Raw genomic sequence first — 112,425 nt, forward strand, 5'->3', positions numbered from 1 at the left:
TGATGAAGAACTCAGTTAGTAATGACAATCATTGCTCCTGCAAAGCTTTCAATCCCTCAAAGTTTGGAGAGGGGATTGAGAACAGCCCTAAGTATTCCTGCAGGATCCCACACATGCTGAATAGAACTGAGGTTAGCAGAATTAGCTGGCCAGTCAATACGTATGATAGTCTCTTCTTAAAGATATTTGTAGTCGAGCAGCGCTTGAAGACGCTGACTATTATTATTTTGTAGGATAAATTTCTTCCTTATTTCACCCGCATACGGAGTAACATAGGGGTATAGGACCTCTCTATAAATTGCAGCATTTATGATGATGCTAGGAAGCACACAGGTTGGTACGTCCAGCCAACCATATGTTGTCCCTAACCATCAGACTACCTCCACCATACGTGTTCCTTTCACAGATATTACAGGAATGATATCGCGTTCCTCGTTTACTCTTCAAAGTGATACTAGGAGTGCTGTGATCCAAAGAGAGAGAGAGAGAGAGAATCAGAGATACGTTATGATCCGTCTAATCTCCGTGAAATAGACTCTTTTATGGTAGATTTTCTTGAGTTTATGGGACGAAAGAACACCGATTGCCGGTGCCAGATATTAACTTACTCAAGAACTGATAGGGGAATGGCTTAGAAAATGTTCCACTACTCGGCGAGAATTGTACTTAAGTCTTTTTACAGACAGCCTAACGATATCGATTCACACGCCACTTCCACTAAGCTCCGTACTTGTTTTTATTATTGTTGTTGTTGTATAGGCACTTCCATGGGATCCAAAGACTCATAGTGGGAGTTCCAAACTCTCTACACAGTATCTCTCGTTCCTTTCCTTGAACTTATTGACACACCAATCATTCACAGCATCCTCTGGAAATCCATTCTATTGCAATCTAAAACCCATAATGGATGAAGATTTGTAGGTTGCAAAAGTTGGGAGCATTCCACAGGGTGCTCAGCATCCCCAAGAAACCCAGGTAATCAGACCTGAGCACAGTAATCCCGATGTGAACATCCTTATATAGAGGAATGATAACTTCTTGTTGGAATGATAACTCCCACTTGTTATTGTGTTCTTCAATAACCAATCAATCCTGTGAGCTGCATTGGCAACCTTAGAAATATGCCCTCTATGCTTCAACTCTCTATCTACTGCCACTCCTTAATTCTCAGCTTCATCACTTTTCTGGAGGATAGTTCATAATTGTGGTACACTGCTTGTAATCTTTCTTCTCAAAATGCATAACTTGACCCTTTTCCACATTAAACCGCCACTCGTTATCTCTTTGGCCCACCGTCACAGCCTATTTAAATAATCCTGCAAGCTCTCCACATCGCCTTAACTGTTACCCTACCCAATTTTGCATCATCAGCAAACACCCGAATGTGTCCTATATAATTTTTGTAAAAATTTAACAGTAGTGGTCCAAGCACATAGTGGTCCAAACACCACTATTACCGACTTTCTCCTGGATTCTACTCCTCCATTTTTTAAAAATGCTTTTAAATATTTAAAAAAATTAAAATTTTTAAAATCCATTAATAGGAGACGAAAATTTCAATTTAAAATAAAATTATGATGAATGTACTTATCGATTTTTTTTTTTTTTTTTTTTTTCCCTAAATTGCTGGCTGGACTACAATATTTGCACGCCAGGTTGCCTACTTGAAACATTTAATTTCGTGTTAGAGAGGATCTGAAGATTCAATTTCCTCGATATGGTGGAGATATCATCTTTGGAAAACGTCGTCAAAGGTTAATGATTTATCCCTATGTTGTGTATGAAAAGCGGTGTAATAAAAGCTAGCATAAAATAAAAGGCTTTTGTAATATTTTGTTTAGAGGGAATCTTTTGAATTACTTCCAAATATTTGATTTGGTGTTCAACTCTTGGAAAATTTTTTCCCGCTTGGTTTCTATGAATGTTATACTTGACAAGTATGCCCATGCAATTTGCATATAGTTCTGATGGGTAATATGTTTTGCTGGGGGTGAAGGTTCATATTTGAGGCTTCACTTTGCGTTTAGTTATGGGTGTGTGGAGGGGATTGAGATCCTACCATTCTTATTTATGAATTATATGCCTTTAAATGGACTATAATCACTTAAATGTTAATTCTGGCATAGGATTAATAAAAAAAAAAATGCATTATTGTGTATAATAATGATTAGAAAGAATACCTTAAATTGTGTAGTTTAATATTTAAAAAATTTATAAATAAGATTTACTTCAAGAGAAAGCTAGGGGACTCGAAGTTTTCAGGTAAAGAGGAAATCGTATCCTTAGGACATACGTCAGTATGCTGTATGGAAAGAATATTTGGTCAAAGTGAGACAAAGTGAGATATGTGAATGGCTCAGCACTGGCAGGGTTCCAAGGAAGTGGAAAAGAGGGGTAAGATAGTACCATTTCATAAAGGTAGCTCCAAGACAAAGAACTACAGACCAATTAATATATCAGGAGTAGTTGTTAAAGTATTGGAAAAGTTGGCGAAAGGTAAAATGCAACAGTGGGTGATAGGGATGTGATACTCTATAGTGGGCAGCATGGTTTTGTAAAGGGTAGGTCTTATCTTAGTAATACACATTTTGTAATAAAGTGACAGCAGAATTTGATACAGGTAATGGCTACACCATGGCAACTTTGCCAATGCATTTGATAAAATACCACATGGAAAACTATTACAAAAACAGAAGAGGATGGGAATGGATATGAGGCTAGTAGCATGAATGGGGAGTGGAGTCTAGGAAAATAATGGTCACTAGTGGAGTACCTCAGGGTTTGGTCCTAGGGCCAGTACTATTTAATTTATCAGTGACATAGGGAAAGATTTAAGAGGGGATATTCAGTTGCTTACTGATGATGCAAAACTGGGAAGAGCAATAGTTGATAAAGGTGATGTGGATAACCTGCAGGATGATTTAAATAAATTGGCACTGTGGACAAAGGATAATGATTGTCAATTTAATGTTGCAAAATGTAAGGTTGAAAAGATTGCATATGGTGTATTGTATTGATGGCATTGGTTTGCAGGAAGTTGATGAGGCTAGGGACTTAGATAATGGTGGACAAAGAGTTAAAGTTCAGAGGGCATGTTGTAAAAGTTGGTAGAATAGTTCAAGGATTACTTAGATGCTGAAAAACACGCTAACATGTAAAGGTGGGGAAGTTATTATCCCTCTTTATAATGCTATGATTTTGCCATATCTTGACTACTGTGCACAGATTTGGTCAGCTGGATTTCTTGGGGACTAGGAGGTGGACGAAAGAATTCAAGTGACCAAGATGGTGACAGGTTCTGTGGAATACTCCCTACGAGGATAGGCTGAAGGTTTGTGGGTTACAAAGTTTAGTTGATAGGTGGAAAAGAGGGGGCATGATAGAAACTTAACATATTAAAGGGGTTTTATAAAATTGATGCAAGGGAAATTTTTCAATATAAATAAAGAACTAGGAGCCATCCGAGGATGTTGTGTAAGAGTATGGTTAGTAGGAGTGTGCAGACCAAATTTTTTGCGTGGAGACTGGTGAGTGGAAATGGATTGCCAGAACTGGTTGTGAGTTCCCTAACAGTGAATGGATTCAAAGAGAGGTATAATAGGATTTGTGTGTGTGTGATGGTTGATTTAGGTCTCCCATGATGAGTTACCGGACTCCATGGAGATGCCGTAAAATAATAATTTATTCTTGTATTTGACATCTGTATTGTTTTAAGGATTAATGTGTTTTGGCATAATTACTAGTTTAAAGGACAATTACTATTATGAATAAAAACGTAATATGAATGAACAGCAATAATCTGTTATTTGTAAACCACATTGTAATAAATTGCATGAGAGTATAGACCTCTTGTGACATGTCCTTTGAGCCCATGGAGGTCAGATGTTAATAAGTATACAGTATAATAAAGTATATAGAATTAAAATATCAACACCTAGAGCCTTACCTAGTGTACATGTATACCAAAGCAATAAACAGAATCTTTGGTATGGTCACCTTTTTTGCTCTTAATTTAATGTACTAAGGCTTTTATACTCGGTAACTAAGCTTTTCAAATATGGGACAACTACGTATCCTAATGAAGCTTATGTGACACCTACAGGGAGTCCAAAGACTCATCGAGGGAGGGCACCCACTCTACAACTCTGTATCCACCACTCAATCCACCAACTGCAACACTATCTTCTGCCCATCATCACCACTAATATTTTCACAGACAATCGCAAACATTCATGCCCATGCAGGCTTCGAACTTGCAGCCTTTTGGCTGGAAAGCAGATATGCTAACCACTTGACTAACCAAGGCGGCTTTTAAAAGACAAACACAAACCTCTATATACAGGATGTGTGGCAATCCTGAGTATGGATAAAACTGAACTGGATTAAAAAAATGTGACATGATTGGAAAGGATGCTGGAGAGTATTATGAGGATGGCAAAATATTCTATGGATTACTGATAAAACTTAGAAATGAAATACTACCCTATATCTGACTTAATCATTTTGCTGTGAGGCAAGTAAAGAGACTAACAGTATCTCTCTCATTGCAAAGATTTCATCGTTCATCTCTTTACTAGGCAACACATTGTAGACAGATTTCAACCAGGGTCTCTACTTCACTCGTTTTTGTTTTGGCAGCTGTGATTCTTTACACACCTTAAAAGGCTGTGGAGATGAGATTTTTTCCCCCGGTTATCTAGCTTTAATCTTTAAGCAACCGTTAGATCAAGTATCATCAATATATATCCATTATCAAATATTTTAATATATATATATATATATATATATATATATATCAAATATTTATATCAATTAGATCAAGTATCATCAATATATATCCATTATCAAATATTTTAATATATATATATATATATATCAAATATTACATTTAAAAATTCTATCTATAATATATAAATGGAAACTGCATACAGATTGATGTGTAACTTAATGTAGAAGTCAACAGTTAGTCCTAAAAGATGCCCCTTAGCAGGTTAAATTGGGTTGTCTTGGCTATTGGTCTGATCTTTGAATGTAAGCTTCCCAAATTGGTAGTCTCATGCACCCAAATTTGTTGAGGTTTGGGAAGTTTTTCAGTGCTGAGGCTGATTCAAGGAATAATCTTTGGTACTTGGTGCGGTGTAATAACGTGGCCTTCTCCCAGTGTATTCTGCGTTGAGTATCTAATGCATGGTCAACAAATCCTGAGTGGCAGTATTGTGGAACTGGATGTAGTCCTTGAGCTTGGATAACCTGATATTGGCTCTCCTGCCTGTTTGGCCATAGTAGGACAGGTTGCAACTGCAAGGCACCTGGTATACTCCAGGTAGGTCTAGGGGAAGCAGCTGGTCTTTCATGAAGCAGATAAGAGATGCCAATTTCTTCGGCGGTTTGTAACTAGTGAGGCCAATTTTCTTAGGATTTTTGTTAGTTTTTCAGATGTACCCCAGATATATGGAATGGGGATAGATTTAGAGTAATCTCTGTTATGAAGGGAAGAGGGTGGTTGTGGTTAATTGATTTTAATATTTTTTGTATTTTGGGGGGGTTGTAGCCATTGGCTAAGAATGTGTTAAGGATATGGTCATGTTCAATAATTAGGGCATTGTTATCTGAACTGATTAATTTTGCCCTGTTATATAGAGTTTTTATATAATCCCATATTGTTGGGAGGGGAGTGGCATGACTGCTGGAGAATGTATCTACCTGTATGTGTAGGTTTTCTGTAAACAGAAATCCATCAGGCCGGCTTGTAATCCGAGTGTCTAAGAAAGAGAGACTGTTTTCCTTTTCCAAGGTAAACTGGATCCTGGGGTGTTTAAGTATGTTGAGACGTGGAATGTATCCAGGCCATGCAGCCAAATGGCAAACACATCATCCACATAGCGTAGCAAATTGGTGGGTTTATATGGGGAAGAGTTTAAGGCTTTTTTTTTTTTTTTTCAAAGGTCTCCATAAAGAAGTTGGCCAGAGGAGAGATTGGAAACTCATTTCTGTCCCCTCTATCTGTTTGTAGAATTTTCATTGCCACACAAAATAGCCTTAGTTCATGGTGAACTGAAATAAAGCTGAGATATCGGGAGGAAATTTGCTTTGGATGAGGTCTAAGGTATCTTTAATATCTTAGACCTCATGTGATCCCTGAAGATGGCAGTGCAACATTGCTGAAATATATAGTTATTAAAGTTTTTATAATTAATAATTTTATCATTTCCTAAAAAAAAATTAGAAGTATGTCTAACCAACATATAAGCATACCTATTAGACAGAACTACATATTCAACTACATATTGCCTGGTTAAATAAGGCTCCCTTGTTTTCTTTGGGAAAATAGGGTGGACAATGAAAAGTTAACTACTGGAACAAATCCAACTCAATATCAACAGAACTCAAGATTGGCATCATACACTAAAGAAGCATCAATGGAATAACTGAAGAATTGGATAAATACTAAATTGACATAACAGGTCTTAACAAAAGAAAAATGGGAGATTTGTCTGAGAAACAAATACAAAATTTTATATTCAGGCAATAGAGAACAGGGAAAAGGAATACCTATAACATGGTGTTCAACCTTTTTTCACTACACGAGTTGCTTTTCTATAAAAAGTTATTCGGAAATCTATTCTCTTATATAGATCACGTTTCCCCAACCTGATATCTGATTACGCACAAATAAACAACTAAAAAAAAAATACAGAACTAAAAACTTTATTTGTGTATTTAAAAATTTATTTATCACTTTTAATTATTTTAATACAACAAAATATATATATATATTGGAATAAAATATTTATTCCTCTGTTATGGGAAACCAAAGTTAGAAAAAACAACAAATTGATTACAAACTCACAAGTTACAGGAAATGCTGGTTGATTTAAAAAAAAAAAAAAAAAAAAATTAATGTGAAATTTGGCATTGTTTGGACCTCGCAATATTTTCATAGTCAAGTTGATATGAAGAAGTGGCCAATCGCAGACAATCATCCAAATGATCATTTGTAATTTGGTTTCTTAACTGATTTTTGATGACTGTCATATTTGAAAAAGCGGATTCTGACAAATATGTCGATCCAAAACACGACAGAATTTTTCATGCAATATCAGTTAATATTGGGAATTTTTCATGTGCATACTTCCAAATGACTTCATTGTTTATTGATTTTAAATGTAAACTATTCTGAATGTTTATCTCAAGTTCTACTTCAGCTTGATTTATATCAAACATCCCACTAATTTTATTTGAAATTTCTGTGATGTTAAAGTTTTCTTGAAATGGATTATTGATAAAAGATACAATCATTTCAGTTTTATTAAAATCTTTAAATCTTGAATTTATTTCTTCCCTTACTAATTCTATTTTATGAATCAATTCTTTTAAATCATAGCGAAGCATTTCTTGATTTTGTTCAGAAAATTTTAATAAATATGGATGTTGTCTAAATTCATGGTCATTTATATTTTTCTTTAATAAAAATAAGTATTGTTGGAAAGTTTTTATTGAACTTAACATGTCAATTAAATTTTTATCTCTACCTTTTAAATTTAAATTGCTTAATTTCGTACAGAATCTACTAAAAATGATAAGTGTAACAACCATCTTTTATCACTCAATTGTGGATAAATACTCCTTTTTTATCAAGAAAATTTTTTATGTCATTAATTAATACAAGAAATCTTTCTAAAAATTGACTTCTGCTGAGCCAGCGAACATTATTGTACAACAGAAGTTCCCTATCATCATCTGCCTGTAATTTAAATAACCACTGTTGCAGGGTTTTTCCTCGAACAAAATTTACAATTTTAAATGTAATATCCAAAACATCCTTTGTGTTTTTTTACTACACAGTACTTGTTGGTGAATAGTACAGTGGTACGTTAAAAAATCTGGATATTTGTCATCGTTTTTACATAATGAAATGAAGCCTGATTTATTACCTATCATTGCAGGAGCACCATCAGTAGTATTAGACACAAGTTTAAAAAGCAGAAGTTTGTGTTGTTTCACAAATTCATCAAATGCCAAAAAAATGTCTTCTCCCCTAGTCCTAACCAATAATGGTATAATTTTCAAAAGTTCTTCTTTACTTGAATAATCTCGAAATACCATGTGAATAAATACCATTAACTGAGCAGTATCAGTGAAGTGAAGTCGTTTGATTCATCAAATTGTAATGAAAATGCAACACACTAGTGAATGTCTGACATTAACCTGGCCTGGAAACTTTTCTCTGGCAATTGGAACTCTTCCTTTCGGCAATTTGAAACCTTGTCTGCAGCCTAGAAGTAGTCTCTCTCTCTCTCTCTAGCAACATCTCAGAGAAGCTCCTTTCTGGAAGTGGGAAACTCCTCTCTTAAACAATGTGGATTGGGGCAGTCTCTCTGACAGCAATTCTGGAACCGGGATCCCTTCTGCTTGCTTCAGTCCCCTTTTTATTAGGCCTCCTCTGAGACCTCGCATGAAGTTTGGCAACCACCAAAGAATCGGTTTGAGTCTTTCAGCTTAAGTTTCAAGTTCGGCATGCCTTTTGTTCTTCTCCACTTTCTTTTGATTGTAAGTTGCTGGCCATCAGAAAGTTTAGAACTCTTTCTTGACTGACTTTGGAGATTGTTATTGAAACTTGTATGTATGAGAACCTGCAAGCCTTTTTCATACATACAAGTTTCAATAACAATCTCTCTAATGCTGCCATGTACAATCAATGTAATGTGCTTTGGAATATTTAAGCTACAATCGAGTTTTTACATTTTGCTTATAATCGTATTCACTCGGCTCGCTGTTCGACTTCCACTGATCCAAATTAATTCATTTACCCGGACTTATAAAAAAATTACTGATTTGACAATTTTAACGAAAAATAAATAAACAATAGCAATACACTTAAAGCGAATTAAAAACAATACAAAATAATGATAAATAAAATATTTTGTTTTCAGTTTTAATTAAATTTGTAAGGAGGAATACACAAGAGATCGACCAAAAATTCCAGTCCCATCTGATTCACTAAACTGAATCAGATGAGACTGGATGATAGACTAGTAAGTTAGATAGGTGTAAAGCACTGTTTGATGGGCTTAGCGTAACAGCGTTTGCTCCTGTGATCTTTTGGCTCCATGGAGGTCTGGTGTTAATGATAATTAGAGAAAACATTTGACACAAAGAAGAATGAAAAGTTGGTCTTTGTTGGATATCTGAACAGCTGAGAGTAGGAAATAATTACCAGACTTTGAAATGTTTTAGGAAAATTTGGTGAAAGGAGCAAAGCTAATAATGGTAAGCATCTAATGAATTTATGTTCAGGATGTGTACTAGTTATTGTTAACATAAAGATGTGTACAAAATCATGTGGAGAGAACGTGCAAGAAATAAGTCTCGTTGACTGTGTTATTGTTGATATTGATATTTTCATGTTACTTCAGGACACGATCGTGTAGACAATTTGAAATCCGGAAATGGAAGGGATCACCATTTAGTTTTACGCAGCATAAAATTGAATATTGTATTGAAAAGAAAGAAAAGATTGTAAGAAAGTTTTAAAATGTAAAAGTTCAGCAGCTTTCAGAGGTGAACTGTAGACTCAAAATACACAAATATTATTCAAAGAAAAAAAAAAAGTATATGAAAACAACCAAACCTTGGAGATTAAGTGACAGATTGTGAAGAAAATGTTGATTCAGCCAGAATCAACATTTGTTTGCATGGATAGAAAAATCAGAACTCTGTGGCGTACTTGGTGAAGCCAATGTGAATCAAGGAGAAGGAGAAAGTATATTGAAAGTTCCTGGAAAGTAAATCAGCATGTGAACTGAGAGAATACAGAGAAGAATGTAAGAAAGCAAGCAATGTGTGGAACTGGCTAAACAAGTCATGAGCAGACTTTGCATAGAACATAGAAAATAAATGACGAAAGTGGCATTCTGGTGGCTATTGCAAAACCTTAGAAATCAAGGAAAGTATTCAAAAAGGAATCGGATGATAAAGGTGACGTGAAAACTGAAAATGAATATATTCTAGATGTCTGCAATAATTACTTTGAAAGACTGCTAAATGAAACAAACAGTGACAGTGCAGTGGAAGAAAATATTCAAGAGCAATGCAGTTAGGAATACATATCAGTTTTTGAGGTAGAAAAACAATTAAAACTTAAACCTGAAATGTGGAAAGGCAACTGAAGTAGGTGATTTCTTATTATGACATCTCTGAGGACTCATTGCAGGAGGGCCCTCTGCTCTTTTTCTCTAGTCTGCAGCATCCATCTTCCCTACTACTTAATTCTCCAATTACAACAGTGTTCAATCAAAAATGCTCAGATACTGTCCAACCACAGATCCGAGACTCTAGTTTGGCATCTTGCCAAGAAGAGTCAATTTATGCTGAAGGGGAGAAAGAAAGAAAGGATGTACGATTTGGTCACAACACACACACAATCATGTGCTTTATACGTAAAATTTTCCAACTGTTGTACAAGCAAAATAGTTACTACTTTAAGACTAGTTTCATAAAAGAAAAGCTAATTTTCTGATGTACAATAATAAACACGTTGATTACCCTAATATCGGAATGGATTCTCCTTCTTTTGACATGCACAGAAATGTCGAAGGATATCGCAACTGTGGGCATACAGTATGGTAAGTGAAGCTTGGAGAACAAGTTGGGTTCAGGCCAAATAGAGGTGGTTGTGATCAGATTTTTACTTTTTAGTTTTCCAAATAATTGAGAAATCATGGGAATATAACTATATTTAAGTTTTGTAGTTGCTGAAAAATTATATATGACAGGGTTCCAAAAGAATAGCTGTTAAAAATGCTGCATTTATATTATATGATGTAAATAGGACATTGTGTCAAGCAATAGTCATTATTTGAGTAGTAAGTCAGCAGTTAGAATTGAAGGAGACACAGGAAGATGGTTTGATGTTAAATCATTTGTGAGATGAGTGAACATAATCTTCACTGTTTTTCATCTATATGGACCACATTATGAACATAAGTGGTATTAATTCTGCTATCAAAATTGGAGATGATAATTTCAGCTATTTATGCAGATAATAGTTATACTTATAAATAAATCTAGTAGAGGTCATCAGGATTTCCTGACTAAATTGAATAACTGCTGTAATAAATTTTGTATGAAAATCCAATAACAAGACAATGAAAACAGTGTAGAAACATTGAAAACATTAACTGCATATTGAACAGAGAATCTATAGAATGAGTAAAACATTTCAAATTAAGCACAATTTTTAGTAAAAGAAGCCCATCAGTTTGGAAAAGAATAACAGAATGAGCAAAGGTGGTTGTGTGTGGTAGGAAGTCAACTGATTAAGTTTATGTGGAATAAGAAAGAAAATAATCAAAACACCAAGTTAGCTATATACAAGATAATATTCAAACCAGTTTTAACATATGGAATATGTTAGAAATAAACTACTTGACCAAAGACTGCAGACCTAAGATATGAGAATTCTGAGAAAGATTAGAGAGTGAGTAGATGGGCAAAGATAGTAGCATCATATTATAAACGAGGCTATTCAACGAGGCAGAAGGTTACAAGTAGGGTTCCACAGGGCTCAGTACTGGGACCTATATTGTTTAACCTTTATATCAATGACATTGTCCGTGGATTGCAAGGGGATGTTCGGTTGTTTGCAGATGATGCGAAGCTGGGAAGGGTTATTAGTAATAGTGCAGATGTGGTAGCCCTGTAAGAGGATTTGAATAAGCTAGATGATGGGCAAATGAATGGAGGTGTAGTTTAATGCAGCAAAATGTAAGGTCTTGAGGTTTGGGACACATCGATGGGATGCTGCCTACTCTATTGGAGGAGTTAAACTGGAGGAAGTAAGAGAGAGAAGAGATCTGGGTTTGATGATTGATAGAAACCTGAAATTTAGGGGACATGTTGCAAAGGTAATGAAGGTAACACAGAGGATTGCTGCAATAATGAGAAGGACACTGACCTGCAGAGATAAAAGGGTTATCATTCCGTTGTATACGACTCTGATCAGACCACACTTAGACTATTGTTCTCAGATCTTGTCCCCAGGATTTGAAGAGGATAAATTAACTGGAAAGGGTGCAAAGGCGGATAACAAAGATGGTGTTGAGACTGTACAATGTTAGTTATGAGGATCGGCTGAGGGAGTGTGGACTGCAGAGTTTGGTGGATAGAAGAAGGAGAGGTGATATGATTGAGACTTTTAAACTGTTCAGAGGTGGTTATAGGGTTGACACTGGGGAGTTCTTTTGCTTGGTTGAACAACGGGAAGGAGTCATGACAAGGGGCCATCCCTGTAAGTTACGAAAGGAAACTGTGAGAAAGAGGGTGAGGAGTGGTTTCTTTGCATGGAGGGTGGTTGAGCCATGGAATGCATTGCCTGATGGAGTGGTGAGAGTGAGAACGGTCACTGCATTTAAGGAGTGGTATGATAGACTTTGTGTTTCCTAGGAGGGACCTCCCTCGATGAGCTTGATAGACTTGTGTTTCTTAGAAAGGACCTCCCACAATGAGTCTTTTGACTCCATGGAGGCCTGAATAATAATAATAATTAGGAATAACTTGCCATCATTAGCAATCAGAAATGTGTAGCAGATCTAATCTCAGATATTATAGTTGCTTAAACTGAATGTGAGAAGAAGAGATAATAAACCAATTTTTTTTTTTTTTATTATTATTTTATTTTTTTCAGGATGGATGAAAAAATCCCAGAGGAAGCTGAGGGATGGGGTGGGGTTGTAATTGTACAAAGAATAAACTGCAACATTTTATTATTATTATTGACCCTGTGTTTAAAAATTAATTGGAATTTATTACCACCAGATCTCCATGGAGTTAAAACTCATCATGGAAAGTGCAGACTATTACACACAAAGCCTATCAAACTGTGCTTTAAACTTATTCAGTGTATTTGCATTCATCACATTACAAGGCAATACATTCCACTCGCAATCCACTCCATGCACAGAACCTGCTCCTTATGCCTCAGCTCACAAATCCCATATACAGCATCCAGGAATGTCCCCTTGTTCTACCCTGTTCTCCATTCTATTAGAAATTTCTTCCATTTTAACCCAAAGCAAACCTTTACCAATTTAAATGTTTGGTACAATGGTATCAAAATGGGTCCCTGTGGCACACCACTAGTAAATTTCCTCTTCCAGGTTACTGTATCCCCCCATACACAACTTGCTGATACCGATCTGAGAGAGCTAGTTCCTCATCCAAATCTCTAATCTATTATCCAATCCCATTTGCTCCAGTTCGTCTACCAACTTGCAGGGTGGTAGTTATCATAAGCCTTTGCAAAATCTGAGTACACCACTATATGCATCTCCCTTGTCCAATATATTGATCATCTTGTTATAGTATACGTAAGCAAGTTGGTAAAACATGACTTCCCTTTAACACACTCATGCTGACAAGCACAGAAAGTATTGTTGTTATCAACCCACTTTTGTATCCTAGCTTTCACTATCCTCTTCAATACAACTCCAGATACACAGATCTGGCCTATAATTTGTAGCCTTAGCCATATCACCATGTTTGTGAAGTGGAACAATTTTACCTTCCTTCCACAACTTTATATAAGGCAATAGGATTTCATGAGATATCACCATGTGTAAGGGAATGGTCCAGGGAGTTAGCATCAGCTTGGGTTTATGTGTTTAATAAATGTCTTGCAGTAGCACAAGGATGATAGTAATTCCGTGGAACATTTCCTTAAGTCACACGGTGATGTCATAAAGTACTATTGCCTCATTGACATCTATAGTCCCACCACAGAAGCGAGAGTTATCGTTGGCAGACTGCAAGAAGAGTCGATTCATGTTGAAAGGGAGAAAGAAATAAGGCAATGTACGAATTGGTCACCAACACGTGAAATCACATACTTTATACATAAAATTTTCCAACTGTTATACAAGCAAAATAGTTACCACTTTAAGAACTACAATGATAATTTTCTGATGTGTAATAATAAACACTCATCCCACAATACAGATCGATTACCCTATCATCGGAATGGATTCTCCTTCTTTTGACATGTGCAGAAGTGTCGAAGGATCTTGTATCTGTGGGCATACTATTTACTTAACTCCTCATATACCGCTTGCTCATTCACCAGAAAGTCTTCTCTCATTTCATTCTTTGCACTTGAGCTTCTGATTTCACACTGTTCACAATTGTTCACTGAATACTCAACTGTCCTCTGCAAAAGTTACCAATCTACCACTTTCATCCATTAACATTATCTTGCCATAATCAACATTCTGCTTGCTGCATATCAAGAAAACTCCCTAGGGTTTTCCTTTGCCTGATTTGATAATTTCTTTTTGTATCACCATTTTGTATTCTTATCAGCAGAGTCACTCTCCTGGCCTACTTTCTTCCTGCAACTGATTATTACCATTATTCATCTCATGCTGCCTCCAAAGTTCCTTCTCCTTTCATGCTTAATTTCCTCATTCATCAATTTAACACCTACCTTATTCAGCCTTTTGACCTTCAGAATACATTCACACATTGCTGTTAAATTTCTCTTTGTCATTTCCCAAGCAGCATTTATTTCTTTTCTACTTGACTTTTCATTCCATGCCATAGCTCCAAGATATCTCTCAAGCTTCTCATAATCACCAGCCTTGTAATTTGAAAATATATCCTTTCTTCACAGAAGTCTTCATATGGCTAGCCACAGCCCATGTGATCACTTCATGCTCACTCTCATCAACTGGAGAGAAGTACAAAACCCTACTCACAGTCACAACCTCTGAAACGATCGGATCCCAACCTCTCAGTCCTCGTGCTTTCCTTTACATAACTGCCTAAGATGTCTGCGTGGTTAGCCTAGTGGCTGTGCGCTTCGCAATCATATGACTGGGAAAGGAGTGTCCCAGGTTCGATTCCCGTCGAAGACGTGAAGAATTTGAGGATCTTACTCAGCCATAGCCAAGTTAGCCGGTCTTGGGCGCAGCAGTAGGGTTTTTTCCACCAGTTTATTTGGCGTTTTTCATCCTGCAAGCAGGCAAACCGGTCCCGTGAACACACACACACACACGGATCTACAGCCATAAATACTTAACCCCCATGAGGGGGCTCGACTCACCCCAATAGGGATGGGGAAGAAAAAGGGAGTAAAACTCCATACGAATAAATAAAACTGCGTAAGATAGTTGTCTCTCAAGAACTCAAGAAATTTTTTGAACTTATTCCTAAATGCTATCTGTTCTTTTCATTCCAATCTATACTGCCATAATTAAAATCATCCTTCTCTTGTACTAACCCAAGTTGTTTAGACGTTTCTTCACCACCTTCCAGATTCTTTGGCTTTTTTTTTTTTTTTTTTTAATAATATATATTGATCCCATACACAAGGTCAAGGGACCTAGGCACATCAGTGCCATGTGCGGGATGCAGATGAGGACTGAGAAGTTTGATGAGTTACAGATTGTAGTTGTTTGGGAAAACTTCTTGAGAAGATCCTCGAACTTCTGGAACAGCAAGGAGTATTCTTGGGAATACTCCTTGCTGTTCCAGAGGACAGAGATGGAATAAAAGAGGATTAATAGAAGCAGGTTTGGTGTATTTTCAGTTTCACAGTAATGGAGTGCTGTGGCTCTTCTGTTAACAGGTGCAACAGAAAGTGGAGGAATGATGGTTTCCAATTCACTGGAGTTTGAACAGTGACCATGAATGTACCTGTACAACAGACACACACAGCTTAAACACTGCACATGTGAGATAGAGATTGAGGCAAGTCTGTAAGAGAGGGATCATCTATGAGCCTAATTGCACATCTCTGCATGATGTCAAGGATTTTAAGGGAAGTTTTAGGTGCACCAACCCAAACCATTTGGTTGCATGCTAGCAGTATTCTAAACATGGACAGATTTGAGATTTGTATATAGTGAAGAGTTGGTTGGGTGTAAAATAGGCTCCTGAACAAAAGTGAATGCCAAGTTTCTTGGATGGTAAGGAGGCTATTGATATGATGTGTTTATGCAAGGAAAGACTGGAGGTAAAATTTAATCCAAGCAAAGAAAACTGATCTTTTCTGATGATTTGTATGTTACTGAGGATAAGGGTAGGCAAGCTGGGATGTTTTTTGTGCAAGAAAAGCAAGACTGTTTTAAACACTACAACTAGTGCCTTAAACACTAGTTGTAGTGTTTAAGGCACTAGTTGTAGATGATCTTGTAGCCTGGGATGTCAGAATACTGCATGATTTGTCAAATGAGTGGGATGAATGGAGAGTACTATCATCTGCAAAACTTTAGATGGGATTAGTGGTTTTGTGAGTAGGTCCTGTACTGGACCTACTCACAAGAGAAAGAGAGTAGGCGATAGGACAGAGCCTTCATGCACTCCAACATTGAAGCTCAGAGAGAGAGCAATCTACCATGACTCGCCTGAGAATGACCAGTGGGGAAGCTCGCTATCCAATTACAGAGGGTGGCAGGGGGACCAACTGATGGCAATTTATTTAGTAGTCCTTGATGTCACACATGGTTCAAAGCTTTGGAAATGTCAAGGGTGAGAGCTCAAGTTTCTCCTAACTTTTCCATGGTATGTGTCCAGTGGTGGGTAATTTAAGCTATAAAGTCAGCTGTGAATCGTGAATGGTGGTTGCTGATTAATTCGTAGGCCTCTAAGTAGTGAAATTGGCTATTGATGACTTTGTCCATTTTTTAAATACACGAGAGGTTGGTTGATCAACCTATAGTACATTAGTACTGTATATGGGTAATGGGTTGGAAAGGAGAAACGTGTTTACATTTGATTTAAAAGCCTGTATATTGTATTCCTTGGGAAATACATCAGGTGGAAGACTGTTCCACAGTACAGCAGTAGCAGAGATGGAAGAGGAGGAAAAGAAACTTGTTCTATGGGTTTTGAGGTGCACTATGAAAGGATGTTGGACAGCATTTGTATGTGTTCCAATGGGCCTAGTACTGAGGTGAGGGGGAATTATTGATGCTATTTCAGATGAACATTTGCCATGGCAATATTTATAGAATGAACAAATTGCAAAAATCAAACGTCTGTATGAAAGTGGGAGGAGTGAGTTGGTAAGAGATGGGTCATTTATTAGTCTAATTGAGGGAGCTTTTAGGAGCCCCACTCCAAATGTGAGAACAATAACTGGGAAGATTTATGATTTATATAAGCTTAATAGCTGTTCAGAGGTGAAATATCACCTTGAGTGAAAGAAATCCTAGTTTTTTGGAAGCTGAGGAGGCAATGCTTGCGATGTGTTTATGTCAGGAGAGGATTGATGTTGGGGTAATTCCAAGAAGAGAAATCTCATCTTATGTGGAAATTTGATTGTTGTCAAAAATAATACTGGGGAAAAATGATTCTTTTTTTTTGTGAGAAATAAGACAGAACTGGGTTTTACTAACATTGAAATTGATGTTAGTAAAACCATGAACACAAGCAGCTACAGACATAGGACACACCAAAAGGTATAGGGCTAGCCTCCTCATCCTTGGGATGGGTACGGCTTAGAAGGGCTAAAGATAGTTCCGTAACAGGCCACTAGGCCTAATACCTGAAGGGAAGAAGAAGAAATAATAATAAAATGGAATAAAAATTTCCATCAAGGTATTAAACTTTCTTTTACTGTGAACTTAAACACACTCCTTTTTGCCGATGACCAAATAACTATTACAAATATTGAAGATAACTTACAGAAAGCTATTTTAAATCTAAATGAGATAACTAAAGATTATGAAATGATAATATCAACAGAAAAATCAAAAACTATAGCCTTTAAAGGACAAGATCCAGTAAGAACTAAAATAGTAATCCTATGTTATCCTATCCTTCTCATCTGTCTAGGATGGGTTGAGTCTCCTCCCAATGAGGAGTTACTGGCATATTAATGCAGCCGGTTCGCCACTCCTCTCTGTACCCCTAAGGGCTATATTCATGACTGTGTCTGTGTGTGTTCACTGGGCCGGTTTTCCTGCTTGTGGGATGAAAAACCCCAGATGAACTGGGGAGCAAAACCCTGCTGTCCACGCCCAAGACCGGCTAACTTGGCTGTGTTTGAGAAAGATCCTTAAGCTCCTCATGCTGACGACGGGAATCGAACCTAGGACACTCCTTCCCCAGGCATTGGTTGCGAAATGCATAGCCACTAGGCTAACCACACGGACTAAAATAGTAATAGATAACAAGATTTTAGAACAGGTGAATTCATTTAACTATAGTTCGCCCACTGATTTGAGGTCCCTCGACACTTCTGCGCATCTCAGAAAAAGAAGAATCCATTCCGATAATAGGGTAATCAGTCCGTATAGTGGGATGAGTTGCTTATTATTACCGGTCGGAAAATTAACTTCTCTTTTATGATTGTTGTAGTTAACTATGTTGCTTGTATAACGGTTGGAAAATTTTACCTATAAAGCACGTGATTTCTCATGTTGGCGACCAATTCGGACGTCCTTCATTTTTTTCTCCCCTTCAGCATGAATCGACTATTCTTGGAAAGACGCGAAGCAGGGACCTGGAAACAGTGGGCGAACTATACCTACGTTGTATGATTACATATGAAAATGAAGAAGATATAATAAACCTAAAAATTACAAAATATTTAAAAATAATGTGTAATTAATTCTATATTTAAACCAAACCTAGTTCAAAAACACACCAGACTAAAAGTATACAATACATTTGCCCTACCAGTCCTATTGTATGGAAGTGAAATCTGGACAATAAAACAAAAAGAGAAACAAAGATTAATAACAGCTGAAATGAAGTTTATTAAAAAAAAAAAAAAACTGCAAACTATACTCTATTTGATTACAAAATAAACAAAGAATGAAAATAGAAAGGTTACCAAACAAGCCATTAGGAAAAAGAAAACCAGGACGTCCTCTTTAAAGATTCAATGATGACTTCTAAGGCAGGAACAGGCCACTCTAGGCCTAAATCCTTGATAGGCATGATGATGATGATCTGAGTCCTATTGGAGGATGGCTTGGTGATCAGAATTGAGGGCAGTGGTGGGCGATGTTCTGTAGGTTGAGGTGAGTTGTGTAGAGTAAGGGTTTATAAAATGAAAGGGAGGAGTGCAATGTCATCTGCAAAATTGTATTGGGTTGCAGGTCAACTGAGGTAGGTCTGTTAATATATAGATGGAAAAAGGTTGGTGAGAGAACAGAACCTTGTGGAACTCTGGCATTAGTTGGATGGTGAGAGGATAAGGAACTGTCTACCATCACACAGTGTGCATCCAGACAGAAAGCTGGCAATCCAACTGCAGAAGTCCTGAGACAGTCTAAATGATGGGAGTTTGCTTAGCAAGGCTTTGCTACATACCTGGTCAAAAGCTTTGGAGATATCAAGTGCAATCACTTGAGATTCACCAAATTCCTCAATGGTATTTGTCCAGAGATGGGTGAAATGAGAGTAGATCTTTTGATAAGCAGTGACAGAATCCATACTGGTGGATTCTGTCGTTTAATAGCTGGGTGCCTTCAAGGTGATGTTAGAGTTGGGAATTGGTTTTCTCCATCACTTTAGATAGAACTGAGGTGAGTAAGATAGGACAATAGTTAGATGGCAGTGATTTGTTGCCCTTCTTGGAAATGGGTTGAATATACTGGTATCTATCCCACAGTTTCCAGGCTGTGGGATAGATACCGTTGGAATAAGAGAGAGTATATACAGGTGGCATAGAATAGGAGTCATTTTTGGTGCACAAACCTTTAGGACAATTGGAGGAATGCCATTGGGGTAAGGAGACTTTTTTGTGTCTAATTTAGACAACAGGTTTCTGATCTCTTTCTGGCAAAAGAGATCAGAAACCTACTTCTGGATTTTGCTAAGGCTTTTGACAGGATACCCCATAGAACACTGTTATGCAAATTGGAGCTGATGGGAATGGATATTAAATTGGTGATATGGATAGGAGAATGGCTCAGGGAGAGATACCACAAGGTGGTGTATGGAGGAGCCGAGTCCAGAATGAGGCAGGTGACCAGTGGTGTGCCTCAGGGCTCTGTGCTTGGGCCAATGTTGTTTAATTTGTATATAAATGATATAGGAAACGGCTTAAAGGGAGATATTCAGTTGTTTGCTGATGATGCAAAGTTGTGTAGTGCAATAAAAAATCAAGCTGATGTTGAAAGTTTGCAGGAGGATTTAAACAAGCTGGTAAAATGGGCAAAAGAAAATGGATGTCAGTTCAATGTGGAAAAGTGTAAAGTCATGCATTTTGGGATTAAAAGATTACCAGCTGTGTACTACATCGATGGAAAGGTACTCCAAGAGATTGATGAGGCTAGGGACTTAGGGGTATTGGTAGATAGGGAGATGAAGTTCAGAGGACACATTGCTAAGGTGTCCAAGATTGCACATAGGATTACTTGGTTGTTGAGGAACACATTGACATCCAGAGATAAAGAGGTTATTATTCCCCTTTATAAAGCATTGATACTTCCACATTTGGATTACTGTGCTCAGGTCTGGTCACCTGGATTCCTTGGAGATGAGGAGGCAGTGGAGAGGGTTCAGAGAAGAGTGACCAAGTTGGTGAGTGATATAAAAAATGCTCCCTACATTGATAGATTGAGAGCTTGTGGATTGCAGAGATTGGTTGATAGGTGAAGAAGAGGGGATATGATAGAAACATTCAAATTACTAAAAGGTTTTTATAGGATTGATGCAGGGGAAATGTTCCAGCTGTGTGATAGTGATGGAAGAACAAGAGGTCATCTCTGGAAATTAAAGAAGAGTGTGGTTAACAAAGGTGTCAGAACAAGGTTTTTTGCCTGGAGGGTGGTGAATGAGTGGAATTCATTGCCTGACTTAGTTGTGAGCTCTTTGTCTGTAAATGAATTCAAGAAGAGATATGACAGATATTGTTTTGCTAGTTTGGGTCTCCCGCGATGAGTCTACTGACTCCATGGAGATACCCGTAATAATAATAATAATAATAAAGGATATAGGGGGCATTGTATGTTGGGCAACTGAAATGGTTGGGGGGGGGGTATTTACCATTGTCAGTTATGCATGCATTGGAGGCAAAATCTGAAGGAGATTGGCTTTTTCTGTGGGTGATGATGCAATAGAGCCATCTGGGAATGAAAGTGATTGGAAATAGTGTTTGGCAAAAGGTACGACTAATTGCTTTGACAAGAGACCAAAAGGCATGGCTGCCATTTGGGCAGGCTGCAAGTTTTCTGCTTTTTGCCAGTTCAGATTCTGTTTTGGAAGTACTGATAGTTCTTTTGCATCTACTTTGGGCTTGGGTATAGGCATTGAAGGAGGATGGAGTTCTTGATGTAAGCCAGTTGTGGTATGCTTGAGTTTTAATTTGTACAACCTTTTCACATTTTTAGAGAACTAGGGTTTAGGGGATGCCAGTTCCACGAAGTGTAGTAGGGAATGTGTGTCCATGCCAGTGAGCATTACTTTGGTGATACATTTGGTGTATATGTTTGGATTGGAAGACCAGAAAAAATAGTTTAACCATGGAAGGAGGAATAAAGTCACAGAGGCTGTCCCACTTGGTACTGTTTTAATGCCAAACTACTGTATGGGAGTGGCTGTGTAAGCATTTGGTCAGCAGTTTTGTCTATGGACTTGCACAAGGTGGGACAATCTTTGTTTAGATGAGCACTAGATTGTGGTCAGAATTACCCAGGGGGCTCACTACATTCACTGTGTACTTGGGTCATTGATGAGGAAGAGATCTAGGGTGACTGGGGGAGTGGTTCATGTATTCTGGTTGGCATGTGAGTGTAAGGTCGTTAGTGATGGCAAATGTTTCAGCTTCTCTGCCAGTAAGATCTGTATAACTGAAGGAAGAAAGCCCGTCGTTGTGGACATTAAAATCTTCTAGGAGGATGATTTCACTGTTAGGAGAGCAGGACTGGAGAAAATCAATTTTTAAGGAGAGGAAATTAAAGAGCTCAGTGGGGTTGGTGGCATTAGGAGAGCAATAGACAGCAAATGAATTTGACTGAGTGGGGAAGGGATATTTTCAACCAAAGAAGGTCAAAGTTGGGAGTTTCTCGGTTGGTGCTCTCTTGCAAGGTATGTCATAGTGGATTCGCTACTACTTCCAATATGCACTCCTCTCCCTATGCTGTATCTCTCTCTGTCCACTTGATGATACTATACATATGTTTGTGTCATTTCTATATGCGGACTTAGTTTTAAAAAAAAATTATTAAACCTAATATTCAGAATTAAGCATATTAAATATGCAGCATATATCTTTATGCACAGTACAGTCAAAATATGGCTGCCATCCTAATAGCACAAAGACTTGCCTCTCTTGCTGCCAGAACTGCCACTACATGGTATGTCAGACTCTTTAGTGTGAACTTTGCAAGAGGATTACTTTTTATAGATCTTCATATGTTTGGGGTGGAGGATACAAACACCTGATCTCTTGATCCACATAATCTTAGATGTTAATATTTCATAAGATTCAAATCTGGCAAATTTTGCCATTTATCTTCTAGTTGAAATTCTGTAGTCCACAGTTTTGTCTATAGACTTGCACAAGGTGGGACAATCTTCTTTACCATGATCATCAGTGAAGCATGAATGCCTGCCATTAGCCCTTGGCTGCTGTTCTTCCAGTATCCTTCTACTCTTGGAACCACAGAGGAAGGATACTGAGCAGAACTGCAGCTGCTAGGTTATGTTAACTACAGAACTCTGTGAACAATGTATTGAAAGTACTGTTTCTTCTATTCTGCCACCTTGCAACCACTACCCTATAATTATGCCACTTATGACATACCCCTTTAATCAGCAACTTTAAACGAACAGTGTTGCACACCTCCACAATCATGTAGGCTGGTTTTCATCACGGTATGAGTGCCTTCTGGCAGAGTACAATGGCTGATTATAAATTAATTGTCGTCATAACATTTTGAATGGATTGTGTATAGCTTATATCCTCTGGTTTAATGTATGTTATAAGTTATACCCAGTGATTAAATATGAAAGCAAGTGTATGATAGGGTTATTATTTGTAATCTTTATACATCTGTTGTACATGTGATATCCATGTGGACTGCATTATTAAGGAAAGTGCTATTAAGTTTAATGTCTAATATAGGGAATTTTAAATACTGTATATGTCGGCATATAGGAAGACCGGTGTATAAGACGAGGCCTAAATTTTGGGCTATTTTTAGATTTTAAATTTATGTCAGTCGTATAAGATGACCCCCCCTCCCCCAAATTTCTTCTTTCTTATATTAATGCAATGTTAGATATTGTTGTTTTATCCATTATTTTTATATCTATGTATCTAGCTGTAGATCCAGGAATGAGCTGTTGTGTTTATATACAAGTGTAAGAAACAAGGCAGATGAAATGGTTGCATTAATTGCGTCTGTTCACCCAAAAATTGTTGGAATGAGTGAGACATGGTTAGATGAGGATGACATCCTGACAGGAATAGTGATGGAAGGATATGATGTGTTTCGTGAGGATAGAAGGGTAAAAAAAGGGGGGGGGGGAGTGCTATTGATGATGGAGAAAGAGTTATGTCCATACAAAGTAGAGATGCAAGAGGAAAATAGTGCCAGTGGTTTTGAGGCAGTATGGTGTGAGATAGAGGTGAATGGAATCAAATACTTGGTTGGATGTTGTTATAGACCAGGTAATGTGGATGGTGGTGATAATGAAATGTATAATCAAATTAGTCAAGCAAATAAGAAAAGGGTGATCATTATGGGCGATTTTAATTATGGCAATATAGACTGGAATGATGAGATAGCAACTGGAAGTAAAGAAAATGAGTTTCTTGAGTTTTTGAGGAATAACTACCTCAGACAGTATGTAACAGAGGGCACGCGAGGATTGAGGGTCTTGGATTTGGTCATCTCATCAGAGAATGTAATTATAAATGAAGTGTCAAATCACCCACCAATTGGTGAGAGTGACAATGAGGCGATTACCTTTGTGGTTGCCAGCAGTGTGAGGAACTCTGTAAGAAAAGGGTATATGTTGAACTACAAGGGGGGGGGGGTGATTATGAAGAGCTCAGGAGACAGCTTGCAGGTGTAGCATGGAATGAGGAGTTAGCTGGAAAATAGATCAATGCAGCTTGGATTTTCAAAAACTATCTAGTAGATCCAGTGTCTAAATGTATTCCAAGGGTGAGAAGGTTAAATAAGTTAGGTGTGAAATGGATGAACAAAGAGATTAAGCATGTGATACAGAGAAAAAGGGCATTGTGGAGGCAGCATAAGAGAAGTGGAAATAACCAATTCCATGAAGACTACAAAGACCAGGCAAGATAGGTGACTTGGTTAGTGAGGGTAGCTAAAGAGAGGTATGAACAGTAGTTAGCTAATGAAGCCAAAAAGAATCTTAAGGAGTTCTTTCGATATGTAGCCAGCAAAAGAAAGAATGATTATGGAAGGATGATATTGATTGGAGAAAATGGTATAAAGACAGCTGGTGGAGATACTTAATGAGCAGTTCATAAAGAGCTTTCAATCTTGTGAATGTGACTTCATGGGAAGATTGAGAGCAGTTGATGATGGAGAAGAGAGACTGACTGTAAGGAGCAAGAGGTGTATGTGGAGTTCAGCAAACTAGATGTAAATAAGGCTGTGGGACTTGATAATATATCACCACATATTCTGTAGGAATGTGCCAGGGAGTTGATGCCGGCCTTGACATATTTTTTTTAATATGAGTCTTGCACTCGATCAAGTTCCTAAGGAGTGGGAGGAGGGCAAGATTCTGCCACTTCATAAAGGAGGTGATAGAACTCAAGCATCAAACTATAGGCCTGTATGTGTGTCAGATTGTAGTTAAGTTGTTAGAGAAGCTTATGAGAACTAGGATTCAGAATTGGGTTGACAACAATGGTATTATCTTTGATGGACAGCATGGATTTGCTAAAGGGAGGTCATGTTTTAATGATTGACTTACTTATTACAATAAGGTGACTGCTTCCATGGACAGAGGAGAAGGATACACAGTAATATAGTTAGATTTTGCAAAGGCTTTTGATAGATTACTGCATGATAAGTTGATAGTCAAACTGGAGTGGATGGGGGTTGAATATTAGATTGCTGCATTGGATTCGAGACTGGCTATCTAATAGGTATCAACAAGTTGTGTATGGGGGAGCGATATCCAGGAAAAGGAAAGTTACTAGTGGTGTGCCTCAAGGTTTGTTTTAGGGCCATTGCTGTTTAACTTGTATATTAATGATATTGGTGAAGATTTAGTTGGAAATATTCAGTTGTTTGTAGATGATGCAAAGTTCGGACAAACCATGAAGAGTAGAGAAGATGTTGTGGCCTTACAAGAAGACTTGAATAAATCGAGTGATTAGGCACGGGAATTGGGATGTGAGTTCACTGTTGCAAAATGTAAGGTTTTAAAATTTTGAAAACAAAAATGGGATGCAGAATTTATGCTTGGTGATATAAATTTGGAGGTAGAGGAAATAAGAGATCTGGCGGTGATAGTGGATAAGGATCTGCAATTTAGGGGACACATAGCCAAAATTGTGAAGACAACACAAAGGCTTCTGGGAATGATACGGAGGACATTGACGTGTAGAAGTAGGGAGATTCTTGTCCCGTTGTATAAGGCTTTGATTAGGCCACACATGGACTATTGTGCCCAAATTTGGTCACCTAGTTTTGGAAGGATGATGAGATGTTTTAGAGAGTCCAGAGGCGACTGACTAAGGTAGTTTCTGAGCTCTGGAATGTAGAGTATAAGAAAAGATTGAGAAGATGTAATTTGCAGTCTGGTGGACAGGAGGAGGAGGGGAGATATGATAGAGACTTACAAGTTATTAAGGGATTGTAATAGGATCAATGCTGGAGAGGTTCTACAGAAAATAGTGGGAGAACCAGAGGTCATTCCTGGAAGCTGTATATGGAGGGTGTGAGTAGGGGAGTGAGAAGCAGGTTTTTTTCATGCAGAGTTGTGAATGATTGGATTGCCTTGCCTGAGAGTGTGATGTTTGCAGAGAATTTGAGTGTGTTTAAAGCGCAGTAAGATGAGCTGTGTGTTTGATAAAAGGACCTACTAGTTGAGTCTTTGACTCCATGGGGTCTTGGGTAATAATAATAATAGTATCTGGTTTTTTTTTTTTTGCAAGCATAGATTTGGTATTTACGCGAATTACCCTTATTAAAAGTGATTAGCCAAATTTTAATTATTAATTTTGCATTTTTTTTAAATTTTAGATTATTAAAATTGTTATCATTTAAAACCATGGAACCAGCAACAAAACACAGGAAGTGTGAAGCTTGATTTAAAAAAAAAAAATTTTTTTTTTTTTTGTACATTTTCACGAAAAAGGATGGATGGACGAAAATGGTGTGAAATTATGGATAAATAATGTGTGGAACATGCGACCAGCTGGTATAATGAAGAAATACAGTTTATTAGTACGGGATATGTTGTGGGACACTGATGACGATGAAAACGAAATCAATTCATCGGATTTGAACTGGGATGCATATGACGATCATTTAAACAATGAATCTGAATAACTATTTTCAAGAGATGAAGAAAATTCACATGAAAATTGTGGTTAATAATTATTATTTGTTTTTTAAGAATTACATCTATTGTAATATTTTCAATAAATTTATGTACCAAAAATTAATCTGATTTGTTTAAAAACACTGCCTATTTTCTTATATAACGATGTATTGTAACTACCTAAATGTTCATCCAAGAAATTAAGCTTTCCTTTTTATACTCACCATATAAGACTACTCATGACTTTGAGGGGTTTTCAGTAGTATTTGAGAGTCATCTTATATGCTGACATGTACGGTAGTTCTTTATTATATGCTATACTTTCACATATGCAGCTTATATATGAATTCACATTCATATAGCATTTAAGTTTTTTAGGGGAGGCACATTAAAAAAGAATCGTAATCAATATAGACCTTGCGCACGCTTAACTGTATAAAGTTTCTAGTAAATGTTCCCTATATCTCACCAACTTATTTAATGGAAGAAGGCTAGTGTACAAAATAATTTCATCATTTCTTATAAAGTTAAAATGTTGACGTATTCTTTAGTGTTATTGAACCTTGTTATTTTCAAGAAGCAAGAATATTAATACTTATATCTGGCCTGATGTTCCAGTAATCAATCTAGTTCAGTAATTAGTTACAAATAATGACAATTGTAATTATAATTACTGTATGTCTGTATTTCTCTCTAGATATAGGAGAAATTCAAGGTCGTCTGCTAGAGCATCGTCCTTTTATACAAGGAGAAATAAAATATTTCCTAAAAGAATTTGAAGTAAGTTCATTTTTTTCTTCTTGAAACTTAATTCTCTTTCAGAAGAATTCTATTCTAAGGATGATATATCAACTAAGAAGAGATTTATCTTACCATCTTCACTGAAGCATTTGTTGAATGTACACCCTCTGTCTGAAAAGAAACTGAACTTTTTGAAAATAGAAGAAACAAGTGGCCACTTGTTGTATCTTCTTGTTGTCGAAATGGCAACCTTCATTAATGTTGTGTCAACATTAATGAAGGCTGTTTATGACATTTGTTTCATTACAAGCCGAGTTATAGTACCAGTAGTGACAGTTTGTTTTGATGAATGGTCGGAAAATGAGTTTCAAACAGAGAGCTGCAATTGACTTTTGTGTTAAACTTGGTAAAAGTTTAAATTATTATTGTTATTGTTTCGGGCAATTCCAAGGAGTCGACAGACTCATCGAGGGAGGCCCTAACATCGTGTCAAGAACAACTATTCGACATTGACACAGTATCTATCATACCTCGCCTTGAACTCGTTCATGGTCGTAGCACCCACAACAGACTCTGGAAGCTTATTCCACTCATTCACCACTCTCCAAGTAAAAAACCTAGCTGTTACACCCTTGTCAACCAAGCTCTTGCCCAGCTTCCATGCATGGCCCTTAGTCCTCCCACCACCAGTCATATTTTCAAAAATATCTTCTGGATCAATCTTATAGAAACGCTTCAGTAATTTGAATGTCTCAATCATATCACCCCTCCTTTGCCTATCGTCCAATCTCTGCAACCCACAAATCTTCAACCTATTCTCATAAGGTTCATTCCACAGACCTGATATCATCTTGGTCACTCGTCTCTGGATCCTCTCCACTTCCTCCTCATCACGAAGAAACCTGGTGCCCATAACTGGGCACAGTAGTCCAGATGGGGTCTTATCAGGGCTTGATACAGAGGAACAACTTGTTTGTCTCTGCATGTTAAAGTATTTTTCAGAAGCCAAGTGATTTGGTGAGCTGTTTTAGTCACTTTTGCAATGTGCCCCCTAAACTTCAACTCCCTATCCACCAACACTCCCAAATCCCTGGCCTCATGAATCTCCTGGATTATGGTTCCACCAATGCGATATACTGCTGCTATTCTTTTCACCCCAAAGTGCATAACCTTACACTTTGCCACATTAAATTGACATCCATTTTTCCTAGCTCAGTCCTCCAAACTATTCAAATCATCCTGTAGAATTTTGACATCCTGTGCACTCACAATTGCTCTAACCAACTTTGCATCATCAGCAAACAAGTGAACACTTCCTCTCAAATCCTTTCCTATATCATTGATGAACAAATTGAAAAGCAGTGGTCCAAGAACAGAGCCCTGCAGCACACCACTAGTCACAAGCCGTCTTTTAGACTCCACTCCTGAATAAACCACTCTCTGGTATATCTCTCCTTCAACCACCCTCCTATCCATCTCACCAACCCTATATCTATCCCCATCTGCTCCAGTTTACTGATTACGGTTCCATGTGGTATCCTGTCAAAGGCCTTGGCAAGGTCCAGTAGCATCACTGTAAACCCATTAACCTTATCCAGTTCAGCCATCACCGTGTTATAAAACGTGAGCAAGTTACTGAGGCATGATCTATCCTTCACAAAACCATGTTGTCCCCCATATAATATCCCATTTTCATCTATCCAATCCTGTATTCTTTTCTTGACTAATTTCTCTAAGACCTTGACAATGATTCCTGATATGCTAATCGGTCAGTAATTTACAACAGCAGTCTTGGAACCACCTTTATGCAGTGGAACTATTTTCCCCTCTTTCCACCCCCTCGGGACTAACCCAGACCCGAGACTCAAATTAAACAAAATGGTCAAGGGTACTGACAATTCTTTAGCTGCTTCTCGTACGACATGAGCTGGTATACCATCCAATCCCACGGATGTATTGACATTGAGGTTATGCAAGAGACTACTCACCTCCACTTCATTCACCACAATTCCCTTATAATCTACTGGTTTATTCGTTTCTGCACTGTCACCACCTGGATGATATATTCTTGCAAAGTGCTCTCTCAGTAACTCAACTATATCAACTGATTCAGTTACCTCCCTACTATCGGCATTCTTTAAAATCATTCTGCCATGTACATTTTTCCTTTTACTTGCTACATATCTAAAAAACTGTTTAGGATTCTCTTTAGCCTGCATGGCCAATGTTCTTTCGTAATCCTTTTTGCTTTTCTTACCACACTCGTTACCCTTCTGGCCTGCACTTTATACCATTCATGTGCCTGCCAGTCACCTTTCTCCTTAAATTCCCTCCATAGTTGTTTCTTTTTTTGCAGCTGAAGCTTAATGGTGTTATTCATCCATTTAACCCCTACTTGATTTATTATTCAGACTCTAGGTATACAGTCAGCCATTGCTTCATGCAAACACTTCTTAACTGCCTCCCATGCACTATCAACTTCTAGTCCTTGCAGTTGTACATGCCATGGCACTGAACCAATCAAACTCCTAAGCTTGTCATACTTTCCAGCCCAATAATTCCACATGTACCCTGTCTTAATTGAAAATTCCACACCTTTAGCCACCTCCCAAGTCAAGCCCCTATGATCACTCTCACCAATTAGTGGCAATGTGGTCATATTTGTTACAGCAAATCCTCAGATGTAATTACTAGGTCAAGCACTCTCTGACCCCTAGTATTTTCCATTACATGCTGTCCCCGATAGTTATCCCTTAATTACCGCATAAAATCCAATTACTTCCTCCTGTGTGTATTCTCCTCACTCCAATCAATGCGACAATAGTTGAAATCTCCCATAATAATTACCCTCCTTCCACTCATTTCTTCGATTTGCTTGTGCCTACTGTCACCACCATCTTTTCCATCACCTGGTCTATAGCAGCACCCAATTGTATATTTAGTTCTGCTAGCCACAATCTCACACCAAATGGCCTCAAATGTGCTCTTTTCTCTATCCTGCAATTCAACTTCTATTCTCCTTGGCTGTAGCTCATCAGCTATCATCAACAATACTCCTCCCCCCATTTTATTCTCACCGTCATTCCTGAACACACTATACCCATCACATTCAATCCCACTAGCTATGTCATCTACAGAAAGCCATGATTCACTAATACCAATAACCTGTGGTCTGGAAGTGCCAACCATGGCCTCCTAGTATTAGTGTACATGAATTTAAGACCCCCATTAGCCCCAACCCTACCTTGATGCCTCATATTAACTATCGCACTCTGATTTGTTGTCCTTATTCGCTCGGGCATATTATATTCATTCATACATTCAACTGCCTCCCTAAGGACTGTATATCTACCCCCCCCTCCCCTTAATAAATCTAGTTTCCCTGAATTTGCACATCCACTACATTCAGCAACACTTTCTCAAGTTTTCTTACACCGTAACCATTCAAATGCAAGCCATCCATCTTATATAGATCCTTTTGCCCATCGAACTCACTCCACACATCCACAAATTCCACACCACTCGTCACGCATAAAGTCATTCGCAATTATGGCCCTCCTTTTAAACATTTCACTGTCATACTGTGGCAAAAGACTAATCATTCTAACTCACTCGTTTCTTTTGCTACCTCAAACAATTCATTCAGGTCTTCTATCATTTCCATTTTATCTCCTTTCAAATCATTCGTACCTGCCACAACAATCATTTCTTTCACCCTTTCCTTTTGCTCTCTAATAGACTCAGTTACATCCTTTATGGTCACACCAGGTTGGTACGATTTTTTCAAATCCTCTATTAACACACCTCGTACTAACGAGTCTCCATACAGCACTCTATACTTCATTTTGTTCATGTTCACACTCATACACCTATTTTTCCTGTCATACTTTTTATTATTGGCTGGTTCATTCAGTTGACTTTTGCTCATACGCTCTAGCTGCTGTTTTGCCCTTTCTATCGCACCATTCAACAACGCAATCTCACTCATTGCATCTATCTCATCTCTTTTATTCTCTGTGAAACCATTAATACTATCATTCACACTCCCACAATTCTCTGGTACAACCTCGCCGTTTCTTGTCATATCCCTATTTTCTTCATTCTTAAGTTTGACAAAAAATATCACACTCACGATCCGAAATACACTTCAATTCCTCATTCTCCCTACATTTTCTACACACATTCACTCCTTTATTATCATCTAACCACACTCTGACCGCACTCTGCAAAACTTACAATCCACAGATAGTACATTGAATCATCTCCTTTACATTACCGTTCTTGAAAGAAGATGGCGAACCATCATTACTGGCCGCCATTTTCCTTCATACTGGAGCCATACTTGCTAGTAATGTATTTTATCAAATTATAAACACCAAAAACACACAAACAGATACACTAAGATATGCAAGGCAAACAAAACTACGCAATATTAAAGTAAATTTATCAATGATAACTGAAAATAACGCTTATCTTATCAGGAGCTTTCACAAACACTACGAATCCCTCTAGCGGCGACTTCCCGACATAGATTATGTTATAAAACACTTTAGTACACTAACTACACTAATAAAACTATAATAATATACTAAAATTACACAATTAAATCTAACAAAATATTTAATAAATCAACAAAAATCGCAAATCTTTCAGTAGCTCTCTGACAGTATGTCTTTTCATTTTAAATGAAACACATCAAATGATTGAAAAGCATACGGTGATGAATGCTTGTCCCATACTCAAGTTTACGAGTGGTTTAAGCGATTTCAAAGTGGTCGTGAGATGCTTGAGGACAACGAAAAGCCGGGCCGTCCAAAAACTGGACTGAGCAAAGTCGTCATCATCAAATTCCTACCATGTACCCTCAAGTAGTGTACAGGATATGATAGTACTACATGAAAAAAATTACATCATTACAAACTTCCTATCTACAATTTTCCTCCAAATCAGTCTGTTACTTGTCAAGACTCCAACATTATCAGATCTTATATTTCTGTCGTCTAAGGCACTTTTTACCGTATCAATCCACCTATATCTTGGTCTTCCTCTGGGTCGTTTTGCTGCCAACCTGGCAGAGAACACTTGTTTTGCTAATCTTTCCTCTCCCATTCTATTTAAGTGACCATACCACCTGAGATTAGCTCTGCTAACGCATTCCTGGATGCTGACAATGTCAAGTTCTTTCCTAATATCCTCATTTTTAATATGATATTGCCATTGATGCCATCTGTTCATGCCTCTAATCTTTCTCAGGACTCTCATATCTGTGGTCTCTAGTCTTTGGTCAAGTGTTTTACTTCTGACTCAGCTCTCACATCCATAAGTTAAAACTGGTTTGAACACTGTCTTGTATACAGCTAATTTAGTGTTTCAACTAATTTCTCTCTTATTCCATATGAATTTATTCAATTCCCACCATACCAGCTTTGCTGGTATGGTGGGAATTGAATAAATGAAGTTAATGAATAAATTGAATAAATGAAGTTAATGAAGATGGTAAATTCATTTCTATAATGAATTTACCATCTTCACTAAAAATCGTGCCTAAGTAGCTGAAATGTTTTACTTGTTCCACAGGTTCTCTTCACAACACAGTTGACATTTTCAATGATTCTGTCTATTTTCATTGTCTTTGTCTTTTTATTGCTGCCCTTCATACCATATCTATTACAACAGTTATTCAATTTAGTCAGCAAATCTTGCAGACTTGTAGTGGATTTATTTAGAGGTATAACATCATCAGCATAAAGCAAAGAGCTGACATTAACATCTCCAATTTTGATATCATGTTTAATACCACTTTCCTACATAATATGATCCATATAGATAATGAATAACAGTGGGGATAATGTACATCCTTGTCTCACACCAGATTTCACATTAAACCATCTTCCTGTACTTCCTTCAATTCTAACTGCTGATTTACAACTCAAATAAAGACTAAGTATTGCTTGATATAATGTCTCATTGACACCATGTAACTGTAGTGTATTGAATAGCTTCTCTCTTGGCACCTTGTCATATGCCTTTTCCAAATCGACAAAACTTAAATACGGATCGTTGTTATATTCCCATGCTTTCTCGACTATTTGTCGTAAAGTGAAGATCTGATCCTGACAGCCTCTATTTGACCTGAATCCAGCTTGTTCTTCACCCAGCTTTTCTTCCACAAGTCTTCTCAATCATTTCTCAAGTATACTTGCATAGATCTTGCCAGGAACACTCAGAAGGGAAATACCTCTGTAATCCTTACATTCAGTTTTATTTCCCTTTTTATATATGGGTACTATGAGAGCTCTACTCCAATCATCGGGAATTCGTCACTCTGTCCAGCCTTTCTGAACTATGCAGTGCAGCAACTGTAAGACTTTTATACCACCATACTTCAGCATTTCTGGTCAAATATCATCTACTCCTGCTGCCTTTCCACATTTTAAGCCTTTGATGGCTTTTTCTACTTCAAGTACGGATATGTATTCCTGACCGCATGCCTGGTCAGTGTTTTTTACCACTGTGCTATCATCATTGCTTGTTTCATTTAGCAGTTTTTCAAAGTAATTACTCCATACTTCAAGGATATCTTTTTCTTCCGTTTTCATGTCACCTTTATCGTGTCTAACTCCTTTTACAGCACTCTTTCCTCCATTCCTAAGCTTCTTCAACAACCTCCAGTATATATTGTCATCTTCTTGATATTTACTTTCTATATTCTTACCAAAATCCTCCCATGACTTTTGTTTAGCTAGTTTTACACAGTGTTTAGCATTCTTGCATATGTCTCTGTATTCTCTAAGAGCACAAACTGACTTATTTGCCAGGAACTTTTGATATGCTTTCTTCTTTTCCTTCACTGCCTCTTTATCTTTCTGTGTCCATCATAGAGTTCTAATTTTTCTATCCTTGCAGAGAACTTCACCACATGTCTCTCTCTAGCTGAGTCAATCAGGGCTTTCTTCAAGGCCTGCCACTGAATCTCCAAGGTTTGATTCCTGTTCTCAAACTCTTTCATTTTTTCTTCAATAATCTTTGTGTATTTTAGTCTACAGTTCACATCTGAGAGCTGCTCAACTTTTATTCGCTTTAAAACTTTCTTACATGTTATTCTTTTCAAAATAGAAATTCAATTTTTTCCTGCTCAAGACTAAATAGTGATCACTTCGAATTTCAAATCCTCTGTACACTCTGGTGTCCTGCACCAGGGAGAAAACATCACTATCAACAATAACATAGTCAATGAGACTTTTCTTATTCCTTGCCTCTTCTCTCCATGTGAATTTGTGCACATTGTTATGTTGGAACATGGTGTTAGTAATAACCAGTTCATGTCCTGAGAAGAAATTCAACAGTTATTTACCATTATTATTAGCTTTGCTCTTTTCTCCAAATTTTCCCAAAATATTTTTATATGTCTGACAATCATTTCCTACTCTGCTATTTAGATCCCCAACAAGGACCAACTTTTCCTTTTTCATTGGTGTCAGTTGCTTTTTCTAAAGCATCAAAAAATTCCTCCACGTCTACCTTAGTAGAACCTTCTATGGGACCATAGGCACAAATAAGTCTCATTGTCCAGTTCCTCATTTTCATAGTTGTCCACATTACTCTACTTGAGACTGACTGCCATTCAAGAAGATTAGCCTCATATTTTGTGTTGAATACTATGGCTACTCCTTTTCCATTATTGTCATTGCTTGAATATAATATTTTGTATTTATTGCTCAGAAAGATCTTGCCGGTTTTTGTGTTTTTTGTTTCAGTCACCCCTATTATGTCGATCTGGTACTTATCTAATTCCTCAGCTAGCTCCATTTCTTTGCCATTCAGGCTTCTTATGTTGATAGTACCGATCTTTAACTCTGGTGATGTTGAGTTGGGGTGTGTTTTAAGATTTGGTCCAGTAGCTGACTTTTCGCTGTTCGCCCTGGTTCCCTGGCGAAAACAACAGGGGCCTTGTTTAACCGGGCGACGCCCCAGCCGGCATGAAATTTTGCAATGTTGTACCATCGTTTTTTATTTTGGTTTAACCAATAAGAATACGATTTGGTAGGCTAAATCCAAAATTGCCTACCCAACCGGGTGCACCACGAGAAGGTGAGGATTGGACATTAGGTTAGAAGCCCTGGTTGGTTCTCCACATTCCTTTAAAGGCTATGTGGAAGTCTCCTCTCAATTATACAGCTTTGACCCTTAAGCACCTCACTGAGCAAAAGTTAACATCCAAAAAGTGTGTGATTTCATCAAAGAAAACCCGAAATTGTCTGTGAGATTGAAGATGAATTGGGGATTCCAGAATCAACTGTGCACTACATTTTGACCGAGAATTTGGGCCTTCGTAAATTTAATTTGCGATTTTTGCAATGGGATTACTATGCATTCTTTTCACTCCTGTGGAATCTTCCCTGTTCTGATACTCAAATTATATAGCCTGGTCAAGGGGATAACCTTGACCAGGTTATCCCTTGAAAACACTGAATGGTGTTTTAGCATCTGTGCTGATTTCCCATAATTTCGTATATCAGAATTCATATTCAGTTTGTTCAACAGCTTTAGAACTTTCTCCTCATCCACATGAGTTTCCTTGTACGGTGAAGAGGTAGTGGTGAGTTCACTGTTGCATATACCAGGTTGATAACTTTTAGCTGCTTCATTAGTTGAATAATCACTTCTGCATCAGTCAGCTGCATACCATCTGTATTGAGTAAAGTTATTCTTTTACTTGCAGCATAATGATAGAATTCTTTTGGGTTGTCTTTTAACTTGCAGAGCCAGTTTCTTTTCATACTTGGTCTTAGCTTTCTGCACAGCACTTGTGACTCTTCTGGTCTGCTGCTTATAATTATCATAACTGACATCATTCTTATGCACACAGTATTCCTTCCACATCATCTTTTTCTTGCGAATCTCTTACTTAATTAGATTTTGCGTCCATTTTACTCCTACTCTATTTTTCCAACTCTGTATTTTGTTAAACCCCATCTCACACCAGATAGCTTCAAACTCACCGCTACATGAAAAATTGTTACTACGTACCGCAGTCATAGATCTCAACTCTAACTGGATTCAAGACATTCGATATCATGAGCAGCATGCCCCCTCCTCTAATGTCATGTCTATCCTTCCTAAAAATGCTGTACTCTTTGCATTCAATACCAGTTGGTGCATCTGCTTCTGATAGTCAAGTCTCACTAATGCCTGCAACATGAGGTCCCAGTATATTAACCAAGGCAACAAACTCTATTCCTTTGTTTATAGAGGAATTTCCATATAGAGTATTTCAAGTAAGATTTATGCAAGCCCAAGAATAAAAAGAAAAATTGATGAAGAGAAACTTTTGGGAAGAATAAGCTGGGTTTAAACTAGGGATGCACAGACCGCTGCCCTCCGTTGATTTGCTGGCGGCCCACCTCGTCAAGTATTATTTTAACTTTAACAAGTTATACAATAGGTAATTTTTAAAAATAGTACATGCGCAAAGCAAAGTAGCTGTGACATCACGATTGCCTGTCTACTTACGATAATCGGTTAGTAATAATGTTAACAAATTTTATAATTCATCTATTTGTCATATGAGTATTTTGTTTTCGTAGGTGCAGTTGCTAAAATTAATTATCACCCCTAGGAAATGGTAAAAAATAAATTCTACAATGGATAAAGCAGGGCCAAGTAGGAAATGCAAACTACAGGATGAAAAACGGCAGTTTCAGGATAGCTGGACCAAAAAATATGGTATTGTGCAGTTGTTTAATAATATCGTGTGTTTGATTTGCAAAAGTGCTGTAGCCATACCAAAAGAATACAATATAAGGAGACACTATGAAAGCCTGCATTCTACATTTTCAAATCTACCCGAAGAACTACGTAAACAAAAGATTTCATTTTTGAAATGAGAATTGACAGGTCAGCAAGTGATGTTTACAAAACCTATTCAAGATTCGGAAATTGCAACAGAAATAAGTCTTGAAATATCTTGCCTTAGAGCAAAAAGGTGCCGACCATTTACGGACGGAAATTTCGTTAAAGATTGCCTTCAGATAGCTGCTGAAAAAATTTGTCCTGAATCAGCCAAAAATGTTGAGAAAATTCAGTTAAATGGGATGACTGTGCAAAGAAGAATTACTGCAATGTCGGAAAATGTAAAGGACCAGTTAACATCTTATTCAAAGAAATTTGCCTATTTTTCATTAGCTATTGATGAATCAGCTGACGTTACTTCCACAGCCCAGTTGTTAATATTTGCACGTGGAATAATGCAAGAGTTTGAGGTAAGTGAGGAGCTGATTAGATTGAGTTCATTGTCAGATCAAACGAATGGTAATGACATGTTCACTGGGCTTTTGGAACAGTGTTCCAAAATTGATTTAGATCTGACAAAATTATCAGGTATCACGACTGACGGAGCTCCTTCCATGATAGGAGCTAATTCTGGATTGGTAACATTATTGGGAAAGTGAATATGATGACTTAATTTTTTACACAGAAGTGAGGTGGCTAAGTCATGGACAAACATTGGAGTGGTTCCTAAATTTAATTGATGAAATTGAAATCTTCATGACTGAAAAAAACAAAATCATCCCTGACATAAAAAATCCGGATTGGTTATGTGACTTAGCCTTTCTGGTTGACATTACTAATCATTTAAATACGTTAACTACGCGACTTCAGGGCAAAGATCAATTGGTTACTCAACTTTATGGCCACATTTTGTCTTTTAAGTGCAAGTTAAGTCTGTTTCAAATCCAGCTGAAGTCAGGGAATTAAATCCATTTTCCTAATTATAAGAAAGTTTCTGAAAAGTTCAATGTCAACTTCAAAACTGTGTACGTTGAAAAGATTGATAACTTGATATCAGCTTTCAAGGATCGGTTTTCTGATTTTAAAAAAAGTGAAACCGTTGCTAGATTTATTTAGCAATCCTTTTGCCATTTTGCCTGAAAATGCACCTGAATCAGCACAGCTTGAACTCATCGACATTCAAAATGATGAGAACCTTCGAAATAAATTTAATGAAGGCAGTTTTATTAAACTTCTATCGTTGTGTCGATAAAAACAATTATAAATGGTTGCTAGACAATGCATTAAAATGTGCAAGCCTCTTTGGCTCAATATATATTTGTGAACAAACTTTTTCAATCATGAATATTAACAAATCGACAAATAGAAACCGCTTGACTGATGAAAATTTAGAATCAATTTTGCCATTGGCTACTACAAAACTCGAACCAAATATCAAAACAATTGTCAAATCAATGCAATGTCACACATCAAATTAAATTCACTTTTTATTACCATTTTTGTAACAATTATGATAGGTATAAATAAAATAAACAATATATGGTAGATAACTTTCAAGTTTTTTTTTTGGCGGCCCTCCCATTAGTAACAGTGGAATTATGCGGCCCTCGGCCTTAACAAGTTTGTGCATCTCTTGTTTAGACAAATAGGAGTTGTCAGGATCAAATTTTTACTTTAAGATTAGTTGAGAAATCATGGAAATATAACGGATCTATTTTAGGTTTTGTAGATCTGCAAAAGTCATACAAAAGAGGTGAATGCAAGAGAAAAGTTGTTTGAAACAATACAATTACTTTATATATATGTTTAATAATTTTAATGACTGAAAACACCAAGATAATTAAGAATAAAAGTTTAATAAGGACACAACTAGTTTCGTTGGTAAGCCAAACTTCATCAGGTGTCCAAGCACAACAGAAACATTACACACAACAGAGCTTTCAAAAACTGTAATTAAGTTTGAATTCAGTTCTAGCCCCATGATCTTGTGAGAATGGCAATATTGAATAGCACAGCTATGAGAGTCTGACAAATTGTAACTAAGGTTGCTCTTCATGTGGGTAGAATCAAAGGCGATTTCTTTTGATGGTTTGAGGGCAGATGGTCCAAGATTTTTTGTCCTTTTATAAGTTTGTCCAAGGGAACACTCGTCCGGTCGGACATTTTGTCCAATCTCAATTTGTCCCATCGGACATTTCATCCAAGAAGGCGTGTTATATCTTGTTCCTCCTTCAGGAAATCGACGAACCTCCAAAGTGATGGATGGTTTGGTCATTTTGTCCAACCTCAATTTGTCACAATATATATCACACCTATATATCACTATGCCCAACCTAGATTTTTCCACTCAGCAGTGAAAATGCAAGAGTGATTCTGAGCCACTTGTTTTAATTTGTACAAATTTCTACAAGAGATGTATGTGAGCATTTAATTATAACAAATCAAATAAGGAAACAACAGAATTAATTCGGAAATTGATGTGAAACGGTATGTGAAAACGAGCTAATGGATTTTGAAATCTGCTGAGTTTGGAGAATTTAGTCTTCCTCATTGACTTCGTCGGCTGGGTTCACCTTCAAACGATAAGTGATTGACTGCAGGTATGTGTTGAGTCTGTTTTCAGCCTTGTACTGAGGATATTGCTGAACTAGGGAAAAAATGTGTTCTTGGTTATGTAGGTACCGGCTATTCATAGGATCCCTGATATTTCTTTGACCTCCAAGGTGTGTTATATCTTGTTCGTTCTGCCTCTATTCTTCCTTCAGGGAATCTATGAACCTCCAAAGTGATGGATGATACACCACCATCAACTTTTAGAATTTGCTATGCCAACCTTCTACAGAATTGTTGGTTCTCTTTGTCCCATTGATGACCAAGTCATGGACATTCCATACCTTGGGTGGAAAGTGAGGGGTTTTCTTCCCCCCCATGCCCTCAAGCTCGACCCCCCCTCTGATATAAACACGTTCAACATACTCTATCATTCCTTCCAGGTCTTCCGAAACACTCTGCAATGTAGTCAAATACCTCGAGTACGTCGGCAATCCGCACGAATGGCAAGCCAAACAGCATTAATGCTTCACGTATAGGGCTTCCTTTATAATGCAACTTTATACTGCTGCGACAGACCCTGCCATATGTCACCAAAGGGCCTGAGAAAAGTAAAATAGACAACACTTTATATTTGCATTAGGAAATATCCTGTACAGCATTCATATTCACCAGCTCGAAATCCATCATAACAGTGTGTGGATTCATAATGATTCCTGCTTGTTTTTTGATGTTGACAACATGCTGGTATATTGTCTGATATGTAATCTCAGTTTTTGCTGGAGTTAGAGCGTACACCAGAGGCATGACATGCTCTCGAAATATTCCATGCATAGTAAACAACTGAGCAAATTGTGAGGGTGCAGTTTTGAATGTGCCATCGGAGAAGATAATGGAACTCACTCCAACTAATCTTAGATTCTCCGTTGTGGCAAAAACAAGAAGATGATCCTGGTCCTGTACACCAGAATCATAAAAAAGAAATCTGTTATGATTTAACATTACTTGGTATTCTTCCGGTATCTCAACAGCAACCAAACTTGCTAGAGTACGAGGCCTCGCAGTGTTTTGCCATCTATTGACTTGCCTCCATAAATATTCCTCTCTGACAACATAAGTAATACTTCATCTTGCTGAACTTGTCCTATAACCATATGCATAGCATGTGAGGGTGGACCATGCATATTGTCTTGCGCCCTTCTCTTTAGATTATTTTTAACTTTCCTAACCTCTCCGTCCACACTTGATTCATGTTGGTGTTCATCCTTGCCATCTTTGTACACTACGATGTTGTCTAAACTGGCAGTTGTGATGCACCTAGAATTGCAACTGTCACGAACCTCGCATCGCCAATACCATCTAGTCTTATTCTTGTTATAAGAGTGAAAATGATAACAATAATTTTGTAGATAAAGCATTAGTTTACCCCGTCACTCATCACAATTTCTGCCATATTCAGCCCTGCCAAATTTTAAGGATAAATTACAAAAAAATTTTAACGTCAACTGACTATTATTAATGATCACAAGTTACTTATAACTCCTTGTACTAATATGAAGAATTGGACAAATAAGATTGGGCGAAATGTCCTACTGGACGAGAAAGGTAATGGACGAGATTTTGATTGGACGAACTGCCCTGAAACCCTTTTGACTCTAGGATACGTCTTTCAAGTTCATCATAACATTTGTGAATATCATAAATTAGATTCCAGTCTATTTGGTGTCGGCAGCTTTTATCAGAGTTTACAGAGAACAAGACGTGGCTGGCGAGGATGCTGGCTCGGGTTCTATTATATGAGATGTCTCTTTTGTGCTCTTCAAGACAGAGAAAAATTGATTTATCAGTTTGACTGTACAAATAATTCTGTGTACTCCTGGAAACTGAAGATGGTGATATTTTTCTTTCGGCTGACTAAGGATACATTGGAGTTTTTTGGTAAAATAGAGAAGCACGTTTTGATGTTGAACTTTTTCAATATTCTTGCTAGTTTGGGGGAGAGGGAACTGATGTAAGGTAAGGAGATGTAAGCTCTGGGGGTAGTAGAATCTTCATTGGTTTGTTGACGATGGTGAAATAGAAGTTTCTGAATACTTTTTGGACCATTATTGATAAAGGTCCCTTTGAGGAAATTAAGTTCATTTTGAAGCTCTATGTCCACTGATAATAACGATATGGCCCAATGCACAAGAGTAGATATAATGCCATATTTCTGTGGTGGGTAGTGGTGAGAGGACGCGTTGTGTTGGTTTCCTGACAATTGAAATTTTAATATTATTAGTACTCCTGGTTATCTTTATGTCTAAAAAAGAAAGACAATTGTTAACTTCTAGCTCAGAGGTGAATTTGATGTTGTGATGAAAGTTATTTAAATGATCCAAGAAAACTGAGATTATCTGGGCTGTGTTCCCCTATAAGAAAAACATCGTCAATATAACAGAGCCAGATTTTAGATTTCATTGTGGCCTAAAAAATTGCTTTTTCTTCAAAGTCTTTGAGAAATATGTTTGCTAGCACCAGGGAAAGCGGGCTACCCATGGTTAGTCCGGTGTTTTGTTTGTAGATCTTGTCTTTGAATCTGAAGCAGCCTGAGTTGACACAATGAGTAAGTAAAGCAAAGAGCTTCTTTGATAATATATATATACACTCATGAGCAGTTGAATTAGAGATACCTGCCTAGTAGCGGGTAGCACCCCCTTTCGCCTTGATGACGGCGGCGATGTGGCGTAGCATGGACTCCACAAGATACCGGAAGCATTGGGGAGCCAAACTGATCCATGACTGCTGCACAGCCTCCCACAATGTACATAGATTGGTCGGAGCAGGGTCCAGAGTGTGTATATCTCTCTCGACAGCATCCCATATGTGTTCAATAGGATTGAGGTCGGGACCTCGGGGACCAGCCAAGCATCCTCATGTCTGTGGAGTTGGAGTGTTCATCCACCCACTCGGCCACAATTCGGGAGCGGTGGGCCAGTGCATTGTCTTGCTGTAGGTACAGGTCTCCTGCAGGGTGCTGTAGGTGTAGAAATGGGTGCACATGATCTGACAGCAGGACCCTGTATCGTTCGCTGGTGAGGGACGATGGTAGATGTACCAGGGGACCCATTTCATCCCACGTAAACAGTCCCCATACGAGGATACCACCACCACCAGCCTGAACTGTACCCTGCTGGCATGAGGGATCCATTGCTTTATGTGCTTGGTGACGCACTCGTACCCTGCCATCGTCATGTACCAACGTGTACCTCGACTCATCAGTCCACGCGACATTTTTCCATGTGTCCAAGGTCCAATGGCAGTGTTCTTGCGCCCATGCTAATCATTGTGCCGTGTGATGTACCCTAGTCGGGTGGTGGCTTCTATACCCCATAATGAGGAGATGGTTCTGGATGGTGTGGCTGCTTACACTGTTACCTGATGTCGTCCCCCTTCTCCCATGTACCCATTCCCACAAGAGGCCACTCCTGCTGCTATCCACCCTGGGTATTCTAGTTTCCCTGCATTGACACGCCGACTCGTTCAGAACAGCAATCTCTCCAGATGCGTACGTCTTTCCACATTCAAATGCAAGTGGTCTCTCGCATACAATTCTTTTCTCTCCTCAAACACTCTCCAAGCATCCACATATTCCAATCCTTTCTTTTGACACATTCTAGCTATTATGTTATTCCATATTACTGCTCTTCTGCTCAGCTCATCACTATCATACCTAGGCAAGACGCACACTGTATTTCCTCTCTTTGTTTTCTTTTGTAGCACCTCAAGCAAGAATCTCATATCTCTCGCTTCCGAATTTACATTGCCTCTCAAGTCATTCGTTCCTACCATCACAATCATGTCATCCACCATATTTCACCCCTCTTAATTGCATAAAGGTTCGTCGAGGAACCATAGAACACTTTCTATGGTTCCTCCAGGCAAACACTCCTCGTGCATCTTATGTTGCAAACCACGGATCATTGAGTACCCATACATGACACCTCTTACCACCCTGTGCCTTGATCACCTGCATCCCTCACTCTCTCTCTCTCCTCTGACACTTTCTCTCTGTGTTCCCCTACTTACCTGCCTTCCTGACATCACTCTATCCTGGTTCCAATGCTTCCTCACATTCTTCTCATTCCCTCTCTCCTACCATTTCCATTCTCTCCTCTTCTATCATTCCCATAATGCTCTCATTCCTCTCTTCCACTGATCCTATTTTCTCCCCTTCTATCATTTACATAATTCTTTCTCATTCCCTCTCTTCTACTGTTCCTATTCTCTCCTCTTCTATCATTCCCTCTCCTACTGTTCCTATTCTCTCCTCTTCTACCATTCTCATTCCCTCTCTTCTACTGTTTCTATTTTCTCCTCTTCTGTTATTCCCATAACTCTCTCTCATTCTCTCTCCTACTGTTCCTATTCTCTCCTCTTCTACCATTCTCATTACTCTCTCTCACTCCTACTCTGATTCTCCTTGCATTCATCCCTTCCACTCATCTAATCTCATCTTCCACACTTCTCATGTCATTCCCTAGACATTCCACCTGCTCTTTGATCTCATCTATCTCTCTCTCTCTCTCTCTCTCTCTCTCTCTCTCTGCAAGTCAGCCACTCTTGTTTGCCATTCATCCTCCCAATTGAGACCATCTCCAAAAACTTTACAATTTCAACCTTTCCACACTCCCCACTCTCATGTTTTCATTCATATTTCTCTCGCTATTTTCACCCTCTATCATACCAATCATCTCTCTGTATGGAGAATCTCCCGGTCTCTAACTCAATGATGTCCATTATAGTCTCAACGAGGTCAGTTATAGTCATCTCTAACTCCCCAAGTTCCTTCCATTGCTTGCATTTTGCTCATATACATATTTCTCCTTCTCTCATCTGCCAAATATACAACTGCCAGGATGCATACATTCTACAAATCCCACATGCTACAAAATCCCTTATTATATCATTCAAAATGGAGTCCTTAAATGGGGAAGGACTTGGTGATATGCCATTTGCAATTTTAGCTGCCGCTGCCTCCATTATTCAAAAGAGTGTTGAGGAACTATTACAACTAAACACTAAACAAGTATAAGTGAGTATAACTATATAAGTATAAGTTAACTATAAGTATAAAACATATTTAAGTATACTAAATATCTAAATAATGAAAACTTATGTTATCTTCTTTTGCTATGCTTCCACCATTATGCATCCGATTCTGACCCAGTCTTCTTGGTAACCAAAAATATACAATATAGAGACAACAATTAACTCCAAAAACAACAACCACTGAAGGACACTTGTACAGAAAAACAACGTAGCACAAATCTCAACAGAAGTCGCACTATTCACCAATTAAAAAAAGCACTTTTTTCAGCACAGCTCAAAATCCCCTGCCACTTCTTCGGCGACTCTAGTGCCCTCCCATCATGTACTGAAAAGTTTTTTATGCATCTCATTCCTATAAAACTTTAGTTATCTGAATATATCTATTTCTTTCTCCCATTATTAACCAATTTTTGTAACTCACAAATCTTCAATCCCTAAAAGGATGCATTCACTGGTGTTTGTCAGGTCTGGAAATTATGTAATATTGTGGTTCTCAAAGATGTTAGGACTAGATTTTATTTTTTCCTGAAGAGTGGTGAATGAGCAAGTGAAAGGATTGCCAGAGGATGATGAGTTGTTGGTATCATGTGAATAATGGTTATGATCCCATCATGATGTTTGCGGAATCCATGTTGATGCCATATAATATTCTTCCCAAAATATTGTTATAACTTATCTGTGTTTTATTATTATTACATGACACCTCCAGGGAGTCCAAAGACTCATTGATGGAGGGCACCAACTCCACAACTGTCTGTCTCCACCACTCAATCCACCAACTACAATGAACCACTACTACTTTCATCAACTACAAGACACCATCTACCACCGACCACCACTAATATTTTCACAAACATCCATGCCCAAGCCTGGATTCGAACCTGCAGCCTTATGGCTGGAGAGCGGATACGCTAACCACTCGGCCAACCTGGCTGGCCAAATGTACCATTGCCATGAGAAGTATCACTGGAAAAAGAGTGGAATTCACAGAAGAATTACATATATATCCTGTCTGGTACCAAAACAGATCTCTAAAACTGCAATACTGTTAAATAATAACTATAGGATGTTAGATGTTACATTTGAGGTTGCTTAATCTGGATAACTGGGAGGGGACCTTCATAGCCTTTTAAGGAATGCAAAGAAGCATATAACTTCTTACCTAATATTAAGCATCACTTTCTTGTGATAGGTGTCAGCTGGATACTGAATGAATGAGGATGAGCTGCAATTTGGGATTTAGCCAACTAAATTGTTTTCTTATTGGCTTAAACCAAAAAATATAAAATGATAGCACGACGTGATATAATTTCATACCAGCTGGGGCATCTCCTGGTTAAACAACCTCTCTCACTACTGTTTTTGTCAGAGAAAAACAAAGTTGGCTACTGGAACAAGTCTAACTCAAAGTCAACAGAATGGGACTTGCACAAGAATTGGATAAGTACCAGATTGACAGAACTTTAACAATAAAAATCAGAAAGGTGGCAAAATATTCTGAAGGCTATTGAAAAATAGAAATGAAATCAAGTACCATAAAAGGAATCATTGATGATAAAGATGACATGAAAACTGAAGGTAAAGATATTCTAGATGTCTTAAGTAATTACTTTGGAAGATTGCTAATGAAACAAGAAGTGACAGTGCAGTGGTGGAAAATCCTGAAGAAGAATGTAATCAGAAGTATATATCAGTACTTGTACTCCTGTTTTAAAAAATAACAATAACAACAAAAAAAAGCCATCAAAAACATGAAATATGGAAAAGCAACTAGAGAGAGATTGGACCAGAAATGCTCAAATGTAGTATATTCTTGTGACTAGGCCTTCTGCATAATTCAGAAAGCCTGGTCTGTGTCCAATTCCAGATGATTAGAATAGAGAACTCATAATATCTATTTCTAAAAAGAAGAAATAAAAAGTGAGAATTAGAGGAATTACCTCTTATTGGAGAAGAACAAGCTAGGAATAAATAACAGTTGTCAGAACGTCTTTTCACTTTAAAACAAATTGTTGAGGAAACTCTGAGAATATACCAAGGATATAAAGAACAAATTACACGATAACATAATAATTAACTTTAAGGAAATGAAAGTACAGATATTTTGTACTGAAAATAACAGTACATCATCAGCGCATAGAAACAAGCAAATCAAAGTAACAGGAATACAAGGTACATACACAGTCTGTGATTTACTGATTAAAAACTGTTGCCACATGCTAGAAATTAACATTAATAAATATTATTAAAAACTATTTTTGATGGCCCGTCAAAAATAATTAAAAACTGTTGCCATGTGCTAGAAATTAATATTAATAAAAAATATATTAAAAACTATTTTTGATGGCCCATTCAAAATAATTAAAAACTGTTGCCACGTGCTAGAAATTAAAAATAAATATTGTTAAAATCTATTTTTGATAGCCCATCAAAAATAGTTTTTAACAATATTATTTGTTAACATTAGTTTCTGGTGGCAACAGTTTTTAATTTATGTACCTTGTATTCCCGTTTCTTTGATTTGCTTTTTCTATGCACTGATGTACTGTTATTTTCAGTAAGAAATATCCATACTTTCATTTTTTTTTATTATTATGCGACACCTCCAGGGAGTCCAAAGACTCATTGAAGGAGGGTACCTACTCTACAACTCTCTGTCTCCATGAACTACACCAATGCCATCTACCTCCTACCATCACCACTAGTATTTCCACACACAACCACAAACATCCATGCCCACGGCAGGATTCGAACCCGCAGCCTTTTGGCTGGAGCGGATATGCTAACCACTCGGTCAACCAGGCGTTGTTATCGTGTAATTTATAAGTTGTTTATAATCATGCCACACTGAAATACAGATCTACAAGGATCTGTATTTAAGTTTTGTAGATCTGGTCAAGGAATGTGCCAAGACAAAAATGTTCAAAACACATTTTTATGGTATAAACAGGATCTTATATCAAGCTATACATAGTCTGTATTTGAGTTTTAAGTCTGTAGTTAGAATTAAAAGAAGTACTGGAAGATGGTTTGATTTTTAAATCAGATGTGAGACAGACTGAACATTATCTTCACTGTTAATCATCATCTATATGGATTACATTATGAAGGAAAGTGACATTAAACTTGATATGAAACTTGAAGATGTTAATCTTTACTTTAAGCAGATGTTATTCTCCTAAAGTTAGGATTCCCAACTAAAACAGTTAACTGCTGTAATAAATTTGATATGAAAATCAGCAATAAAAAGATGGACTATTTAATAAAACCTACCAGTTTTGCCATTGAAGCTAGTGGTTTCATCTGGGTTAGAATCTTCTTCTTCTGCAGCTTCTCCCACTTAAGTGGGGTCACTGTTTGTAATGAGTCTCTTCCACACCTTCCTGTCTTGGGCTGTCACCACATCCAAGTTCTTCATCTTCAAGTCCTCTTCTACCAGCTCCCTCCATCTCTTCTTTGGCCACCCACGCTTCCGCCTTCCTTGCACATCCATCTGCATGACCCTTCTTCCCACATATTCGTCCTCCCTCCTCATCACATGACCAAACCATCTCAACCTTGCCTCCCGTATTTTCGCTCCTAAGTTCATAACTTTCACTGTTCCCCTGACATAGTCATTTCTCAGATGATCCTTTCTGGTCACACCGACATCCACCTAAGCATTCTCATCTCTGCTACTTCCATCCTGCTGATATTATTTTTCCTCAGGGCCACAGTTTCTATAGCATATGTCATAGCTGGCCTCACTACTGTCCTATAAATTTTGCCTTTCAGATTGATCGGCACCCTCTTATCTCATAACACTCCAGCCATCTCCCTCCAGTTCCTCCAACCCGCTTGTATCCTGCATCCCACTTCCTTCTCAGCTCCTCCATCTTCTTCCACTGTTGAACCTAAGTATCTAAAGTCTCTCACCTTCCTGATGACATTTCCTTCCAGCTCCAGATCTGTCTCCTGGCCACCACCCACTGCGCAACACATATACTCTGTCTTACTTCTGCTCAGTCTCATACCTCTCTCTTCCAGTACTTTTCTCCATCTTTCCAGTTTAGTTCCCGCTTCTTCTCTTGAATCTACACACAACAAGATGTCATCTGCATACAACATTGTCCAAGGCGCATCTTCTCTCACCTCCTCTGTTACCACCTCCATCACAATATTAAACAGAAACGGACACAAATATACAAGCATTAAACATGAATCATTACATAACTAAAAACACCAAATGTGTAGGAACCGTTACACAAAAATACAAGTAAAACAGAAACTTGGAAGCTGGCACATAGTCAGTCATTGTTTAGCAGGTGTGCCTGATAGGTTACAGAAAAATTATAGTCCAAAGTGTTTAAAGATCTGATAAGTGACTTCCAAATGTCAAACAAAATCATTCCTCGGTTTCTGTTGAGAGTGCCTTGTGAGCCTCTTTGATTTGGTGGGCGTGAAGTTGTCTTCTGTGTATGGCATAGAGCTCTTGTCCCATTCAGTGTTGTGGTGAGTGTGGGAGAAATGGAATGCCAGACCTGAGCTGGCTTTTCTGTTGTTATTGACACAGTGTGGCTGAGTTACACAATTTTCTGTCATCTATTAACTCCTTCCGCTATAAAATCAAATTCACTTTAGAACTTGAAAATGAAGGAAAATGACCTTTTCTAGATGTTCTAATTACAAAAAAAGCAGACAGCGGCATTTCTCTTGGTGTATGCAGTAAGCCAATTCATACAGGTTATCTATATTTCTCCTCATTGCACCATATTTTACAAAAATTAGGTATTGCACATATGCTAAAAAAGAGGGTGATCTCTATTATAAGAGATGAAGGAATGCTAACAGAAGAATTGCATTCTATTCTCTAACTATTGATCAGCAATGGATATACTAAAAAAAAAAAAAATGGCACAGAGAATACTATTCTCTGATCCCTCTCCACAACAGATCCCTGACATTCATTACATAGCCTCGGTTTCCATCCCGTTTATTGGCAAACTTTTGCTAAAAATTGCAAATCTGAAATCTTATGACATTAGAGTGGCCTTCAAACCCATTTTGATGGTACAAAATCTGTTACGCTAGCCCAAGAACCACAACCCTTTCAACAAATATCCTAGAGTTTACAATATCCCACGTTCATAGAAGTTTAGAAACAAGACAAAAGGAGCATATTGGAGACATCAGTAACAACAGAGAAGACAGCTCAGGTCTGGCATTCCATTTCTCCCACACTCACCACAACATTGAATAGGACAAGAGCTCCATGCCATACATGGAAGATGACTTCAACACCTGCAACATCAAAGAAGCTATGATGGTAATCCACTCACAAGGCACTCTCAAAAAAAAAAAAAAGTGAAGAATGATTTTATGCAACATTTGGAAGTCACTTATCAGATCTTTAAACACATTGGACTTTAATTTTTCTGCAAATTATTGGGCACAATAATTTGCTTGTAATATAACGCTTGTATATGTGTGTGTTCATCCTAAACCAGATGAAGCCATTAGCTGAAGTGGCAAAACTATCATCATCATCATCATCATCAAATTCCTGCCATGTACCCTCAAGGGGTGTACAGGATATGACAGTACTACATGGAAAAATTACATCATTACTAACTTCCTATCTACAATTTTCCTCCAAATCAGTCTGTTACTTGTCAAGACTCCAACATTATCAGATCTTATATTTCTATCGTCTAAGGCACTTTGTACCGTATCAATCCACCTATGTCTTGGTCTTCCTCTGGGTCGTTTTCCTGCCAACCTGGCAGAGAACACTTGTTTTGCTAATCTTTCCTCTCCCATTCTATTTAAGTGACCATACCATCTGAGATTAGCTCTCCTAATGCATTCCTGGATGCTGACAATGCCTAGTTCTTTCCTAATATCCTCATTTTTAATATGATACTGCCATTGATGCCATCTGTTCACGCCTCTAATCTTTCTCAGGACTCTCATATCTGCGGTCTCTAGTCTTTGGTCAAGTGTTTTACTTCTGACCCAGCTCTCAGATCCATAAGTTAAAATTGGTTTGAACACAGTCTTGTATACAGCTAATTTAGTGTTCCGACTAATTTCTTTCTTATTCCATATGAATTTATTCAATTGACTTCCCACGATACCAGCTTTGCTGATTCTGTTGTCTATTTCTATATTTAATTTACCATCTTCAGTAAAAATTGTGCCTAAGTAGCTGAAATGTTTTACTTGTTCCACAGGTTCTCCATTCACAACACAGTTGACATTTTCAATGATTCTGCCTATTTTCATTGTCTTTGTCTTTTTATTGCTGACCTTCATACCATATCTATTACAACAGCTATTCAATTTAGTCAGAGAATCTTGCAGACTTGTAGCGGATTTATTTAGAAGTATAACATCATCCGCATAAAGCAAAGAGCTGACATTAACATCTCCAATTTTGATATCAGGTTTAATACCACATTCCTTCATAATGTGATCCATATAGATAATGAATAACAGAGGGGATAATGTACATCCTTGTCTCACACCAGATTTAACATTAAACCATCTTCCTGTACTTCCTTCAATTCTAACTGCTGACTCACAACTCAAATAAAGACTAAGTATTGCTTGATATAATGCCCCATTGACACCATATAACTGCAGCGTATTGAATAGCTTCTCTCTTGGCACCTTGTCATATGCCTTTTCCAAATCGACAAAAGTTAAATACAGATCTTTGTTATATTCCCATGCTTTCTCGACTATTTGTCGTAAAGTGAAGATCTGATCCTGATAGCCTCTATTTGGCCTGAATCCAGCTTGTTCTTCACCAAGCTTTTCTTCCACAATTCTTCTCAACCGTTTCTCAAGTATACTTGCATAGATCTTGCCAGGAACACTCAGTAGGGAAATACCTCTGTAATTCTCACATTCAGTTTTATTTCCCTTTTTATATATGGGTACTATGAGAGCTCTACTCCAATCATCGGGAATTTGTCCCTCTGTCCAGGCTTTCTGAACTATGCAGTGCAGCCACTGTAAGACTCTTATACCACCATACTTCAGCATTTCTGGTCGAATATCATCTACTCCTGCTGCCTTTCCACATTTCACGCCTTTGATGGCTTTTTCTACTTCAAGTATGGATATGTATTCCAGACTGCATGCCTGGTCAGTGTTTTTTATCACTGTGCTGTCATCACTGCTTGTTTCATTTAGCAGTTTTTCAAAGTAATTACTCCATACTTCAAGGATATCTTTTTCTCCTGTTTTCATTTCACCTTTATCATCTCTAATTCCTTTTACAGCACTCTTTCCTCCATTCCTAAGCTTCTTCAACAACCTCCAGAATATTTTGCCACCTTCTTGATATTTATTTTCTATATTCTTGCCAAAGTCCTCCCATGACTTTTGTTTAGCTAGTTTTACACACTGTTTAGCTTTCTTACATTTGTCTCTGTATTCTGTAAGAGTAAAAGCTGACTTATTTGCCAGGAACTTTTGATATGCTTTCTTCTTTTCCTTCACTGCCTCTTTAACTTCCTGTGTCCACCAGGGAGTTCTGATTTTTTTATCTTTGCACACAACCTCACCACATGCCTCTCTGGCAGAATCAATCAATGTTTCCTTCAGAGTTTGCCACTGCATCTCCAAGGTTTGATTCCTGTTCTCAAACTCTTTCATTTTCTTTTCAATAATATTTCTGTATTTTAGTCTACAGGTTACATCTGAGAGCTGCTCAACTTTTATTCGCTTTAAAACTTTCTTACATGTTATTCTTTTCAATATGAAATTCAATTTTATCCTGCTCAAGACTAAATAGTGATCACTTCCAATTTCAAATCCTCTGTACACTCTGGTGTCCTGCACCAGGGAGAAAACATCACTATCAACAATAACATAGTCAATGAGACTTTTCTTATTCCTAGCCTCTTCTCTCCATGTGAATTTGTGCACATTTTTATGTTGGAACATGGTGTTAGTAATAACCAGTCCATGTCCTGAGCAGAAATCCAACAGATATTTGCCATTATTATTAGCTTTGCTCTTTTCTCCAAATTTTCCCAAAATATTTTTGTATGTCTCAGAATCATTTCCTACTCTACTATTTAGATCCCCAACAACTAATAGGTTTTAAATAATTATGACCTATAAACCGATTGTTTAGTTGTTTTTTATTACATTAATTTTGATTGAAAAAAAATCAACATACTCATCATGGACTATGAAAATAAGCAGCAATATTGAAAACATTGTCTGCATTCTGAATTTTCTGTGTACTACTCTCCCACTCAGCACATCCTCACAGACATAGGATTGCAATATGAGTCAGCTGGTTTACCAGTAAATGGTGTATGGAACCTTTGAAAATTTATAGCTAAATTCAGTATTTTCTATTGGTATTTCAGTAAATTTTGTAAACTATAGTTCCTCGTTTGAATTAACCACTCGGACATTAATAAGTCATGGCCATGTAGCCACATTCCTTTGTTAGCAGTGGACTGATTGCAGTATTATCTCAAATTTAATGGTAAATTTAACTTTGTTGTACTAGTTACTCAAAGTTAACATATTCACATCCAATCAGGGCTTTGCATGAGCAGTGTCAGGTGGGAACTGTCTTGACCAAACATGTCTCTTCAACATCTGGCAGGCACATTTTTACATGTTATTAAACACATATGGCATTCCAGTTTCAGTACAGTAGACTTATTTCTAAAAATAGTATTTGTGAATCATCTTAATGGTATAGAAAATCCCAAGTATGTTATTTCAAGTCATAAACAAGAAGAAAACAAAATTTGCATTATCCTGTTGTTTCTACACTTAGTGTAGTACAAGGTATTTTAGATTAAAGTGTCATTATTCAGAGTAATCTGTAGAGAGAACCAGAGGAATAAATACCCTCAAACTTGGTAGGTACCCTAGCCAGATCATGGGAAGGAGATTTTGACAATTAAAAAAAAAAGTTCAAAAAATGACCAATAAGCAAAATGCAGTGCTATGGATAGGAAAAGATAGTGAATTTTGCATACTACAAGCTGTAAGGCAGTATAAGTGAAGGAGTTGAGACTTACACTACAATCATTCAACTTGTGCAATGAGTCCCACTTTGCCTATGAAAGTGCTGCAGCAACACTTCTTGAGCACAGGTTCTTAAAGACTGCAAAAATGCAGTACTAAGTGATACCAAATGCAGTAAGATACATGGTTCATCAGTTTGAAGAGACAGGCAGTTTGACAGTCCAGCCAGAAAGATGGTGTAAATCTGAAATTCTGTAAATGACTGAAAATGTTGCATCTACAGTTGTTAGTAGTCAAATGAGAATGCTGTAGGTTCATGCATTGCACGTGCTGTAGCAAGATAATTAGATTTGCCATACACAATGATATGAAGAACTTTGTGTAAAGCATTGCAGTACTATCCATTTAAACTCCCCACAGCTAAGAGTTGTTGTGTGTGTGTGTGTGTGTGTGTGTGTGTGTGTGTGTGTGTGTGTGTGGTGGGGGGGTATAATGAGAGCTATCATAAGGGCTATGATGCAACAATAGCATGGCAGATGGAATGGACTGCCAAAGCCCCGGTAATCTGGCAGACTGTCTTTAACGCAAACAGCCCTCCATCAGGGTTTGACCTACCTCGAAAAATATGGACCTCCCTAAATAGGGTTCGCATCAACCATGGTAGGTGCGGAGCTTCCTTATTTACTTGGGAAATAAGACCAAACTCATCTTGTGACTGTGGTGAGGATAACCAAACTATACAGCATATCACATTTGACTGTCCTCACAGAGCCTTCATGGGACCAGTAGCTGACTTTTTAACAGTTTCTACTGATGCTGTTGATTGGCTGTCGAACTTAGACATTCAATTTTAATTTTATGCTTATTTGTATGTTTTTATGTGTATATATGACTACAGTGACACTTCACACTATTGTATTTTTTTATGCATTTTGTTGTCTTGTACATGGTTTTTTTGTGTGTGGTGGCATATGCATGTATTCTTTCTTAGCCAAATGATAAATAAATAAAATAAATAAATGGGAGCGTCTGAGAAATGCTTGCATTGACATTTCTGGCACTCGTTGAAGTGGATGAGGATTGGCTTTGGAGCATCCATTTGGAATGGAAGCGCATTTCTAAGTTTTTGGAACAGTAAAAACTCAGACCTGCTACATCTGGGCTACAGAGAATCCCATTCATTTCAACAAGTTCCCTTACATCTACTAAAGGTCACAACGTGGATGGAATTTGTGGCAAACTTTGTTATTGAGCCTTTTTCTTCGAAGCAATCCATCAAACACTGGACTTGTGATCTGCATTGTCATGGCTGCACATCATTGGGACATCTTGAGCAGTTTTGTCATCCCTCAACTGTAGCAAAGAGGGTGCCTGAACACAACAGAGTTCAATGATGCAAGATTTTTTTTTATGTTGAGCCCTTACATGAGAGGTTGGTTGATCAACCTATAGTACATTAGTACTATGTATGGGTGATACAGCTCCTCCCCACATAGGAGGTTAAGTTCAACAATTACTGTGTCAATATTTCAGAGGATAGACTAATCGGTTGCTCATTTTCTATGAAACAGCCACCATGTTCACCAGACCTTAATCACTGTGAATTTTGGCTTTGGGGTTACCTCTTAAAGCATGGTTTGTTGGGACAGAATTCTTCACCTGGCAGATTTGAAAGACATTCGCACATTACGTGTGAAATCTTTCAACAGATCATTTGCTTCCACTGTGTAACAATACTATATGCCAGTAACAGCTATTGGTCTCCTGCACAAAGGCCAACACATTGAACATCACCTTCATTGATCATCCAGATCTCCTTGCAGTATGTCAGTTCTGTGTTATCATGTTATGAAATTAGTGAAATAAACATCATCAAATAACTTTGCTTGTCATTGACTCTGAATCGTTTCACAATCATATACCATCTGGGTCACATTAATGTAATTTTCTCCCACTTGCAGTACCATATTTGTCATAATTGTCAATAATGCATGGTAATCTTTGAAAAAGTGCTTAAATGAGGCGATATCTGAATGAACCCCTCGGTGTTCGAAGAATAAATAGGTTGGGAGTGAAATAGATGTCCAACCTTATTAAGCAAGAAATCCACAAGAAGATGTGGAAAGAATATCGTGAGAATAAGAGTGAGAGGAGTTATGAAATATATATAAAACTTAGGCCAGAAATGTAACTAGTATCGTAAGGAAAGCTAAATCAGAGTATGAAAAGGAATTGGCCATGCTAGCTAAAGGGAATCCAAAAGAATTTTATCATTATGCCACAAGTAAAAGAAAGAATAAATGTGGAAGAATAACTTTATTGAATCCAGATGGTACTCTAGTGTCAGAAGCTAACGAGATTGTCCAGTTAATGAGTGCTCACTTTGCGAAGATATGTCAACCCAGTATATGTAACATGGTGCAAAGTGCTACTGTTACATTGGATGATGATTAGAGGTTCATGAAAATGAGTTTGAAGAGTTGTAGCATCACCTGGATAAGAATTTGCCTATAGGGACAGATGGAATGTCGGCCTGTTTGCCAAAGGAATATTCAGCTGAATTGGCTACGCCTTTCATGTATGATAGTTCATTGTAAGGGTGGTGCAATAACTGATGTCTAACTACTGACCTAGTAGTATCTCTAGTGTGGTAGTGAAGATTTTAGAGAAGTTGGTAAGAACTCACATGCAGAAATGGGTAGACAAACATGCTATACTCTGCAAGGACCAGCATAGTTTATTAAAGGAAGGTCATGTTTTAGCAATTTGCTCATATTTTATAACAATGTTACGACAGAGTTGAATAAAGGAAATGGATACGCTATGATAATGTTGGATTTTGTTAAGACATTTGATAGGATACCATACAAAAGGCTGTTCCATAAACTGGAGAATATGGAATTGGAATATAAACTTTTGACTTCGATCAGGGGATGGTTGACAGACAGATATCAGAAAGTAGTATGCAGTGGGTGTGAATCTGCCAGATTTAAGGTGATAAGTGGTGCACCTCAGGGTTCAGTCCTTAGGCCATTATTGTTTAATCTATACATTAATGACATCAGGAAGGATCTAACATCACATGTGCAATTGTGATGTTATCCATTCCATTGGAAAATGATTTGAATAGACTGGAAATTTGGGCAAATGGAAATGCATGTCATTTTAATATAAGGATCAAAGCTGTATAACTGCGAGCAGACCTCCACATGGCCTTTAAAGGAATGCAGAGAACCGATCAGGGCTTCTGACCTAATGTCCAATCCTCACCTTCTCGTGGTGCACCGTGTTAGGTATCTACCCGGATACTGAACCGAGGATGGCTCGCAATTTGAGATTTAGCCGACTAAATTGTATTCTTATTGGCTTAAACCAAAATACAAAATCATGGTGCAACATGACAAAATTTCATTCCGTCTGGGGCGTCGCCCGGTTAAACAAGACCCCAATTGTTTTTGCCAGGTAATCAGGGCGAACAGCGAAAAGTCAGCTACTGGAACAAATCTGAAAACACACCCCAACTCAACATCGCCAGAGTTAAAGATCAGTACTGTCAACATATGAAGTCTCTATGGCAAAGAAATAGGAGCTAGCTGAGGAACTAGATAAGGACCAGATCGACATAATAGGGGGTGACTGAAACAAAAAAGACAAAAACTGGTGAGATCTTTTTGAGCAATAAATACAAAATGTTATATTCAGGCAACTACAATCAAGGAAAAGAAGAAATAGCCATAGTATTCAACACAAAATACGAGGCTAATGTTCTTGAATGGCAGGCAGTCTCAAGTAGAGTGATATGAACAAATATGAGAATGGGGAACTGGACAATGAGACTTATTTGTGCCTATGGTCCCACAGAAGGTTCTACTAAGGTAGAAGTGGAGGAATTTTTTAATGCTTTAGAAAAAGCCACTGACACAATGAAAAAGGAAAAGTTGGCCCTTTGGGGATCTGTATAGTAGAGTAGAAAATGATTGTCAGACATACAAAAATATTTTAGCAAAATTTGGAGAAAAGAGCAAAGCTAATAATAATGGTAAATAACTGTTGGATTTCTGCTCAGGACATGTACTGGTTATTACTAACACTGTGTTCCAACATAAAAATGTGCACAAATTCACATGCAGAGAAGAGGCAAGGAATAAAAAAAAGCTCATTGGCTATGTTATTGTTGATAGTGATGTTTCTCCCTAGTGCAGGACATCAGAGTGTACAGAGGATTTGAAATTGGAAGTGATCACTATTTAGTCTTGAGCAGGATAAAATTGAATTTCATATTGAAAAGAAAGATATGTAAGAAAGTTTTAAAGCGAATAAAAGTTGAGCAGCTCTTAGATGTGAACTGTAGACTAACATACACAAAGATTATTGAAGAAAAAATGAAAGAGTTTGAGAACAGGAACCAAACCTTGGTGATTCAGTGGGAAGCCTTGAATAAAACCCTGATTGATTCAGCTAGAGAGGCATGTGGTGAGGTTGTCTGCAAGGATAGAAAAATCACCACGCCATGGTGGACACAGGAAGTTAAAGAGGCAGTGAAGGAAAAGAAGAAATCATATCAAAGGTTCCTGGCAAATAAGTCAGCTTTTGCTCTTAGAGAATACAGAGACAAATGTAAGAAAGCTAAACACTGTGTACAACTAGCTAAACAAAAGTCATGGGAGGACTTTGGCAAGAATATAGAAAATAAATATCAAGAAGGTGGTAAGATATTCTGGAGGTTGTTGAAGAAGCTTAGAAATGGAGGAAAGAGTGCTGTAAAAGGAGTTAGAGGTGATAAAGGTGACATGAAAAGTGGAAGAAAGATATCTTTGATGTATGGAGAAAGGTGACATGAAAAGTGGAGAAAAAGATATCCTTGATGTATGGAGTAATTACTTCAAAAAAATGCTAAATGAAACAAGCAGTGATAGCACAGTGGCAAAAAACACTCAACAGGCATACAGTCAGGAATACATATCGATACTTGAAGTAGAAAAAGCCATCAAAGGCTTGAAATGTGGAAAGTTAGCAGGAGTAGATGATATTCGACCAGAAATGCTGAAGTATAAAAGTCTTACAGTGGCTGCACTGCATAGTTCAGAAAGCCTGGAAAGAGGGGCGAATTCCTGATGATTGGAGCAAAGCTCTAACAGTACCCATATATAAAAAGGGAAACAAACCTGAATGTGAGAATTACAGAGGTATTTCCCTACTGAGTGTTCCTGGCAAGATCTATGCACGTATACTTGAGAAACGGTTGAGAAGAATTGTGGAAAAAAAGCTTGGTGAAGAACAAGCTGGATTCAGGTCAAATAGAGGCTGTCAGGATCAGATCTTCACTTTATGACAAATAGTCGAGAAAGCATCGGAATACAACAAGGATCTGTATTTAAGTTTTGTCGATCTGGAAAAGGCATATGACAAGGTGCCAAGAGAGAAGCTGTTCAATACTCTACAGTTATATGGTGTCAGTGGGGCATTATATCAAGCAATACTTCGTTTTGAGTTTTATTTGAGTTTTAAGTCGTCAGTTAGAATTGAAGGATGTACAGGAAGATGATTTAATGTTAAATCTGGTGTGAGACAAGAATGTACATTATCCCCTCTGTCATTCATTATCTATATGGATCACATTATGAAGGAAAGTGGTATTGAAGATGTTAATGTCAGCTCTTTGTTTTATGCGGACGATGTTATACTTCTGAATAAATCCACTACAAGTTTGCAAGATACGCTGACTAAATTGAATAACTGCTGTAGTAGATATGGTATGAAGGCCAGCATTAAAAAGACAAATACAATGAAAATAGGTAGAATTGTTGAAAATGTCAACTGTGTTGTGAAAACAGAGAACCTGTGGAACAAGTAAAACATTTCAGCTACTTAGGCACGATTTTTAGTGAAGATGTAAATTAAATATGGAAATAGACAACAGATTCAACAAAGCTGGTATGGTAGGCAGTCAATTGAATAAATTCTTATGGAATAAGAGAGAAATTAGTCGGAACACTAAATTAGCAGTATACAAAATTGTGTTCAAACCAGTTTTAACTTATGGATCTGAGATCTGGGTCAGAAGTAAAACACTTGACCAAAGACTAGAGACCGCAGATATGAGAGTCCTGAGAAAGATTAGAGGTATATAATCAGATGGCATCAGTGGCAATATCATATTAAAAACGAGGATATTAGGAAAGAACTAGGCATTGTCAGCATCCAGGAATGCATTAGGAGAGCTAATCTCATGTGGTATGGTCACTTAAACAGAATGGGTGAGGAAAGATTAGCAAAATAAATGTTCTCTGCCAAGTTGGCAGGAAAACGACCCAAAGATAGACCAAGATATAGGTGGATTGATATGGTACAAAGTGCCTTAGATGACAGAAATATAAGATCTGATAATGTTGGAGTCTTGACAAGTAACAGACTGATTTGGTGGAAAATTGTAGATAGGAAGTTAGTAATGATGTAAATTTTTCATGTAGTACTATCATATCCTGTACACCCCTTGAGGGTACATATCAGGAATTTGATGGTGATGATGAAAAGATTTATTAGAAAGAAAAAAACTGATACTTGCAACTGAAATTTACATTAAGATAATAATAAATTATGTATGTTTGGGTTTTCCTTATCTTTAAACTTTCTGTGTTTTGAAATAAGTTTTGTTTATAATTAATATCAATTTTTTATGTTTATTATTATTATTATTATTTGCCACCTCCAGGGAGTCTAAGACTCAGAAGGAGGGCACCTACTCTACAACTCTCTGTTTCCACCACTCAACCTCTTCCATCAATGCCATCTGCTGTCCACCATCACCACTAGTATTTTCACAGACGATTACAAACATCCATCCCATGCAGGATTCAATCCCGCAGCCTTTTGGCTGGAGAGCAGATACACTAGCCACTTGGCCAACCTAGCCTATTTATCGATTTTCTTTCAATATAACATTTTTTGAAAATGTGAGGAATTACCAATAAATTACTGGTAAACTGGTATTTCTGAAAATTTTTACTGAATTGCCAGTAATTGAAAAAGTCAGTAAATTTGCAATCTCTACACATGAGGTTCTACTCCAGAGGAAGTTGAGGAATATTTAGCCATTGGAAAGAGAGCAACTTAAATAATGGGAAAGCTGGTTCTTGTTTGGAGATCTAAACAGTAGAATGTTGAGTACATGCTAGATTCTTTTCAAGATGTTACTAGTCATTACTAGCACCATATTCCAGTATAAAGATATTCAAATACAGAGGTCAGTGGTGCAATGGATAACACATTTGACTATGGATCAGAAGATTCCAGATTTGAATCATGGACCTTGACTCTAGGAGGCATTTTTAATAATTGTGCACCTCTGTATAGCGCAGTTGGAAAAATGATGGTATGTCGTGCCCTTTGATCAGCAAAGGCCTAAGTTTGATTCTCGTTGTGGTGAGAGGAATCTTTATATGGGAATTTTTCATTTGAAGGAGAGTTAGCCGATCTCATATAGAAGTAGCGGGATTTTTTCATCCCGGAAACTCTGGTTTTTCATCTCGCATACAAATCACCTTTCAGAACATAGGCAATTTACAGACAGAAAATACCAATGGTGGTGGTGGGCAGTAGATTGCATTGGTGTAGATGGTGATGGCAGTGATGGTTTGGTGTAGTTGGTGGATTAAGTGGTGGAGATGGAGAGTTGTAGAGTAGTTGCCCTCTTTTGATGAGTCCTTGGACTTCTTGGAGGTGTCACAAAATAATAATAATTTACATTGAGAAAACACACACAAAAAAGTCTTACTTGTTATGTTACTGATTATCTTACTTGTTATGCTGATGTTAACTAGTATGATACAAGACTATACAGGGAAAGATTTGAAATAGGAAGTAATCATCTTTTAGTTTTAAGGAGGATAAAAATGAATATCATATCAAAAAGAAAAGTATTTATGAAAGTTTTAAAAGTTCAACAGCTTTCAGGGGTGAACTGCAGTGGGACTGGATAAGATTTTGCCATGTTTTAAATGCATGTGCTCTGGAACTATTATTATTATTTCTCTGGCCTCCATGGAGTCAATTGTGGGAGGTCATCACTAGAAAACATGGGATCTACCATATCACTCCTTAAATAAGGTGAAAGCACCATTTGTGCTTTCACCTTACTCACTACTTCCTTTTGTAGCTTCCCAGATGGCCCTTTGTCTTTGTTCTTTTTTTCCCACATTCTCCCCAGTATCACTGCAATAATAACCTTTCAACAGGTTAAATGTCTCAATCATACCTCCCTCCCCATTGTTATATTTTTTATCATCTTTCTTTTTTTCTACTGAGCCTTTTCTATTTTATTCTATTCTTTTCTTATCAGATTTCTACCGACCGTGTGTGAGCCATTGTTATAACTGCCGCCACGTGGTGTGTGGCTCACCTCCATCTTTCTTTATCTACCCTTTTATATTATTTCCATTATTCTTATAAACCTCCTTACTCTAGTATCTATATCTCTTCTTACAAACTCATTCCATAAGGAAAACAAATCCTATATCTCTGGCCAATTCCTAAATTTACTCACGTGCATACCCTGACTGTTAAAGGTTATTCCTTACTATAAGAAACGAATCCTCTAATTTCTGTCTGGGGCCATCTCCTCTTCAGATATTGACAAATTTATTTTTTAACGCTGCGCCAGCCAATATCTTAGAATCTTAGAATAGAGGGGACTCTTATTCAGGAAGACGTTTCCAGACCTTTGGTGCACATAGGAGAATAAATTTATTGCTTATACTCATAAATCAAATGCTCCACAATGGCTAAGTAAATTCAGGTTTGCATTGCAGTCGTGACCTCTATAACAACATGTTATACCTTTCTTTCAATCCCCCCCCCCCCCGCTATGATTCGAATTTAATGAGTGGTAGTTTTGGTTCATATCACAGGCAAAACTCAGGTTTAAAAGAAAAAACATATTTATTGGAATCTAAAGACATAATATACACTTTCAATTAGTTCAATGACATACTAAATTAAACCCTTTCAAACTAATAAATACTCTAATACATGAACAATGAATCCTTCTTTTGTGTTAGAGACTTAACATACATAATACCCACTTCTACTAAACACTACTAAATAATCACCTAAAGTCCTTAAATACTGTCCATACTCGATTATTACATTACAAGCACACATATTATACACAATGCACTCTTCTAATCAATATTCTACTTATTGTGTTAATCTTGCATATTAAACTAGTCACAATCATCTATAATCATTCCTAACAATTTTTTTTTATGGACATTGACACTGCTAAATAATCCCTACTCGATTAATACACTGCAAGTACACATAATATACTCATTATACTCTTCTAATCAACGTCTGAGAAATGACTATGTCAGGGGAACAGTGAAAGTTACGAACTTAGGAGCGAAAATACAGGACCCAAGGTTGAGATGGTTTGGTCATGTGATGAGGAGGGAGGACGAATATGATTATTATTCAGGCCTCCATGGAGTCAAAAGCCTCACCGTGGGAGGTCCTTCCTAAGAACATAAAGTCTGTCAAGACTCATCGAGGGGAGGTTCCCCCTAAGAAACAGTGTCTATCTTACCACTCCTTAAACTCATTGACCGTTCTCACCCTCACCACTCTATCAGGCAATGCATTCCATGGCTCAACCACCCTCCATGTAAAGAAACCACTCCTCACCCTCTTGCTCACAGTTTCCTTTCGTAACTTCCAGGAATGGCCTCTTGTCATCACTCCTTCCCGCTGTTCAACCAAGTGAAAGAACTCCCCAATGTCAACCCTGTAACCAACTCTCAACAGTTTAAAAGTCTCAATCATATCACCTCTCCTTCTATCCACCAAACTCTGCAGTCCACATTCCCTCAGCCATTTCTCATAACTATCCTTGTACAGTCCTGAGACCATCTTTGTCATCCGTCTTTGTATCTTTTCCACAGTTAATTTATCCCCTTCAAATCCTGGGGAACCAAATCTGAGAACAATAATCCAAGTGTGGTCTGATCAGAGACTTATACAATGGAATGATAACCCTCTTATTTCTGCAGGTCAGTGTCCTTCTCATAATTGCAGCAATCCTCTGTGTTACCTTCACCACCTTTGCAATATGTCCCCTAAACTTCAGGTTTCTATCAATCATCAATCCCAGATCTCTTATCTCCCCAACTTCCTCCAGTATAACTCCTCCCATAGAGTATGCAGCATCCCATTGATGTTTCCCAAACCTCAAGACCTTACATTTTGCTGCATTAAACTGACACCCCCATTCATTTGCCCATCTATCTAGCTTATTCAAATCCTCTTGCAGGGCTACCACATCTGCACTATTACTAATAATCCTTCCCAGCTTCGCATCATCTGCAAACAACTGAATATGCCATTGCAATCCACTCATATGTCATTGATATAAAGGTTAAACAATATAGGTCCTAGTACTGAGCCTTGTGGGACCCCACTTGTAACCTTCTGTCCCCTTGAAACTTCTCCACCATACACAACTCTCTGATACCTATCAGACAGCCAATCCTGAATCCAGTTGACCAATCTGACATCCAGACCCATGTGCTGCAACTTAAATATCAGCTTATCATGTGGCACCCTGTCAAATGCCTTCGCCAAGTCTAAGAAAATTGCAGTATATGCCTTTCCCTCATCTAATGTTCTTGAAACTTTATTATAAAAGGCTAGCATATTGCTAAAACAAGAGCGTCCTTTCACAAATCCATGTTGATTCTCACAGATAACATTACCCTCATCTGCCCAATGCTGTATACGGTCCCTCACTACTTTCTCCAAGATTTTAACAACTACTGATGACACACATACTGGCCTATAATTAGACACTTCCAGTCTGTTACCAGCCTTATGCAATGGCACTATCTTACCTTCCTTCCATTCCCTGGGCACCTTTGCCAAAGCCAGACTTTCCTTGAAAAGCCACGTTAAAGGTACTGTCAATTCCCTAGCACATTCTCTCAAACCTCATGGTGAAATACCATCCAGTCCCACAGCTTTACTGACATCCAGAGTACTCAGTATCTGAAACACACTCTCCTCCTGTACCTCCAGACCTCGAACCAGTCCTATCACTCTAGCATTAAAACTGACTCCTCTAGGATGAAATACTCCAATAAAGTGTTCATTGAACAATTCCACTATGTCCTCTTCATCAGTCACTCTATTCCCATTTTTATCCCACAATTCTTCCACAGTCATTTCTCCTCCTACTGGCCACATAGCTAAAAAATTCCCTAGGATTTTCTTTGGATCTTATGGCCAATCTCCTCTCATATTCCAGTTTCGCTTTCCTTACCACACTAGTCACTCTTCTGGCCTGTGTCTTATATTCCTCATGCATCTTCTCTTCACCTGTCTCCTTATATCTCTTCCATAGCCTCTTTTTCACATGCAATTCCTGTTTAATATTGTTTGTCATCCACTATACTCCAAATTGCGTCCTCTTCTTCACTCGTGGTATACAACTTACCATTGCTGATAACAAATATTCTTTCACAATTTCCCACGCACTAGTGATATCCCGGCCTTCCAATTCCTGCCTCCATGAAACTTCATAAGTTCCCGTCTCTTTGATACTCACTCCTGCATGTCTATTCATTTTCCAAGTCAACACCATATGGTCACTATCTCCAACTGGTGGGAGAGACATCAACTCAGTTATTATCAACTCTTCTGATGCTATAACCAAATCCAAAACTTTTGAACCTCTTGTTCCCTCTGTTACATGTTGCCTAAGACATTTGTCCCTCAAGAATTCTAGAAATTCCATTCCCCTATTGCTACATGCATCTTCCTCTCTCCAATTTATACTACTGAAGTTAAAATCTCCCATAACAATCATTCTTCTTGCACTTGCCAAACTTAGCTGTCTAAACATCTCCTAGTCCCCATCCTCTGTGCTCCTGGGTCTCTAGCAACACCCCACTAAATATCCTGTCTTGCCTATCTCTACCTCACACCATATGCTCTCAAAATCATTTGTCTCACTTCCTTCCAAATTCTCCACTCTTAGAGGACATAGGTCATCACTTATCATAAGCAGTACCCCACCACCACGCTTTCCCCTCCTATCCTGACGAAAAATGCTATACCCAGCGACTTCTATTCCTGTTATTATATCCTCTTCTGTCAACCACGTCTCAGTGATCCCAATCATTTTTGGCTAGGCTGATGCTATCTGCGCCACCAATTCCTCTCCCTTATTCCGGATGCTCCTGGCATTAGTATAAAGCATATAAATGCCATTGTTTCTATACCCAGCATTATCCCTTCTAGACTCCACTGGGCTCAGTGTTACCTGACATTGTCTCCCTTCTCCCAAGTATCCATTCCCACAAGAGGCTACCCCTGCTATCATCCTCCCTGGGACACACTGACTCGTTCAGAACAGCAATCTCTCCAGATGCCTATGACCTTCCTCATTCAAATGTAAGCAGTCTTCTCTCCTCTCTTTCCTCAAACGCACTCCAAGCATCCACATATACCAGTCCTCTCTTGTCACACATTCTAGCTATTATGCCATTCAATATCACCGCTCTTCTGCTCAGCTCATCATTATCATACCTAGGCAACACACACTATTTTTCCTCTCTCTGTCTTCTTCCGTACAGTCTCAAGCAAAAATCTCATATCTCTCGCTGCCCGACTTACATTACCACTCAAGTCATTCGTTCCTACCATCACAATCATCTCATCCACCCTTTCACCTCTCTTAATTGCCATAGCCACCCTTTCTATTGTTCCTCCTGGCAAATACTCCTCACGCATCCTATCTTGAACACCACGGATCATTGAGTCGCCATACATTATACCTCTTACCATTCCCTCGCTCCTATTGTTTCCATTCTCTCCTTTTCTTTCATTCCCATACATCTCTCTCCTACTGTTTCCATTTTCTCCACTTCTAGCACTTCCACACCCCTCTCTCATTCTGTCTCTCCTACTACTGTTTCCATCCTCTCATCTGCTAGCATTCCCATACCTCTCTCTCATTCCATCTCTCCTACCGTTTCCATTCTCTCCTCTTCTAGCACTTCCATATCTCTCTCTCTCTCATTCCGTCTCTCCTACTGTTTCCATCCTCTCGTCTGCTAGCATTCCCATACCTCTCTCTCATTCCCTCTCTTCTACTGTTTCCATTCTCTCCTCTTCTAGCATCCCCATACCTCTCACTCATACTCCCAAAATTCTCTCTCTCTCCTACTCTGATTCGCCTTGCATTTATCTCTTCCATTCTCCTAATCTTATCTTTCATACTTCTGCTCTCATTCACAAGACATTCCACCTCCTCTTTCAACTCATCTATCTCCCTCTGCAGGTCAGTCACTCTTAATCTAAATTCACTCTCCCAAACAAAACCATCTCCTAAACTTTCACAGTCACTCACACCTTCCACACTATCAACTATTATTTTCTCATTCTCTCCTATCACACTACTTGTCTTCCAACATTCATTCCCCGTTCCTGGAGCAACAAAGTCGGATATCGATATATCTAATGTACTTATTTCCTCCAACTGCCTGCATTTTGCGCACATACGCTCTCCACTCTCTTTAACAAGCCACATATGTAATTCCCGAGACGCATACATGCCGCAAGTACTGCATGCCACAAAGTCCCTTATGATATTGCTAATAATTGAGTTCTTAAATGGCGGAGGACTTGGCGTTACGCCACTTGCGACTGCTGCTGAATCCACCATCATTCCTTACTGCCGAGTAGCATAATCTTTAATAATTATTCAATTAATAAACTAGAGGGAAAAAAAGTACAAACATCAGAACATTTAAGTACTAAATATAATTAAATAAAATGAAATATAACTAAATACAGTAACTTAGCTTCGTTTTGTCTTCCACCATTACGCGTTCGATTCCGACGGTACCAAAATATATTATATCGCGACAGCAACTAACTTCCAAAAAACAACCACTGAAGTACACTCGTATTCAGAGAAACAATTTAGCACTCAGAAACGTAGAAAAACGGGGAAAAAAGCGGACTATTCACCGATTAAAAATCACTTTCTTCTCAAAAAGTTGGATTGAATGAATCAATCCCCACATCTCACAGCCGATTGATTCCATCTTCGTCAACCCTACAATAAATCTACTACAATAAAGTAATTCTATTTCCATTCACAGTTAGTACATAAATTTTTCTGCTTGAGTACAAGTTTTTTCTCTCAGCTGACTTTTCTGACTTGTAAAATCCTGAATGAATTGTTTCTTTAATAAAGTGCTTCATTCAGGATGTAACACCATCTACTATCCACCAAACTCTGTAGTTTGCATGCCTTCAGTCTGTCTTCATAACCAACACTGTATAGTCCTAATATCAGTCTTTGCATCTCCCCAAGGTTATTCATTCCTTTCCATTCATAATGTCAGGACTTTAGAATATTGATTTTAAGAATGGATTGAGGAAATGCAAATCTACATTTGGGGAGATATAAAACAAAGGTTAATTCCTGTGTGCAGACAGTGAATGATTTCAAGGTGTGATATGATTAATTACTTGAATTCCCTGTTTGCCCATTTTAATGCATTAGAAAATTGTTCCACTTTTTCAGTGCTTGAATATTTGATGGAGCTTAGAGAAGTGAGAGTAGAGTAGAGAGAGAGAGAGAGAGAGAGAGAGAGAAAATGAATCAGATCAAGCAGGAAGTGATGTGGAAGAGCAGGAGAGTAAGACAAGATAGATTGAAGAGGTGGTTATGAATGAGGAAGTGAGTGGTATGAGTATAGAAAATGAGAGAATGGGTGTGCAAGAGGAGCAGGGAAACGGGGAGGCTCAGGGTGGACAGGGGTACACAGAGTGAAAAAGGTGGATGCTCCGAGAGGAGGTGAGAGCATGTGTAGACAGGAAAGAAATGGGATGACCTGAGACCAAGAGGAAACAGTTGGAATTGAAAAGGGTTTTAAAATGAATAAGCAGAAAGGGAAATGTCCCCAGACGAACATGGAAAGATCACATTGAGTGAGTGGTATCAGTGGAACTAGATCCAGAAATAAGCTGTTGTCTGTGTTTGTATACAAATGCTAGAAGTATAAGAAACAAGGCAGATGAAATGGTTGCATTAATTACGTCTGTTCACCCAAAGATTGTCGGAATAAGTGAGACATGGTTGGAAGAGGACGACATCCTGAGAGGAATAGAGATGGAAGTGTGTGATGTGTTTCCTGAGGATAGAAATGGTAAAAAGGGAGGGGAAGTGCTATTGATCATAGAGAAAGAGTTATGTCCATACAAAGTAGAGATCAAGAGGGAAATAGTGCCAGTGGTTTTGAGGGTATGGTGTGAGATAGAGGTAAATGGAATCAAATACTTGGTTGGATGTTGTTATAGACCAGGTAATGTGGATGGTGGCAATAATGAAATGTATAATCAAATTAGTCAAGCAAATAAGAAAAGGGTGATCATTATGGGCGATTTTAATTATGTTAATATAGACTGGAATGATGAGATAGCAACTGGAAGTAAAGAAAATGAGTTTCTTAAGTTTTTTGAGGGATAACTACCTCAGACAGTATGTAACAGAGGGCACGCGAGGATTGAGGGTCTTGGATTAGGTCATCTCATCAGAGGATGTAATTATAAATGAGGTGTCGAATCATCCACCAATTGGTGAGAGTGACCATGAGGTGATTACCTGGGTGGTTGCCAGCAGTATGAGGACCTCTGTGAGAAAAGGATATATGTCGAACTACAAGGGGGGGGGGGGATTATGAAGAGCTCGGGAGACAGCTTGTGGGTGTAGCATGGAATGAGGAGTTAGCTTAGGAAAAGAGATCAATGCAGCTTGGGGGATTTTCAAAAACTATCTAGTAGATGCAATGTCTAAGTGTTTTCCAAGGGTGAGAAGGTTAAATATGGTAGGTGTGAGATGGATGAATAAAGAGATTAAGCATGTGATACAGAGAAAGAGGGCATTGTGGAGGCAGCATAAGAGAAGTGGAAATAACCAATTCCATGAGGTCTACAAAGACCAGGCAAGGAGGGTGATTTGGTTGGTGAGGGTAGCTAAACAGAGGTATGAACAGCAGTTAGCTAATGAAGCCAAAAAGAATCCTAAGGAGTTCTTTCGATATGTAGCCAGCAAAAGGAAGAATGATTATGGAAGGATGAAATTGATAGGAGAAAATGGTATAAAGACAGCTGTTGCAGAGTGTGTGGTGGAGATACTTAATGAGCAATTCATAAAGGTCTTTCAATCTAGTGAATGTGACTTCATGGAGAGATTGAGAGCAGCAGATGATGGGGAGGATAGACTGACTGTAAGTGAGCAAGAAGTTTATGGTGAGTTGAGTAAACTAAATGTTATTAAGGCTGTGGGACTTGATAATATATCGCCATGTAATTTGAAGGAATGTGCCCGGGAGTTGACACCTGTAATGATATATTTTTTTAATAGGAGTCTTGCACTCGGTTAAGTCCCTGAGGAGTGGAAGGAGGGCAAGATTGTGCCACTTCATAAAGGAGGTGATCGAACTCGAGCATCAAACTATAGGCCTATATGTGTGTCAGGTGTTGTGATTAAGTTGTTGGAGAAGCTTGTGAGAACTAGGATCCATAGTTGGGTTGACAACAATGGTATTATCTTTGATGGACAGCATGGATTTGCTAAAGGGAGGTCAAGTTTTAGTAATCTATTTACTTATTACAATAAAGTGTCTGCTTCCTTGGACAGAGGAGAAGGATACACAGTAATATACTTAGATTTCGCAAAGGCTTTTGATAACATACCTCATGATAAATTGATAGTGCATTGGATTGGAGACTGGCTATCAGATAGGTATCGACAAGTTGTGTATGGGGGAGCGATATCCAGGAAAAGGAAAGTCACTAGTGGAGTGCCTCAGGGGTCTGTTTTGGGGCCATTACTGTTTAACTTGTACATTAATGATATAGGTGAAGATTTGGATGGAGATATTCAGTTGTTGGCAGATGATGCAAAGTTGGGACGAACTATGAAGAGTAGTGAAGATATTGTGCCCTTACAAGAAGACTTGAATAAATTGAGTGATTGGACACGGAAATGGAGATGAGTTCAATGTTGCAAAATGTAAGGTTTTAAAATTTTGAAAACAAAGATAGGATGCATAATTTATGCTTGGTGAGGATATATGGTTGGAGGTGGGAGAAATAAGAGATCTGGGGGTGATAGTATATAAGGATCTGAAATTTAGGGGACACATAGCCAAAATTGTGAGGACAACACAAAAGCTTCTGGGAATGATGCGGAGGACAGTGACTTGTAGAAGTAGGGAGATTCTTATTCTGTTGTATAAGGCTTTCATTAGGCCACACATGGATTGTTGTTCCCAGATTTGGTTACCTGGTTTTCAGAAGGATGAAGAGATGTTGTAAAGGGTCCAAAGGCATAAGACTAAGGTAGTTTCTGATAGTTTCTGACCTCTGGAATGTAGAGTATGAGGAAAGATTGAGAAGATGTAATTTGTAGAGTCTGGTGGACAGGAGGAAGAGAGGAAGATATGATAGAGAACTTTAAGTTGGTACGGGGTTGTTATAGGATCAATGCTGGAGAAGTTCTACAGAAAATAGTGGGAGATCGGGGGAAAACCAGAGGTCATCCCTGGAAACTGTATAAAGAGGGTGTGAGTAGGGAAGTGAGAGGCAGGTTTTTTTCGTGTAGAGTTGTGAATGATTGGAATGCCTCGCCTGAGAGTGTGGTGTCTCCAAGGAGTTTGAATATGTTCAAGGCATGATGAGCTGTGTGTGATAAAAGGACCTCCCAAATGAGTCTTTGACTCCATGAGGTCTTGGGGTAATAATAATAATAATTAACCACCAGTGAGTTCTTTGTCCGGCATCATATTTTTGAAATTTGCCCACATCAGCCCTCTTGAGAATGCTTCCTACTCAAGAACTTTGCATTCATGTTTGTTGTTAATGTATAGTTCATCATGTTTCGTGAATGTCAGTCATGTAGTTCTTTTATTATTTAAAAGGATATTGCATTTTTGGTCACTTGTAATCCCAATTATATCAACATGGTATTTCTGAAATTCCTGTTTTAGTTTATTGATTTTTCAATTGTCTCTGTTTTCTTTTCTTTACTTGTTCCATTGATCTCACATTAAATGATGAAATTCAATATGCCCACAGCAGAATTTGAACCCACAGCTTTGATGTAGTGTCGAAATAGTATTTACCTAGCATTTAAGATCACAGTTCATATTTTTGCCGATACAGAATATAGTTTGGATGACTAATTCTCAAACTGCCATTCCATTTTTTATGAATCAGCACCCAAGTGGATATCTACTAGCAGATGAATCTAGAGATTATTATTATTCAGGCCTCCATGGAGTCAAAAGACTCATCGAGGGGAGGCCCACCCCTGAGAAACAAAAAAGTCTATCATACCACTCCTTAAACTCATTGACTGTTCTCACTCTCACCACTACATCAGGCAATGCATTCCATGGTTCAACCACCCTCCATGCAAAAAAACCACTCCTCACCCTCTTGCAAACAGTTTCATTTTGTAACTTCCAGAGATAGCCTCTTGTCATCAGTCCTTTCCGCTGTTCAATCAAGTGAAAGAGCTCCCGAGTGTCAACCACATAACCACCTCTCAACAGTTTAACAGTCTCAATCATATCACCTCTCCTTCTTCTATCCACCAACCTCTGCAGTCCACATTCCCTCAGCCGATCCTCATAACTAACATGGTACAGTCCTGAAACCATCTTTGTTATTTGCCTTTGTACCCTTTCCAAATTTAATTTATCCCCTTCAAATCCTGGGGACCATATCTGAGAACAATAGTCTAAGTGTGGTCTGATCAGAGACTTATACAACGGAATGATAACCCTTTTATCTCTGCAGGTCAGTATCTTTCTCATTATTGCAGCAATCCTCTGTGTTACTTTCACCACCTTCTCAATTTGTCCCCGGAATTTCAGGTTTCTATCAATTATCAATCCCAGATCTCTTGTCTTCCCTATTTCCTCCAGTATAACTCCTCCCATAGAGTATGCAGCATCCCATCGATGTTTCCCAAACCCCAACACCCTGCATTTTGATGCATTAAACTGACACCCCCATTCATTTGCCCATCTATCTAGCTTATTCAAATCCTCTTGCAAGGCTACCACATCTGCACTATTACTAATAATCTTTCCCAGCTTCGCATCATCCGCATACAACCGAATATCCCCTTGCAATCCACTGACAATGTCATTGATATAAAGGTTAAAAAATATAGGTCCTAGTACTGAGCCCTGTGGGACCCCATTTGTAACCCTCTGCATCCTTGAAACTGTCCCACCATACACTACTCTCTGATACCTATCAGACAGCCAATCCTGAATCCAGTGTACCAATCTGACATCCACCTAACAACTACTGATGACATGCATACTGGCCTATAATTAGACACTTCCAGTCTGCTACCACCCTTATTCAATGGTTCCTTATTCAGTCAGTTCCCTAGCATATTCTCTCAAAACTCATGGTGAAATACCATCCAGTCCCACAGCTTTACTGACATCCAGAGTACTCAGTATTTGAAACACACTCTCCTCCTGTACCTCTAAACCTCGAACCTGCCCTATCCATCTAGTATTAAAACTGACTCTTCCAGGATGTAATACTCCAATAAAGTGTTCATTGAACAATTCCACTATGTCCTCTGCATCAGTCACTCTATTCCCATTTTTATCCTGCAATATCATTCTTCCACCGTCATTTCTCCTCCTACTGGCCATATAGCTAAAAAATTCCCTAGGATTTTCTTTGGATCTTAGGGCCAATCTCCTCTCATATTCCAGTTTCGCCTTCCTTACCATACTAGTCACTCTTCTGGCCTGTGTCTTATATTCTTCATGCATGTTCTCTTCACCTGTCTCCTTATATCTCTTCCAAATTCGCATACAATTCTTGCTTAATATTGTTTGTCATCCACTTTACTCCAAATTGTGTCCTCTTCTTCACTCGTGGTATACAACTTACCATTGCCGCTAACAAATTCTTTCACAATTTCCCATGCACTAATGATATCCCGGCCTTCCAATTCCTCCCTCCACGAAACTTCTCCAAGTTGATGTCTAAGACTATTATAATCACCTGCCTTATAATTCCACATACGTTCCAGTCTCTTTGATACTCCTGCATGTCTATTCATTTTCCAAGTCAAAACCATATGGTTACTCTCTCTCTCCAACTGATGGGACAGATGTCATCTTAGTTATTATCAACTCTTCTGATGCTATAACCAAATCCAAAACTCTTGTTCCCTCTATTACATGTTGCCTAAGATATTTGGCCCTCAAGAATTCTAGAAATTCCATTCCCTTATTGCTACATGCATCTTCCTCTCCCCAATTTATACTACTGTAGTTAAAATCTCCCATAACAATCATTCTTCTTGCACTTGCCAAACTCAACTGTCTAAACATCTCCTGGTCCCCACCCTCTGTGCTCCTGGGTCTGTGATGATGATTGGAGCTGCACTCAGTTCTCTTTATGCTTTATAGGTTATGTGGAAAGTCCCTCCCTATGTCTTGCTTTGACCCTTAATAAATAAAAGCAATAACTTTAAAAGAAGGATAATAAATATCCATTATTGTTTTATCTTGAATAATCAAATGGTTTGTGGATTGAAAAATTTTGAAGGTGATTAAGAAAACCCAATTTGATGAGAATGAAATTAAAAATCTTCAGTAGGAGTTTCCTTGGTATTACATTACCCAAATGCTTTTTAGGTAATACAGTACCAAAAGACATGGATTTTTAGACTCCCCATTTGCCTTTTATTACTGCTCTTGATTAAGAGTTTTAATAGCTGTAATCAACATCACATTTCAACTGTTAATCTTTAACATCTCCAATACACAGAGGTTTTTGTGGTGGAGGGAAGAAAAGATGCTAATAACTATTTACTCTGATAAGATGATTGAAGTGTTTCTATTATTATATGCATTGCAGAAAATAATATTGGGATTCACAATACACCTTTACTTAAGGGTTTTACATGTTTTGCATTATAGTTTTAAAACTTTTCTTTCTATGATTAGGAAAAAAGAAATGATAGAGAAGTCCATCAGCTTTTTGAAATATTGGAAAATGTGACTGAAATAAGAGAAACACAATTAGACAAAGCCAAAAAACTTGGAGATAATTATCTCTGCTCTTTAACAGTTAATTGTAAGTTAAACTTTTTTTATATATACTGTTCAGTTTGCTAATATAATTCCAAGGTTTATGATTTTTAGTTATATAATTTTTTTTCTCACATATTTTAAGATTTTTAAGATAGTGTATCATCCATCACTTAAAATGTGTAATTTTCTTTTTATGTGAATCCCACCCACTTCCACTGGTTATAGTCCTATTGTGCATTAGTATCTAGGTGGACTAAGAGTTAAATAATCCCAAAGAAACCTGTTCTAAATATCAAATACAGAATTGTTTTCAAGCCATTTTGGGCTCATCTAGTGTGGTCTGTGTAGCTCAGTGGAAGTGGTGTTTGCACTCCATGGTGTGCTGAACTGCATGAAGCAAGACTTGGGTTCAAATCTAGTTGCCAATAGAAGAACATTTTTTAAGCCTTTTTTTCGACCAGTTCCTGGGTTAGTCGCTCTCTGGCATGGGAAAGTGGGTTTTTTCTCCCGTAAACTCAAGAAAACAGATTGTCAAACCCACACTATTTTCAGACATTAAACATATTGTGTTAATTAGGTCCCACAAGATGGCAGCACTTGTTAGCTGTCTCTTCACTGCGTGGCGATTAAATTAGCGATAACTTTGGTCCAGCTATCTCTGATTGGCTACCAGTGGAGATCAAATTGCCCACTTAATCTCCAAAAGTTAGATGGGGCTAAAACGGCCTTGCTCACTCCCTATATGGGAATAAAAAGTGTTAGCTGATTTTTTTTTTTTTTTATCCCAAGCATGAGAAAATAAGTTTCCATGTGAAATATCATCAGGACTAGGCTACTTTTATACAGAGAACAGGTTGCTTCACATCAACTTGCCTTGTATTGCATAACGCATAGCATCCTTGAAGTGTGAGCAAACTTTCGTTTTCTTGCATACAATAAAGATGGAACGAATGTAATTTCTTATCGACTGTGATTTACTTTCTTTCCCATTAAAAAAAAAAAAATGCTGCAAATATCTTTTTCCCCATGCATATCTTAGCAATGGAAGTTACCACAAGGACTGGTAATTTGCTCTGTTAGCTTTGTGGCATTTCCATATCTGTTAACTGCACCCTGAGCCTCAAGAAAAACCTTCTTTACCTAAGCCTAAGATTAACTAATTCTGGAAATTCAGGAGAAAAAAAAATTGCAAAAGTTTCTTTAGTTGATGACTAGAATTAACCTATAAAATCTTTTTTTCTGCAGACCTAGCATTACATAAATACACTAAAGTACACAAACATTATTGACAAAAAAATGAAAGAATTTGAAATCGGGAACCACACTTTGGAGATTCGGTGGCAAATCCTAAAGAAAACATCGATTCAACCAGAGAGGCAAGGATAGAAAAATCAGAACTCCGTGGTGGACAGAGGTGCACCACTATAGTGAATTTACACATTATAACAAATTGCAGAAAAGGCTTAGCCCAAGTTCCATAGAATTGGTCCTATTCTAAAGGAAGGAGGTTCACTATAGCAAATGTACTAATGAACTGTTTCCTTCAGTCCCTACAAGTTTATCACTATAGTGAGAGTTGTTGAGTGGGATTAGGCTAGGGATCTTGGAGTGTTAGTAGATAGGAAGTTGAAGTTCAGGAGTCATGTGGCAAAGGTTGCAAATACAACTCAAAAGATAATTGCAATGCTGAAACGGACGTTCACATGTAAAGATAAGGATGTTATTTTGCCTCTTTACAAGGCCTTGATAAGACCTCACTTGGACTATTGTGTGCAGGTCTGGTCTCCATTGTGATTCTGATATATTGGAGAGAGTACAAAGGAGAGTTGATTCTCGTAGATAGGCTTATACGTTGGTTATGCATTTCTAAATAACTTAGGGAATTGAAACAACGTAGATACGAATATAAATTAAATAATACTTTAATAGATATTTCCGATATTTCGGCAATGTCTCATTGCCATTTTCTAAAGGAACTTACAGAAAGGCAGGAGCACACAGGCCCTAACAATACAGTAACTGGAAATGAAGATATGAAGCTATCTTTCTCCTAGAAGTCCTGATGGTGCCCTCTGGTGGGCTAAGTAGGCATTCTTGGCCATTGGGCTGAAGGTCTGCTGATGTATGCCTCCCAAATTTGGGGCAGTCGCATACAACCAAATTTGTTGAGGTTTGGAGAGTTTCTTAGGGCAGAGGCTGATTCCATAAATAATCTTTCGAATTTATATTTGCTCCGGTGTATTATTTTTGCTTTCTTCCACCGTATTCTGTGGCGAGTATCCAGAGCATGGTCTGCAAGACCAGAATGGCTATATTTGTAAAACCGGATGTAGTCCTTGTGTTCAGAAATTCTGATATTCGCTGTCCTGCCTGTTTGGCCAAAGTACGACAGTTTACAACTGCAAGGGACCTGGTATACACCAGGTAGGTCTAGGGGAAGTGGTTGGTCTTTGGTAGAGTGGATAAGGGATGCCAATTTTCTGTAAGGCCTGTAACAGGAGGTAAGGTCATGTTTTTTTAGAATTTTGGTAATTTTTTCTGAAGTGCCTCGGATGTAGGGAATGATGATGGATTTAGAGTAATCTTTTTTGTGGAGGGGGGGGAGGAGGGGGGCTGTGGTTTGTAGGTTTTAATATTTTTTGGATTTTTGGGGGGGGGGGGATAGCCATTGGCTGAGAAAGTGTTTAGGATGTGATTTAGTTCAGTGTTAAGGGCTATGTCGTTAGAACAGATTAGTTTAGCCCTGTTGTATAGTGTTTTTACCACTCCATATTGTTGTGAGGGGGGGGGGGGTGAGATTGTTGGTGGATGTATCTGCCTGTATGGGTGGGTTTTCTGTAAACTGAGAAAACCAAAGTTCCATCAGGCTGGTGGGTGACTAGTGTGTCTAGGAAGGGGAGGCAGTTGTTTTCCTCTTTTTCCAGGGTGAACTTGATTCTGGCGTGTTGGTTGTTTAAGTGTGTGAGGAAGGAGAGGAGTGTTTCAGAGCCATGTGGCCAAATAGCGAACACATCATCAATGTAGCGAAGCCATATGGTTGGTTTTTGTGGGGCAGAGGCTAAGGCTTTTTCCTCAAAGGTCTCCATAAAGAAATTGGCTAAGGGTGGGGAGAGTGGTGAGCCCATGGCTGTCCCCTCTATTTGTTTGTAGAATTTTCCCTGCCAAACGAAATAGCCTGAGTTCATTGTGAACTGAAATAGGGCTGAGATATCGGGAGAAAATTTAGCTTGGATTAGCTCTAAAGTTTCCTTGAGTGGGACATTGGTGAATAAGGAGGAGACGTCGAAGCTGACCATTATGTCACTATGTTGGAGTGTAAGGTTTTCTATGCTGGCTTTGAAGTGGGCTGAGTTTTTTATGTGTGATGATGTGTTGCCAGTATAGTGTGTGAGCTCTTTGGCCAAATATTTAGCTAATTTGTATGTGGGGGAATCAATGCCATCCACTATGGGACGTAATGGCACATTTTCTTTATGTATTTTTGGAGTCCGTAAATACGGGGGGGTATAGAGTTAAACGGTTTTAATCTGTTGGTGACTTCTACAGGCCAAGAAGTGACTTTCTTAAGGAGGCTGTGAAGTTTTCTAATTTGTGAGTTGGTGGGATTGTAATTGATAGGGAGGTAAGTAGCCCGATCTAATAGGAGAGCATTCAGCTTACCTTTGTAGTCCTTTTGGTTAAGTACTACGGTTGCATTTCCTTTATCCGCTTTGGTGATAACTAATTCTTTATTATTTCTCAATTCCTGTAGGGCTTCAAATTCCTTGTTGGATATATTGGTTTTGGGTGGTTTTGCTATGGAAAGGACACAAGCTACATCCAGTCTTACACTGTTGGCGATTTGATGTGGAAGGTGGTGGATTCCTCTTTCAATCTGGATCATAATATCCTCACTTGGTATTTTTTTGGGAGCAATGGCGAAGTTGTGGCCACGTGAAAGCACGTTGAGAGCTTCAGGCTTCAGGGTGACTGAAGAAAGGTTGATTACGGTGTTGGTAGCAAGTTCTGGATTGACGGTGGAATTCTTTTTTATTAATTTATCGAATTTCTTCATCTGTCGGCTTCGTATCTTTTCAAACTCTTTGTCTGCGGAGGTACACGAGACGTCATGTAGAATTGTCCACAGTTGTTGATTCAAAGTGCACGAAAGTTCCTCTTCGAGGGTATTCTTCTTAGGCTTAGCCAAAATTAACGAAGCTATTCGTACCCTCGAAGAGGAACTTTCGTGCACTTTGAATCAAGAACTGTGGACAATTTTACATGACGTCTCGTGTACCTCCTTGTTGATAATTATGCTGCGAGTTGCCAGTGTTTGTACTACGTACTAGGACTACTTGTATTAGCCTCACGCTAGTAATCGCCGATACTTTTATAGTTTATTATAATACTCAGCATGAAACTCTCCGATTCCAATCTTTGAGTTTCTTATTCGGTTTTAAAACAATGTGGGATTTAATATCCCCTTAATTTAAATAATGTTTATATCACCGAAATGAAGCCTATTGGCTCTTTACATTTAAGTAAGATAATTATGCCTTTAGTTTTGTATTATTTTATTGCTATTTTCAAATTAGTACTGTATTATACAGTGACTACATGACATCTGATCTGACTAGCATTTAAATCAAGGATACTAGGAAATTATATTCTTGTTTAATCCTTTATCCAAGTGTAAGCAAATAGAGTTTGCATATGAAGTATTTTCACGACTAGGCTCTTGTATATAAAGACAAATGACTTCACATTAATTACCTCAGTATCCCACAATGCAATGTACACACATCCTTTCAGGTGTGTATAATGCTATGCATTATGGGAAGGACTACTACCCAGACCAGTTTTGACCTTTATTGAGGTCTTGTGAGCAGGATCCATACCCAGAAGAGATACCAACATTGAAGTAATGCAGAAGAATGGATTAGAACTAGTTGTTGAAAGTTTTTTCACTTGGCTATAAATTAAATTGAAGATGATAAGAAATAATATTCTTATGTAAAGTATTTCATGACTAGGCTACTTGTATACAAGCTATATATTTGTATATGCCTAGATATAGCAAAATATTACAACAGTTATTCAATTTAATAGGGGAATCACGCAGACTTGTACCAGATTTATTTAGAAGTATAACATCGCCCGCATAAAGAGATGACATTAACATCTCCAATTTTGATATCCTGTTTAATACCACTTCCTTCATAATGTGATCCATATAGATAATGAATAACAGGGAATAATGTATCCTTGTCTGACACCAGATTTAACATTAAACCATCTTCCTGTACTTCAATTCTAACTGCTGACTTATAACTCAATTAAAGATGAAGTATTGCTTCATATAATGACCCATAGAGACCATACACCTTTAGCGATATGAATAGGTTTTCTCTTGGCACCTTCTCATATGTCTTTTCCAGATCTACAAAATTTAAATACAGATCTTTGTTATATTCCCATGATTTCTCAAATTTTTTTTTTTTTTAAGTGAAAATCTGATCCTGACAACCTCTGTTTGGCCTGAATAAAGCTTGTTCTTCACCAAACTTTCCTCCACAATCCCTCTCAACCGTTTCTCAAGTATACTTGCATAAATTTTACCGGGAACACACTGTAGGGAAATACTTCTAATTCTCACATTTAGTTTTATTTCCCTTTTTATATATGGGTACTATGAAAGCTCTACTCCAGTCATCTGGAATTTGTCCCTCTTTCCAGGCCTTCTGAACTACACAATGCAGCCACTGTAAGACTTTTATACCACCATACTTCAGCATTTCTGGTCAAATATCATCTACTCCTGCTACCTTTCCACATTTCAAGCCTTTGATGGCTTTTTCTACTTCAAGTATCGATATGTATTCCTGATTACATGCCTGGTCAGTGTTTTTTACCACTGTTCTGTCACTGATTGTTTCATTTAGCAATTTTTCAAAGTAATTATTCTATACATCAAGGATATCTTTTTCTCCACTTCTCATGTCACCTTTATCATCTTTAATTCCTTTTACAGCACTCTTTAATCCATTTCTGAGATTTTTCAACAACCTCCAGATTATCTTTCCACCTTGACACTTATTGTCTGTTCTTAGCAAAGTCTTTCTATGACTTTTGTTTAGCTAGTTTTATACAGTGTTTAGCTTTCTTACATTTGTATCTGTATTCTCTAAGAGCACAAGTTTATTTGCCAGGAACTTTTGATATACTTCCTTCTTTTGCTTCACTCCATCTTTAACTTTCTCTGTACACCACAAGTTCTGATTTTTCTATCCTTGCCTCTCTGGTTGAACCAATCAGTGCTTTCTTCAGGATTTGCTACTGAATCTTCAAGGTTTGGTTCCTGATTTCATACTCATTCATTTTTTCATCAATAATGCATTTTTGAAAATTATGGAGACAACTACTGTGTTTGAATAAAAACTTTAGTTTACTATAACTAAAATCTACATTCGACTTTTCGACCTTTATGTCAAGGTCATCTTCTGGAGCATACGACTATAATACACAGGAAACAAGCTACACTACAATCAAAACTGGTTTGTTAAAGACACTGACCAAACGCTACAACAATTGTTGGCCTGACCTCTGGTGGAAAAAAAAAAATTATACATCAACGCTAGAGTCCTATTATTATCAGTTGGTTGTAGAAATACATTGGGCACAACAACAAGTATCTATCTATATCCATATATTAACATCATGTACACATTCTAGCCAGTTGGTATGGAATGATTTCTAATACTAGCTGAGGATTGGCTAGAATCCTGACTTATGCTGAATCTTACATATTAGGTAGGCTCTTCCACCAGAGGCCAGGCCAACAATTGTTGTAGCGGTTGGTCAGTGTCTTTAACAAACCAGTTTCATTGTAGTGTAGCTTGTTTCCTGTGTATAGTTGTATGCTCCAGAAGATGACCTTGACAAGGTCAAAACGTCGAATGTAGATTTTAGTTATATTAAACTAAAGTTTTTATTCAAACACGGTAGTTGTCTCCATAATTTTCAAAAATGCATTCGGATCACCGTGTAAGCCTAAAAGAAAGGTTTCATGAATAATGTTTATGTATTAGTATACAGTTCACATCTGAGAGCTGCTCAAATTTTATTCGCTTTAAAACTTTCTTACATGTTCTTCTTTTCAATATAAAATTCAATTTGATCTTGTCTAAATGGTGATCACTTCCAATTTCAAATCCTCTATACACTCTAGTGTCCTGCACTAGCAAGATACATAACTATCAACAATAACATAGTCAGTGAGACTTTTCTTATTACTTGCTTCTTCTCTCCATGTGAATTTGTGCATTTTTATGTTGGAACGTTGTACTAGTAATAACCAGTCCATGTCCTGAGCAGAAATCCAACAGTTATTTACCATTATTATTAGCGTTGCTCTTTTCTCCAAATTTTCCCAAAATATTTTTTTATGTCTGACAATCATTTCCTACTCTGCTACTTAGATCCCCAACAAGGACCAACTTTTCCTTTTTCATTGTGTCAGTTGCTTTTTCTAAAGCATCAAAAAATTCCTCCACCTCTACCTTAGTAGAACCTTCTGTGGGACCATAGGCACAAATAAGTCTCATTGTCCAATTCCCCATTCTGATATTTGCCCACATCACTCTACTTGAGACTGGCTCCCATTCAAGAAGATTAGCCTTGTATTTTGTGTTGAATACTATGGCTACGCCTTCTTTTCCTTGATTGTCATTTCCTGAATATAACATTTTGTATTTATTGCTCAGAAAGATCTCACCAGTTTTTGACTTTTTTTTGTTTCAGTCACCCATATTATATCGATCTGGTACTTATCTAATTCTTCCGCTAGCTCCATTTCTTTGCCATTCAGACTTCTTATGTTGATAGTACCGATCTTGAACTCTGTTCAGTTGTTTTCACCAGGGAACCAGGGCGAACAGCAAAAAGTCAGCTATTGGAACAAATCCTAAAACACACCCCAACTCAACATCCCCAGAGTTAAAGATTGGTACTATCAATATAAGAAGCCTGAATAGCAAAGAAATGGAGCTAGCTGAAGAATTAGATAAGTACCAGATCGATATAATATGGGTGACTGAAACAAAAAAAGTCAAAAACTGGTGAGATCTTTCTGAGCAATAAATACAAAATGTTATATTCAGGAAATGACAATCAAGGAAAAGAAGGCATAGCCATAGTATTCAACACAAAATACAAGGCTAATCTTCTTGAATGGCAGCCAGTCTCAAGTAGAGTGATATGGGCAAATATCAGAATGGGGAATTGGACAATGAGACTTATTTGTACCTATGGTAAGGTAGAAGTGGAGGAATTTTTTGATGCTTTAGAAAAAGCAACTGACACAATGAAAAAGGAAAAGTTGGTCCTTGTTGGGGATCTAAATAGCAGAGAAGGAAATGATTGTCAGACATACAAAAATATTTTGGGAAAATTTTGAGAAAAAGAGCAAAGCTAATAATAATGGTAAATAACTTGGATTTCTGCTCAGGACATGGACTGGTTATTACTAACACCATGTTCCAACATAAAAATGTGCACAAATTCACATGGAGAGAAGAGGCAAGGAATAAGAAAAGTCTCATTGACTATGTTATTGTTGATAGCGATGTTTTCTGCCTGGTGCAGGACACCAGAGTGTACAGAGGATTTGAAATTGGAAGCAATCACTATTTAGTATTGAGCAGGATAAAACTGAATTTCATATTGAAAAGAATAACATGTAAGAAAGTTTTAAAGCGAATAAAAGTTGAGCAGCTCTCAGATGTGAACTGTAGACTAAAATACAGAAATATTATTGAAAAGAAAATGAAAGAATTTGAGAACAGAAATCAAACCTTGGAGATTCAGTGGCAAACTCTGAAGGAAACATTGATTGATTCTGCCAGAGAGGCATGTGGTGAGGTTGTGTGCAAGGATAAAAAAATCAGAACTCCCTGGTGGACACAGGAAGTTAAAGAGGCAGTGAAGGAAAAGAAGAAAGCATATCAAAAGTTCCTGGCAAATAAGTCAGCTTTTACTCTTACAGAATACCGAGACAAATGTAAGAAAGCGAAACACTGTAAAACTAGCTAAACAAAAGTCATGGGAAGACTTTGGCAAGAATATAGAAAATAAATATCAAGAAAGTGGTAAGATATTCTGGAGGTTGCTGAATAAGCTTAAAAATGGAGGAAAGAGTGCTGTAAAAGGAGTTAGCGATGATAAAGGGGGTGAAATGAAAACAGGAGAAAAAGATATCCTTGAAGTATGGAGTAATTACTTCGAAAAATTGCTAAATGAAACAAGCAGTGAGAGCACAGTGGTAAAAAACACTCAGCATGCATACAGTCAGGAATACATATCCATACTTGAAGTAGAAAAAGCCATCAAAGGCTTGAAATGTGGAAAGGTAGCAGGAGTAGATGATATTCGACCAGAAATGCTGAAGTATGGTGGTATAAAAGTCTTATAGTGGCTGCACTGCATAGTTCAGAGAGACGAATTCCCGATGATTGGATTAGAGCTCTAATAGTACCCATATATAAAAAGGGAAATAAAACTGAATGTGAGAATTACAGAGGTATATCCCTACTGAGTGTTCCTGGCAAGATCTATGCAAGTATACTTGAGAAATGGTTGAGAAGAATTGTGGAAGAAAAGCTGGGTGAAGAACAAGCTGGATTCAGGCCAAATAGAGGCTGTCAAGATCAGATCTTCGCTTTACGACAAATAGTTGAGAAAGCACATGGGAATATAACAAAGATCTGTATTTAAGTTTTGTCAATCTGGAAAAGGCATATGACAAGGTGCCAAGACAGAAGCTATTCAAAATTTGTGGGACAAAGATCTGTGCATGCTGTGAGCTACTTGCAAGACAGATTCTGTATCTACCATTGTGTTGAATGTTGTTTGTTTCATGCATATTAATTTTGTAAATGTTACTAACTAATAAATGTTTGTAAATGTTACAAACATATTAATGTTTGTAAATGTTAGTTTTTTTGTTTAATATGCATTGTTTATGAAGTCATCTGCTGGTTTGTTTGATAATGTAAATAATAACTAGGAAATTTGTGTTTACTTTGATAGAATATGGATGATAAATTTTACCCATCATAAACAAATAAAAGATAGCATGTAAAGTGTTTTCACAACTGAGCTACTTATATGTAGACATTAGTTGAATTTGTATCAAGTTGCTCTCATTCTTCGTTCGTTCATAATCCTTCCTCTTCTACCTTTTTTTTTTTTTTTTTTTTTACAGTGTTGAGGGTTTTTTCCAACTAACCACAATCGTACTCCGAGGATAGGGTGGTTATCCCTGTGCTTCCTAGTGTATCCTATGTCTGTAGATGCATGTGTTCACGGGGCTGGTTTGTCTGTTCTGTGGTACAAAAAAACCAAGTTTCCAGATGAAAAAACCCTCTACCTCCATATGAGACCGGCTAACTCACATTTCGTCGAAAGAGACCAGATCGAGGTTCCTCGTGTCACTGACGGGAATTGAACCCAGGTCTTTCCGACCAAAGGGCTTCGTCTGTATCAACTAAGCTACGGAGGCTAAGTTGCTCTCTGTATTCCATAATGCAGCATACATTGTCCTTTTGGAGGATAGTGAGTACGTTATAGTGGTAAAGTTGTTGAGGAGGTCTGTACTGGTTTTGTACAGTAATCTGTAAGTTGATTACTGTACTGGTTTTGATCTTCACTGAGATGAATAATTCATTCAAAAACCTGCCACTGGATTTTCTAAAACTATTAACTACAACTGCATCAGTGTCTGAGAACTTGAGGAGTAATCTGGAAAGTTCTCTTATTGCTCCACTAGAATGCTGGGTCTATTTGATTCTGACAGACATAGTACTGTGTCCCTTCTTTCTTTATGCAAGGCATGCTCAACACACTTTATTATTGAACTGGGTTGGAGGGGGGGAGTATATGTTACAATTTGAAGTTACAGCAATAAAGCACCTTCCACGGCTGGCTACCCTACACTATTCAGTACCAAATCCAATGGTACTGAATGGTACCTGATTAGCTTGTGAATAGTCCTATTGCCTCTTACTTGACCAGGTCGTGCCTAGAGAAAGACTGAGTTAGTGGTATGTACAGACTGTAGGAATAGTACGTAGGAATTAAGGACCACCAATATGGATTCTGCCATTCTCATTCTACAGCAGACCTCCTCAACAACTTTACCCACCTTTGGACATAAGCCATGGAAAGATCTGAAGACACCCATGTGGTCACTTGATATTTCAAAGGCATTTGATTGTGTCTGACATAGAGGCCTCCTGAACAAGCTACCATCTTATGATTTTCCTCATGTGTTTTGTGATTGGATTGTCAATTTCCTCATGGTGGTGATATTCCTCTCATCAGATTGATTTGTTAATTCTGGAGTACTCCAGGGTTCTGTACTCTCACCCATGCTCTTTCTCCTTTACATCAGTGACTTACCCCCCCTCCTTCTCCTCTCTCTCTGACTTAAGCAAGGTATGTTAGTTTATTCACTTACAAATAAAATATTTGCTTGGTGTTTACTTTCCAACCAAGCAAAACTTGCTATAAATTCTTCCCTGAAGACAAACACTTGCTTTCCTAATGTTATTCTCATTGGCACTATTACTAATCACACTTTGCACTTCAGAAAATGACTGAAGTGAAGTGCATATCAGACATAGAGGAAGCAACCACTATCTCAATTACTATACTAGTCAGTAAACTTTGCTCTCTACTTTGAATTTATAAATAAACACCCACTTCAAGTAAACACATCAAATCAGCTAAACGTTTAACCAAAAAAAAAATAAAAATAAAAATCTGCACAAGCCATGTTTTGATAACCAACTTCCTACAGAGATTAATTCAGTGTGAAGCATATTGTGAATATGCTTCCACTGCGTTTCGTGGGATGGGTGTTTATTATTATACATCAGAAAATCAGCTTTTCTTTTATGAAAATTCTAGTTTTTAAAGTGGTAGCTATTTTGCTTGTACAACAGTTGGAAAATTTTACTATAAATCACGTGATTTCATGTGTTGGTGATGAATTTGTACATCACCTTATTCCTTACTCCCCTTCAACATGAATTGACTCTTTTTGGCACATTGCCAGCCGAGGGTCATATCTGTGATTGGACAGGTACTTAGTCAGTAATGGCAATGCCTTATAATTTGAAAGACATGGTTTGAATCCCCATGACGAACTTTAATCACAGGCTTTTCAAGATAGTTTTTCCTCACAAAAACTCAAGTTTTTCATCTTGTAAGACATAAACCAGTCAGAGAACATAGCTAAGATAGTGAACTACATGGGTAAGAATAGCCATCCTATCATAACATTAATCAGAATTGCAATTCCTCTCCTAGCTTCAACCTCCCCCTTGATAATGTTTACTACATTGTTGATTCCTGATTTGTGTTGAAATTAATGTTTTTAATTCATGTCAATAAAGAAATAATTGCCATATAAGTTGGTGCCAACGTTCCAGCAGTCACTGAGTGCACACCTATGTCTTAAATTACTTTAACACTTTGAGTTCTAGACCTACTGGAACTTAAAGAACCCTGTGTCCTGACCATTTTTAGCTCTATTTAAAAAATTACTGTGCAGTATTTCTATCATCATCATCATCATCAAATTCCTGCCATGTACCCTCAAGGGGTGTACAGGATATGACAGTACTACATGAAAAAATTACATCATTACTAACTTCCTATCTACAATTTTCCTCCAAATCAGTCTGTTACTTGTCAAGACTCCAACATTATCAGATCTTATATTTCTATTGTCTAAGGCACTTTGTACCGTATCAATCCACCTATATCTTGGTCTTCCTCTGGGTCGTTTTCCTGCCAACCTGGCAGAGAACACTTGTTTTGCTAATCTTTCCTCTCCCATTCTATTTAAGTGACCATACCATCTGAGATTAGCTCTGCTAACGCATTCCTGGATGCTGACAATGTCAAGTTCTTTCCTAATATCCTCATTTTTAATATGATATTGCCATTGATGCCATCTGTTCACGCCTCTAATCTTTCTCAGGACTCTCATATCTGCGGTCTCTAGTCTTTGGTCAAGTGTTTTACTTCTGACCCAGCTCTCAGATCCATAAGTTAAAATTGGTTTGAACACAGTCTTGTATACAGCTAATTTAGTGTTCCGACTAATTTCTTTCTTATTCCATATGAATTTATTCAATTGACTTCCCACGATACCAGCTTTGCTGATTCTGTTGTCTATTTCTATATTTAGTTTACCATCTTCAGTAAAAATTGTGCCTAAGTAGCTGAAATGTTTTACTTGTTCCACAGGTTCTCCATTCACAACACAGTTGACATTTTCAATGATTCTGCCTATTTTCATTGTCTTTGTCTTTTTATTGCTGACCTTCATACCATATCTATTACAACAGCTATTCAATTTAGTCAGAGAATCTTGCAGACGTGTAGCGGATTTATTTAGAAGTATAACATCATCCGCATAAAGCAAAGAGCTGACATTAACATCTCCAATTTTGATATCAGGTTTAATACCACATTCCTTCATAATGTGATCCATATAGATAATGAATAACAGAGGGGATAATGTACATCTTGTCTCACACCAGATTTAACATTAAACCATCTTCCTGTACTTCCTTCAATTCTAACTGCTGACTCACAACTCAAATAAAGACTAAGTATTGCTTGATATAATGCCCCATTGACACCATATAACTGCAGCGTATTGAATAGCTTCTGTCTTGGCACCTTGTCATATGCCTTTTCCAAATCGACAAAACTTAAATACAGATCTTTGTTATATTCCCATGCTTTCTCGACTATTTGTCGTAAAGTGAAGATCTGATCCTGACAGCCTCTATTTGGCCTGAATCCAGCTTGTTCTTCACCAAGCTTTTCTACAACAATTCTTCTCAACCGTTTCTCAAGTATACTTGCATAGATCTTGCCAGGAACACTCAGTAGGGAAATACCTCTGTAATTCTCACATTCAGTTTTATTTCCCTTTTTATATATGGGTACTATGAGAGCTCTACTCCAATCATCGGGAATTCGTCCCTCTGTCCAGGCTTTCTGAACTATGCAGTGCAGCCACTGTAAGACTCTTATACCACCATACTTCAGCATTTCTGGTCGAATATCATCTACTCCTGCTGCCTTTCCACATTTCAAGCCTTTGATGGCTTTTTCTACTTCAAGTATGGATATGTATTCCTGACTGCATGCCTGGTCAGTGTTTTTTATCACTGTGCTGTCATCACTGCTTGTTTCATTTAGCAGTTTTTCAAAGTAATTACTCCATACTTCAAGGATATCTTTTTCTCCTGTTTTCATTTCACCTTTATCATCTCTAATTCCTTTTACAGCACTCTTTCCTCCATTCCTAAGCTTCTTCAACAACCTCCAGAATATTTTGCCACCTTCTTGATATTTATTTTCTATATTCTTGCCAAAGTCCTCCCATGACTTTTGTTTAGCTAGTTTTACACACTGTTTAGCTTTCTTACATTTGTCTCTGTATTCTGTAAGAGTAAAAGCTGACTTATTTGCCAGGAACTTTTGATATGCTTTCTTCTTTTCCTTCACTGCCTCTTTAACTTCCTGTGTCCACCAGGGAGTTCTGATTTATTTTATCCTTGCACACAACCTCACCACATGCCTCTCTGGCAGAATCAATCAATGTTTCCTTCAGAGTTTGCCACTGAATCTCCAAGGTTTGATTCCTGTTCTCAAACTCTTTCATTTTCTTTTCAATAATATTTCTGTATTTTAGTCTACAGTTTACATCTGAGAGCTGCTCAACTTTTATTCGCTTTAAAACTTTCTTACATGTTATTCTTTTCAATATGAAATTCAATTTTATCCTGCTCAAGACTAAATAGTGATCACTTCCAATTTCAAATCCTCTGTACACTCTGGTGTCCTGCACCAGGGAGAAAACATCACTATCAACAATAACATAGTCAATGAGACTTTTCTTATTCCTAGCCTCTTCTCTCCATGTGAATTTGTGCACATTTTTATGTTGGAACATGGTGTTAGTAATAACCAGTCCATGTCCTGAGCAGAAATCCAACAGATATTTTCCATTATTATTAGCTTTGCTCTTTTCTCCAAATTTTCCCAAAATATTTTTGTATGTCTCACAATCATTTCCTACTCTACTATTTAGATCCCCAACAAGGACCAACTTTTCCTTTTTCATTGTGTCAGTTGCTTTTTCTAAAGCCTCAAAAAATTCCTCCACTTCTACCTTAGTAGAACCTTCTGTGGGACCATAGGCACAAATAAGTCTCATTGTCCAGTTCCCCATTCTCATATTTGCCCACATTACTCTACTTGAGACTGACTGCCATTCAAGAAGATTAGCCTCGTATTTTGTGTTGAATACTATGGCTACTCCTTTTCCTTGATTGTTATTGCCAGTATTTCTATGGAATATCCAAATAATTATTTTTTTGTCTTTTAGTTAGCATCTTTGTCAATTAATTGGAACAAAAATTTTAGTTATACATTTAGTATGGGTTTCAGAAATGGGTTGCAAGAAATCAAGGTTTTTGAAAAAAATAAAAAGTTAATTTTTTATTAGTTTCTAAGTGTTCAAAATTCAACAAATTCAGTCAAAATATTTCTTAGATGTTACATAAATAATGAAAATTATAAATAAAATTTATGTTTATTATTATGATGACAATATCATTTTACACAGGTGTACATCACTATAATTATCCACTGTTTGCCACACAAGTCGAGTGTTAAATTATTGAATTAGGCCATTCAGTTTTTGAAATGCCACGATCTCGCATGCGATTGTGAACACAACTTGCTGGATGGCCTTGAATTTGGTCACCCCCTTGTTCAAAGTTCTGTGTTACTGTCACTTGACTCGGAGCTCACATTTGTGGGGGAGATCTGCTTCTTCTTGTTCTGGATCACTATCTGCCAAATGATCTAATTCGGATCCTTTGTTATCGAATATTTCCTCGAGCATTCGTTCTAATTTGTGTTCACTCAAGAACCGTTTTGCACCACTGAGTCCTGATCCATGGTGACAGAGAAATTCAAACTGATCTCTCAGGTCACAAGAAGAGAGTCGTGAATTTGTTATATTGTTTAGATTGGAGTAGCAAGAGTTATGACAGCATGATGTAATATAAACATGAACACATGCGATCGTACGTGACACAACCGATGGGCAGGCATTACGATATACTAGTATAAATTCCCTTTTTTTGTTGATAAAAGTCAACCATCCTCATGAATAATGAAGCTGAAGGTTCAAATTTAACTACAGTACAGTCTGATAATGAATTTCAAACATATATTATTATTTTCGCAATTTTGAATTTAGGGATGTAAATATACATCTATGGGATTCTGGGTTGACGCGTGATCGATATATATATATATTTACATCGATAAGACTCGGTCTTAAAAGTAGCCTTATGCATAAAATATTAATATGCTAATAAAGTGAAATGCATTGCCTTTGAGGAATGATATGATACATTGTGTTTGATAGTAATGACTTCCCATGATGATAATATATCTGGTTTATATGAGTAATATTAAGCCAATGATTATATACTTTACATTTATCTTCTGAAATATGCACCAAGAACAGAAAAAATACTGTGTGCATATGCACAAGTACTTATAAACATTAAATAAAGGCCGTCTTTTACATGTACAGGAAAATCTTGCTTAGCGTGAATTAATTGATGGATTAATTAACCGCATTAAGGGAATTCAATAACCAATAGGAATAATTATAATTCATCCATCAGTTAGAGTAAATTTAAAAAAAAAAAAAAATACAGTAGAAACTATATTAGAGGATAAAATCAAAGTTGATAAAAAATCAATTGCTTAAATTTTTCTTTAATGTCTAAACATTTGATTGAGCTACTTTTTTACAAAAAAATTAAGTAAAGATGTTTGAATCATGCTTGACTTTTTCATCTTATCATGTAATTTGCGATAGCTGGTGATCACTTTATCAAGATTTTGGAGGACTTCGAAGCTTCGTTCCGTATCAGGATCAACATTGGACAAAATTTCCTTAGCATGCTCAATGTGATTGAAAACTAGCTCAAGTTCTTTCGCAGTTAGCTTCTTAGTCTAACATTCTCTTCTTGTTCAGACCTTTTATCTTCTTCATATGCACATTGTTCTTCTAGTTGAAGGAGATCATTTTCGCTTAATTCTGAATGGGAATTGAGCAAGTTTCTCACATCTTCATTATCCAGTTCATTAAATCCAAGTTCTTTTCCAATTGTGCCAATTTCTTCAATAATGTTAGATCTTGGATTTTGCGCACAATAAGCTAACACAGGCTTGAGTTTAAAATCACCTTCTGCATTGCCTCTTAATAGACCATCTTTTATAGATGAAATAATCTATTTTTTGAGATGCTTCCATTTAACTAGGAAAGTTTTTGTTCATATACGCTTCCAAAAGAGATCAGTTTTGTCGACGTTGAATATTTGATGATTGTCATAATCAGCCTCCCAAATTATCCTTTGCAATTCTTCAGGATACTTGGCTGCAGAATGTTTATCAGCACTAGCAGATTCCCCAGTTATTCTTGTGTTATGCAGCCCAGCTCGATTTTTAAAATAGTCAAACTATCTTCAACTCGCAGTAAAGCTTTCACATTCCTCTTGAAATTTGGTCTCTTTCAATGAGGTAAAAATATTGAGAGCTTTTGCCTGAATATTCCTTGTATTAAGAGGTATTGTTTTTCGCTTACAATTCTCAATCCAGAGTGATAGATGTTCCATCTCACTGCAGGTTAGTGACAAAATATTTTGCGTAAGGTAAAAAAATCACGTTATAAATGATTAATCACTTGCTTAAAGTGGGAAATAGTATCATTTCACTCAATCATGCTAACTGATTATTTTACATATCGAATTCGTGTTAAGCGAATTCGATATGCAAAATAATCATATGCAAAATTTAATCGTGTTTTCCTGTAAGTCTTGGGAATGTCACGTGAAAATGAATTATTCTTATCATATAAAAACAGTCATTGTGATTAGTTTTGTGTATATTGCATGTTCATGCACAGTTTAAAGATTTTTCTTTTGTTTATTCTTTCAGTGGAAGTGGCACTCAGTATGTGTAACAACATTAGTGAAAGAGAAAACAGTGAAAAAAAGGTTAATTTATTAAAATCAATATACTAATTGAAGTAATCTATTTTTTTTTACAAATAATTTTATTAAATGTATTTTGAATGGACACACACAATACTATAGTAATCCATTACACTTTTTTAAGTTTTGTCACAAGATTTCTTTCAATAGTCACTTCCTAGTAACTAATTTTCTGTTTTTTTAAATGATCCAACAACTATAATCTTAGTTTTGCTCTGGTCTTTTCTCTGTCATCCTCCCACTCCCATGGAGGAAACTTCCAAATGATGGCACTAACATTTTCATTTTTCTTGTATTCTTTGCTTAACTTCTCTTGAGCTATTGTGTCCTATCTTTCACACCACCATCGCTTGGATCCAGTTGCGTGCATTGCAAATCACAGACATCTGGGGGGGGGGAGGTGTGGTAGTAGTGTTGCATTACTTTGGCCCCTGCTTCAGCAAGACTGATAGTCCTGGATGCCCTGGTCAGCTAGTGGACTTGTCTACAAGGATCTGGGGTATAGCAGTAAGTCTCCTATCATGTGATATCTAGGGACAGGGTCCAAGGACTTGCTGATATTTGGGATAACCTTAGCATTCCACTTCAGAGCACATGTAGTGGACCAGATGTGGGATGTGTACATGTGGCTCTAGGGTAGATAAGGATCTCTGGCAATAAAAACCAAAACTTTGAGTTTTGATTCCTTCATCCTCAAATTTTCCAGGGCTTCACTAGGCTTCAACTAAGTGTGGATACCATAGATGTATTTTGTTTCTAATATGTGTTATCAAATTATTTCTCATCATCCATGTAACAAGTAAAAAGCCACTAGGGAAAGTGTAACCCTTTTTTTATTCAAAAGGATTTAGGACTAGCAAGAATCTGCCAAGAACATTTGAACACTACATTCCAGTGATATTCTTGTTGAAACCTCACGTTAGCAGCAGTGATCAGAAAAACTAATGTGAGGAACAATAGTGGGTGGAGGAAGAAAAACCAATTATGGCATCACCTCATAAATAAGGTGCACATAATTCTATTTTTTCGACCACCAACTTTAATTCAATAATAAAATTAGACTGGGATATATTGGACAAAGAATTTAATAACACATTTAGCGACTAGTTTCGCCAACTTGACTGTTGACTTCGGCTGGGCATACATAAGGTGATAAAAAAACAGCTTGAAACAGGTCAACGAAGAAACATAATTACTAAATGTTATACAAATTCAAAAGACGCATTACATCAAACGCAAGGAGCATGTGTGATGTCAGACATTGTTATGCAGTGCATTCTTTAATTAGCAAAGTTGAATTCTGGTGTGCTAAGTGATCTTATGAGGATCTTCCATATATCAGCAAGGATTATCCCTTGGTTCCTATTGAGGCTGCCTTCTGAATGGATTACCACAGTAGCTTCTTTTGAAGTTTTAGTTACAAAAGTCTTCCTCTAAATATGGCATAGAACTGTTGTCCCATTCAATGTTGTGATTGGTATTTGAGGAATGAAGAGCTAACCTGGAATTATCTTTTCTGTTATTATTAACGTCTCTGATGCGTTCTTTTTTCTTATTTCCAAACTTCTGGAAGTTTGTCCTACATAATTTAAACCACATGAACAAGGAATGTTGTAACACCAGAATGTTTGAAGAAAGGCATTGTTATCCTTCGGTGATCTTAACAAATTGCGGACTGTCTTAATTGTTTTGAAAGTTACTTTATATCATATGGTTTAAGAAGTGTTGCAATCTTCTGTGAAACTATTCTAGCATAAGGAATGGCAATGGAAGATTTGTATTGAGTTTCTTTGGGTTGCTGTTGGGAGGGGTTGGAAAAAAGAATCTTTTGAATTAAATTTTTTGGATAGCCGTTGTCTTTCAGGGTTTCTGATATGTGAGTTAATTCATCCTTGAGAGTTTCTCTTCTGTTATGATGCAGGTAGCTCTGTTTTTGAGCATATGCATATGTGAAGAAGAAAAGTGCAGATACCGGCGCCAGCGTGAGTCGGTTTGCAGTAAACGTTAGGTTAATATGTCCATCCACTTGTTTTGTAATTAGGGTGTCTAAAAACGGTAATTTTCTATCTCTCAATTTCTAAGGTGAACTTTAATACCAATTACAGTGGTAATTTTTGAATGGGACAAAAGTTCTTTGCCATATTTAGAGGAAGACTTTCATAACTGAAACTTCAAAGAAGCTACTGTGGTAATCCATTCAAAGGGCAGCCTCAATAGGAACCAAGGGATAATCGTTGCTGACATATGAAAGACCCCTCATAAGATCACTTAGCACACCAGAATTCAACTTCGCTGCAAATTGCAGAATGCACTTGCATAACAATGTCTGACATCACACATGCTCCATGCGTTTGATGTAATGCGTCTTTTGAATTTGTATAACATTCAGTACTCGTTTATGTTTCTTTCTTGACCTGCTTTAAGCTGTTTTTTTATAACCTTATGTATGCCCAGCCGAAGCCAACAGTCAGGTTGTGCGAAACTAGTCGGCTAAATGTGTTATTAAATTCTTCGACCAATATATCCCAGTCTAATTTTATTATTGCATTCAGGTGCACATAACTTAAAACACAAAAAAAGGACACTAACTAGGTGGTTGAGATTTCTTCCAAAAAAAATTATAAAATTAGTTAAAATGACCTAAAATTTCCAATCTCTATTCCAAAAATCACTGAATAAAATTAGATTTTTTGTCTTTGTGGCAGCTAATTCAGTAATAACTAAGGAATAAAGTAAATAATAAATAAAGCAAGAAAATTACATTGGGTTGAATTTTTTAACAAATGAAATTTAAAATAAAATACATTAACAAACTATCTCACTTTTATCCACTTTTCGGATCTGAAGTTCTAACAGTTTCATGGAATTTTGCTGTCATGGCTTGCAAATGGATTATTTCTTATATACTTTTTTAGAAGAATATATATTTTATGTTTTTCATTTGCAAAAATCTGTGAAAATCATTGCATTTTACTGTGTCAATATGCAATCCATTTTTCTTCGTCCCATAATAAATACACTAAAGAGAGGCATTTCTACTGAAGCAATGGAACCAGGCAGTGTCAGAATATAAATTCAAATGTTTTTTATATTTTCAAAAGAATTATTTCCATTATGAAAAATGTTGGAAAATTTCTCTACATCACTAACCAGAAGTCTTTGATGATTGTTTTGAACGCAGTTTTTTAAAGCATAACTTTTCAGGTAGTAAAATACATTAAACACCTTATTGGTCTATCACTTGGATGTTGAATTTATAGTTAACCTAGTGGTGACGGTTTTCATTCTACAGTTTTATTTAGTGCTGTCTAAGATACAGAAAAAAATTGTTCAAAAGTATGAGCCCATTCTTGTATATTCTATTACTGGATTATAGAATTCATATACGTAAATTGTGAATATTAATCTTCATTAATCAAATTATGCATTAACTCTTCAACAATGCCAAATAAATATTCATTCCATTTCATTTTAATGTTGTCAAGGATTTCAATCTCATGCATCTGTCTTTCAGTTCTCTGAAATGCAGATAAAAGAGTTTAAACTGACTACATAAAAATGTATTTAGGCATAGTTGATTTTCAAAGAAATTTAATATGGCTTCTTAAAAATCATCATAATTGTAAATTATGAATATTTTTACAGTTATTTCTCTATGTTAATATATTTAGTTTTTTTGGTTTCATAACATGTATACTGGCACTTGCGATGTGCCGATTTTGATATTGTCAAAATGAAATGCAAACCATTTGAAATTGATGTACTTACTAGATTCTGATAATCATGTTACTTTCGATCCTTTTTATTTAAACGCGTGGATAGGCTTATGTGTTTGTCACACATGTTGAATTGAATTTAAACGGTATTGAATTGAAAACAGATTGATAAGAAAATAACTATTTATTAACTTAAAAGCTAATATTTCACTGGTATTATATCCAGAGTTAATAAATAGTTATTTTCTTATTAATCTGTGTTCGATTCAATACCGTTTAAATTCAATTCAACATGTGTGACGAACACATAAGCCAATCCATGCGTTTAAATATTCTTCATGGAGATAATATCATACGCAAGGCACGACAATATGGTAAGTGGAAAGTAAAATTGGCCTTTTTAAAAAGGTGCTGAGATACCAAACTGTATAAAAATTAAGAACAAGTTTCACTTGGCCAAAGTCCAACGTATTTATAAACGAGCAAGTTTAGCACTATTATGGGAACAGATATATGCTACTTGCCGAGAACTTTCAAAAATAAATTCTTCGATCAGTGCACTATGTGATATACTATCTGACATTTTGAACCAGAGCTATGGGATATCCTGGAGAGAATCTCCGACTTTACAGCCAATAAAGAATTCGCTAAAGTTAAAAACCGGCACCAGAAGAAATTTGAAATCCTCCAGCTACACAGCGGCCGCAATTACATCAAGATGGCGTCGTTGTGAACTTATCATCGTTAACCTTAACCAAAGAAGCCATGAGTGCATTAAGTCGTGGACACAATTTTGCCGTTACTCCTAAAGTAGTTCCAAAAACCAAAATAACGGCTTCCATTGAACATGAAATATACGACCTCCCTCCAGGTCGTATATTTCACTATCCTAATATCCTAATCCATTCTAAGCCTCCTAAAAATAATATCCCACATAAAGAAATAATGGCTCTAAAAGAGCTATGCAGTAATAACCACATTACAATAACTAAATCAGACAAAGGAAATGCAACTGTAGTAATGGATACAACAGAATATGAAAGCAAAATGCACACACTTCTCCAAGACTGGTCAACATATCTAATTATAGATCGAGATCTCACCAACTAACAAAAGAATAAGATGTGCAAGATATTGAACAAAGTCACTTCCTGGCCAAAAGAAACAGTCAACAAACTCAAACCCTTTCATGTTAAAACACCCAGAATATATGGAGCTCCAAAAATTCACAAACAAGGTACAGCTTTACGCCCTATTGTAGATAGTATAAACAGTCCTACATATAAACTAGCTAAACATTTAGCCAAACTATTAGCCACTTGCAAAAACAATTCTCCCTCTTTTGTTAAAAATTCTACCCACCTGAAAAGCATTTTAGAAAACCACACCTTAAATAGTTCAGAACTAATGGTGAGTTTTGATATCACCTCATTATTCACTAATGTACCATTGACTGAAACACTTAACTTACTCAATTCACAATTTCCCCCTGATATATTTCAGCTATTTAAATTCACAGTATAGGCAGGTTATTTTACATAGAAAGGGAAAATATACGAACAATTAGATGGGACAGCTATGGAATCCCTCCTTAGCCAACTTCTACATAGAACATCTGGAAAAGCTAGCTATCAACACACCTAGTCTCTGGCTACACTATGTCGATGATGTGTTTGCTATTTGGCCACATGGCCCAGACACATTGAATACATTAGTGCATCTAAATAGCCAGCACCCTAAAATCCACTTTACAATGGAACTAGAAGCCAATGACTGCCTGCCCTTCCTGGACACACTGATCATATGTCTTCTAGACGGTTCCTTATCATTTTCGGTTTATAGAAAACCCACACATATAGGGAGATATTTACACAAACAATCACATCATCATCCTTCTCAACAATATGGTATCTTAAAAACACTAACCCATAGAGGCTAGAGCATGTTCCAATGACATTGCTCTCACTGCTGAACTTTCTCACCTGCACCACACCTTCCTAACCAATGGCTATAATCCTCATAAGATAGATAAAATATTAAATGCTACCCAGAAATCCCCCCCCCCACTATCTACAGCAGAAGACTACAACAAAACTATCACCATCCCATACATTAAAGGTACATCTGAAAAGATATCTAGGGTGCTTAACAAACACCAACTGCGCACCGTATTTAAACCTTATGTGAAATTGGCAACTCTCATCCGTTCACCTAAGGACAGATTCACTCCTTTATCACATGCAGGAGTCTATAAAGTGCCCTGTTCTTGTCATCGAGCCTACCACAGACAGACAGGAAGAACTGTGGACATCCGCCTCAGTGAACACAAAAAATATATCCAGCACTTTCGCTATGGCAAGTCGGGTCTGGCAGACCATGCTTTGGATATCCCTGCACACAGGATCAATTGGAAAGAAACAAAAGTAATGCACAGAAGCTTCTACAAGTCAGAGAGGTTGTTCCTGGAATCAACAGAAGGCTTAAAATATACTCCAAACCTTAACAAGTATGGCTGTATAAATCTACCAAAGATTTGGGAGACTGTCATCCTAAGAACAAATTAATATTTATTTTCATTTTATTTTTTTTTTCAAAACTTTGGACTACTGTTGTTTTTTTTTTTTTTTTTTTTTTTTTTTTTTAAACTTAGATGGCTCCATATTAGGACTTTAGTCTTGTGTTGCACGTTGCAATTACTTATACCCACTGTTACACTGAATTGTGGTTGTCTCGCATTTGTAACAAATTTTGTTTGTGTGCTCTGAAGATTCTGGATGTAATACCAGTGAAATATTAGCTTTTAAGTTAATAAATAGTTATTTTCTTATCAATTTGTTTGATTCGGTACGTTTAAATTCAATTCAACAAGATCCTTTTTATTGTAGTTTAAAATTATTAAGTGTTGGGTGCATGCTCGTCGAGGAGTTTGATGGGTGATTTACAGCTGACAGTGTGTGTGTGTGTGTGTGTGTGTGGTATTGGGGTAATGAGGAACACGAGAGAGAGCTAATGGAAGTTTAAGAACACAGACCCAGAGAAATTTTGTTGTTAGGAAGTTTTACGTGACAGTCGGAAGAATATTAATAGAAGATTCTGAAAAGGAATCGTAGAACTGCGAGTCTTTAAACTGGAGGAGTTGAGACTGTCAACAAGTGTTTAATTTATAAAAGAAGATTGGAGTCGACATTCTAATTTGAATGTTCAAGGAAACGCTGAACAGAAAATTTCATCGTCTGTCTTATGACACTGGATTGCTATGGAAAAAGTAATTGGTGATATTTGAAACTGTAAAGTGGCTTAACATGAAGAGCTCTACTTAGATCTGTTGTTTATGAAGGTAGAAGAAACTTCTTTCTGTGGTACAAAAATTAGTAAATTATACATCGAATAGAATTGCAAGAGGTAAGAATATTTATACTTCAGTAAGACAGAAATAATATTGGAAGGTTTTTCCCCACTTGGCTAGACTATAAATTATATATGTTTAGTTTAATCCTTCATCCAAGTGTAAGCAAACAAAGTTTGCGCTTTGAAGTATCTTCAGGACTGGGGCAACTTGTGGGAAAGGTGGACTAAGTTCTCATTACTTTCCTTAGTATTGTTAGATTGTGATAGAGTGGAAATTTATGAACTCCTATCTTATCACAGTATAACATACTTTTCCAAACAAAAGAATGAGATAAATACAGTAAATTGCCTCTAAGTGTAAAATAAGTAATATGTATATATGTATCAAGCATGTTCTGCTATAAAAGGGTAAATGAGTATGTATTTTGTGCCATTCACGAATGTGATTAAATTAATATTGAAGGTATAAAACAGTAACAGAGCATTATAAAAGTTCATGTATAAAAGAATTATAGAATGTAAGCACAAATTCAACAGTTGGGGGTGGGGGGGGAGTCAAGTCCAAAGGTTACGGAGACGTACGTGAGGAAGCGTCTCGTCTCAAGCAAACAACGTGAGGGCATAGGGTGCGAGTGCCCGCGATATCGGAGGTATCCTGATAGGCAGCTACGGTCTTGCCGGCCGTATTCTACGCGAAAAGAAGCAAGTCCGGCTGTCCACAGAAGGCCAGTTTCCTGTGAACCTATGAAGCACTAAAGAACCGAAAAGGGAAGATAAGTAAACTTTGTTTGTGTTACACTGATTATGAATGCAAGATTTGTGTCACGTTAATATGTTATAGAAGACGAACATTAATGATATAGGATAGGATTGTATCGTTATCACTTTAGAAGAACATTGATTTTAATCTTACTATCTGTCGTTGTGTTTAAGTTCGCCTTTATATTGAATGAAGTTAAGGATATGTTAGAGTAAAGAATTGGCATAATATAAAGAGATTGTGAAATATATGAATGTTATCTTGTGTAGTCTGACAGAGCTACGGCGTTTTAGATTGATTGTGATAATAGTACATGACTAATGCATTAGCGAAGGTTAATATAATTCTTACTTTAGGAAGCTACTGTATAATATTTTATAAGTGTAATAGTAGTGTTTGAATATTATATACCTTGTCTGGAACTCCCTTAAGATGGGATTTTAATTTGTTATTATGTGTCTCAACCTTTTGAGTATAATAAACCTTGCTTTTGATTCTAACAAAGACTTTCTGTGATTTCTGGAGTCCGATGCACCGCTTATAAAATATTAATGCGAACCTATGCAGGATATTAAAAGGGTATATTTTGGCCACGTCTGCAGAGTTGATAGGTATCATTGAGTACTGTCCTGAGATTACCCCTTGGTTGTTAACATTAATAATCTAATAGCGCTAAGTGGCGCAGCGAAACAAATAAATTTCTTGGCGTTTTACGAGAGGTAAATCTCAGACACTCTGGTACTGCCTCGTTCTTGAGGAAATTCCATTGTCCCTCAGAAGTACCACGTGCTACCCGATAGAGTGTGTTATGGAGATATAGCATAAAAGGTAAAAATAATTGTGATAAGGAAGAAAGATGTTTGCAAGAAGATGTGCAAAGCACATCTTCTTGCAAACATCTATAATGCTGTGCATTATGGGAATGGTCACTACCCAGACCGGTTTCGACCTTTATTGAGGTCTCTTCAGTGTGAACCAGACCCAGAGGTGATACCAAGGTTGAAGGAATGCAGAACTCATATTTCCATATGCCAGTTGCCAAAAGGTGTTGCACTTTATTATTAAATTACTCTGGATTAGAGAAAGATGTTGGAAGTTGAAAAAGAGAGCAGTTTGCATCACAAGAGATGACAAAACTATAAAAGATGGATTAGACCTCATCTTCTAAACTCTAACAAACAATGGCTATCCAAAAAATTTCATAGGATTCTTTTCTCCAACCCCTCCCAACAACAAACTCAAACCCACTACAGATCTTCAATTTCCATTCCTTTTGCTGGGACTGTTTCACAAAAAATTTCTAAATGCTCAAACTTTATGAGATCCGAGTGGCCTTCAAACTGATAAAGACAATCCGCAACTTATTAAGATCACCAAAGGACAAAAATGCTTTCTATAAACATCCTGGAGTTGACAACATTCCCTGCTCTTATGGTTTAAATTATATAGGACAAACTTCTAGAAGTCTAGAGATAAGAAAAAAAGAACTTATCGGGGACGTTGATAACAACAGAGAAGATAATTCTGGCTTGGCGTTCCATTTTCCTAACACCAATCATAACATCGAATGGGATAAAAGTACTATGTCGTACTTGGAAGAAGATTTACGTTCCCACAACATCAAAGAGCTGCAGTAGTTATTCGTTCAAGAGGCAGTCTTAACAGAAATCAAGGGATGATCCTTGGTGACATATGGAAAAGTTTCATAAGATCACTCAACACATTGGAGATCAATTTTGCTGTCAATTATAGATTGTACATGTATAACAGTGACTGGTAACATACACACTCCATGCTTTTGATGTAGCGTCTTATTTGAATTTAGATAATATTTAACATTCGTTTATGTTCAACCTGATATCCTTAGCTTGTTTTTTGATCTTTTTTTTAAGCTGTTTTGTCACCTTATATGCCCAGACGAAGCCAACAGTCTAGTTGGCAAAACTAGTAGGCTATTACTTTACAATAAAAACCTCCGACCAATTAAACCCAGTTTGTGTTTTGTATATAAGTGGTTGTATACCGCTTTTAGGCCTTTGATTCAGTTATTTTTGTAGTTATTTGTATTTCTATTTGTAGTAATTTTATTTAAAGTGTATATATTGTTTTAGTTTTTTTAAATTTTTTTTTTTTATTTGATCTGGAGTCGATGATTTTCCAGATTCTAAAAGAAATAGTTGTCATTGCACCAAATCGGAATTGAACCCCTGTGTAAATACTAAACACTGGGAATAAAAATCTCTTTACAGCTGTGCATTTATTGATGGAAAAAGAATATGATTTAAGAAAAAAACAGTATTACTCTTTTCAAAGCAAACAGCCAGTTGTGTTATGCTGTGTCCTAATATAGTTTTATGTTCTTCATCTACAAAGTTGAAAAATGATTTTAGTTGTACACCATTTAGGGTCGAAATATGAAAATTAATTTTTACAATAATACTTTGAAAGTCAATTGGCCATGTAACAATATTGCTGTTGGCTCTGAAAAAAAAGAAAGCTAACAGTTTAATAATAGAAATAAATCCATATATAACTTACAAGTTATCGGAAATAACTATCTATTTCTGTTGTTTTATGAGGGTTACATGAATTTCATCTTTGTAATCTAATACCATTAATCATTATATATTTTATGCAGTCAGAAAATCACCATAACTTTTTTTTTATCTATGCAACTTGTTACCTATTCTTCTGAACGTTAACATCATGTACATCAGCTGCGACTGAGACACAAGCTAACATGCATGAATTATGACTCATTATTGCGATTCATCTTTTAGAAGCAGTTAACAGTCTGTCTCCCTGACAAAGTCCACATAATGTTGGATGAAATACATTGGAGTTCTTAAATAAAACGTTATGTTATACTTTATCACATAGTATTCAAGCCACTTATAACTAATGAATCTTATGTTTGGTTTAGAAGTAAACAGTTGAAGACACTATAAGATTGAAGATTCAAAAAAAAGTTAAATGGAATGAATATTTGGCATAAGTGGTAAAATAATGATATTTACAAAGAAATGGATGTTCTTGCACATTCAAGATGTGCAAGCAGAGCTAATCTGAGATGGTATGATCACAGGAACAGGAAAGGTTAACAAAATGGAATGCAGTTTATAGAGAAAAGAACCCAGTGGAAGACAAATCTAGATGTTTTGATGTAATTAGCAGTGTTGTAGAAGACTCAAATGTAAATTAAAGATACCAAGAAATTATATACTTGGTTTAATCCTTTATCCAAGTGTAAGCAAACAAAGTTTGCACCTAAACTATTTTCAGAACTGGGACAACTCGTAAAAGTGGTATGACTTCGTATCACTTGCCTTAGTATATCATACCACCTTTACCACAAACTGCCCCAGTCCTGAAGATACTTTGTGCAAACTTTGTTTGCTTATACTTGGATAAAGGATTAAACTAAGTGAAAAACTTTCAACAACCAAAATGTAAGATCTGAGAAATAACAAATCTGGAAGAATTATTGAGAGGAAGCTCATAACGTGTATTTAAGATAAGTTGTCCCAAATATGGCATCAATGTATTTTTGTTTCTGAAAATCATTAAATTCCTGACATATACCCTCAAGGGGTGTATAGGATATCATGAGTAATACATGAAAAACTTACATCATTAATAACTTCCTATCTGCAATTTTCTTCCAAATCAATCTGTTACCTGTCAAGACTCTAACATTATCAGATCTTATATTACTATCTTTTAAAGCATTTTTTACTGTATCAATCCATCTATATCTTGGTCTTCCTGTGGGTCTTTTCCCTGGCAGAGAACACTTGTTTTGCTCATCTTTCTTCTCCCATTCTGTTTAAGTGACCATACCACCTGAGATTAGCTCTGCTATTACATTCCTGGATGCCAACAATGTGAAATTCTTTCCTAATATAATCATTTTTAATATGAATGACATTAATGCCATTCATGTCCCTAATCTTTCTCAGGGCTCTCATATCCGTGGTCTCTAGTATTTGGTCAAGTGTTTTATTTGTAACCCAGCTCTCAGATCCATTAAGTTAAACTTGGCTTGAACACTGTCTTGTATAATTTAGTGTTTTCACTAATTTCTCTCTTATTCCACTTTGTTGATTCTGTTATCTATTTCCATATTTAATTTACCATCTTTATTAAAAATCGAGGCTAAGTAGCTAAAATGTTTTACTTGTTCTATAGGTTTCTCCATTCAAATGCAGTTAATACTTTCAATGCCTCTGCCTATTGTCTTGTTATTGCTGATTTTCATACCAAATTTATTACAACAGTCAATTTAGTCAGGGAATCTTGCAGACTTGTACTGGATTTATCTAGAAGTATAACATCATTCACATAAATAAAGAGCTGAGATTAACATCTCTAATTTTGATATCAAGTTTAATACCACTTTCCTTCATAATGTGATCCATATAGATAACAACAGAGGTGATAATGTACATTCTTGTCTAACACTAGATTTAACATTAAACCATCTTCCTGTAGTCAACAGTTAGAATTGAAGTGCAGGAAGATGGTTTAATGTTAAATCTGGTGTTAGACAAGAATGTACATTATCACCTCTGTTATTATCTATATGGATCACATTATTATTATTATTATTATTATTATTATTATGGGTATCTCCATGGAGTCAGTAGACTCATCGCGGGAGACCCAAACTAGCAAAACAATATCTGTCATATCTCTTCTTGAATTCATTTACAGACGAAGAGCTCACAACTAAGTCAGGCAATGAATTCCACTCATTCACCACCCTCCAGGCAAAAAACCTTGTTCTGACACCTTTGTTAACCACACTCTTCTTTAATTTCCAGAGATGACCTCTTGTTCTTCCATCACTATCACACAGCTGAAACATTTCCCCTGCATCAATCCTATAAAAACCTTTTAGTAATTTGAATGTTTCTATCATATCCCCTCTTCTTCGCCTATCAACCAATCTCTGCAATCCACAAGCTATCAATCTATCAATGTAGGGAGCATTTTTTATATCACTCACCAACTTGGTCACTCTTCTCTGAACCCTCTCCACTGCCTCCTCATCTCCAAGGAATCCAGGTGACCAGACCTGAGCACAGTAATCCAAATGTGGAAGTATCAATGCTTTATAAAGGGGAATAATAACCTCTTTATCTCTGGATGTCAGTGTGTTCCTCAACAACCAAGTAATCCTATGTGCAATCTTGGACACCTTAGCAATGTGTCCTCTGAACTTCATCTCCCTATCTACCAATACCCCTAAGTCCCTAGCCTCATCAATCTCTTGGAGTACCTTTCCATCGATGTAGTACACAGCTGGTAATCTTTTAATCCCAAAATGCATGACTTTACACTTTTCCACATTGAACTGACATCCATTTTCTTTTGCCCATTTTACCAGCTTATTTAAATCCTCCTGCAAACTTTCAACATCAGCTTGATTTTTTATTGCACTACACAACTTTGCATCATCAGCAAACAACTGAATATCTCCCTTTATGCCATTTCCTATATCATTTATATACAAATTAAACAACATTGGCCCAAGCACAGAGCCCTGAGGCACACCACTGGTCACCTGCCTCATTCTGGACTCGGCTCCTCCATACACCACCTTGTGGTATCTCTCCCTGAGCCATTCTCCTATCCATATCACCAATTTAATATCCATTCCCATCTGCTCCAATTTGTGTAACAGTGTTCTATGGGGTATCCTGTCAAAAGCCTTAGCAAAATCCAGAAGTACCACTGTGTAGCCAGTTCCTTTGTCCAACTCAGATGTTATTCTATTATGAATAGTTAATAGATTGCTAAGGCAGGATCTACCTTTAACAAAACCATGTTGGCCTCTATAGAGTATCATATCCTGATCCACCCATTCTTGAATTTTGTCTTTAACCAACTTTTCCAATACTTTTACCACTACTCCTGAGATGGTGATTGGTCTGTAATTCAATACTGCAGTTTTAGAGCCACCCTTATGCAAAGGAACCACTTTGCCTAACTTCCACTCCCTAGGGACCATACCAGAGTTCAAACTTAAATTAAATATCCAGGTAAGAGGGGTTGACAATTCATTTGCACATTCGCGCAACACCCGAGCTGATATTCCATCTAAACCTACCGCAGTGTTTGCGTTTAAGTTTTGCAATATATTTAATACCTCTGATTCTTTAGCTTCAATTCTCACATTAGGTATTGCTATAGGTATAGAGATATCCTGACTTGGGTGATAGACTTTTGAAAAGTGATCACTCAGTAACTCGACTATTACATCTGATTTTGTCACCTCAATACCATCAGCACCCACTAAGGTTATCCTTCCGAAGTCATTCTTCCTCTTACTTGCCACATAGCGGAAGAACTCTTTGGGATTACCCTTGATCTCTTTGGCTAAGGTCTTCTCATAATCTGATTTAGCTTTTCTTACTATGCTGGTAACCTTCCTAGCTTGAGCCTTGTACTGCTCATGGGTGTCCTGATCGCCTTTCTCCTTGTAAATTCTCCATAACATTTTCTTTTTTTGCAGTTCAAGCTTGATACTACTGCTCATCCATCTAATGCCTGACCATGGGGACACAATCTGATATTGCTTTCCTCAGATACCTGCTGATTTTATCCCAAGCACTGCTAACATCTTTCCCTTGCAATATGTTCTGCCATGGGATGGCTGCAAGCTCACTCCGAAGCTTGTTATAATTGCCTAACCTGTAGTTCTGTACATACCCCTTCTTAATAGAAAAATCCACAGATTTTGCAACCTCCCAAGTCAATACCACATGATCGCTTTCACCAACTGGAGGTAACGAGGACACCTTACTTATGCATATAACCTCTGAACCAATAACCAGGTCCAACACTCTCACACCACGTGTCCCTTCAGTTACGTGCTGTTTCAAGTAATTATCGCGTAGAAGATGTATGAACTCCATTTCCTTTTTGCTACGTGATATTTCCTCCTTCCAATTGATATCACCATAATTAAAATCCCCCATAATAATCACTAAGCCTTCACTCATTGCACTAAGTTTCTGATGCATGAATTCCATATCTCCCCCCCGTACTCCCTGGCCTATAGCAGCATCCAACTGTATATTTGGTTGCGTTGGTCACTATTTCGCACCAGACTGCCTCAAATGAACTCTCATTCACATGTCGATCATTATGAAGGAAAGTGGTGTTAAACTTGATATCAAAATTGGAGATGTTAATCTCAGCTCTTTATTTATGTGAATGATGTTATACTTCTAGATAAATCCAGTACAAGTCTGCAAGATTCCCTGACTAAATTGAATGACTGTTGTAATAAATTTGGTATGAAAATCAGCAATAACAAGACAAAGACAATAGGCAGAACATTGAAAATATCAACTGCATTGTGAATGGAGAAACCTATAGAACAAGTAAAACATTTTAGCTAAACTAACTCAAAGACTATTTCTAGAAATTTAGAAATGTCCATGGGGCATTATATCTAGAAATAAAGTATTTCTAGATATAATGCCCCATGGACACCATATAACTAGCATATTGAATAGTTTCTCTCTTGGTACCTTGTCCACATCTACAAATATTTGCAGTAAAGTGAAAATCTGATCCAGACAGCCTCTATTTGGCCTGAATCCAGCTTGTAATTGCAGGCGTAGACTTCTGTGGCTAATTGGATCAAAACTCACGTCTTCGACAGGAATCGAACCTGGGACACTCGTTCCCCAGTCATATGGTTGTGAAGTGCAAAGCCACTAGGCTAACCGCATGGACCAATATGTGGATAAAGGATTAAACAATATAATTCTTGCAGGTGTAGACTTCTGTGGCTAATTGGTTCAAAAGATATATTTCGGTGATTACACCACATTTTTTTATTATTCAGTTATACAATATACTGAAATAATAGTTCCCGACAAGTTTCGTAAATCGTAGGATTTACATCTTCAGGGGTAAATAGTATAACTTAAAGTTTAAACAAGAGAATTAATAAATACAAATCATAACCGTCTCTGGCTATTCATAAACTCAAATAACAGAATGCAGATATAAAACGTTATTAACATTGAACAATACTGGACAATGTCACTTGGTCTCGTTCATACAGTCCGAGCTCAGATTGAGATAATTTTTTTATTAGGGCTGACCACACTTGATGGAGAATTAAACCTTGATTTTTATTGCATTGGGTTGGGTTTGGTTTTTCAGCATATTAGCAACCTCTTTAAATTTTCTTATATAACTGTTGTTTTCTATGTATGACATCGTCATTTTTTGCCAGAGTACATCGTGTCCTGTGGAAGTGGTATGGAAAGCAAGACTCGTTTTTTGTTCTCTTTTGTATTGTATGCCTTTTTGGTATTCAGCTATGCGTATTTCTCCAGATCTTCCCGTCTGTCCTACGTAGCAAATCCTGCAAGAGCAATGGATTTTGTAGATGCCTGGTTTTTTTAAGAGGATGATGAGGTGGATGTAGGAATCTTGAGAATTTTTCCATAAGGAAGGAAGGCTACTTTTATGTTGTTTTTGTTCATTAATTTAGCTAGCTTATCTGTAACATTTTTGATATAAGGAAGCAAGATTGCATTTTTGTAATCCTGTTTTATTGTGTTGTTAGCTGGAGGCATTTTAAGGATTCTCTTGATTTTTGTTTCATACCCATTCTGTTGGAGGATTTGTGTTAAGTATTCTAGTTCTTCATTACATCTTTCTTGTGTGCTGGAGATATTGTATACTGTCTCGAAGAATTTTAATTAAGCTTATTTTTTGTGAAGGATGGTGGTGTGAGGCTGCATTTAGAAATCTTCCTGTGTTAGTCGGCTTCCTATATACTGAGAAGGAGAGTTTATTTTCTTCATTAATTTCTAATAGAATATCTAGAAAAGGAAGTTTTCTATTTTCTTCTTGTTCTAAAGTGAATTTTATGGTGGTGTGCAAATTGTTGAGATACGATGAAAATATCGTCTACATAGCGTAGCCATATTTTTGTTTTTTATGGTAATTTTTTAGAGCATTGTTTTCAAATTTTTCCATAAATAGGTTTGCTAATACCGGTGATAATGATGAACCCATGGCCAGTCCTTTTTGTTCCCAGATTGTCTTGATAGGTGAAAAAAGTATTGTTTATACAATATTTAAAAAGATCTAAGATATCCGGAGGGAAGAGGTCTTCTAGGAGATTCAAAATTTCTTGTCTCAGGACATTTGTAAACAAGCTGATAATGTCTAGACTTGCTAAGATGTCTGATGGACAAAAATATGTATATCTTTCACTTTTTCTATGAAATGTGTACTATTTTTTTATGAAGGAAGATGTTTTTACTATATAACGAGATCATGTTGGGGAGGTATTTCGCCAAGTTGGAAGTCGGTGAATCTCTTCCATCTACTATTGGTCTTAAAGGTATATCTGTCTTGTGGATCTTTGGAACACCATAGATTCTTGGTATCAAAGGATGTTTTGATTGTAAGTATTTTTTTAAGTTCTTCCATCTAGAGAGGCACTTTTTTTTATGATATAACGAGATCATGTTGGGGAGGTATTTCGCCAAGTTGGAAGTCGGTGAATCTCTTCCATCTATTATTGGTCTTAAAGGTATATCTGTCTTGTGGATCTTTGGAACACCATAGATTCTTGGTATCAAAGGATGTTTTGATTGCAAGTATTTTTTAAGTTCTTCCCTCTAGAGAGGCACTTTTTTTATGAGATCATTTGTTTTTTTGTGTGTATGCAAGTCAGGTCTCTGTCTAAGGGTTTGTATCCTCCAAGAGACTTTTCGTTTTATTATCATATTCTGAACAGCGGGTAAAAGTAGTTGCTGTAAATTGAACAGTGGGTAAAAGTACTTGCTGCAAGAAAGGGACATTCGACATTAGTGCACTGTATTAGGAAGTAGGCAGGCTACTGCTGAGTAATTGTGTGAAAAATTCAACACTAGTCATGAGAAGTGCTAATCCAACTACACACAGTTGGATTATCATGGTTAGGTTGCCTTACACACTCCACATCCACTGGTGCAAAGATCACAGGCAGTGGACTACACAGCAGTGGAGGGATGTGATATGGTCCAATGAATTCATGTTCATACTTTCTGCTGCAAACAGACGAATACATGTGTGGTGTCAGCCAAAAGAAGCTTACCAGCCAGAGTGCTTGTTTCCAATTGTAAAAGGTTTTTGTTGGTTCTGTAATGGTCTGGGGGTACATTAAAGAACCCCAGATCCTCATGGCATGTTTTGGATTCACTTGTATTCAAAGGCAAAGTGGATGCTGCATGTTATCTTTCAATCATAAGTGATCATCTTCTCCTATGTAGCCAGCCACATTTCAACAGGATAATGCTCCATTCATTGAGCAAATTTGGTCATTCAGTGGTTTGCAGAACATGACATGTTCTGCAAACTGCCTGTCTGCCATAGCCATCCCAATCGCCAGACTTAAATCCTACAGACCATTTATGGTACATTTTAGAGCAAGCTTTTCTAAGAACACTGGCAAAGTGATCTGACGATAACAAAATGGATAACTCCCTTCACGTCCATCATGATGTCCTTCACGACAATCCTGGCTTACATGGTCTCAGTAACGCTTTATGCCACAAAATGTAGTATCATTTTTGACATGATTATGCTGAACTTTCATAATTTAAAAAAAAAAAAAAAAAAAACTGGGTTGCTGTTCTGAATAATGCAAGTTTTATCTTTGTGCTTAATTTTTTCTCAACGTGTTTATAATTGCTCACATTTTGCCCTGTATTTAATAAACTAAAATATAAGGTTCTTACACAATCATTTCTGGTAAATTTTCAGGATTAGCTGTAATAGTTGAGTATGCTAAAGTATAAGACCTTCTCAGTTGCTAAAGCATTTCTGGTAATACTCGATTGTGTTTCAATACGTTTTATTATCCTTAGGGTGTTCATCTGCAACAGAGAAGACAGCAAAGACAGCAAGAGTGGGAAGCATTCATTGATGATATCAAAGACAAAACTTACAAAGTGGATAAAACATTTGCAGATAAAGAAGAACAACTGAAAACATATTATAACGAACTTGAGGAAAAATTTCATATTTTTCCTCAGAACACACACCCCACTTCTTAAATCATATGATGTACTTGTGTATAAAAGTGATAGAGCAATTTATAAATGCATTCCACGGATTTTGAAAAGTAATTATGTAATTTATATGCATTTTGCTTTGTTCAATAGGAATTTTAATTGTTACAAGTTTATAAACTCAAGTTTAAGGAATGGAGTACAATCTAATTATGCTTTGAATTAATTTAAGATTGTAATTTTCTAATTCTTTAGAAAAATAAAGATTTATGATCACTTGTGGTTTGCTAATTAACTCCCCCCCGCACACACACTACAGTTAAATGTGCTAAATGTTGAATAAATTCCTCCTCTACTGCATTTTCCAGATTAAATTTTTAGTAACTTCATTTCTATGTAACTTATCAACAAAGTCAAAATAAAAAATTCTGATAGCAAGTCTGTTAGACAACTTTTCTTGATTGTCATTCTGACTAGGTAAAAGAGAACTCTTATGAATTGAAAAAGAATTTGAATTGAGACAACTTTCTCAAGCAGTACATGAAAGAAGGAACTCAAGGTCAAAGGGTATCAGATCTGATCATAGCAACAGAAGGGTTCAGTTAAGAATGTGATTAGTTTGCAGTTGGTGAC

General features: G+C 37.2%; 1 protein-coding gene across 1 annotated transcript; it reads left to right on the forward strand.

Annotated features, from left to right (window-relative positions):
• The first annotated feature begins 1,625 nt into the window (after nucleotides 1-1,625).
• Muted (biogenesis of lysosome-related organelles complex 1 subunit 5) lies at nucleotides 1,626-112,068 on the forward strand. The gene is made up of 5 exons (XM_090392916.1): nucleotides 1,626-1,754; nucleotides 27,185-27,267; nucleotides 74,706-74,835; nucleotides 92,880-92,938; nucleotides 111,649-112,068. Exons 1-5 carry the CDS (start codon nucleotides 1,718-1,720, stop codon nucleotides 111,835-111,837), a joined length of 498 nt encoding a protein of 165 aa, XP_090249042.1. The 5' UTR covers nucleotides 1,626-1,717; the 3' UTR covers nucleotides 111,838-112,068.
• The last annotated feature ends 357 nt before the right edge of the window (nucleotides 112,069-112,425 follow it).

This window comes from Typopeltis vanoorti, chromosome 5 (genome assembly GCF_054136105.1).
Source record: "Typopeltis vanoorti isolate ZY-2024b chromosome 5, IOZ_Tvanoo_1.0, whole genome shotgun sequence".
Lineage (NCBI taxonomy): Eukaryota > Metazoa > Arthropoda > Arachnida > Uropygi > Thelyphonidae > Typopeltis > Typopeltis vanoorti.

Coding starts and splice junctions, on each gene's coding strand:
- Muted (XM_090392916.1), top strand. CDS start 1,718: ATGGTGGAGATATCATCTTTGGAAAACGTCGTCAAAG. Junction 1,755..27,184: donor TTTGGAAAACGTCGTCAAAG/GTTAATGATTTA, acceptor ATTTCTCTCTAG/ATATAGGAGAAATTCAAGGT. Junction 74,836..92,879: donor CTGCTCTTTAACAGTTAATT/GTAAGTTAAACT, acceptor TTATTCTTTCAG/TGGAAGTGGCACTCAGTATG.